This window comes from Boleophthalmus pectinirostris, unplaced genomic scaffold (assembly GCF_026225935.1).
Source record: "Boleophthalmus pectinirostris isolate CB_2022bp ecotype Guang Dong unplaced genomic scaffold, ASM2622593v1 HiC_scaffold_8, whole genome shotgun sequence".
Lineage (NCBI taxonomy): Eukaryota > Metazoa > Chordata > Actinopteri > Gobiiformes > Gobiidae > Boleophthalmus > Boleophthalmus pectinirostris.
Window position 1 is genome coordinate 27,410,566 of NW_026571515.1, and position 126,205 is coordinate 27,536,770.

The window sequence follows — 126,205 nt, forward strand, 5'->3', positions numbered from 1 at the left end:
TTTGTTCATGCACTAAGACTGTTTTTGCCTGTCATGGACATTTTTAGAAAACTGTGGCTCTTTTTTATTATTTTAAACCAAATGAAGAAGTGACCATATCTTCCCTTTGGAGCACTATACATTTGCTTTGAAACATTTTTAGCCTTTTTAATTTTATTTTTTTATCAATCCAAAAAGTCTTCAAGTCCCTCTGTCTGGCCATCTCTCTTCATCTTCCTCGCATTTTGACTTTCGTGTCTCCAAAAGCCCTTCGATGTTAAGTGTTGTCAATGGTTTAGCTTCTTGTTTCAAAGCGGCAATAGCAGAATGTACAATTCTGACTGCTAAGATTTATATATATACTGGTATCTTGAAGCTTATTGTACATATGAGTAGTCGCCATGGGATGACACAATGTAAACAAAAAGTAGAAATAATAAGAAAAATTGTGAGTCCTGTGTTCTCCATTTGAGTATTTTGTAATTTTTTTGAAAAATTTGTGGAATTAAAATAAACTAAGTTACACCACAACACGCAGATATGTTGGTTATTTGGTTTTCGTCTTGTGTTTACACTCTGAATCCTCAGCAGCTGTCAGACAATAAGCCAGTATCAGAGTAAACACTTGATTATGCACTGCTCATTCATATACTATGTTCACAGGGGATAAAACAAAGGTCTTTTATACTGCACTGTAGTATAATTTTGAATATAACTTATGTTTGCTCCTTACCATACAATTACACCTTTAAAATGCTTTCACATGCTGTGCACAGACTTTGCGTGCATCTTCCTCCTTCTGTCTAACACAAGGAGAAATCAAATATGTTCCACTCCTCGCAAAAACAACGCTGTTATTTTCCATCTTTGCACAAACAGATCTTCAAGCAGCAGGCAGTGAATCTCCAAACCCCGCTTCGCTGTAACAACATCAAAGCCGGACTAAGCCACAACTAGAAACACCTCCACTAGGCCTTATTCTCCGCTCCTCTCCGCTGTGCCATCAGTGCGCGCGGGCTGTCATCTTCTGCGGCGTGTGGGGAGTGATAGACCTGCAATCTCTGTGTGATGGTGTGCTCTGTCGCTGCTGAGAGGCCTGTCATTCCGTGTAGGAGCTATTATTCTCTGAAATGATGGCCCTGTCCCCGGAAAAATCTCGCTTCCTATCCCGGGGCTGTCACGTGACTTTGGAGAGGTGCGCGCTGTGTCTTGTTATTGTTGCCATATCCTCATAAGACACAACAAGAAGACGTCAGGGCGCACAGAGAGCTGGGGCTGGCTGGCTTGAATAATTTATCTATCCACCACCTCCTCCTCCTCTTCCTCCGAACCAGGGATGAAGCGACTGTGACTTGTGTCAGTTCAAATCCGGCTCATATGCGGCGGTGTGTACCCCTCGGGCGGACACACAGGAATACGCAGTCGCGGAAAATCCACTCCCGTTCTGTCTCAATAGCGGTGTGTTGGTGGAGAGGTAATGTCTATAGCAGGCAGCAGCAGGTTACAGATAGAGATTCATGTCCTCCTTTCGCTCCACTTGGCCCGTGCGCCTAAGTGATCCACAGTGACATTAGTGCACTCAGATAGAATAAGACTGTGTACTATTGTTTGTTTCTGGGGTAAAACTGAGCAAAAATATGTAGGCAGTAAACACTGGATATGTTTTTGGGTTTCATCTCTACTCAGTTTACAAGATTTTTATATTCAGGTTTTTTGGGGTTTTTTTTCAGTAAGTTCAATAATGGGTCAAAGTGACTTTATTTTAGAATCATCTTTAAGTCAGGGGAATGCGGTCTAACTCTGGACAGTAGCCAAACCCCAAAACATAAAGACACAATTTACAAAAAAAAAGAGAGCGAAAGAAAACATGAGCATTTAGAATCCATATTGTACCTTTTCATCATTGCGTGAAATGGAAAATGCAAAGGATCAGGTGCAAGTTATGTCTTTCATATTGCCTTTTACATCTATTCCTTAACATTATTCTTATCTACACTGTGAAACAAAGATGAGCGCTTGGTTATGAAGAAGCTAAAATGAATCACAGTTGGTGGAATCTTTTTTACCTACAAACACAGATAATGAAAGCCGTCTCCGCAGACCCACACGTATTTATCTCTGAATATTTATGTCCACAACAACATTCAGTTGCAACGAGAGGTTAGAGATGTTCAAAGCCTGAGTCACTGGCTGCGGTTACATGCACGCCCAGAATCAGCTTATTATCAGATTTTTTGGGTTTAAAGTCTATTAAAATGACATGTAAACAGCAAAATAGTCAGATTTATGTCCAAACTACAATATGTTATCATTTATATCCATCCATAAATGTGTCCATGTATGTACAGCAAAAATTTTCTTATTCTTTTCTTCTTATAAAATGTTTAGAAAATGTATATTTGTTAGTTACATATCAGACTCTCACATTGTCCCTTATAACCTTGCAACATTGACCGGCCTTTTATTGAATCTATTTGGTTTCATTATATATTTATCAATTATTGCCAGATTAATGAAGTTGTTACCTCTGTGTACATTCGATTGAACGCCTTTGTCCTGCAGTACCAGGTTGTTCCCTCTGATACAGGACAATACAGTCTCTCCAGACTCTGTGGCTCCTCTTTAATGTGAGTCATAAAACATGCAGCTGGCACACACAGCACTGGGGCCTGTGCGGGTACGAGGCCCACTGTCCCAAACATGCACTCGCTTTACTCCTTACTCTTTCTTTGTATCTCCCCCCCCCCCCCTCTCTCTCTCTCTCACACACACACTTTTTCCACTTACTTTCTCTAATCCCCCAGTCTGTCTTTCTCCTCTCTCTTTCTCTCTCTCATGATTCAATTCCTGTTTCTCATTTCCCCCTCTCCATCTCTCCAACTTGCGCTCTCCATCCCCTCTCTCTCCTCTTACTCTCTTATCCTCTCTTTCTCTATGGACCTCTCATTCTGTCTTCTCCTTCCCTCTTTCATATCTTTTCTCTGCAACTCTTTTTCTCTCACCTCCTCTCTTCATCTTTTCTCTTTCTCCCATTTTTTTTTCATTTTCCACCATTCTCTCTTTCCTTTTTCTCTTCTAATATCGGAATCGCATTTTACCTCTTTTCAATTCAGTGAAAAAGTGAAGCTTGAGATGAGACTGCAAGGACTCAAAAATGTCCTCTACTGTCAGCCACTCTCAACACACAGTGCACAGAATCACAATTTTGTATCTGATAGTTTCTTTCCTCCTTTGGTGGATCTAGTGCATGTACTGGCTAAGTCTTAACAGCTATGATAGGCATGTGTTTTTATAGCTCTAAATGAGATGGATTCAAAGCCATGTTTATGAATAGGCTTGTCTTTAATAAACCCAACTATATAATGAATTCCAAAGATGAAAGGATAGGGAGAGACTCTTGGGACTTTCCAAAATGTCCTCCATTGTGCAGGGATGTTACCTATTTGGACAAACCACAGTGTTGTTTTTTGATATTTGATATTTGATATTTCATTTTTCTCGTTAACATTTTATTGAGAGTTTGAAATTGTACCTCACATTCCTACCACCACCTGGGACCAAATTTGTGTATATTGAATAAACTTCTGTTTTTATAATTTCAAAAAGACAGCCTAAGACGGCACCCAATACAGCAAGTATTTAGCCAGACTGAAAATAATAAAAAGTGAATGATTTTAATCTAATATAAACTTTACTGAAAACCAATGTAGATATTGTTAAATTTAATTTCATGTCAAAGAACTTTAATTAAAACAATGTAATTTTATTTAATTCCTCCTGACTAAAGGTAAATTCTAACTGTAGTATTTCTCTGGGCATAAGTATACTCATTTCAATTCATATTAAAATTGTTATTTTTTTGTATTGATATAATTGAATATTAAAAGAAAAATATAAATAGAATTGAGACTGTACACATATAATTGTGACTTAGACTTAGGTCCAAAGTAGTTTCCGAAGTACAGACTGGCCTCAGAGCAGCGAGGCGGATGTGGGGAATTAAAATAAGTTATGGCAGCGTAGTGACCCAGTTTTGTGAGCAGAGCGCAGTCATGTCTGATATGGATCAGGCCTGTATTAAATGACTCTCCACAGTCTCCTCTGTGTGAGCTGTAAAACCAACCAGGAACTTTACAAGAGGATAGAGGAATCGCACCTAATTCCACCAAAAGTTCAATTTAGGTGATTTTTGTGGGCGATAAATCTAGTCGAGATCATAAGGCAGAGTCCATTTTGGTCTGTTTTCAAGCCTAGGTAAATGATAATATATGGCAAGATTATGAGAGCCATCTGACCAGAAAATAAATAGCCTATAGTAACAACAAAACAACAAAAGCTCATTCTTGATAACAACTAGGATTGCTTTTGTTTTTTGGTTTTAGCTGAGTACATATTAGTAGTTGCCTTCTTCTTCCACAATCATTAAATTCTCAAACAATTTAGGGTATAATATTTAATTTGCATTATGTAATTTTTCTGGCTGCTTTGTTGAGAATGTTTCACAGTATGGCATTTATTCAATTATATATGTTTTTATTGTTTTAAAAATATATTGAAAAACCTGCTGGGGCCCAACTCCACAGATCTAACCTGCAACTTGACCTGGTGATGTCATCTGCTAGAACATTTTCAGACAAAGTAACATCTCCATGGAGAGTAGATTCAGGCCCTCAATCAGTAAAGTTATAGTTCACCTTTAAAAATACCGTATGCAGTCTCGTTTAGCCCTTTGCCCCTGTCCCAGCAGCTGCATGGCTCAGTCTAGGCTCCCGTAGAGACAACCATCATCTGTGAGTGGAGCAGCAGAAGCACCTTTAGACTTTAGATCACAGCGGGTGAACCTCATGTCCTCTGCATCACCAGTGTGGGACAGGACTGATGGGACTGTCACTGCCATAACAGACCAGGGCACTTCTGTTCATGCTGAGTCAATGAGTAATGCAATAAGCTGTGTTATAGGATCTATATATAGGATCATTTCAGTGTACTTAGTTTGTGATAGCTATGGTTACAGTTTTTCTACCAAGATCAAAGGAAACAAATGCCAGTGGACAATGCACAACTGAAATTTCAACTGATGGACAATGGTTAACACAAATTTTTAATTGTGAAACCAAAACACAAATTGAAAATTATTTATTAGTAAATCCTAACACGTTGTAATATTTCTTTTAAAAAAATAAACGAATGTGCTTTTCATTTTAGTGCATTTTCCAGGTTAAATCCCAGTGGTGTTGTTGGTTTATCTTCAGTTAATTACAAATTAACAGATTTTTCCTTAATCCCTACTTGTTTTGTCACATACATAAATAACTAAACAAAGTGTTGAACATCATCATGTTTTGTTAGGGATTGATCCAAACATTTGTTAAATCTTCTAGATATAGATTCTTTCAACTGAAAACAATGATGCAGTTTGCAGTGAAAAAAAGTCCCCAAAACAAACATGGAAACCATCTATCCATCTATTTTCTTCCCCTTTATCTGGGGCCTGGTTGCAAGGGCAGTAGTCTGAACAGGGAGGCTCAGATTTCCCTCTCCACACACTTCTTCCAACTCTTCTGGGGGGCTCTCAAGGCATTCCCAGGCCAGCTGAGAGACATAGTTCCTTCCCAGGGAGGCGTCCAGGAGGCATCCGGGACAGATGCTCAAGCCTCAGCTGGCTCCTCATAATATGGAGGAGCTCCTCACCTCTCCTCATCTCTAAGGGACTGTTTCCCTCCGGAGGAGACTCATTTTGACAGCTTGTATCTGCGATCTTGTCCTTTTGGTCATTACCCAAAGCTCATGACCATAGGTGAGGCTGGAACATAGACTGACTGGTAAATTGAGAGCTTTACCTTTCAGCTCAGCTCCCTCTTCACTACAAAGTTCTGATACAGTGACCTCATCACTGCTGACTCTGTGCTGATCCACCTGTCAATCTCACACTCCATCCTCCCCTCACTCCTGAACAAGACCCAGAGTTATTTTAACTCCTCTACTTGAGACAGGGACTCTCCACCCACCTGCAAAGGGCAAGCCACCCTTTTCTGACTTACTGCCGACAATGCGAACATAGCTTCTGCTCCGGCCTTACAGGGACCAGACAACCTTTAGCGAAGGGCCCTGGACCCCATACTCTCAGAGCACCCCCCCACTGGACACCACGAGAGACATGGTCGAATGCCTTCACATGTGGAGTGGTTGGGCAAACTCCCATGAACTCTCAATCACCTGATGGAGAGTGCAGAGCTGGTTCAGTGTTCCACGACCGGAACAAAACCACACTGCTTCTCCTGAAGCCGAGATTCAATTATCAGTCAGTTTCTCCTCTCCAGTACCCTGAAACAGACCTTAACGGGGAGGCTGAGGAGTGTCATTTCCCTGTAGTTGGAACACACAATCCAGTCCCCCTCCTTAAACAGAGGGACCACTACCCCGGTCTGCCAGTCCAGAGGTACTGTCGCCATCCCCACATGATGTTGCAGAGGTGTGTCAGCCAAGATAGCCCAACAACATCCATAGACTTAAGATACTCAGGACAGATCTCATTCATCCCCAAAGCCTTGCCATCATAGAGCTTGCCAATCACCTAAGTGACTTCAGCCAGGTGATGGACGAATCCGCCTCAGAGTCCCCTGCCTCTGCTTCCTCCATGGAAGATGTGATGGTGGGCTTGAGGAGATCCTCAAAGTATTCCTTCCACCACCCAATGATGTCTCCAATTGAGGTTAACAGCTCTCCACCCACACTGTAAACAGTGTTGGAGAAGCACTGCTTCCTCCTCCTTAGGCATTGGATGGTTTGCCAGAATTTCGATGACAGTCCTCCTCCATGCCCTCCCTGAACTCCTCCCAGCCCCAAGTTTTTGCCTCTATGACCACACAAGCTGTGGCACACTTGACCTGTCAGTACTTGTCAGATGCCTCAGGAGTCCCGTGAGCCCGATAGCACTCCTTCTTCAGCCTGACAGCATCCTTTCTTCTGGGGGTCACCACCAGATTTGGGGATTGCCACCGTGACAGGCACGAGAGACCTTGTGACGACAACTATGAGCAGCAGCATTGACAATGGAGGTGGAGAACATGGTCCATTCAGACTCCATGTCCTCCCAGATGTCACCAGATGCATAGGCGGTGAAGTCCCCCTATAAAACAGCGGACTCCCTGGTTGGTACAGTGTCTAGTACCTCTCCCAGGGGTTCCAAGAGCCCAGGGAACCCGAAGGCGCAGGGACATGACCCTCTTGTTCACTGGGGTGAACTCCAACACGAGAAGGCTGAGCTGTGGGGCTATAAGCCAGCCTACACAGACACACCACCACTCCCCGGGGGGGAGAAATTGATGGTCCAACCCCCCTTGAGGAGTTGGGGATCATAGCCCAAGCTGTGCGAAGAGGTGAGCCCAACTATATCCAGCCATGTCATCACAGCCAGATGCTGTGTCTGTGGACTGGGTCATCAAGACACCTGCCCCGACTCCCAGTCCTCTATACACTTGACCCCTAATCCTTCTGCAGGTGTCCTTTCGGGCTGAGCCCCAATGGGAGCCCTGTCTGTGCCATATCGGCTGACTTCACAAACCTCAATTTTAAACAATTCATAAGGATGTCATGAACTGCTTTTAGTATCACTCGTCACCTAGGACATGTTTGCCACGGGAAACCCTACCAGGGGCATGATGCCCTGGGCAACATAGCTCCTAGGATCATTCGGGTACGCAAACTCCCCCACCACAGTAATGTGGCAGTTCAGAGGGGAGCTAAACTGGAAAGTGGAGATGAAGTGGAAACCCATGAAGATTAATACCGTCTCCTGCAAATGTGTGGAGAGTGCAATGTAAAGTGTCAGTACCTTTATTGACTTCTATTCCAACTCCATTTAAAAACATTTTCTACATTTAGTTGTGATTATTCCTATATGACCCACAGTCCATCATGAGATAGGGTCAGCTGCTTAAGGGGGTGACAGACTCAGTCTGTAAGGTTTATATAGAGGCTGGTTTGGTATTGACATTGACTGGTGGATTAATCTAGAGCCTCATTTTGAGACTGTACTGCATCCTTAAAATGGGCTATTTGAAAGTAAATAAATGTTATTTACTGCAAAAATCACAAAGGACTTCATAGAAAGTAGGTAAGGTGCCAGTGAAATAGAAATACAAAATATCCAATTAAGTTTAATGGACTAGCAAACCACTAAAGCTGTCCTAAATTAGAGCATCTCAAAAATGTTTAAAATAATGGTTTTCCCTGGTGAGCTGAGCCTTGTGTTGTGCTGGATCTGTGGAGGTGGTCTGAGGAGATGTCCCAGGACACAGAGGTGCAGCAGGACCTCGGGCGCAGGGCGAGCCACTGACCTTGTGCCGCGGTAATGGTCGCCCCGGTGATAGATGGTGTTGCCGTAGTGTCCTGTGCTGTGCTGGGGGGCTGTCCACTCGGCCCAACATAGATGGATGGGCCTTTGTTTCCCTCTCACCTTCACACTGTAATTAATCTTGTGGCTGAGTTTATGGAAGGGACTGTAAGCGGATAAACTCACCTCCACACGCCAGAACAAGATGTTTAAAAGCACGCTGGTTATCACAGAGGGGACATTTATCTCAGGTCAAACAGCTGCTGAGTGAATCCCTATTCAGTGTCAGTACACCATAACTACAACTGTGGTTTGTATGTAGACTGCTGCTACCTGCTCCGCTTAGGCCATTAATGCAAATAGAATCTTCTGTAAATTATAGAGCAGAAAATTAATATATATTCTTAAAAGATACTGCTGACCTTGACGTTGGCTTAAGCTCTATATATCTTTAAAGGCTGCATTGCAGTTGCTCACTGCTGCAGAAAGGTTGTCCCAAGAGACAGAGGTTGTCAGGCAGGGTTAAAGGTCAACTAGATCAGAAGAAATGATCAGGCTGCAGGTTTAAAGTCTAACTATGAACTAACTTTATTTTAAGTGCTACTAAACACATACAGTGTTCCAAAAGAAACTGTCCAAATGATCTGTTAAACTGGGGAGTGCCTATAGGACTAAAGGGGAGAGAGAAGGGCCAGGAGAGGTGGGGTCTACTCTAGGCCAATGTGATGTGTGTCTGTGAGTCTCTCATGACATTAGAGACATGATGTTACAAGCCTCTTTAAATGCACAGGCAGACTTGAACCATAGTTGGCAGTATATACTGCAAAATGGCATAACTGTGAAATAAGTTGATGTTTAGTCCTAATTTAACCTGACCAGGGTATACTGTATATCTATGACATTGTGAATAGCAACAGAGACAGACAATATGCTAAAGTTTAACTTGTTATAGAGGTATTTCACATAGGGAATGTTTGTATTGGTTCATTGCACAAGAACCCATGATAGTAGCCAAATATGCAGAAAATGTTTTAACAATTCGTCTATGCTGTGCAGGAATGAATGCAATAGTATTCCAATGTATTGCAAACAAATGCTTTCTATGTCTAAACTCTTCGGTAAATGGTACAAGTCGAAGCCACACTGTTCAAATATTCAACAATAAATATATCCCTGATAACTTCACCAAAGACCTGTTGGACTTGTGCAGCCATCTATGATTTAATGAGTATATGACTGGTTAGATGACACTTTTCACTTAAACTGAGTTAACATTGATATATTTCAGATTTTGATTAAATAAAACTTAAAAGTTTTTCTTAGTTTTACAAGTTAATTTTACTTCCTGTTAAACACGAGCAGAAAAAAATCATGTAACTAGAGGTTAAGTCCATGACTGTTACCTGCAATAATGATGTAAACAAGATTCAAATTCCCTTTAATTATACACAATAGTTATAATTTGGCAAATGGGTTTAAATTGCAGCACCTTTTATTTTGCTTTATTTTATGTTAACATTGACAGAAATTCACATTCTATCTCTGCATTTGGAAAGGAATTTTGTGCATTGGTGACAAAGACAGAGGGATTCCTTTGTACTACTTCCTTTAATTAACTGTCCTTTACAAACTCTCACATGACTATGGTAAATACCTACTAGCATCCCACCAAACTAAATTCCCTAATAATTATAAAAACATGAGAATCTGTCATATGCACTTAAACAATATATAATGATGCTCTAAAAGGCTCCTGTTTGCTTGGTTGTCTTTAGTGACTCGAACATCTGTGTGCGCAGATGTGGAGATGTGGAGCTTAGCAGAGTTTGACCTGAAAAGAGTCAGTGGGAGGTCGACTGCTCTTCTCACACTTCAGCTGCTAATCCACTTTGCTAGCACCATTAATACACGCACATGTTATTACGTTACATTTTGAATCATATTTTTCTCAAACTATAAGACCCACATTCTCAACACGCCGCCTTCAAGTAAAGTCTGGATAAGAGTGACTGGTTGTTTGTGGGCAGTGATTATGGCTTGGTTTAAACCTGATTTGCACTGGCTGTAGGCTGCTCATCTGGGCTCAGGCTAATCCTTGGATGTGCAGCTCAGAGCGGGTTATAGACACATCCTACCCCCACAACATGAGGCGTGGGGGAAATCCAAGGAAAATCTCTACAGGGCCGCAAAACTGGGACAGTTTTTGTGGAAGCAACAGCCTGTAAATATGGAAATATATTTCATTATGTGATGGCTCAAAAACATAAAATTCAATTAAAGGTGCACTATTTAACTTTTCTCATGGGGGTCCATCACCACCTTGTCTACATGGAGATGCTATTGATTTTTTTATTGCTAAAAATAACTGCATTCTCACTGTGAGCAATGTTGCCTTCCACAGATCTGACCTGTAACTTAGCCTTGTGGTGTCACTTGGTTTAAATTGAAAAATGCAATAACATACAAGAACAATATACAATGTCAGACACAGGAATAACATTTCCATGGAGACCACCAGAAAAGTTGCCTAATGTACCTTTAAATCTTTCTGAAAGAGTACATTTAAAAACTCACAAGTGGAAAGAGAAATTCTCACACACTGCTGAACTGAACTTTTTGTGTCTGATAGTTCAAATATTTAAAAAACACTAGCCGTAATCCAAAGTTTACAATTGTACAAGTGAGTTATGAGCAGATATTTTTTTTATTATAGCCAGTGGTTTTATAGTATTTTGTACTCATTTGACCTCATGTTGCCATACCCACTGCAGTGCCAGTTTCTGTTCCTCCTTTTTCATTACAAACTCCCTCCTACACTGAACAGACTGTGTGAGGCACCAGCTATGTTTCAAAATAAGTGCATTCTGTCTGGAATCTTACAGATCAAATATTTTCTGAAAGTTCAACTATTTTAGTTATAATTAGTAGGCGTTTTTTTATTTAACATAGGCCTATTTAGATTCAGTTTTCCATGTTCTATAGCATCGTAGATACTATAGTGCTTTATTTTCTTCAATGTAAAATGCTACTGTTTACGTCTTGCTGTGGTATTGTCAAGTTTAATGATGCAGAACACTATAATGACCAGGACCAGACTCCCCATAAATTTAATTTAACATCCAAATAACACACAAAATGTACTCTTCCTAAATGTTTAGCATAGACCTATTGTCGTGTGAACCTCCCTCATCCAGATTTCCAAATGTCCAGTAGCTTACCTTTTACATCAATCGATGTAGCCCTTTAAATCAGTGTTTCTGTTAGGACATTTCTGCTTTGCGCCCCCTGGTGTGAGTGAGGCGCAAAGCAGCCTCTCGCCCCTCTCCTCTCCCCCTCCTCTCTCCAGCTTTCTCCCCTCTGAGTAACCCTCCACTCCGGTGGCTGGCTGAACATTTAATGGGTTTAGCAGCTGTTGAGGAAAAGCAGTCCAGGCTTGTGGCATATGCTCTGGTTAGAACAAAGACAACCCAGTACCACACGAAGGGACCACACTTCAACTGTTTTACGGCCGCGGCCTGCTTCATTTATTTTATTCATTTTGCTGCTAACATGCAGATCTGAGTTTGGAAACATTTTGTCCCATTTGAAAACACATTTTTGGTTTGGAGTTAATGCGAGTGGTTTGTGTATGTGTGTGTGTGTGTGTGTGTGTGTGTGTGTGTGTGTGTGTGTGTGTGTGTGTGTGTGTGTGTGTGTGTGCGTGTGTGTGTGTATAACAGTGCGCCGCTGTGAAAGGAGCAGAGGATGCCTTTTCTCCCTTCTGAGGAGACTTGACAACACTTGACAAGACCGCCCCCTTCAGGGAGAGCCGTGACCCTCTAACACATCTGTTTTCAATGAAGCCTCTATCGCAAACTGGTGCACAGAGCCCTCTAGTGGACACAAAAAACAAACAAAAAACAAAACAAAAAACAAAAAACACAGGCCTACAGAAATCAAATACCACCACCACACACACCGTCTTATGATTGGTATGCAATTTTAAGACCACTGAAATCTCAGAACACCCCAAAGAGCTGTTTTCTAGCCATATAGAATTGAATAGCCCAGTTAATTTATTTATTTATTTGCTTTACTGCACTTTTTTCCCTGTTGTTCTTGCACTTTGGATTGCAACTCTGTAATTTCCCCATTGTGAGACAAATAAAGCTTCTTGTTTACAATGTTTAGATAAACCTAACACTTCTCTTATCTTATTTGGTGTTGTCAAAACTCAAATAACTTTGGCCATCAGTCACAGGTCAGATCTGTCAAAATGCCTGTTTTACAGTGTATTTTTTGGTAATATAAAATAACTACAACTGAATAATTGCACAAGTTCAACGCCATTAAAATCTCTTTAGAGAAAAGCAGGTGGCGACCCATCTACCCCAAGGTGCACCTTTAAGCACTAAAATCTTTAATTGTCTTATAACTTTTGCTATTATCTTTCATTGCAAACTAAAGACCTCAATATGGTTTGTTTTAAAGATTTTCTGTTAAAAATAGACAAAATTTAACTAATTATACTACTACTACAGTGAATAATACAGTGTGGAAAAGGAAGAGACTCATTTATACTTTCCAGCCTGGAGCCATTTTGTTTAATTTGGCTAAGTGCTCCTCATTGCTGCTGCTCATATAATCCAATCATTAGCAGAAAACTAATTAACTTTGGCAAATATGTGATCCCGCATTCATATTGGTTTAGAAAGGTTATTGCTCTCCCTGGGAGCACTAGAGAGAAGCAACGTTTTATAATATTTGTGTATGGGCCCCATTGCAATACCTAAGTGTTAAATGTTACCATCTGTAGATAATAATAGAATTAATCTGAATCATTAAGCTGAATAGGTCTACCCCCGTCATCAAATAGTCACAGAGTGTTTATTCAACACCAGATTTCACCAAAACAAGAAAAGACTATAAGGCTGCAGGCATTTAGCCAATTAGTCCATTAATTAGTCAATGGTGTCTTAGTTCAAATTTTGTGTTTGTCACCAAATTTGATTAGATTATGAAGTATTCATATTGACAACAGCAGAGATGAGTGAGATAGCTGGAGATTTGGGAATAAATGTCTCATTCTGCTTTTTTAATATAATGAAAAATACATAGTTCTTGTCCTTTCAGTGCTTTTGAGGTGAAAATATGTGTTCAGATCATCAAGATATTAAAAACAAAATCTTTAGCTAATGCCTCGCTACCTTTTAGCTGATTAATTCATGCACAGAGTTTTTATAGTTGACTAAGAATTTCTTTAGCCAACCACAACCACATCACACATCATTATCATGTTTGTTTTATGCTTAGTCTTTCCTATGTCACTAATCCCTGCATGTTTTATTTAAAACATTAAATGGACATTTAGCTCTCCTATTAGTGGTTGGTGAAATATAGCAAAACAATATTAAAAAAATATAATGAAAACACTTTAAGGAATTAAACCCTCACGTTTCAACTTCAAATGCATGAATACTGACAACAAACTAAGTAATGTGTGATGTGCTATATGCAAAGGATGTGCATATTTTTAGTTTTGACTTTTTTGTTATGAACATCATTTGTAGGTCTTTTGTTTATTCATGGATAGGTTTTCCATATTTCTAAACTGGCAGTTTGCTCAGTGCTCTTGAGCATCTGTGCAGTGTCAACACTGATGAGGCTGTGTTTGCAGTGACTGGGTGGACGGTGAGCAAACACACTGGGGCCATATGTTTCCTATGTCCCTACAGCTTCATAAAATAAAATGCATAATGTGCATAAAGTGCATAATGTATGATCTATTTTTTTTTTTTTTGTATTCATACAAAGAAAAAGTAGATCATACATGTATTTCTTTTCAGCCAAAATTCTGCCTCACATTCAGATATAAATTGAAAGATATCGCAATTGCACTGTCTGAATTGCTTTTTTCCTGGTGCCTCGGTGCAAAGTGCAAGTTGAGCAGACTGGTGGAGCATTAACCAAAACACTAGACTACTTTTCTAAATTACTTATTAAAGTTCAAATGCTAATGCCAAAGATTAAATCAAAGTCATGTTCCAACAATATAACAAATGTTTAAATTCTAATTGTGATTAATTGAAATAAACAGTGTTTTGAATCTTGCATGTATAATTTACATAATGAAACATATTCCTCTGGTTAGACTATAAGATCGTATTTATCCATATATATTTATATGTTTATCTGCTGCTGAAAAATCAACAGAAATAAGGATATAGCTTTTACAGAACTGCATCTTAATTGATAGAAAAATGTCTGTTTTTAAATATTACACAGAAAATGCAAAGCTTAGCTAACTGATTATGATCATGTGGAATCTAAAATGAATGAATGTTCTCATGGAGATTGGAGTCAGCACATCATTTTTGCTGAAAGGCCAAAACCCTCCAGTACATGTCCAGTCATTTCCGCAGATGATCTTAAATTAATGAGGTAGAGTTGAAATGTTGCTATACTACGTTTAAAATGGTTTCCAATATAGTTTTAGTTCAGCGATAATAAAAAATAAAATAAAATAAAATAAAATAAATAGTGTTAGGACTCTCGGACTAGTCTACCGCCATCTGCCGGACACATCGCTGAGGGCCCTGAATAAAGCCGAGAGCAGCTAGGCTCACAAAAGCACTGAAAGGCCAATAGATGCTCAAGAGCAGTTTAACTCTGGTCCCCTCTCGGTAAGTAAGTGTCTCCTTAAGAGTAACAAATCATTTCAGTCAAAAGCTAACTGAAGCCAGTGCTGCTAATGAAACTCAAAGCATTTAGTGGTAGAAATAGACCACGTGCTTTACTTATTGATCTTTATATTTCACCAACTGTAGATGCAGCGCAGTGCCTTAAGTTTATATAATAGTCTTAATTATTTACTCTATAATTTGTCTTTTAAACGTATGAAGAGTGTGAACTACTTTAACATTTGGTCTATCTGTGAGTAGTGGCCAAATGCGACCCTACACAACCCCATGAATGCTCGTGTTTTGAGGTTAAAGCGTGATACACCTTTTTTTGCACTTGATGGCGCTATAACACAGTTTCTTTTGTGGACTGTTGTAAAAGCGTTTTTTTTCCTCACCCTTTTCACTCAAGCTCATTCAGAACATTATTAAACTCTAGGAGGTGCTAGTGTTTTGCTATTCTCCTCAAATTATCATCTACTGTCACAGAACAAGAATTATCACTCCAAATTTTATACTATTGTTAATTTTCAATTTTAAGGAAAAAAATAAAAATCAGTGTGTGTTTTTCCATGTCAATCAGTCAATCCATTGATATTTGTTTACAGAGCCATTTACAACACTCAGGGTGACTAAAAATATAGACCTACCGATGTCACATACAATTATGGGAGTTAGTAAGACACCATTATCCACTAATTTTGTAATTTTATTGTAATTCCTGACCTGTAACATCCTGCCTTTACTAGTTTGTGCAGATCCAAATGAGTGTTGCCCTTTGACCTGTACTGATGTCACCCAGAGGAGGAAGCAGATCCACATCCCTCTACGTACATGCCACCACATATCTAAGGATTCAGGTATGCAACCTTTTACAAAGGAATGTAGTGAAATTGCACCGATTCAGCTTTTTCAGTTCCAATACCGATTCCGATACTATAGCTTTAAGTATCAGTCCATACCCAATATTAACAATGCCAGAGCTGAGACTAAAAACAGCATTTATTTCTTTTTAACAACAATAAAACCAGACAGAAGTGATTCAAGTATGTTATTTAGCTGATAAATATCTCAGAATTAACTACAGAACAACTTTGTGCAAATAAATCTTCAAACATTCTGAGACTTTCTGGGCTGACTATGACCAGTAAATAGTCTTATTATATCAGTTTATATGCCCAATAGGATATCAACTGAACCAATATTTGAAAGCCATTGTACAAATCACCTTCAAATATCTTAACTAGAATATATAGCCTATTATAATAAACATCACACATATATTTATTCACATTTATGACAGGGCTGTACTCAGAATATTAGTAATGGTAATATATTGTGATGAACCTCTTGGCAATTCATATATCGAGATTCTGCCTGATGGTACTTTAAACTTCTAATTCATTATAAATTGCACTACCTACTGACTACTGGATTAAGAATTGTTGAACTGATTACTGAATTGAGTTCTGATTTGAAAGCTTTTGTGAACATGAAATTTTGATGTGTTTTGTTTCTGTACATAACAAAAACCAGGGATGCACTAATCCAGCTTTTTCAATTCTGATACCAATACTATAGCTTTAAGTATCAACCCAGTATCACCTGATATCAGTGCAGAGACTGAAAACAGCATTTATTTCCTCTAAACAAAAATGAAATAAGAGCCAAAAGTGATCCAAATGTGTTATGTAGCTGTCATTGTAACTAAATAAAAATTCAAACACTGAGACTTTCTGGGCAGAATAAGATGAGTAAATAGTCTTAATGCATTTCAGTATTGGTGCCGATATCCAATACCAGTATCAGATCGGATCTCTAATAACAACATAACTTTAGTAACACTTTTAAGTTGCTCCTTTAGGGATATGCGTGTATTTGAATGTGCATTGTACTGTACCATGGACCCTGTATTGCAGTACATGTTATGTTGTGAAGTTCTTGGCAATAACCAGCCCTACTATGTGTGCTGTTGGCCTATTAGGTAGAATATATCATTGTACATGTGTAATAAGAACAGTAGAAACATTTAATGCTGTTGTTGCTGCTGACTGGTACTGGGCATTGTGGGAAATCTAAGTACTTAAGTTGTTATGCTATATATATTTTTTTGAAAAATGAATTTATCGATTGATTTGTGGAGAGTCCCAGCTGTACCGATATGACCTGATGTATTATGATACTTTGAGTTACTTAACAACCTCCTGACTACTGCATTAAGGGTCAGTCTGCTAAAATTAAAAAGTTAGTTAGTCATAAACCACTTATATTTTGATGTAAGGGCATTGTGGACATAAAATCCCAAAGTATTTTGTTATTTAGCATAAAAAACAAAAATTTCACCTACTTTTAAGGTTCTTTTTTATATGTATCAGGCAATGTATCAAATCACAAAGTCTTTACCAGGATACATGTTAACTCAATGTACTTGGCGATTCCCAGCCTTTGTCCCAGCTTTCGTAGGAGTTACATTGGGATATGTGTCATATTATTCCTTATAGTGACTATATTGGCCAATAGTAGTTGTTGGATTTGTGTTTGAATCTCTTTTCTAGTTTATGAATTTGCAGCAAGTGCTCCAGCACTTGTTTGGTTCTTTTTTTTGTTTTGTTTTTTTGCTTGGGGTGAAAAGTTTGATAATACCACTATGATCAATTGAAGCTTTCAGGACTGTTTCCACTTGTTTTGATTAAATGTGTTGATATTTATATCTTAATCAATTATCTTGAAGTGCTTAGTTGCTCCAGCTCCCAATATCTGCTCCTGGTGTAAAAAAGAACACAAGTATTGATCATCAGTGTAGTACAGTGTAATGATTAGCCTTTTCACACTTATTATATCAGTTTATTGTAGTGCTTCCCAAATTAGGACAATGGACTAAGGACACATTCATGCTCTTCTCACTAACAAGTAAATGTGTATTTATTTATATTTTGTGCTGAGTAGAGGCTTGATCTGATCAGATTTTGATTTATGAAGGTTAGGTATTCACTGCAGCGTGTGCTCAGAGTGAGGGGTGATGCTGTCTTCCTGAGGCTGCTCACGGCCCTCTTCCCAGCGCCTTGTTTTGGCCTGTGTGGAAGTTGTGTGGGCACCCTCTGGATTGCCTCAGCGCCGGAGCATGCCGGACCCTGTTATCCAGCTATCCATCTGTGTTATTGATTTTTCTCCCTCTTTGTAGAGTTTCATCTTTCCTCCACTTTTCTGAGGAGCGCTGGTGAGGAGGGGCAGAGCAGAGATTTGAGAGCTGCGGGGGTTCATAGGGGTGCAGGGGGTGGGGGCACTCAGCCCGGACTGTGGGCTGTGGAGCAGAGCGAGGCCTACTCTGAAGTGTGGAGCTTCTCTCTCTCTTTCTTCACTCTGTGCTTTCTCCTGGGACCGCCCCCCCCCCATCCTCCCCTCTTTCCCTCCTCCTGCTTCTGGCCCTGCACACGCTCCACTCCCCTCCCCCCCGCCTCTCGCTCCGTCCGCCTGCCTGCCGTCTCTCCTTCCCGGGGGGCCCGGCCAGTGCTGCCGGCGCAGCCGTGATTTGCAGGAGATTTGTCTAAGTGAGAAGCAATTAGTGCGGCTAAGCACCGCTAATGTATGCATGCTGAGGCCGTGCTGGCCCCCGCTTGATGGTGCCAGTGCAGACCAGGCCAGGGCACGTCTCTGCCTCTCTCCCTGCTCCCTTCAGTCGCCCTGACTCTCTCTCATTTATTAGCACCATAATGAGTTGACCTGGTGCTTTGAGGTTCACGTTTAGCCCTAGACCTGAGGTGGGCTATGGACGCAAACTCCAGTGCCCCACAGTCTACATGGTTTTGCATTAAGAAAGAGTGAAAACCCTGTGCGTTCTCATGGATACATTTGGAGTGAAGTAAACATGTTTACAGCCTAGTACAAAAACAGCCCTGTCCCTAGGGCTAGGTCCATCCATATATGTACAGATGGTGAATTAGTGATAAAGTAATCTGTTAATGTAAGTCACATATGTGAGCTCTTGTGTCTTTGTAGATATTTAAATTTCCTTCAATATTTTCCATAAATTTTGATGTAGCCCTATTATATTGTAACAAGATTGTGTAAGTGGCGATCATATATCACACAGACCTGCTTGATGCAAGTGTATTCTCCTACATGTTTTTCCACCGTAGATTTCATGAAATGGAAATTTAAGAGACGCACAACAGTGAAGCCTAATTTGGCTGTAGTTCTTAATCTACACACTACTGCACAAATGCACTGCCGCCACATCACAAACGCTGCACAACAAAGTGGAACAGCAGTGGGTGGGAGGCTCCCTTTGAAACCTGTGGTGTGGAAAGCCGTGCGTTTGCAGCCGAGCGCGTGCACATGAGGGGACGTTCTGCTTGGTGCAAATCCCCAACTACTTCAAGATGAACTTTGCCCTTTCCTTGCACGTTAGTTCTCTCTCGCTAACGACCAAAACAAGATTAAGCGCGCTCTTCTTCACGGCGTGCTGACTGCTTTCCAATTGGGAGCCCATGCGCTTGTCTGTGGGTGGTTTTTGGAATCGCGGAGCTCGTTAATTAAAGATAGGCTAATTACTGGCGCTTCTTAGCCTCAGCTTTTGCGGCGCCGATAAGAGGATAATCCGGGAGAGAGGAGCGGAGATCGAAAGCAGCAGAGCCCCTGAAGACCATGCCTCTCCTGCTCCAATGGGCTGCAAGAAGTACCCCCCCACCAGCACTACCACCACCCTTCATACCCCGCAATGTCCGGGCCCTCTTGATCTAGTAACCAGAGAGACTATAGAATATTCAAGCAACGTGCACTTCACCATGAGGAAGACTATGTAAAAAGCTCAAAGACATTATAGCAATGTGTCTTTGGGTTGTCCAGCTACATGTGCCAGTTGCTAATTATTAGATAGAAATGCATGGGGATGTGTAGTGGAGGACTTTTGACATGGTTCACTTGTTGTAGCACATAGAAAACTGCATAATATTATCTACAAGTGCGCCTACTCGAGCACCTTGGGATTGTCACCTATTTGCGGTTATATTAATAAATCTCTCTTGTTTTCACTTTAACAAATACATTTACAAACCAGCTCACAGAGATCTGATGGATTACCTGGCTATCACTCATGTGTTTGGGGCGCATAGTTTGTCATGGAGTTAGCTATTAGCATTTGCCGGACTGTTCCCATATGCTGGGGAGGCACAGATCTATAATTCAGGGGTGGCAGATGTCCACATGCATTATTCAAACGTGCTGTTCTTTGCCGGAGAGCTGCGGACAGAGCCATCACAAGGGCCGTGCATATCCAGGGTCTACTCCACTGACCTATGGGTGCTCCTTCCACCTCCTGTTTCAGACAAACTGCAGTTTCATGGAAAACGTGGGATGGAGTGCAGCAAAAGTCACTATGGCGTAGGGAAAACAGTGTATTGAGTATTGTGCTAAAGAGACTTTCTTTGATTTTGTTTCAGTGATAAATATTGTCTAATCCTCATGCATGGTGTAACACAGAACACAGAGCAAGTTTAAAGCTAACTTAGATATGTGTACATGGTACTGGTACGACATTTTAGAATTAAATTATTGTAAAAAATGTTTGTAGTTGGAAGGAAATTAATGAATGCAAACATTATAGTGTATCTGTTGATAAGTAAATATTGTACACATAAAGTACACATTGGATCTCATCTTCTCGTTGGTATTTTATGGTGTTTGGCATGACAAACAGCTTAAGGTCCACTTAGAAGCGTTTATTATAACACATTATTTCTCAACAGTTATTCTCAATATTATTTACATTTTGTTAAAGAAACTTGAAATGAGCAATTTCTCTGTGCATTTCATGAACTAGAGACTCAATATTTGTTACACATTTGCAACCTACTCAAGTATATTGGATAGTAAAGAGAAAAACTTCTAGATTACATTTGTGTTTTTTGAAAGTTTTGAAACTAATCACATCTCTAGTCTCTTGTTATGTTACACATTACCACTAGAAGGTGTCATGAGCTCTTGCTACCAACATTTTTTTTGTTGCTTTGTTGTTGAAGGTTAATTGGAAATTGCTGTGAATATTGTACTTTAAAACAAATGTCTACAGTATAAGTTTGGTTTAGTTTTGTGTTAAAAACGCATAAATAATAAAATTAGATAATTTGTTGGCAGAAACATTATCAGTGATCTACACGATGTATGCTGTATAATATGTGTAGATGAGCAGGTGAAGAGGTCGACGTTTGCGTGTGGAAGCTTCAGCCCTGTAAATCACACCTACATACCTGCAGGAGACAGCAGTGTAGTGCTGATACGCTCAAAGACAAACACACACACAGACACACACAGACGCGCACACACACACACACACACACACACACACACACACACACACACTCACTGGCTCCAAGATCACAGGCTGCCGCCAGCGTCAAGCCTGGCCGGCGCTGAACTGGCAACCTGATACCTGCTCCGGAGCCCGCGGAGGTGGAGGGGGTGTGTGTCCCGCCGCTCAGCCGAAACCTGAACCCCCAGCAGACTGCCTGGGTGCCTCGCGGTCAGGACGACCCAATACGAGACAGGACGGGCGACATGCCACACGCTCCTTACCACGCCACAGAGAAGGGAGGGGAGAGTTCACACACGCCAGCAGCTCCATTCTTTATCCTGAGTCTGCACACACATATTACCACTCTCTCTAGATCATTTGCAAGGAGACAGGCTAATTCTGCAGCTGTTTTCTCACTGACCTGTCCGCTTATAATTGATACAAATGACGAGATGACAGGACCTTTACCGCCTCTGCTCCAGGCTCCAGTATCTCTCTAACGTGACCATCATCCAAACGATCCCAGACTTTAGTGAGAGAAAAACTCCAGGCAGCTGCTGTGATCGGCCACTGCTGCCAGGGTGCTGGCCTTTCTGGACTGTGCAGTTTGGTATACTGTTTGGAGGTGCTGGGGTGGACAGTGTGAGATGGGCAGGGACATGTCCTCTTGTGTGGGTGCTGTGGGTGAGGAGGTTAACCAGGCCACAGCAGAGCCAGTGCTTCTGGGATATTGACAGGTTTGAACCTGAGGGCTGCTGCAGGATAGGAACACACTGCCAGAGGCTTGGTTACCACCACCGCCTGCCTGCCTCTGAGAGGGAGGGCATGAACAGCATAGAGCAGCCAATAAGCTGTGGAATATGAATGTCTGATATTTACTACTTGAGTAAAAATATGTAATACAAAATATGCAACTATGAGGTGACAATGAACAAGTCTTGAGCATCAACCAAAGGGTCTACAATATTGTTCTTCTTCCAGATTGTTGGCTGATTGTGACAGTAAGAGTTTCAGACCTGTCAGAACCTGTTAAATTGTTCTTGTTGACTCTGGCAACCCAACATTGTCTGGATTGTGTATATTGTTAATATTTAATCAATTATTGTTAATTTAAAACATTTTAAAAAATATGTAACGATGAGGAAGATGCATATTACACATGATGGCAGACGTCATTATTACGATAGTTGATAAGGTCAGGGACGGTTTACTCGTACAAACAAGCAAACACAGTGTGTTCCAATCTAACAGACCCTGTGTGACATGTGCAGCACCAGGTGAGCCCAGCCTGAGCCCAGCCTGGGTCCAGGCCAACGGCCAACATCAGCCCAGATCTACGCTGTAACATACAACAACAGTGTCTAGTTACACCAACAGAGGCAGGTCTGTCCAAACTCTTCATTGAGGGCTGCAGATTGAACCATGGATGAAGCAGAAAGCAATAGACTGTGGTCAATACAGTAATAAGGTGCATTTATAACAGAGGTCTGACTGAGCCACCACACTTTAATTTTAGGCTTGTTATGGCTTGTCTGGTCCATCTCATACCAAAATGTTTGTGATTGTGATGGTATAATAATTTTTTTACTTGCAGTTACAAGTAACTGCTTATAATAATTTGGGCCAATTCGGCAGGAACCTTGAGAGCCAACAAAAGCAGATCTGATGGTGGAATTTGGCCCCTATAGTTTGAACAACCATGACTGGGTGTAACGTAGGTTGACCGTGAGCGGCTTGGGGTTCAGTGAGCAAGGTAAAAAACAAATCCAGACACAGACAGGTAGCTGTGGTCCACGGTTTACTTTTGTTTTTTCAATGATTACAAAAGTGCAAGTGCAAAAAGTGCAGGGTGCAAAATGGAGGCAGGCAGCAGTTTCCTCTCCAGCAGCAGAACACAGACTGATCTTTGAAGGCGCCTTTTATGCCGGTCCTGCTGATTGGATAAAACCACTATGCTAAAACAGGGATGGTTAAAATTATCATTAGCGTAAAATTAAAACCTAAACCTCCATAAAACAACCCAAAACCCAGATAACTATTAAAACCACCAACTATATACATAAAACCCTAAAACCATTACACCAAATAATGTTAAAACCCATAAACCAATAAAACACCTAACCTAAAACCCCTGTACAAAATGTTACACGTGGTCCAGCCCGGAACCATAAAAGAGGGAGCTTGTTTCCGGGGGACTCTTTTCACACCTGGACAGAAGATAAAAAGGGGAGGTAAGTAAAAGCAGATCCACCATTCATTAAAACACAATAAAATACACTAAACACATCAACACGTAAAACATTCTAAAACAGATATTGCACCATATTTATTGCACAAAGTCAGTTTAAAATGTAATTTGTTATTGTCTCCCTTTTCCTCCAGGGACAAGCAACTTCCAATTAAAGTGCTGTGCCTCAGGAATAAAAAATGGAAAAGGAAAGACAATAAATATTTTTTAAAACCAATCGTGTGCAATTTATTTTGTGATGTGCAAATATGTTAAAAGTGCTGTGTGCAAGGAAAGTGCAGTGTTTTAAAGTGCTCTAGTGAAGGGTGAAGGTGCTAAGTGTAGTTTGGGGTAACAAACCAGCCTGTTTGTTACACTGGGACAAAACCAAAAGTGTGCACAGCTTTTTAAATCACTGAATGTTTCTCTATGCACAGTCTCCTCCACGGCCTCATGGAGTTACTCCTGGTCTTGCTCTGAGTATGGAGTCTCTGTGGTCTGTGTGGTTGAGGGTCATTCGCCATGGTAACGCTGGGCAGGTCAGGAGGTGATTGGCTGAGCTGCAGAGGGTGCTGGCGGCGGTTTGTTGATTCTCTGATACGGGTGACCTGCCCCTGACCTCCACACAAATCAATACTGCCTCCTTAAACTTTCATTTGTCCTCGTTTGCTCATGCTAACCCCTGATTGGGAGCAATCATCAGCATCAGATTTGAGGTTTAAATCAGGCCCAGCAAACAGGCCAGAGGATCCTATGGCAAACTTGTGGTTAGGATTACAAAAATTTTAATTATGTCATAATTTAGGTAATTATAAAAAATTGACCAGAGCTCTCTGTAATTTCTAGACACAAAAATCTAAGTGTGACACAACCAAAGTTAGTTTGTAATTGTGATGCTGAAAGTTTGTCACAGCATGGTTTTAGTGTGTAAGACTTGTGTGTGTAAATTTTGTATTTCATAGCACACAAATGTCATAGAGCTTCTAGCTGAACTTTGGCCTTTATAAAATGAAGTTAAAGTGTGGAACTTTCCAGTTTTCAGAGAACACTCTGTGTTGGGGCTGGGAGTCCCTCCGACGCAGGAAACCCTTCGAGAAGCTCCTTCCTGTTTCTCTCCACCTCTTCGTTTGACTTCTGTGTTTGTTTCTCTCCCCCTCAGTCTCACTTTCACTACCCAGAATCTCCGGTATGGCCTAAAGGTTACAGTGTGATGGTTCAGTATATTTCTCCACTCTGGGGTTGCCCCGTCCCACACACAGGGAATCAACAGAGGGCAGATGACTTCCCCATAGTGACAAGTATATTTTTAGTGAACAGATCAAGCAGCATATGCCCACATCGTTATATATTATAATAATGCCTTATGTTAATGCAGGGCTTGTTTCCTCATTATCATGACATGAGAATCACAAGCCTGTGCCTGCTTTAAGTGTAGAAGTATTAGCCTATCATTCGTAAGTTTGTTAGTTCAAATTGTCTGAGGGCAGTTGATGTGTCCCTGGAAAATCCTGACTGAATAAAGCACAATAACAATAACAAAGGTTCAGACAACGCTACAGTTTTGGGGGAGATGGCACATCCAAACATTACATTTTATTTTTTAACATTTTAATTTAGTGTTTATTTTAAATGTCACTATCTTTGCTGAATATCTGTGTGTTTGTCCTGTAGAGGTGTAGAGTTGGGTGTAGGTTGTGATGCAGCAGCAGTGGTACAGGAAACACGTCACAGAGCTTAGAGCTAACTGGAACCAGATGTGAGGCGAACCCGGGCTGGAACAACCGCGTCAACAACAGGGGAAGTGTGCTCCACCGACGCTCTGCTTATCTCTCACATCAAACTGGGGCTGTATCCAGGGGCTTATTTCTTATGGTTTTAAGACAAACATAGCACAAAGAGTTGAGTTGTGTTGTTCCCCTAACAACAAAGTATGAATGAATGAATATGAAATGCTTAATTTCATTCAATCATATATGCTATTGAGTTCATTTCTCCAAATTGCCTATACTCAGCCTCCTGACAAATTTGCTTTTAACTGGACCAATATCTACTACAAAATGAAACTTAACTGGGCCACCCCCTCCTACTTTCTGTTTGAATGCAAAAGGGTTTGGGACCAAATCAGACAATTGTCAAATATTTTGCTGATCTAATCACATTCGCTCATTTGCAGCATACCCCTCTCAAATGAGGAAGACATCTCCTTTCAGATGTATTCATATTATTTTGAATGAAATGAATCACTTCTTTTACCTCACATTTACAGCATTACAGCACTATTCACCTGTTGATTCTGCAGCTTGTTTTTTAATTTTTTAAGTGTCAATTTTCTGTATTGTTTTACTTGTGAGCTGCCATATTTATTTTGATATGAATGGACCACAAGTTTTTGTGATTGCCTAAGTCAGTTGTCAATCTAACCCACTGGGACTTGTGCCGACCCAGTCCTAATACTGTATATGTCTTTGTAAAGTATAGGAAAAGCAACAGTGGCCAGGCAAACTGATTTACCTGTGTCCTCAGATATACATCAAATCAAATTCAAATTGAGATTGTGTTGAAGTTTTTTTTTTTTTTACTTTCAAGTTTTATTATTATTTATTATTTAAGTTTTAATATAATTAAAATATTTCCCAAGCAGTTCATTTGGCCCCTAACCACTTGTATCTGGCTTTCTTTTACAGTATACTACAGGTCTTCCTTACATAAAAACAAAAATAACTTCCATTTAAGTTTACTCACTGAAAAACTGAGATCATCTAGAGCGCCTCTGTTATTGCCCCAGATCTGTGCAGTTGATCTGATCTAACTTCACGTTGTAACCAGGCGTGCTCTGGTCTGCAGTTGGCCTGGTTTCTGTGGCTGGGAGCATGCCCCGGCCTCCTCCGCTCCACTGCCCTCACTTACACACACACACAACACAGACAACACACATACAGTTAAACTAATGCACACACTTCCTACATGACACGTGCACTGAAGCTCTTTCGATCTAAGGAGCTGTACTCGTCTTCAAGATGAGGCTCTATAGTCCGAGATGTCTCAGATCTTGTACAGTGTAGTTTTGCAAACAACTGGCAAAAACTGGCTTATACAAAGAACATAAATCCGGATTAACCAAGTTATTTATATATACCTTTGCCCATAAAAATTATAACTGTGATTAGTATCACAAAATAATAGCATTTAGATGCAGCTTTTCTGGCAGAGGGTCTACTACCTACTTGTCTCCATGGAAATGTTGCCTTTGTCGAGAATGTTCCACAGTATAGATTAAACCATCTATCATGAGGGAGACAAGCAGGTTACAACACTACACTACATTACAATTTAGAATTGTTTAGAGTCTCCCCTGTTCACAGAAGGAATTACTGTATTTTTGAGCAGCAGAAACATCCATAATGAGTAAATGCTATATGGATATGTTTAATGTCATAACAGAGCAATAACATTTCCATGGAGACAAGTACGTAGCAGACCAGCAGACCCCGAGGCGTTCCCAGGCCAGCCGAGAGACATAGTCCCTCCAGCTTGTCCTGGGTCTTCCCAGGGGCCTCCTCCCAGTGGGACATGCCTGGAACACCTCCCAAGGGAGGTGCAAAGGAGTCATCCGGAACAGATGCCTGAGCCACCTCAACTGGCTCCTCTTAACATGGAGGAGCAGCAGCTCTACTCCGAGCTCCTCCTGTCTGACTGAGCTGCTCACCCTATCTCTAAGGGATTGCCCAACCACCCTGAGAAGGAAACTCATTTTGAGCGCTTGTATACAGGATCTCGTCCTTTCGGTGATTACCCAGAGCTCATGACCATAGGTGAGAGTAGGAACTAAAACTGACCCGTAAATGAAGAGCTGTGATTTTCGGCTCAGCTCCCTCTTCACCACAACGGTCCGATACAGCGACCGCATCACTGCAGATCCTGCGCCTGTCAATCTCACGTTCCGTCCTCCCCTCACTCGTGAACAAGACCCGAGATACTTGAACTCCTCCACTTGAGGCAAGGACTCTCCACCCACCCGGAGAGGGCAAGCCAGCTTTTTCCAGTCGAGAACCATGGTCTCGGACTTAGAAGAGCTGATCCTCATCCTAGCCGCTTCACACTCGACTGCAAACCGCCCCAGTGCACATTGCAGGTTCTGGTTTGATGAAGCCAACCGGACAACATCGTCTGCAAACTCTTGTCATCTTGTGTTCCCCAAACCGGACCCCCTCCAGCCCCTGACTGTGCCTAGAAATTCTGTCAATAAATACAATGAACAGAACCGGTGACAAAGGACAGCCCTGGCAGAGTCCAACATGCACCAGGAACAGGTCTGACTTATTGCCGGCAATGCAAGCACAGCTCCTGCTCCAGTCATACAGGGACCGGACAGCCCTTAACAAAGGGCCCCAGACCCCATACTCCCAGAGCATCCCCCACAGGACACCACGAGGGGCACGGTCGAATGCCTTCTCCAGATCCACAAAGCACATGTGGACTGGTTGGGCAAACTCCCATGAACCCTCGAGCACCCGATGGAGAGTGTAGAGCTGGTCCAGTGTTCCACGGCCAGGACGAAAACCACATTGCTCCTCCTGGATCCGAGGTTGGACTATCGGCCGGATTCTCCTCTCCAGTACCCTGGCATAGACCTTACCGGGAAGGCTGAGGAGTGTAATTCCCCTGTAGTTGGAACACACTCTCCGGTCCCCCTTCTTATACAGAGGGACCACCACCCCGGTTTGCCAGTCCAGAGGCACTGTCCCCGACCGCCACACGATGTTGAAGAGGCGTGTCAGCCAAGACAGCCCCACAACATCCAGAGATCTAAGATACTCAGGGCGGATCTCATCCACCCCTGGAGCCTTGCCACCAAGGAGCTTGCCAACCACCTCAGTGATTTCAGCCAGGGTGATGGATGAGTCCGCCTCCGAGTCCCCAGTTTCAGCTTCCTCCTCGGAAGATGTGATGGTAGGATTGAGGAGATCCTCAAAGTATTCCTTCCACCACCGGACAATGTCCTCAGTCGAGGTCAACAGCTCTTCCCCCGCACTGTAAACTGTGTTGGTGAAGAACTGCTTCCCCCTCCTGAGGTGCCAGACGGTTTGCCAGAATCTCTTTGAGGCCATCCGATAGTCCTCCTCCATGGCCTCCCCGAACTCCTTCCAGCTCCAAGTTTTTGCCTGCGCAACCGCATGAGCTGCAGCATGTTTGTCACTGTTGTTGCCCACATGGGCGTTGAAGTCCCCCAGTAGAACAACGGAGTCCCCGGTCGGTGCACTGTCTAGTACCCCTCCCAAGGACTCCAAGAAGGCCGGGTACTCTGCACTGCTGTTCGGCCCATAGGCCGACACCACAGTGAGAGACCTGTCCCCAACCCAAAGGCACAGGGACGCAACCCTCTCGTTCACCGGGGTGAACTCCAACACAGCGGCTGAGCTGTGGGGCAATGAGCAGGCCCACACCAGCCCGCCGCCACTCCCTGCGGCCAATGCCAGAGAAATAGAGAGTCCAGCCCCCCTCAAGGAGTTTGGTTCTACACCCACTCCAGGCCTGGCTCCAGGGTGGGGCCACAGTGACGCCAATCCGGGCAATGTATCTGGCCTCGTTGGTGCGCTCAACATAGGGGGCTTCTGAACCGTTCTTAGTCTGACCCGTCCTCCCGGACCTGTTTTCCTTGCCCTACCAGGGGCATGAAGTCCCCGACAACATAGTTCCCGGGATCATTTGGGCACTCAAAGTCCTCCACCATGATAAGGTGACTGGTCTTCTTTATAGTTTTAAAGTTTAAACTAGAATGAACTAGTATTAACTAAACTAGTATTACTTAAAACTGCTGAGGAAAATTTAAACTCGTATTAATGCACCTTTTAAGTATCAACACTTGCAAATGAAAAGCGAGTTTCAACGCTTTAATAGTCCTGTCATGATAACAAATGTTGAAGTGTGACACATTGCTGAAGTCAGTATAGGTAATAAATGATAATACTGAAACCAAAAATGTTATTGTTAAGTACTGTAAGTATATTGTATATTGTTAATAAGTAAGTATAAATAAATACTAAAATGCAACACAAATAATTAGGTTTGTGTAATTTTAGATCATAATTCAATCTTCTACAGCTCACTACTATGAAGAAATAGTACCCTATGATAAATACTGACCCCCAGAAGTATTGTTGCTTTTTACAGTGGTGGAAGAAGTACAAAAAAATACTTAAGTAAAAAAAAGTATCACATGAACATTTTTGAAAATGTACTTTAAGAGTAAAAAGTAAAAGTATTTTCTGCGGATTTTCAGATCTAATAATACATCAAATGTAGAGATGTTGATAAAGATTTGTGCTCAGTTTTGTTCAGTAGAAACAACTGAATCAATTATTATCTTTTTGTAATACTTTTCAGTCCTGTTAAAAAGTGTAGTTGAGTAGAAAGTACAGATACCTGCTCTCAAATGTAGTGAAATAAATTAAAAATGTATCCACTTTAAAAAGTGCAGATACCTTTTTTTTTTTTTTTACTTAAGTACAGTACTTAAGTACTATTTAGTTAATTAAGTACTACTTTTACTTCATTACATTCCACCACTGTCCATTTATAATATAATGAATGATAAGTCAATATATTAATTATCAAGCTTTTGCTAGTAGTAGTAGTATTGATTTGTATCTGGGTATACATTTTTAACCCTACCTTAGGTTATATGGGTTATATGAGCAAAAATACCCTAATACAGTTCTGACATGAGTTTGGAGTATCTACCAGATGATACCAATGCATTGATACTGTCTGCAAAGCATAGTTTCAACATGAAATGATCAGCCATACTGCTTTTTAAACACATTTGACAATATTTCACTGAAGCTTCTCGTCAGTGTAGCTTCTGGCTTGGTCAGAGCCCACCAGGACCACCTGAACGGTTCTGGGTGTGAAGCATCTTTCAGCAGACTGTTAGTCTTATCATAGAACACACACTTAAGACGCTGTGCCCTTTGACCCTGGCCGCTTCCTGCCCCGAGCTGATCTATTGGCTGCCGTATGCCCCCTGACTGGAGCTGGGCCATCCAAAAAACCAGGGGAACGAAAGTGTGTGTGTGTTTAGTGCTGCCGGCCTGTCCCAGCCAATCGATATCTGTCTTGTATCCTGGAGCTGTGCCTGACCCCTGCTCAACCTTGCTCAGCGGTGGAGGTTGGTGCATGTTTTTTCACTGGGGTCTGCAAATGTTGTGGCACTGTGAGTTTTAGCCTCTTCCTCCAAAGCTGTGATAAAGAAAGAAAAGTATTTACCAATATAGTCTGAAATATTGAGCAAATTTAGGATATAATACATGCTACAGACACAGGTAATATAAATGGGAAAAGAGCCATGTCGTGACCAGTGGTATTTGTAAGTCATGACCAGTTATTACTGGAGTAGGACATCTTTAGATAGGTAACATAGAAGGCAAAGTTTGAAGAGTAATTTACATTGATCCAATGCATTTTATGCTTAGGTTTAGTGCTGTAGGAAGCAATGGTTGCTCCTGCTCTCACATGACTTGCTCCTCTGTGTGTGTGAGCTGGACCTGAACTTGGCTGTAGTCAGACTGATGTGTGTTGTTGGTGAGTAGATAGGGGCAGCGCGGGCTGTGGGTGTTATCCGCCGCTGGTGCTAATTGAACCCTGCCGCGGAGGTGGGGGGAAAAAGGGTGGGGGGCTGTCAGAGCGGCGGAGGAGAGAAATCACTGGGTGAGGGCGAAGTGCCCCTGGGGGGTTGGGTCCCTGCCTGCCTCGCTCTCCGTTCTGCCCCTCCTCCCGTCTAAATAGCCGTGCCGGCGCTGCAGGGCTTCCTGCGCCTTATCTGCTGATAATTGGGCACTGGAGCTCCACAGCGCGCTTATGAAATATAGATTCCTGACGGAGGCGAGTGGGGGAAGGCGCAGTCTCTGCAGAAATGTGCAGCTCAGAAAGCCCCTGGTCCTAAGGCCTCGGCTCCGCAGCCTATTCTGTCACACTACATTGGAAAACAAGGCTTTGTTTAAGGCTTTATTTTGTCCACTGTGTTCAGATGAACTGTGTGCTCATTTTCAGAATCAAGCAGCACCATATCATTTAAGTGCTGGAGTGATTGACTCTACCTGTGCCTCTTGGGAGAACTGACCAAAGTATGGAGCTGAATTCCCAGTGTAAGAGTGTTAGAGTTCTGCTCACCAATATATATACAGGTTTTAGCCATAATGTTTACTTGCACTCTGTGTATGTATTTGCATGCATGAAAATTAGTTTTAAAGAATCTTCAGTTTTAAGGTTAATAAAATTTATTTTATTTATACATTTTATGAAGGGCAAGTCCATTTCAAAGGGCAGATATGGTTTAACATATCGTAGCATACAGTAGTGCTTCTGTTTTGACCAGAACAGGACTGGATGAGCTGATCCAGACTTGAGGGCAGCAGTCTCATGAATTACTTACTGCTCCTCTGGGTTATGGAGCACAGGTAGGTTCTCACTGGCTATAAAGCAACAAGCACATCATCTTACAGAGGGTGATATTGCAATATTGCATGAGATTACAACATGCATTTCTATTACTACTCTGCATAGGGTCCCAGGGGCAGATTTATCACCTTGTTTTGCTTCCTGTTTGCCCCCTTCCTGCATCTCTCACCCAGAGCAATGGGCCACACCATCTCTGCACTCTACATGTGGACCATGAGCCCCTTGCCTATTGGCTGTCTTTATCATGACTTCTGAATAGATGTGGAAAACAACATTTTACTTTGGCATGTTCTGTGATTAGATAACATCACATAATATTTAATTTGTCATTTCGTATTTCTTGGCCTGTCTGCCATATCAACTCAACACATTTCAAAATGTTTTACGTCCAAGTTTGCAAAGGTATTTAGTTCACAAAAACTTCTAAATTAGTTAATCTTCTAATACTGTGTTGTTATCAGAATATTGTACTATCTATTCCAGCCACTGTAGCTCATTGTCTTTTGCTGTATGTACTAGACTCCCTCACATTTGGTTACTATTAGACCTAGATTAACAGCCTTATTTTGGACAGTCTGGAAACTGTTTGGGACCAAGCCCTGTGCCTCTTCTTCTTCTGCTGGTCTGCTGTTGGCGTCTGAGTCATCCCAGTCCAGACATTTCCACTGGGACAATATTCCAGTCCCTCACGGCCACACTCACTCCTGTGTATACAGCCCGTGCATGGCCCTGTGAATTCTGCTACAGCCAGGTCCGGCTTCTAGCCTCTGTCCCGCCCGCTCCCCTTTGAAAGCTCACCTCAAAGGGGTGAGGTGTGTGCGTGTGTGGGGTGAGGGTGGGTGGGTATAGTGGCCAAAGTCAAAGGTGGCTCCATGGAAAGACTGGAGAAGGCCAGGCCAATGAAAACAGCCGTGGGTCGGCTGCAGAAGGCAGACTAAACACGTGCTCCATCCTGACTGCTCTGTGAGGGGGTGGCACTCTGGAGGACTAAATCAAACACATATTGATATTCATTCAAACCAGTCGTGACTTTTGTTTTCTTGATCAGAATTCATCTGAGGATTATTTCACAGATTTTCATCATATTTAGAATACTTCAATGCTATTTCATTGTCATGAGAAATTCTCATTATTACAGAGAATTGGGAGCATCTTGCTGTTTCTTACTTTCCTACAAAGTTACAAAGAAGATTAGTTTCATGAAAACTGCCTTAAAGCTTTGAGCCCATAGAATAGTTCTACTTACTTCCATGTCACACCATCAGTATTCTTACATATGTGGCTTTTGTTTTTGCCATTCTATCTTTTAGCTGAAATACTATGCATTGCATTTATGTTATTTTTGTAGCAAAATTCATTTGACTATAGGCAAGGCAAGGCAAGTTTATTTGTATAGCACAATTCGTACACAAAGTAATTCAAAGTGCTTTACAGAATAAGAAATACATTAAAATCATAATAAAAACAAATCAAAACATAAATAATCATGAAGATTAAAATTTAAAAAGAGAGACATAAATTGGAGAGAAGAGTATATACTACTGTTAAAGCTCTACCTCGGGTAAATCCAGGCCTCCTGATTCCAAACACAGCTGTGAACCAATGAATGCCCTGTTATAAAACATAGTGAAGTGGTCCCTGGTTTGTACAGTCATCTCGTGTTATGATTCAGAGCTATCGATTCAGGGAAGCAAAGGTCATTTGTCTCATGGTGATTTTAATCATCAATTTTCAAGGGGAATCCTATAATAGAAGCAGGAGTACAACAATGATATTGACGTGACCACAGGACAAAATAAAAACGTTTATATGGGTCTATATCTAGATCCACTTTGATATAGATATAGATGCAATAATGTGGAAAAAACATTCTAGAGATAATATATAGAGATATCATTATTTTTTTGTCAGTATTGAAAATAAAAAAACTGTGTCTCAGTATTTTATGGGAGAATCCTCATGGGTCTTTAAATATATTAGCTGAGGGTTAATTATCAAGCAAATGTGAAAGGACTAAAAGTACCCACAGAAGTTCAGGTATATCACTTTATACCCATTTATACATTTTTAAATAGTAATTTTATTAAACATGATGCAATAGATTCTCAGATATGACATATCATTAACACATTATTGACAGTATTGTCAATAATTCGACACATTGCCCGACATCATGTTCATAATTTCATGGTGAAGACTGTTGCCTGCTTTCAACTCTAGCTCAATTTATTCAATTCATTCAGAACTCTGCCATGAAACTGTTTTGTCTATGTTTTAAAAATAGTGCATTTTTACTCTCCATTTCCCGCCGGTGTAGGTCCCGGGCTGATGTGGTTTGGCTCGACCTCCATGTGACCCGTGCAGCTGCCGTGCCTCACACCTGGACTCCTGGTCAGGACTCGGAGAGGCTAAGAAACCGCGGTCTTCGGTCTACAAACAGCAGCAGATCTGAGGGATACGCTGCACCAGAGACCTAAGACTCCCAAAGCTGGAACAACACAGGAAGAGCTGAGCAGCGATTGTAGCCTGTCCTGTGTTTGAAGTATTTATGGGCCTTTTGCTGTGAGTGTAAACCGTCCCCCTCTCTGGCACTAAGGTCAGCTCAGGTAGAAGTTACAGAACAGGCAAACCTCGGAGGAGGTATACTATGTAGTACTTCCATAAACTACCTATTGTTAGCACAGCAAGCTAAGCTAAAGTAATAGTAGTCACTAGCCCCAATAGTACAACATGAGGCCAAACAAATTCTAAAATCTGTATTACCAAAATTTCCACAGAACCAAGTTGCCCAAGTTTAACTTTTCTAGTTGGGGTTTTGCCCCTGGTTGTTTTTATGGAAATGTTATTGCTTTGCCTGGAATGTTCCACAGTATGGCATTAAACTCATCTGTTTCAATGGTGAAAAACTAATGACACCACCAGGCCAAGGTGACCCCGTTCAAAGTTTTTCAGTATTTCTGAGCATTAAAAACACATGTAATGTAATAAATGCAAAATATAAAAACACATATAATTTAATAAATGCAAGATACACAAGTTTAATACCATACTGTGAAATTAGAATCTCCATGGAGACAAGGAGGTGGTGAACAGTCCACCATAAAAGGGACACTTTAATTATCTTAATTTTAAAGGGCCCGGTATTTTCTAATGTTATAATGTTGTTCCCTCATCAAAAACATACCGGGAGATATGTTCTCTCAAACAGAAAACACTTGACATCACCACCTTGTGATAATACAGGAAAGTATTCCACTGTGTTTTTAAACTCCGCACACCTTCACTAGAATCACGGGGATGATTTTGGCCCTAGCATTGACAGTCTCTACTGCACAAAAAGTTAAGGGTAGCTGTTAACTTGAAAATTGCACCTTGATGACATCACAAGATGGAACAGAGCATTTTGAGCTTCTGAGATGTAGACAGACTAATAATACATGATTACTGTGTGACTGAAATAAAACACAACTTCAGGTGTGTTCTGATGAGATAATAGAGTAAAATTTGGTTAATATAGGTTAAATTGCACATCACTAGGTATACTCATGTTCAAAATGCCACTGACTGTGTATTGTTGATTCCTATGAGTTGTTAATTTGCGTTTTTGTCTTCACAGTCTTGAGCAGAAATGAACAGGAAATATGCATATATAAATCTGGAAATATCATGAAGCAATCAAGACAAAGTTGAGAGTTAAACTCCAGCACCCCAGTGCCAGGTAGGTGCTCTTCTTTTTCAGCCTGCATATTATGTTTTATACATACAACTTCACTCGTTATCAATTCTAATTCCAAAGGTAATGTTTATTCAGCTTGGACTCTTTATTTGCTGTAAATACTATATTTTGCAAGCACATTTGCACAGCAGACACATACAGTGAGCTTCCCAGAGAGCTGGCGCTGTATTGGGTTTTCTTCAGGAAGTGTGGCTCCTCCAGAGCGCTGGTCAGATGAAAGGAGAAGAGCTATTGATCGGCCTGGAGCGGAGAGTGTGCGTGTGTGTGGGAGTGGGGCATATAGTGTTGTGGTCTCCCTGATGCAGCGCTGGCAGCCAGAGGCCATAGGGGCACATGAGGGTGAGAGAGGGGGTGTGCAGGTGAGAGGGGGTGAGAGAGGGGGTGTGCGGGCAAGAGGGTGAGAGAGGGGGTGTGCAAGCAAGAATGTGTGAGAGAGGGGTTGTGTGGGTGAGAGAGGGTGGGGGGGTATGGGTGTGCAGGCAAGAGCTATGAGGTGCCCCTCTGCCCCTGTGACTCTGCTCTAGTCCTCATGGCCGCTGTTTGGAGAATATATCATGTACATCACATCCATTTAACACTGGCTGCAAAAGCAAAGTCACTTTTCAAAAACATAATACAAAATTTAGTATGATTTCATGAACATAAACAAGACAGATTTTTAATCAGTGCCATTTAAAGTTCAAACTCCGAATCACATAACTATATATATATATATATATATATATATATATATATATATATATATATATATATCAGCTTTTATTTACATTTGAATGAAAAGTGGCATGTCCAGAATTATTCATACCCTTCTCAATAATCAATAGAAAAGCCTTTAGTGGTTATTACAGCAATCGAATGCTTCCTATAAATGCTGACCAGTTTTTTGCACGTCTCCACTGGTATTTTGGCCCATTCATTTTTAGTGGTTAGCTCTAGTGCTGTCAGATGGGAGGGTCTCCTTGCCATCACCCTCATCTTTAGCTCTCTATCTACAGATTCTCAATTGGATTCAAGTCAGGACTCTGGCTGGGCCACTGCAAAACGGGAATGTTGCTGTCCAATAACCATTTCTTCACCATTTTTGCAGTGTGCTTTGGGTCAATGTCGTGCTGAAATGTCCACTGGTGCCCAAGTCCAAGTTCTTCTGCAGGCTGCTTAATGTTGTTGTTGAGAATCTTGATCTATTGCTCTTTGTTGATTCATACTGTGATTAGACTCCCTGGCCCATTGGCTGAAAAAACATCTCCAAAACATTAGGTTTCCACCATCATGTTTGACAATGGGGATGGTATTCTTAGGGTTGAAGGCTTCTTCATTTTTACGCCAAATCATCAATACATCATTGTGGCTAAACAATTCAATTTTTGTTTTGTCTGACCATAAAACAAAAGACCAAAAGTCTACTTCTTTGTCCAGATGAGCATTTGCAAAGGCTAAACAGGCTTTTGTGAGCCTTATCTGGAGAAGTGGCTTCCTCCTTGGTCTGCGTCTGTGGAACCCAGCAGTATGTAATGTAGTGTAGTGTAGTGTGGGATTGTCTGCCTTGAGATGTTGCCACCAGCAGAGCCCAGATTCACTTGGATGGCCTTGGTGGTGATCTGTGATTCTTTTTCACCTCTCTCACCACCCTCCTGGCCAGCATGGATGTCACTTTTGGCTTCCGACCACATCCTCTGATATTTTCCACAGTGTGGAATGTCTTGTATTTTTTGATAATACTTTGCACTATAGCCACTGATCCTCAGAGAGCTAATTGTCTTAGCCATGACTGTTCACAAACCAACTGTAAAGACCTGCTGTTTTTCACCTGTTCAGTTGCTTAAAACAGCTCTTCCCAATGAATCAGGAAGGAATTAGGAAGTTTTAGAACAGCGTGTACTGTTTGGAATGGTATAGAACTTTGGATTTTTCCATAGACAGTTTACAAAGGGTATGAATTATTTTGGACATGCCACTTTTCATCTTTTCATTCAAATGTAAATAAAAGCTGAGAAATATTTTTTTTCCACAATGATGCCTCTTGCACATTGTTTTATTTATTTATTTATTTTTTATTATTATTATTTTTTTGATGCAGTTTTAAAGTTTGTTTGTAAAAAGCTGAAATACATGTTTTCATGTGTACAGAATGCAGCCCTGTGCCCTCACAGACCTCTGGTTGTTTTGTCCCAAGTTGGAAAGCTGGTACTTGAGTTAAGCTAGGACATTAGCTTTGTTGAAAGGAGGGTGTTAACACTAATGCCCCTGAGTCAGATTGAGTTTCTGTGCCCACTGGGTCCACTTTCCTTTATAGCAATCCAAATACAATCACAGACTTTTCTATACACACATTACAGTGATTTTAAATGCTCTATGCATTTTTTAAAGTTTTAAGCAGAAGCTGATTTCCAGCCAAAGGAAATGTACTAATATGACAATGTGGTGGCACTACGAGGGACAGAGTGATTGGGCTGTAGATCAATGTATCATTCACACCAACATAACAAACACAATGCATAACACAAGATGCACTGTAGTTAAAAAGTTGTGTTCAAAATACTATTGTAGCAAAAACTCTACAAAAACTAGCTGACACTGACATTTGGCTGAAAAGTTGAAACTGAGTTGATCTTCTCCTTTAGGCATTAGATAGTATTGCCATGGGCTCTCTGTAAATGAAATACAGCTCCTAGACGGCCTGCTCAAATGTATAAAAGTGAAAGCATTGACAGATCATTATTTTATATCTCCAAATCACGTGAACTCTTCGACTCTGCACCTCGACAAATATACAAGTTTATGCGCTGCTCTACTAAAAATAGCCGAATGATTTGACTATAGAGCGCCTGATCGGAGCGCCGTGAGCTGACCCTGGATCAGATGAGGGGGGGTGGGTGCGCGTGGTGCCCCAGGGGAGAGATCGGCCCGGGCGGCTCGCTAATTGAAATGTGTTGGCGACTCATCGACGTCTGGGCTCCGGTTTCAGGGCTATTTCAAACCGCACTGCTGATTGCTGGTTTCACATCACACAGGGAAAAAAAAATCAATAGTAGCCGGGAGAAACCAGGGGCCTGTCTCTACCAGCAGACATTATGCTCAGCAGCGGACGTTGGATATTTAGTATTTGTCATTTCGTCTCTGGGCTAGGGGTAGTTGAAGTGCAAAAGTGGAAGATGAAATGAAACCCTAATAAAAATAATAAGGTTTGAATCGAGTGGAGCAAACAAGTCATAATTCCACTATTTTACTCAGAACATTCCCTGTGAATTATGAAAGCAATACATTAATGCAGACCACTTTTGAACCACAAATGTAATTTTTAGTAACGCAACTGCAACTTGCATCCAGCTTGTGTGGAATGTTTCACAATATGGCATTAGAAATGTGTACCTTCTATGACAGGTGTTTTTGCTGAAAATATCCCCTTAAAACATACATTCTTACTTGAGCAGGATCGCCTCTCCACAGATCTGACCTGCTGGATGATGCAGCTATCACTCATGCTTTATAGCAACAAGGTTTTGGGTTCGATTCTCAGATCAACGAGGCCTTCCTGTGTGGAGTTTACATGTTCTCCTGTGTCTTGGTGGGTATTCCGGTTTTCCCCATCAATCCCAAACATGCACCGCAGGCACACTAATCCAGTTACGGTAGTCTTGCCCAAGCCTAGCAACAAGGTCCCCGGGCGCAGCATTGCGGCCCACTGCTCCTGATCAGATGTCTCACTGGCATTGAAGGATGGGTCAAATACAGAGGACAAAAGGACAAGCAAGGGATGGACCTTCCACTAGAAAAGTTACATAATATACCTTTAAATGCTTTCTTTGTAGATTGCACAGACAATTTAAGAATAAATCAAGTTCTCAACAAAATAGGTAGACTTTTCCTTAGTATTTTACAACTTTATCATCATGATCAGTCAAGGCATCACAGGACTCTTCTGGGGTGAATGACTGAATGGAAATATATGTATCAATATTAACTATTTTTTATTTGCAGTTGACCATTTAAGGCTTAAACTACAAAGACAATATCTGAATCATTGAGCTCTTTTTGTGTCCATTGTTGAAAATCAGCCCGGTCTCCAGAAGTCTAATGTGGCTCACTATCTGGGTTCGGGCTGTTGGCGCTGTAGCCTTCAGACACAGAGTGAGGCCTTTGAAAAATGGATAGCGGAAGAGATAAGAAATAATTTATGCTCCTATCACTGCCTCGCACAAATATGGAGGGGAATACTGTGCCAATAAACTCCCACAAACTTTGAGCGGTGCACTATCTTTTACTGCACAAATTATTAACACTGTAGAGAGGAAGGGAGGGAGGGAGGAGAGAGGGAGCATTACTGCTTGATAGACCAGTAGTGTTGTTCAAACTTTGCCATCTTTCATATTAGGCACAATAGCTTCTGGACAAATATGTCAGTCCGGAGAAGTAGATTTGTTATATGTTCTGTTTCCAGGGCTATTTAAATTTCACATATTTTCCTTAAAACATTTGGAAATGTGTTAACAATATTTGCATTTCATTTGTAAGACTGCAGTTTAATCCCATTTATTTTATTTGTATAAAATATGGTTGATAGCAGAAGAAACTCCACTTGTGTATGTTGATGGTGTGTTTGTGTGTTGGGAAGTAGCAGGCGGAGAGGGAGGGGCGGAGGTCCAAAGGGGAGCGTCCAGGGAGGATTCTGGGGTCGGGTGTCCGCTGCCTCTGTCGGCCGGCGTTGACAGCTACAGACGCTGGTCTAAAATGAGAATCCTCTTGGGCCGCCTGCCTGCCCATCCAGCAAGAAAATAAATCCCATGTGGAAGAGGCGCTGTGTGCGATCACAGACAGCCGCCTGACCCCCCAGCTCCGCCGGGGGAGGCCAAGGGCGCCGGCACGACAGCAGCCCCCCTCCCTCACCCCTCCCTCACCACTCCCCGGGTCTAATGTTACCGCGCTGCTGCCAAGTCTCAGATTGTGGAGCTGTGGCGCTGGCCCCGCTCTAACGCACTGAGGAGAGATTTCAGGGAATTTGTGGATGAGAGTTTAAGGGAAGATTTAGCTTAAGGTCCAGGTTAAATTGCAGAAATAACACCAGGGTCCACCTGCTGTCTTTGTGTTATCTGCTATTTAAACAGTTTTGAAATGTTGAACAAATGACTATTGTGAAAAAGACATTTGATGTCAAAAGAGTGGGACCAAAGACATAGCTTTGTGAACAATTAGAGACATGCATGAAGGAGGATACTGCTACCAGATGGAAGGTAATACACAAGATATTTTCAGATTTAAATTTAATCTGGAACTGTGGGCTAAGAGAAAAGTTTAGTTGATGGTAGAGAATTTGCTTTTTGGTCTCCAAGCAAAACCACCACCAAAGCAATTAACTGTTACTGAAGTGGCGTGAATTTTGGTTTTTTTGGAGGACATTCAACCTTTTTAATGTCTGATCTCGCATGACCTCAGAAGCTAAGCAGGGTTAGGCCTGGTTACTTCTGGGATGGACAACCGTTGGGAATACTGGGTGCTGTAGAGGGTTAGTGGCTCTAGTTTAAACTGCCGTTGGGTCCTTAGGCAAGATACTTCACCCAACTTGTGTGTGCTCTTCTGTCAGTCTATCCCAGGGCATCTGTGTCTTACTACCACCAGGTGTGGAGTGAATGAAAAGCATCTTTGAGAGATAAAGATATAAGAGAGTGAGATATAAATTGAATGCAATATTATTATTTAGTTAAATGATTTCTACCTCACCTTTACACTGTTACACACATTGTTATTTGTGTTTAACGTTAGGTCTTCAAGAGCACAGAGAGCCATTTGAACTCACAGCAGATGTATATCAGGAATGAATTTATCATGATCACAAAGCTCAGATTCAGTGGTTTGGCTCTTTTCTCTGAATTTGCATGTTATAAGGTATAACTTCTTTGACTATTATAACATTTATTTAGTCCATAGAGTGATCATTGCAAACACTATTGGTGTTACTATGAATAGAGAGACAGAACAGTTATAAGTGCAACCTAAACACGATTTGGTTAAGTAAATTTCTCTACAAACTTTGTTAGCAGACGTTCTCTCTCTCTCTCTCTCTCTCTCTCTCTCTCTCTCTCCACACACACACACACACACACACACACACACACACACACATATATATATGTAGACAGACAGCTTTTGAATTGACCATATTTGCTGAACTATAACTTTCTGCCTTTGTGAATGAACTTTGGGGAGAAGTTAGGGTATTGAACCCTTCCTTCCTGATGGTGTTGTTTTTGTGCGGAAATTGAACGAGATACTGAGAAGACTTGGTGAAGAAATGCATCCCCGCTTTAAATAGTTAATTACTCTGTCCGTGTCTGGGCGGCGTCTGGCTGCGGCCCGAGGACTCTGTCTGTCTTGTGCTCGTCTCCTCTTCCAGCGCAGCCTGCAGCCTGTGTGTGTGCTCCTGTCTGAGGCAGGCTCCAGGCGCTGGGGGTGGGCTCCGCTCTCTGATGGTTTTCCACTGAGTATTTGTCAGGTCAGACTGTGCACCGCCCGGCGGTCTCCGCTCCTCTCCCCGGGTTATTTATTACCTCTCCCCCGCCAGCAGCCGGCAGCGCTGCGGCTCCGGGGCCGCGGCCAACAGCGGCAGAGAGGGGGGCTGTAGGGGGACTCCCGATGGACGACAGCTTTTGTCATTGACCTTGAGCAAAAAGAGAGTAGCTCACCATAGTCACAATGTTAGACACAACTTAGGTCTGTTGCATAAAATACCTTTATATCGTATCAGAACAAAATGTATGATGTTGTAAGGGGATAGGGTAGAACTACTCACTCTAGAAAAGAACTAGTATGAGTCTAGGAAACATCAGAAGGTATTCTGACACTTATGGATCCAGTTGAGTTACTGTTGCCTTCTAAATGTGATTTATATTTAGATAATAACTTTAATTGTAAGCATCACTGCTAACCTGTGATGCATACTGAAGTACTGTGCTTTACATTTTTTGGTAGTTGTAGAAACAAAATACTCTTTAGATAGAAGTAACCTTGTTTAGTAAAGGTTAACCTTTTTTCTGAGAAAGTTGTGTTGATGGAAAATTGTCCTTAGACTGACATCAAACTGCCCTTTGAAGATGTGAAAAAGTGCTTTTTTTTTCGGGGAACCCCTCCATGGGACATGAGTCACTGGTGACATGCGTGAGGGGGCTGGGTGTCCCCTTTAGGACGGGTTTCATCAGGGCTGTCCTCACAGGGCGTCTGCTCCTACACAAGTTTCCACTGAGTATGGCTTGGCTTTTACATAATCTCATCTGAATCATACAGGGTTGCACTTCCTCAAAATGAAGTTTGAAGTTTTATAAACACACACCACAAACAAATGATTCATGTCACTAGTTTCACTGTTGAGTGGGAAGGACAAGATGAATACACTAATTTAGTTTCAGTTTTACACTTTATTTACCATCAATATTAAATTATCATGAATTTCACCAGACTTATTATGCACTGTTGAACTGTTTTGTATGTTTCATAGGCTGTCAGTTATTAAGTCTATATAATAACATTACATAGTGGTTCTCAAAGCTTGTTTAGTGGTGCTTGCTGTTTTTAGTTGGGTGTAGAGAGTTTATAATTGCTTTTGACCTTGATTAATCCTCATTTAGACTTGTGTTGTCTATGTATTCCATTTTTCTTGGTGTGATGAAACTAGTCACTACAACAGAACATAGGTGCTTTAGATAATGCTTCAGGTGGACCCTTGTATTAAGTCATGTGTTTTGGTTTTCAGACTTGGCCGGTTAACTGCTGTGGTTTTGGCCCTCCTGCTTGCTCCATCCGCCCGTGCGGTGGCCTGCCTCCTTCCTGTGCGTCCGCGGCAGTTTGGCCTGATTTATGGCTCTGACACAGGCCTGGACCCCACCTCGGAGCTGGATGGCTATTCCATGTGTCGGCTGAGCTGCGAGCTCCACCTGGGTGTTCCACTGATGGGGGTCAGATGTGGTCCACGAGCTGGCCTCACACACCACTGCAGACCTGTAAAATCAGTATAATAGTTAGTACAGATAGACCACCATTTATCAAGAGTAACATGGAACATAACTTTAAGTAATTTCAGATTTTGTGGAGTGCAGATCATTTTGATCAAAACAAACATAAGTAAGTTTACTTAAGTCTACTACTGTTGACTTAAGTAAACTTAAGTAAACATCAGTGATGTTGTTTTTATTTACACAAAAGGAGCAAACCATGAAACTTTGAAGACATTCATACAATAGGTTACACTTAAAAGTGCCATTATGGTTGTCTGTGTACATTGTACAAGATGTAGCCTAATCAACATAAGCTACTATCATAAGACTCTTTTATGTTTTCTAAGTATTTGACAGGGACGGGGCAAATAAATATTGCTCCCAAAAATGTGTCTGGCTTGCACAATGTAGGGCTTCTAGCCATAGGCTTATTATTTCAGTCATTCATCAGTCAGTAGACCTACTGTCCTCAAAGGTTTACATAAAGTTGTGTTTATATTGTTCATATAAACTAATCTATTTAGTGTAACGCCCAGACTTCTTCTTACCTCCCCTGTGACGGTCGCTGCTCATGGTGCTTGAGCGCTGCCCGTGGCTGTACCCCCTGCATTCTCTCTCTCGCTCTCCGTTGTTAAAATGGGCCAAGCCGAGGAGCGGCGGAGAGTGCAAATCTTGTTTGGTCTGGGGCTGTGAACTTCAGCGTGACTTGACGTGCACGGGGATTAAAAACAATTCCATCCAAACTTATGATGCGAGGATGTGCTCAGTTTGAGTTCAAATAAGATCTTATAAATGACATTAGCCAGAGAACAAGAATTTGCAACTTACACAGTCAATAGTGATCCTGTACTATATTGGCTAATAATCTTTTTTTTATCGTTTAACTAATGAAAAAGGGTTACAACTTCTTATTTCTTATTTAGAAGACTGAATGATAACTGTCTGTATTTGTTACAGTTGCTTCATAAAAGCACCAAATTGTCCAGTCAGTGACGTGTGTGCGAGTGACAAGCCTCAGATGACTGGCCAACACGAGGTCCACGCTCAGAGCTTCTAGCAGCACGCAGGAATTAACTGCGCGGCTGAGATTAGATGTGGGAGGTAGGAGCGGCGAACTACTGAATGGGAATCTATCCGGCAACTTGAGCACAGTGCTGTCACACGGCGACACGCGGGCTCTGCGTAAAACCAAGCAGCGCGTCTCCAAGTCTGGCTCAGCCCCTGCGCTCACACACAGAGAGGACGCTCAAGTTGGATCAGGGCAGCCGCTGCTCAGTCACTCCTCTCTCGATCATGCCTGCGATCAAGAAGGAGCGGCTGGATGGAGACGATATGGCATTGACCGCGTTTAACCAGGCCGACTACCTGGCTCCTTTAAATGCCACCGCTATCCCCGTGGTGACCCCGCATCCGCCGCCCTACGATCACATTTTCGCCCATCACCGCGCGTACTTGGGGCTTCACGACTCGGCGCTGCATCACCAGCACCTCCACCACCACACGGACGACTTAATGCTGGAGCGGTTCTCCTCCATCCCGGACTTTCAACCCTTTTTTGACAACGGGGAGCCCTGTATCGAGGTGGAGTGTGGCGAAAACAAGGCATTGCTTTATATCAATAAACTGTGTCAAGGAAGTAAGGGACCTTCTATTAAATACAGGGGCGAGTGGCTCACCCCAAACGAATTTCAATTTGTGAGTGGACGGGAGACGGCCAAGGACTGGAAACGCAGTATTAGACACAAAGGTAAGGATAAGTGGTTCTGTTTGGGTGGTTTATGGTGATAGATGGCACGCGTGTTTTCTAATGGCCACTTTTGTTGTTGGGACGAACTTGCACTCGCGGTTTGTTCTGAAGGAGTTACAATCGGCTGTGCGAATTGACGTTATCCTCCACGATGCTCTTACAGAGTTTGGCCAAATATCCAGCACGGAACCAGGGCATCCGGGTTAGAAAGTTTCCGAGGGTTTGAGTTAAGCACTTAGTGTGCAACAGACTGTAGCTGTGCCTTTATATGTTTATTATATTACTCGATATTTAAAGGCACACCTGTGCACACGCATCACATGTTCAACCCAGAAATTGTGAATGCAGCTTTTTATGGCACGATTTAAAAAAAAATATTTGGACTCACGTGACTACTCTGATTTACTGAAGAATTTCTCTGCGTGCTATGGTTTGCTCTTTCCTGTTATTAAAACTTCCACTTCAACATTAACGCATAATTGCGTATCTTGGGGGCCCTTTCGCCACACACATTAGGTTAGTGAGGCAGAACTGACACGCGTTTGGATGAGGGGGGAGGGAGTCACCCCCAGGTCAAAATTAAAGCCTAATAGTTTGATAAAGCATGCCCACAGACAGATGACAGTTGGCTGCTGTCTCTGCCTCCTTCCACTGCTCTTTAGGCATGCATAACTGAAGGTCTACATTACACAACTCTTGACCAACTCTCCACACTATTGTTTAAGTTTAAAACTGACAAGAGATAACTTTTAAGGGTGCTTCTCTGTGTTGTAGGGAAAAGTCTGAAGACGCTCATGTCCAAAGGGATTTTACAGGTGCACCCTCCGATCTGTGATTGTCCAGGCTGCAGGATCTCATCTCCAGTGGTAAGATCACTGTTTCAGTGTGTGCATACACTTTTCTGCTTTTATGGCAAACAAACTGTGAACCATATGATAAATGAAGTGTAAAACAATGGCGTTTTAAACTTTTTGTTCTAGGTTTTAGTTGGCTTGGATTCAAGCAAAGACATTTGGGGGAACATTTGCTAATTTTGTTTATACTATACTATATGTTTACATAAACATTTTCCACCTGACTGTAAAGATGAGGGGAATTTTGGTGATGAAATCTGTCAAGTTAAGTTTCTTTCTCATTTAAAGCAGATATAGTTTGTGTTCTAAATATCTAGTATTGTCTGGTTTGTTTGCAGTTGAAATTCAAAGTCACTGCTGTTTCTGGGCATATCGTTGGTGTGGCTTTTCTGTCCCATTGCCTCCATTTGTCACCTGGCTCTTGAACTTTTGTTTGCCCTGCGTTTCCCTGGGGGCTGGACTGGGGCGCCATGCCAAAGCTGTGGGCTGCGCAGGTGTGTCACGCTCACACCGTCTCACCGCGGCTGTCTCTGTGTGTTTGGGCTTTGAGTTCGCACGCCGCCGGCTCAGCGTCGCCAAATCTGTTCACGCAGGTGCAGCGGGGCGTGTTTTTATCACCACGAAGCGCATCTGTCGACGCTCCCAAGCCCTAATCTTGAGGGAAGGGTGTAAGAGGCTTAGCGAGCTACTGAGCGTGGCTACTGCTGATTATTGTGGGCGAGACACGCAAAGGCAGAGGCGGTTTAGATAAGCCAGAGGTGTTTGAGCCGTGCAGGTAAACTGTGACATTTCTTAGGGCCAAGACATACTTCCTGTATCCATGAGGTATCAAGTATGCAGAATAATGGAGAGAAACTAAACTTAAATGTGTACTTTTATGACAGAAAGTAGTTTGCAAACACATACATAGGCCTAGACCTGAAGTAAAAACACAATTTGCTGGTTAGTAACATAGTACCTTAAAAGTGCCTTAACCTTTTAGCAATGAATTATATGGCTTCCATCTTAGACATATTCTCACCTCTATGAATCAATACTGGATTTTTGATGAAAATGTGCAGGTTATTAAGTAAAATTATGAATTTTAATTATGTCTGGAACTTAATGATCTGTTCCAGGCCTGCCTTTTTATGCTGAACAAACATATGAAGCTGAGAATTTGGTCTTTTTTGTTGTTGCCTGTGAAACTGTTGTTTTTTTTAAACTTAAACATGTGTTGATATAGCCAAGCGGTCCCCTTTTTCTTCATTTTATGTCCCCACTTAATAAGATATCACAGGTATGGACTTGTGGCTTGTTGGGGCTTGTGCGTCGGTTATTGCAGTGACGAGGCGAACTTTGTATTGACGTAAGCAGGAATATGAAAGGCCTTAAGGTTGTTGTTTTAGCCTTCTACCCTGTCTCTCTCTCCCTCCACCTCTCCTACTTCCCTTGTCTGATGAAGCTTGAAGTCTCCGAGCGAATACCACGGCGACGCCCCCCCCTCTCCCCCTCACCACCCCCTCCCCCCGCTCTCACATGCTCGGTTGTTGTGCTGGCAGCTCCGAGTGCGAGGCGGCAGCGCGGGCGGAGGCAGGAGGAGTAGGACTTGTATGGCCTGTGCTCTCTTCCCTCGGGGCACGCTAGCATCGCTCCACTGATGAGCACGGCGCACACACATACTCGCTCACGCCTACTACTGACACAAATTACCTCATGCAGACATTTATTTTGAAAGTTTGACGGCTGAACTTTGAGTGATCTTGCTGGGCTATAGGCACGAGGAGGAGAGCGTTCAGGAAAAGTACAGCAGCTGGTAGGGAGATGTCTCACCTTGACGTTCAGGACTTACTGAAGTTAATTTGCTGTGTCGGCACAAGCATAAAGTGTTTGTAATGACAAGTTGTGCAGTAAAACTCAAATGTACTCTTGGAAAATGTCACTTTATGTAGCTTTGGCGTTAATAAGAATACTTTATTTCAAACTAGCAAGATATTGAGCTATGCATCCCTGCTCCTTGCTTTTATTTTACAAACTGGATGATGAATCTTTTTATTTATTGATATGTAATATGATCATTTCCTTATATCTAACTTTTCTGGTAGGGGTGTGCCATCTGCCTGAATATTCCACAATAGGGCATTGAAGTTATTTCTCTTCAATTACAGTTGCTCAAAAAGACATTCAAATACAGACACATTGATATGACACATAACTTATTCTGGACTACCAGCACTACTGCTGTTCACTCAGTGCTTTTCTGAATATTCTATAACTTCAACTTTTCACCATATTATCAGACCACTGCTATGCATTGTGCATCAAGATATCAATTTATGATATGACTGGTGTTAACTTGCTATCAGTATATATCCCCTTATATTAAGCCTATTTATACTTAGTAAACAAGCCCAAATAATCTCTTTATCACTCACATCATCCAGTGACCATAAATACACGCATTCTCCATTATTTACATATTTTGTACTGTATGAAATAGCAGTAGGTCATGTTGCGTGTTAGTGGCTGTTGGCCTGACTCTTGTGTGCAATTGTGTATGTACTGTATTTGTGTGCGTGTGGTGGGGGGGGTGTCTCCTCCGGGGAGAGCACGGCTTCCTCTGCTCTGTTATTTCAGCGGAACTCGTGGAGGCCGGGAGGAAATTACACTCCCCTCCTCCGGCTCGTAAAGACCTCCTCCAACCAAGGGCCTCTCTGCTCACAAACATCACACATGCGCAATCCCGCTCTGCACAAACTTTATATCAAGTTCTCCAAGGTTGAGTTGAACCCCAAATTGATCAAATCTGACCTAGTTTACTTATACATTTAAATTATGTAGTATTCTGTAGTCCTTGTTGAAGTTCAACAAAACTGTATACAGAAGTACTCACTGTGTGCAGACTCGTCATCCTGAATCCACAAAGATTCAGCAAAAAGCAATTCTCAACCTTGAAATTTTCTGAAAGGAAAACTGTGCAACTGTGATCTTGACAAAGCTGTCCCAATTTTTGAAAATACTTGAAACTACAAGCTTTGTTTTGAAACTTTTTGTTATGTAATCATCAACTGATGTCTGAAAAAGCAGCAAGTTCAAGTGCACAAATTTATTTGGCCAAAACTGTGTAAGTCCATGTTTTCCCTCTTATTCACAAAATCAAACTTCGGACTAACTTTGGGGCATTAGTATTTTAAAGGTAACTACACAACTGTTTGAGGGAAGGTTTGCCACCTTCTTGTTTCCATGGAATTTTTATGCTTTGCAAAATGTGCTTTTGTGATAAATACAAACATTTAAAATTATCTATTCACTGAATCCTAAAATGCTAATTATCCTTGTCAACACTTCTCTCTTTTGCCTCCTTCCCCTGGCAGTTATTCAAAGCTGATCCTATGCAAAACACATTAATATACAAAGCTAAACCATAAGTCTAAATTGTTCTAGATATGTTTCTACACCCCTGATTGGTTGTTTAGCTGCAGAGGTGGGTATTACTCAGTTACAATCACTCAGTTACCTTTACTTAAGTAACATTTTATGCAGTTGTTCTTCTTGGAGTAGTTTTCAAACATTCATCCATACTTTTACTCCTACTGCTCTTTGTTGACAATATTAAATGATTTAACTTTCTTAATCCACTCCTTACAATAATTTCAAACTATAGTTCAATAGTTGTGTCCAGACTTACTGAGTATTTATTTCCTCAAATACTGTTTGCTCTAACTTGAGTAATTTCTGGAGGTCTACTTTATGCTTCTGCTTATTATGAAATATCAGTACTCTTAGTTGAGTACACATTTTTGGCTACCCTACCCACCTCTGTGTAACTGCCTCTCTTTTCTGTTTGCTAAAGTGTTTAGTGAGGTGATGTCTGTACACCACTGCCCTGTGACCTGTCCTTAAGCCCTCTCTCTCTTGGCGGCAGTAGTGGTGGCGGTCCTGTACAAACACTCAAGAGCGCTCTGTGTGTGTGTGTGCGTGTGTGTGTCTGTGTGTGAGGGAGTTGAGGGGGGTGTACGGTTCTGCTTGCCTGACTGCATCGCCACTGACCTCCCCACACACCCCTCCGCGTCTCTCCCGCCCTGTGCCGCTCCACTGGGCTGCGACTGCCGGCTGGGCTCTGCGCGTGGGGCCATCAATGTGCGTGTGTATGTACGAGTGTGTGTGTTTGTGTGTGTGTATGTGTGTGTGTGCGTGTGTGTGTGTCTGTATATATGTGTATGTATGTGTGTTCATGCGCGTGTGTGTGTATGTATGTGTGTGTATGGAGTGGTCGCATGCTTGCTCTCCCCACGGAGATTTCTCACTTTTTTTACTTTTCTCTCACACGGCCTCAAACGCCCAAGTGTTGCCTGAAGTCTGCACAGCACCACACACACAAGCACAGTCCCTGACAAATGAAAACAGGGCAGTAAGTTTGTAAATAGAGTCTAGTATTATAGTTAATTTCTTTAGGTGTTGTGTTTTTATATGACACAGCTTCAGAATATAGTAAAAACAATAATGTATGCAACTTATATACCTCTTTTTTGGACAATCAAAGTTTTGTTTTTAGTCAACTTGTTTTAGAAGAGTGACAAAGTATTTTAGATTGTGAAATATTGTGATTTTGTTTGGTGATACTGTATCGTTGATTGCAAATTTTTATATTGCAATGAATATGTTTTTTGGCACAGTTTTTTGTGCTGCCAATCTACAATCATCAATCTGTCTGTGAAAAAAAAGGAAACTTGTGAAAAATATGAAATTAGTTAAGGAAACTATGAATCAGTTGTACTGTTACTTGTCTGTCATAATAACTGCATTTCTTAAGAACAGTTGTGTTAATAGAGGTTTTAAAATGCAAAAATAACAGAACTAAATATGTTAACATTGTGATGTAGAATAGTATAATTTTTGGATATTATTGTGAGCCTAGTATTGCATAATGTATAGAATCATGAGATACCCTCTCATTCCCAGCCCTAACCTTTTATCACTTGTTATAACATGCAATATATATTTAGTAGTATATGTTCATTATGTAAAAGTAGAACATATATAGGCTGTATACTACATAGGCTACTCTACACTTTTTTCCATCTTTCTCTCATGGCATATATAGCAATATAGCTTATTATTTTCAACATCCACAACTCAAATCAGTACAGTACATTGCAATACAATGCAATTCATCTATACTGGTGCAGTGATTCTCTCTCATGTAAAACCTACAGTTGTTAAGAGAAACCTGTTGACATTATTAACACAGAACCTCTTTTGTCTGCTTCATAGATGTTTGTTTTGTTGCATGTTTGTTTATGCATTCTGGATTCTGGATGGATTAATGACTCTGGACATATGCACTGTTTCCCAGTCCTATCTTTGCTGTGAAGCGCAGTGGGCCATTGTTTTGATTTTGTTTACTACTATGTGACGATCTTAAGAGCATAGTGAATGAATGTGTTTTCTGTAAATAACATCTGAGTAGAAAACAGCTGAAAATAAATATGAATATAACTGTTTTTTGTGATATAACTAAAGACAAGTATAGAGATGTCAGATTATAAAAGCCGCTACTATATGTAAAAAAACACCAGTCAAATGCATTTGTTATTGAATCTGTTGAGACACCTCCTCACCTAAAGATATAGCCATATTGTTGACTTATATTAATGTCATTGGTTGGGCTGGGCGATATTAGCCTGATTCATCAGCCGGTTTTACTTTGTTTCACTTCATACAAACCGTGTGACCTCGCAGCCTTAGATTTCGTTCGCTCGACGGTAGGCGGGTACTTTTTATCATTTAACCAATCGCTGCTATTTGGTTGTGATGTATGTAATGCGCCGCTGACGGGGCTAAATGGTATATTAAGCTTTTCTCAAATCCCGTAGGAAGAAGGGCAATAACGTCTTTCCCCTTAATGAAATTCACTAAACATTCTCTCTATTCCGGCTTTAAATCCTCAATCTGGGGAATCTTTGACAACACTGAATATATCACTCTTCGCTGATTGGCCTGTGCCCAAACTTGCACTTCCGGGGTCTTTGCGAACCGTCTATTGTATTCTGATTTCTGACCTAGCCACTGGAAAAAAATGAAATTGAGTGGAGGCACTAGGTGGCGCCAGCCTGGCTAGGGTGATATGGCAAAAAACACAAAATAAAATAACTTTCAGTATTGTTTTTATGAACATTAACAAGACTTATCAGTGCTATTTAAAAAAGAAAGCTATGAAATTATTTGTCCAAAGTGTAAACTCTGCTCCAAACCACGTGCTTCTTTATTGGATTGGTTGTGGACTTCTCCATTAAGAACATGACTGAATCTAGAGCTCGATTCAAATTTGATTAATTGGCCAGCCCTTATCACTGGTATATGTATAAATAGTTGAATATGCATTGGTCTTATAAACTGATTTTAAAGAACCATTCAGACGTACACCTGTTAAAATGTTTGCTAATGTGCTAAGCAGTAATGTATTTTGTATTCCAAATGGTTAGCTTTGGCCTTGCTTCTAAGCCTGCCGTAATGACCGCATCCCCCCGTAACACACATACTTTTTCCCTGCCTCCTCCCCTCCTCCTCCTCTTCTCCTCCGCCTCTCCCTCCCTCTTTCCCCAAGCACTCGCGCCAAGTCGGGCCGCCATCCCGCCTCCACACACACACACACACACACACACACACACACACACACACACACACACACACACACACACACACACACACACAAACACGCTCCGAGGTAACGGCAGACAGGCGCGTGACTCATTAGGCATTCGTCCCGCGGGGAGATCGCTGGGGGGGCGCGTGCGAGGGAGAGAGAGCGCCGCAGCTGCAGGAATGTCACGGCCGGCTACCGCTGTGTGTGTCTATGTGTGTGGTTGTGTGTGTGCGTATGTGTGTGTATGTGTGGTTGTGTGTGCGTGCGTATGTGTGTGTCTCTCTGTGTGGTTATGTGTACGTGTGTGTGTGCGTATGTGTGTGATTGTGTAGTAGTAGTATTTGTGTATGTGCTCACTAATGCTGTTGGAGCCAGCGGCAGGGCAGTGCACCTTTCAGGAAATAAGGCGAGGAGGAAGAAAAAAACAGTCCTATTAGTCCTGTTTTCCACCCAGAGCTCATTTAAAAGTCTGAAGTAAATTTAGCCAGAAAAATGCTTTGTAATTTCTCCTTTATTTTAAACAACTTTCCTAGCCACAAAGAAAGGCGATATTAGCTACTGTTTTCACTTAAAATTGCAGATCATTTTGTGGTTTTCCTTTATGGTTTAGCCTTACATAGAAAAAACTAAATACTTGGACATATAACTCCATTTGAAGTACATAAGTTGGTATTGTAGCACACATACCACACATTACAGTTAGAAATTGCATTTACACTTACAATAAAACACATGGACATACAGTAAAAACACATGTTATTGTTGATAGTAAAAGTCAGTATTGAATTGTAACTGTGTTGTAATTCTTTAGTCTTAGCCGTTACCAAGCAAGATTTGGTAAACAAAGTAGGGATGTATTGATACTGGCATTAGTAATTAGTACCAATACATAAAAATAATAGCAGGACCGAGTATCGGTTTCATGATGTTGCTTCAGCTGATATCCTGGTTGGGACTTTACTGAATGCAATAAAACTATGTACTTGCTAATGTTGGCCCAGAATGTCTCTTTATTCATACAAATCTGTTCAGTAGTTACTTGCAAGACAAATAACAGTTATCTAACAGATTTGGATCCATTTTAAATAAGTTAACTGTGTTGTTTGTAATAAGTTAACTGTGTTTTGCCATTTTTAGTCCCTTCGCTGGTTTCGGTTATGACTGGGAATCGGCAGATACCTAAAGCCAAACTATCGGTACTGGTGTCAGAAATGTAAAAGATGAATTAGTGCATCCCTAAAACAAATACAGTTACATCTTCTTATCAAAAGTTTTCAGGGGCAGTTATGTTATCCACAAAGACACATTAGATGCTTAGAAGAGTAGGAAGAATAGTGAAAGTTTTTATCATAAACCATACCCATATCTATATGTTTGACCTGGTTTGACTTTTATGTGATTTTTCTTAAAACATGAAGTGAGAAAAGAAGAGCAGTAGGCACAAACATGCATTGCTATGTTGGCTTTTCAGTTGCATCCTAATGAATCACCACGCTCCTCGTACACTATATGTGCATATAAACACAGGTCTATTTTTTCACTCCCACAGTGTTAGGCAGAACGTGTGGGCAGAGATATTCTTAGAGGTGCTTTCATTGGACTTTTATGAGTGACTTTTTCCATGGCAGAACAGACCCTGACCACACACAGTAACCCGTGAATGTTCAGGTGACCTTCCCCACGGCGCTCCTCTTCGGGCTGCCAGGGGTGCGCTTAGTTTGGTGTTTTTGTTTGGTACAGCCCCCTTGTGCACAGGAAGTGTTGCCGGAAGCAGTGGGAGCTCAACCCCGGTTCTGCGTCAGTGCCACCAGAGAAAAGCACGGGGGTTTTCCGGGGGAGCATCTCAAGGGGGACCAGGGGGACCAGGGGGGAGGAGGGAGAGGAGAGCTGGGTATGTCACAGCCATGTGGGTGGTTGTCCACTAGCCTACACAATGACTGCGACCACTGTCCTTACTACAAGTGTTATTGTATTATACAGTGTCTGGTTAGAGAGTGAAGTCCTTGCTCTGGAGGGTATTTTTTAAGAGGTTTGCTTGCAGTGACTATTTTATGAATGAAGAAGCAGATGGACATGTGAAGATGGGTATTTTCATTGAGTTCAAGAAGATCTTAAACTTAGCCTAAAAATTTAGCTGGACTCCATAAAATGTCACATTTGAATTGAAATCACAATTTCATTTGGTGCAATTATCAAATCGCAAAGGCAGCAATTATTCTGATAATAAAAAGACCAAAAAATATTTAAAGATCTTGTTGTATCTTGTAGTTTAGACCTCTACAAATATGTTGTGCGATGAATGGGTTCATTTCAGTCTTTTCTCAAATGTTAATGCTCCTGGAGTTGTTTACAATGTGCACACTGAGCACTTCTCAAAGGTATGCCACAAATCTAAATGAAACTGCAAGTGAAAAATCACAGTTAGATTTTTTAAACTTCCCATAGCTTGTTGTTCCTCTTTTCAGTGTTCTGGTCAGACTTGATATTAATATAGACCAGGTATTCACTTGTGTTTTTAGGACATGAGGAAAGACACATAAGTCTATTTTCTGTCAATATATTTGTGACACTTAATATTAACTGCATCTTAATAAGCTTTGATAAAGCATGAAGAAAGTCTTCATTTATAATAAGACGAAAGTACACAAGTTCAATAGTCCTCTCCAGTTGTTGTATTGAGCCTTATGAACAGATAGTTTATTGAGAATTATTCAGACTTAATAACTATTTAATGTATACCCTAACTCTAACTCCTAACTGTTAACTAGTTACTAAGCCTGAGCCATTCTTAATAAATGATTTGTTCATTTTGACTTAAGTATATCTTTCCATTCCTTCTTAAGGCTGCTAATGGTATAGTTTTTATTTGTGTTTTTGCAACATTTGTTTTGTCGAACTTGTTGCATTTATGTGTTTAATAGTTCCTTAATATAACTTAGCAAAAGTAACAGTAAACTGATCTGTTGTCATTTGGTGCTACTGCTGTACACAACTTCTTAAAAGAAAGAAAGAAGGAAAAGAGTGTTTTTCTGGCGAGGTTTTAAAAGAGAATTGTGCAGAACTGTGGCCTGTTCGTCCTGAGGGATGTTTTCATCTTCCTCTGTCTCCCCCCAAACTCTTTTTAAAGTCTGCCATTTGAGAGACTCCAGAGGGGCTGCACCTGTTTGCCTCTTGGCTAGGAGCCCCCAAATCCCTCCTCCTGCCCCCGCCTGCCACTCAGGCTGCCGCGCCTCTCGGGACATGGGGAAGAGAGGGGTGGGAGAGAGGAGGAGAGGGGTGACGGGCTGCGCGTGGTGGAGGGATAGCTGCAGGGCTCAGAGGCGTCCGGGAATAAGAACCAGGATGTGGGCAGGAGCGAGAGAGACTTTAAACCCAGGTCCAGTGTCCCACATTGGGCTGAGCTGCCTCCGTGTAGCCTCTCATGTCTGGACTCTGCACAGTCTCTTTCATTTTTACATTTCTCTCACCTTCTGCAAAAACAAGTCCGCTCTGCTCACTTCTCTCTGTACCTCAGCCCAGAGTTTGCTCACTTTCTCTCCCCTTCCTCTTCCTGTGTTCCTCTCATCTCCTTTACTGCCTCAGCCCGCTCTGTGCTGGACTTTCTCTGACTGGGATTTCCAATTCAGAGCCATCAGGTCACATTAAAGGTCATTCAGCATGACTTCCTGAACCCACATTTCAACATACACAACAATGTAGTTATGTTATTTTATCAATCAGAGATGAAAGATATTTGTGAATGACAATGTAGTGCTGAGATCAGTCTCCCCACAAACACTGATATTGTTTGTTTTGATTATTCTGTGGAGTTACAGTACATACATGTAATGACTATAATGCTAGTCTTTACTGGGTAGGGTTATCAAAAGTTAATCAGATACAAATAGATACTAAACCCAATATTTTGTGTTGATTATTATTGTAGAGAAAGAGTGATTTTATTATGATTGTGATAGGTAATTTGTATGGGTAATTGGTATTAAAATAAATTTTGACTTGGACTTAGACAGACAACCCTTTGCCTTTTTATTACTGTTATTAAACAATTACATACACAAGGTCAACTTTTCAGATTGTTGTCTGAACTTTTGAACTGCTTACTATCTGTGATTTGTAGCCTATACTATGTAAAGTGCCTTTTGCACGCAGAACCGGGGGCGACTGGCTGAGAAGCGCACCATCCCGCTCCCTCCAAACCGGGTGCCAAAGAAGGAGCTGGCCTCTATCTTCAGCAGTGACGACAGCGAAGGCAGCGAGCGGGCCAGCGGGGACCATGCCCACATCAAGCAGGAGGACGAGCTGCATTTTAGTATCATGAGGAAAAGGTGAGACACAACCTCCTCCTCACTGTTTTTGTGCTATTGAAATCTCTCATGATAAAGTGGGTGTATAATTCACATGTATGTTGTGAAATGTCACCCTAGCCTTCGACTTGTCACTTCTTTCTCTCCTACGTTCAGTTTTGTTTGCTTCTCTTCACTTCCTGTTTAAAAGTGAGCCCTCACCTAATGATTGAAATGAGTTGTTGTTACTTTTAAAAGGATTTGGTGTAATTTATATGTGTTAAAGGCTTGTTTGAGAGGCTCAGACAAAGATGCTTAAAAATGCTCTTACAGCTTTTCTTTGCACTGTCTAATGGAAGATGTGCACTGGGCTCGCAAAGTGTTAATTGGTTTGTTGTTTGTGTTTGTTACAAGTGCTGCCAAGAATCACTATATCTCCTCTGACGTATTCTGATGGCCAAAGTTGTGCTGTGCTCAACTTTGTTTGGAAATGTACTATAAAAGTGCTTTCAATTTGAGCTTATTTTGTAGCAAATGCTAAAAATATATCCCCAAATAAGAGAAAACAACAGCAGGATATGATTTATTTACGAAGCTAAACAGGTTTTTTTATGTACAAACATTATGGATGATGGACTAATTGTCACAACTGGATCATTAGAGTTTGTTGAGTATTTTGTGAGCTCATTAGTCACATAATTCATAAGAGCATTTTGGTGTGATTGTGTTAGTGTTTACTAAAACATATTCTACTTTAAGACTCTCATTAAGACATGGGCCAATGATCGTCCACAGAGAGAGGTTTATTTAATCATGACATTTGTATTGGACAATAATAAGGATGCTGTTTGGTTTGTGAGATTCACATAATGCTGTTCATTGATTAGGCCCAGTGTTTCTGTCTGCATCATAAGCAGCCTTCAGCCTCATTACAGAAGATGTTTTTTATTTCTCAAATGAGCGTGCGACACAGCGGACAGCGTGGCAACTGCGCGGCTTTAAATGGATCCACTAACCTCGTTTAAGAGGGCTTCCCCTCCCCCTGACACTTGTGCTGCCGGCGCGTTAAGATGATAATGAATTTAAAGAACACTTATGACTAATATGTCAGGCTTTTACCCTTTGAGAGGCGACGGACTCGCTGGAGCCGCAGCCCCAGTCTGTCCCGGGCTTTAGCCCTCTATGTGAGTCTGGATGGGCCGGATAATGGGATGTCCAATCATGGAAATGTGATTTCCATTGACCGCAGCTTCGTAAGTGAGTCGTAGAAGGGTCTTAACAAATTGGATTTGGCCAATGGATGTGAAAAATACAGAGGCTGTGTATACATGTGTGTGAGGCTGTGCTGGTCGTCCTCACATCATCAGACACTGGGCCTGATCACTGTCATCTGTCACTCAGGCTGGTCTTAGCACTGCTCATTCAAAGAGCTTTGTCCTCACCACAGCACTTTACTTTTAAAAAGCAGCTATGGATGATATGTCTCAAAATGTGTCTACCAAGAAGTATGTTTAATAACTAGAACTAAAGTTTAATATTTGATCTTTATCTTGAGCCTGTGACAGAATTATCCAAAAAAAAGAGAAAAAAGAAAGAATAAACGCTTTAACCTAAGTGCAGTTAGAGATCCGTTTATGTAACTCATTGGTTAACACTGATTTATGGATTTCATCTCAAGGACTAAATATTTGATAGCTCTAATTCAGGATTGTGTGTTTTACTCCTGGGAAAAGCCCACTTTGGTTTCAGATAACAAGTGTTTATTGAAAAGTGCTGAATAAGTCTCTGGATAATTGTTATGCTGCCACTTTTTGGATATTGAAAACCTTGCCTTGTAAAAACCTTTCTTTCAGTAAAAATAGATGATAACTAGTGCTGAAAACATTCACTATTTAAAGTCCTAAATGTGGTGAGGATGTTGTATATAGTTAGAACATATAGGAGCAGTAGCCTGACATTGTTTGACTTTGGATCCCGTGGCTTTATTGAACGCTTTGTCATTGGCTGATGCGTGTAAAGGTCGCGGACAGTGAGACATTACTGGAAAAGCCTTGCCCTAAAGCACTAATTAGTCAGGCTGCGGAGGTTTTATAGTTTACTGGAGGAGATTTCCACTTCTAGAAAATGTGTCCTTATTTACACTGGTTTCCCATGACAACGCAATCACACCAATTTAATTCTTTGCAAGGCGTTGGCTAACACCAAAACATTTTACGCATTCTACAATTGGCTAATTGCATGATCAACATAAGAAGGAAAGTCATGCACTGTTGGCTTAGTGTCAGTTTACATGACGGTTAATATGGCAGCGTTGTAACCTTGTACTGGAAACTGGATGTCGCAAAGTTTGAGATTTCAAACTCACGAGAATCCATCTCTTACGGCTCCCGCTTATCTGTTCGACTCTGCCCTTTTGGCTTTTGGTGCAGAGCAGAATGTGCATGTTTTAGTCAAAGTACATTTTATTATTAACTGCTAAGTAGACATGGCTTTTGCTAAGGTAGCAATGGTGTGTACAATATAGAGTAGCTATAGTAGAGTCTTTGAACAGTTCACTCTTTTTTATATTATTTTGAGGAGATGCAGGAGGGGACATATCAATATTAGTCCATCCTTACAAAATGTCATTTTCCCCCTGGTATGCTATATTATTTATTTACAACATATAGTCTGTGTATTGTGAGTTAGATGTGAAGCTTAATTACAACTTTTTCATACTATATATCACTTGACATGCTTTCATGGTGCTCACAGGCCAATGTCCCATTTTATTCAATATATGAAAATTGGTTGTTTACAATAATTGATAATACTATGCTGTACCAACCGTACTCCCTGTTTTATAGTTCTCACTGCACTTTTTATGGCTTTGCATACTAAATGTTGCCAGGACTCTACCTGATCCCACCTTATGTCGAAGTTGCTGACTATTGCCCACAATCTGCTGGAGTTTCTCAGTGCTGCTGCGGGCCACATGTGCCGGCTGGAGTGGGCTTCAATGGTCATGGCTGGAGGAGGGAACAGCATAAGCCCTTTAAGCACCAGATGTTGGAGCTCTTGTGATAGTTTTGGGTGTATCTATCTGCTCTCTTTCTCTTTCTCTTTCTCTCTCTCTCTCTCTCTCTCTCTCTCTCTCTCTCTCTCTTCGCTCTCTCGCCCCCTCTCTCCCCCTCTCTCCTCCTGTTTGTGTCTCAGTGTGAGAGACGTGGCGACTAGGAGCTGCCACTCTGCGCCAGCTCATGCAGACACCTCAGCCCCTGGTGCCAATGTTTCAGCAGGGCAGCAAAGGGATCTTACACACAAGCAACAGACCTGCCAGGGAAAGGACAAGTAAAAGTGCTGGTCTGCTGCTCCTAACAGATATGACATATATAGTAATAAAATAAAAGCAAATCAGGTAAAATAGGCTATCTCAAATAAGTTTATACAGCAAAATACGATGTGAAAAACAAAATCATAAGAGACCAAGAAAATGTTTTAATGTTATGTGTGCCTGAGTGTTGGTGGTGGTCAGAGGGGCCGATGGCCCAGATTGGCAGCCGCGCTTCCGTCAGTCTGCTCGAGGGCAGCTGAAAATCCATTGTTTGCTATATGGTGTAATGCCACTATGAAGAGGCAGGGCCAGCAGAAGATAATCAGTTTTTCAGTTTTTACCAGTTTTGACTTTCCACTGCAAGTCCTTACAACACCACTGATGTTTACAGTGATCAAAATCTAAAATAATTATCTAGTTTACTGCTAAATACTAGAAAGTGCATTATATGGCTAATACAAATATGAATTATTCTGAATATAAAAAGAGTTCTCAAACAAACACTTTAACTGCATATAGTACTTAAGAGCCATTACATTCATAATTCCACAGATTGATAGGCTCACCTTTCCCAGTGATCTCTCCATTATTGGTAGTATCCATGACCTGTTGTGTATCTTACAGCACGTATTAGCCCGGCTCTATTCAGGTCAGTGTGTGTATGTTTGTCTGTGTGCGTGTGTGCTGGCACTGGGGGCTGTATTGACCGCTGTGGGCCGAGCGGAGGATGAGATGAGGGTGGCGGGCGTGCACCTGGGTGATAAGACGGGCTCATGTCCTTCTTAGCGCTCAAAGCCTCCAGACATTTTCCCCGCGGCGCCGTCCTTCTTGCGCTAACCCCCGCCTTAGCATCTCCTCAGGGAGCGCTGACTCAGGTGACTAGGTTTTAGACACCCTCCCTCGCTCCCTCCATCGTCAGGCCTATAATATGACCTTGCCTTTGCCTCCTAAAGATAGCACAGAGGTGGTGAGGGAGGGGGGCAGAGGTGGGGGGCAACTGGACCAAGCCCTCATTAGCTGGAGCCCAGGCGGGATAGCTCAGGAAAGTGCGTCTAATTACCCCACTAACTATGTCCTTGCAGCTTAAAACGGCCTCTTTGCCATTGGATAATAACTGCACCACGCACTGATAGCTGCAATAGCTGAGGAATCTTATAGTCTAGTGGGTTTGTGGTTTATAAATCGATGTAAAACCTTTCTCGACCATTTTACAAATCTTTTAGTAAAACTGGTTGAAAATGTCTTTGCTGTTTGTAAACATCAATTGCCTTTTTGTTAAAATAATGTGTATATTTTTATGTTCACTTTTATACTTGTTGCACTGTGTCTTGAAATCATCCCTCTACCAGGAAAATCTTTTGTTGAAAGTTTTCATTTGTCAACACTTTGAAACACAGCTTCTTAAAACACAATGACTCTCAATTTACCAATATTACATTTTCTACATGGGCACAACTCAAAAATGGGTTGGTAGTAGGGGTATGCAGTTAATCACATTGAGATTCAGTCATTGTCCAGAGCCACTCATCTGGTTTGGAGTGCATTCAAAAATATATATTGTTTATGTTCCAGAAATTAATGTCGAAAGCCTATTTTATTTGTTTTATTTAAGTAAGACCAAATTAAATCAAATAACAAATTGTTCAATATGAGAGTGGTTTATGTTCTTGCCATATCTCTCAGCCCTAGCTGCTAGTGTGTTTACTTGGTAAAACATTTAGAGGTAAAACACATCTTTATCCCATTTACCTTTTGGTACTTTCAGACCCAAATAGCCACTATTTAAGTTAATTTAAGTTCTTTACTAAAATAGAAATAGTCATTAGTCCAAAAATGACTGTAGCGCCCAACTTAGTGACAGTTGGGTCTTTAACTTTTTCCTCCTTCCTGAACGAGTGCATCTCTGACTGAAAGGTGGCGCATTAAGCCCTCCGCTCTAACCTCCATCTCCGCGGTGCCGTGTGGAAAACAGCCTGGCGACCGGTAGCCTGACATTAGAGCAGCAGCCTGTAATCATGGGGCTGTAAAAACCCAAATCCAGCAGCCACAGACCGCGTGTCCCGTCACAGTGGTGCAACTCAGAACCACACAGCGCCCCTGTCCCAAAACTTTACAGGCGCAGTCATAACCAGACCCCCTGCAGAGATCACACCGCCGCAGTAAAGAGGCGACAAAGGAGAGACGTGATGTCAACCTTAGCGTCATGTCCACACTGTACAGTTATATCAGTTATGTCTAGTACATAATTGTTGTCAAAAGTATTGATACTCATATCAGAGTAAGTATCAACACTCTTCAGAGTGAAATAAAAAGGACAGATTTAAATCTTGGCAGAATAGTTTTATAATGGTTTTGATCCACATTTACATCAGATGCCATGTTTTTTGTGTCAGTGGAAGGAAATGGGGACATAACAAATTGACAAAAGAGAACATGATTTTTTTGCAAGCCACATTACTTTGAGAGGACCTTTCTAACATAAAATCTTCACCACTTGTGTTGCCCAACTCCAGAATCAAACCACCAATCACTTTTAAACAGAAATAATTGTCACGGAACAGGTTGTTGAGTTACATTACCAAAATGGTCACTATGCTCCTCTAACAGAACAGTTACAGCAGTCACAGACTGAGACAGTCTTTAAGCTGCTGAAGTTCTTATGAGTTTGAATGGTGGTTAATACATCTTAATGTGGATAATGAGATGGGATGAGACCCAAAAGTGCTGGATACAGGAGTCTGTCAAAGTGCATTAGTGAGTGATGTACTATACTCTAAATACTAGTGAATATTGTTTATATGTTGGCTCAGATTTTGATGGTAATGTTATTTTTGTGTTGTGTTTTACAGTCGGGACAATGACCTCTCCACAATAATCTCCAACCTACACCACACAAGGCAGCACGGCATGTCCGAGAGCCAGTCTGAGCGCAGCACCGCCGGGCAAACAGGTGGGACTAACTAGCCAGGATTGGGCACTAGACATGATATGTGTTTGTTACATATGGTTAGCTTATAAAATAATTGCCTACATCACTTTTCAAGGTTTTTAGGAAAATACTAAATAAACTATGTTAGTAAGATGACCTGAGCAGTTTGTGTTTTTTCCTGTAACAGCCAATCTGATTGGTTGAAAAGGGAGTCAATGACACCTACAGATGCAGTAGGTTCTGAAGACTAGAATGAGACAGAAAACTCAATTTGGCCAAAAAAAAATGACTTAGGCAGTTATGCTATGAGGCTGGTGATATTGGATATTAGGTTCTGCAATTACAGTATTTATCTGCTTCCAACTGCTATTAGCTGTGGAGTTGTATTTTGTCTCTTATGTCTGGTCTGTTGTTCTTTTTCAACCCCTCACCTTTTCTCTCTCCGTAACTCATGTAATTATTCCATTATCCATCTAATGCACTCTAATTTGTGTGATTGGGAGAATTTAACATAAGCTTATTAGTCATTCCTGATGGTGGCTCTCAACTTGATTACTTAATGTTCTTCCCACATTTCCTGCTGCACTCCAGGATTTTTGCTAAAGCCCCTGTTTTAAATTACCTCTGAATAAATAGCTTTGTTTGCCATTAATCCATTTGGTTGTGAGCAGAAGAAACTGGCGTGTGTGCTAAGCTAAGAGCCTTTCCCCTGGCTTACAGACACAACACAGACAGAGTTTAATCACAGCTATTTGTCAAGGAGCTCGTATGAGGATATTGTGCAGTGACCAGGATATATGGCTGTGGCTGGGACATTGGTAAGGCAATGCAGGGTGGGTACTTATGTGTTATTTGCATATTATTTAGGATACTCTTGTTAGTTCTGTCTGTGTGTTTAAATGGTTAGTCCATCGTCAGCAATATCCTTATACATGTCATATTACTGCACCATTTCAACTTAAGTTCAAAGGAAAAGGCAACTCAAACTAAGCAATTTATAATTTCAAATCATTTAACAGAATACTCTTTACCTTTTTGTGTATTAAATCTACATTTGGCGCTTGCCAGTTAGAGCTCACACAGACAAACTAGACAGCCAACCTCTCACTCTCATCCTTACTGACTGGGCAATATAGGGAATTGTTGTAAATTTTGACAACTTAAAGATCCAAATTCACCAGTTCTCAATGTATTTCTACTACTACCTGATTTTCCAACTCAATCTGGCATTACACTGACTTATTGTTGCCCCTTTTGCCCCAACATGACCCCTCCTTTTAGCCCATTAGCCAATGGCACAGCAAGTGGTATCGTGAATCCAGACCCAACACCTCAGCAGCCCCTCTCTCTGTGATCATCTCCACACAAGAGATTAATCATCCATACGGTCAGATTGGGTGGGGGGTGTAGGGTATTAGTAACAACTCCATAAGACCTGAAGTTTAGAAATAATCATAAATGATTAAATAATTAACTAATTATTACACATAGATACATTCTTGCAATTCTGTCTGTACACAAGGAAAAACTGTGAACATAGACCTATTGTCTTTTACATCTACCATTTTAATAAGTGACTGGGGCATCAGCATGTTGCCCCATTCTGAGGGTGGTGGGGCCCTAAAAGCTGTTAGTTTGGGCATTAGAGACAGATTTAACAGGTTGTATTAGCTGCTCGCCTGGTGTCTGTAAACAAGTCAATCCGATCAGCCCTAAGTCTGACTGCCAGTGAAATGCTCATATCCACAGACTCACCATTAAAAAAGGTAGAGCCCACGCCAAAGGAATAGAGAGCCCCAACAGGTGGGCGTCAGAGATATAAAGTTCGAGAGTAAGTGCACAGCGGATTTAAGGACTCTTATGTCTTCTTCTTCTACTCTGGACATACAATAGGTTAATGATTTACAGTAGAGTTCTGAAAGAGTGCACACCCGATTAAAAAACACACTGATGGGAGGAACATTTGGAGACAGACTCAGAAGACGAGAGATGAATGAGTGTGGTGCCGGGGGAGGCCCACGTCGCTGTGGCGGCCGCTCCTGTGTGTGTGTGTGTGTGTGTGTGCAGTATGCCTGTGTTTGTGTGCAGTTTGTGTGCGTTTATAGTTTGTGTGCGTTCAGGTTTGGGTGTGTATGGGTCAGGCAGAGGAAGCAACGCTGGGTTCTTACTGTGCCGGAGCGGGCCGTTAATTAAATCTGAGGGACAGACGGGAGGGCTGCCTCCCCCTTTCTTTGCTCTTTCTCTCTCTTCTCTTTCTTTCTCTCTCTCTCTCTCTCTCTCTCTCTCTTTCTCTCTCTCTCTTCCCAGTCGGCGGTGAGGTGTGTGAGTGTGGAGGGGGGCGGGCGCCTGGCTGCCTGTGGAGACTGTAAACTGTGGCTCTGCGGTCAGACCGGAGACTCAGGCAGATAAGGTGTTTTTGGACTGCTCGCTCTCGCTCTCCTGCTCAGACTCCCACAGGCAGTTACGGCTGTAGTGTGTGTGTGCGTATGTCTGCGTGCATGTGTGTGTGTGTGTGCTTAAGCATGTGTGTATGTGTTTGTGCACCTTTAAATGGCTGGCTCAGGCGGAGCTTGCGTGAGCCGGCCCAGCGTGTTCGTGCAAAGCACACATGATGATTACTTTTCACCAAGCACTTATTACACCATTAGCATAAAAGGCAAAGTCAAATGGTTAAGAATTATAATTGTACTGGTTGGCATGTATTAGAATATAGTATTGAATTTGTTGAGCTGGGGAAGGCCCTAGAAGAAGAGGAATCTTTGCCACTGGCCAGTGGGGATCCTGATAAACAATGAAACTTGTTTATTTCATCTCATTTAAAAATTTAAAGTTGCAGTATAAAACATACCAGACAATCCAACATTATATATTTATAAATGGTTCAGTGTAATCTCTCCTACTCATTATATCTTTATATAAACCATACATTCACTGTGAACAAAGGAGTGTGTTTTTATGAGAAAATTAATATTCAGCATTAGCTTGATTGTTCCCTAGCAACAGTAGCCAAAAGTGACCGGGGGTGGTTTAGCCCTGGGATTGCAATATAATTAACTACTATATATGAAAGCAATGAAAGAATAAATATAGTTCCACTATATTTAAAATATAACCTGACTCAAAGTTAGAGCTATGGCAATAACTTTTTCTAACCTCTGCAACAGTCGCTTTTCTGCCAGATTTGGTTGAAGAGTATTCAATAAACTTGACGAAAGGAAGTGGTTTTACATGAGCTATTGTTACTTGTCTGCATCTTTTTTCAAGTTGAATAGACAGAATATCTTCTGCTAATGATCAATGTCACACTTGATTGGTCCATGTGTGACACTGGTCTTGCAGCTTCTTTAAACTGTGCCTTTATTTTGACCTCTCCAGCTCAAACATGCTTGACCTAGAGGAGCACTGTTTGTAGATTTGCATGTGTTGACAGCAGTGTCCCCTCAGTGCATGCCTCCGTCCCCTCTACCCCCCTTCCCTCCTTGCCCTGTCCTGCCGTCGGCCGTAAGCCAATCAATGGCAGGGCTTTCAGGGCCGGCGGAGGCCCCGTCGCACGCGGAGGGATCAATAAGTTATTAGCACCATTCTGTCAGCTGTAATGTGGAGATTGATCGGGGGTCTGCGGCTAGAGGCCCACCCCTCCTCCCTCCACCCGCCCCACGACCAGCCTGATAAAGATGACAGATTAACGGAGTAAGAGAGGAATTAAGGAGTCTGGCTGTCTGAGCTGTCACCACGCTCCACGGGACGGAGCGCCGACAGGACGACAGCTAAAGTTTGAGGGAGGAGCGGAAATCACAGGCTGAAAGGAAAAATGACGGTCGGCTCCACTCTGTCAGATCAACCAAAGTGTTTTAAGTCCCTCTGGTTTTTCTAAGCACTGCCCTCATCCCCGTAGAAAAAGCAACATGTAGCAGGTTAGAGACAGAAGATCCAGTGTTGTATACTGACCCTCCAAGCACAACCAACTTTAGAGCCAACTGACTTATTCAGCAAATGGAGAGTCAACGCACCTCTACAACATAAGAAAAATATATTGTCGGGTGATGCTCTCTTGGAAGCATTATGTTTTTCTGCTTCATATAACATGTAACTGACCTCTAATTTAACATCTTTCAGAACATTGAAAATCCATCCCTTTTTTGCTGCCCCAACCACGTAGCCCTACTAAGAATGAGCCACCAGGGGAGAGCCTGAGGTAGCCGACCTGACTGCTAGCGCCGCTGGTAGGAGTAACAGGGTTAGCGGATTGAGCTGAGAGTCAGGCATTAAAAGGGAGCGCTGGTGCTCTAAGAAGCCCCATTTAATTGGCTTTAAAAGCTTTCCGCCCTCAAATCTCTGGCCCCGGGGCCCGGAGCAGGAGACGCAGTGTCTTGAGTGAGGTGGGCCTGAGAGACGACTCAAGTGTGTGCGTTTGATCATGAGAGGGCTGTGGGTGTGTGTGCGAGATGGAGTTTAACTAATGGGGGTGTCTTTGTTGTTGAGACTTGAAGTATTTTTTGAAAGGATCAGTGAAAGAAACGAACATTATTTGGAAACGAAGGAGTGAGATGGTAAAGGAGGTGAAAAAGGTGTGCATCCATTAACCTCATCCCATGTAGACCTACAGACCCCCCCTCTGTCACACATACACAGTCGCACACACACTCTTTGGACCAGTGGATCTCCTCGGGAACAGCATATACTTCAAACGGTGGATCATTAGTGAACCTCCCCTCTCCGTCCTCTGTTCCTCCATCTTGTCTTTCTCGTGTGCAGCTTTCATCAACACCACAGCTTCTGCAGTGGCTCCAACAAAGTCCTCAGAGCCCCCTTTAAGTGTTCCCCCTCAGTCCAACTGTCTTGTTACAGAAAATAAAGGACACTAGTGTGGTTGGGAATGATATAGAAAAGGTTAAGGGTCAAGGCGGCTATACATTTAAACAGCCACTTGCAAAGACTATCTGATCAAAGACAAGGATGTTTTTGGCAAAGCACAGGTAGTCCCCCATGTACAAATGTGCTGTTTCTTTCACGTGAAGGATCTGATCATTGAGATTGCAGGTGCTCTATTGACTATTTGTGTTGTGTGGAACAAGTAATTCTCTCACTCAGTCCAACCTTCCCTGTTATTGTTGTATATAATATTTGAAAGTGCAAATACAAAGAAAATTCCACCAAATGTCTTCACTTGTATCATTCTAAAAACTTTTTCAGTAACATTCCACTCATCACTTTTTAAATAAATTAAATGGAATGTTAGAGAATTCACATTTTAAATGAGAAAAAAAAACTTTTCCTGAACCCTTGCTAAGCTCTTGAGTGTATTTAAAAGACAACAGAAGAATGGCTATCTCTAAAGCAGAAACAGTAGCTGTGGCTGTTAGAGAAGGTGCATGAAATAGATACTATTAAAAGAGATAGAACAATGACAAACAGCCTCTTCCTTCCTGTGTGCTCTGCATCCCCTCTCTGGCTGATTAGGGCCCTATTGATTGGAGGTGTGTTTAGGGGGAGAGTGAGGAGGCAAAGAGGGGAAAGAGGGATGAGGGAAGACGAATGAAAGAGTGCTCTGATTGTACATAATGTGAAGGAGGGAGATGGGGATTCTGATGAGGAGGCTTTAAAGACCCTTGAAAGGAAAGAGAAGGAAGGAGACAAACTAGCCTGGGGAGTCTTACCTAATGATACCTAACACAATGATACCCAATGTATTGTTTTTATGAAAGTTTATGACATATTGGCCAACTGTCTTTTCGTCTTCACTTGCATTTTCAACAATAATGCATCCAGGTACCTAAATTGTACAATTTATTTATTACAACCATCACTTACAGCCAAATGCTCCCCTCAAGATAACTTCCTGTTTTTCTTTTATTATAAATGAAAAATGTTAGTTTTTTAGTATTGTTGCATTCAGCCCACACAGCAACTAGAACTCACCTAGAAATTAGTGTATTGCATCAAATAAATTTCCAATCTTTCTCCTAATATTTTGTCCATTCTCATCCTAAATAAAATGCTAAAAACACCATAATAACTTTTGCTATTGATCCTTTAGAAACCACAAAATATTAATACAATGAGATCAAACTTTGCTGTATCTTGCTACAGTTTAATGTGGGATCTTTGGGTTGCAATGACTTTAATGACTTTCCTCTTTTGGTGTTTTTTCAGACGACATTCTGGGCAAAAGACGAAGCTTCTCTCCAAACAGCAGCAGCGACTGTCCCTCAGAAAGCAAGAAGTCACGTAGTGTATCCCCAAAAGGTAAGACAACTGTGGTGCAGTGGGTTTGTGGTATGTAGCTTCTGCAAAAACCTTTTTTTAAAGATATATTTAGATACAGATGTTTGCATGCATTGTTGTAGTGAAAACAAGAATACATGCAAACGCAGAAAATGTAGCCTCTGGCATCCCATGCATCTAATGAGGGATAAATATTGACTTCATTGATATATGACACAAACAACCAATTCCATATTTATGCAAATCAAGTAAGAATTTTTCTAACATTGGGTCTGGTAGGAATAACTTTCCAGAGAGTTTTATACCATACCAGATAGGGTTTTGTACAAATATGATTCCAACAATATGTAGGAGGAACGTCTGTTGTAATGTAGCATATGCCTTGGCAAAGTCTGTGCCAATGACATGCTTCTAGATTTGCAACACATGTATTTTTGTTAATATATATAACATTTACAAGCAAACAGTAGTAGTGAGCAGACAGACCATGCTTGTAGTATAAAAACTTACTGTGATAAAAGTAAAAAAAAAATCTGTGAACTAAGGTAAAAAAAAAAAAAATATCCCGTGTTTTTCCATAAAACTGTTGTGTAAAATGTTCACCTCAGTATCTATCTGGATTAGGTACTTATTCACGTGTCTTGTCTGTCAGTTAGCTAGGCCACTCCCTGCCCATGTCACTTCCTGTAGCAATAAAGCAGGGAAAACCAAAAGTAGCTCACCACATCCACTTGGCCGGTTATTTCACATTGAAAAAACACACTGAATCTAACCTAAACTCTATTGATTACTACACACCAGTGATGCTCAAATAGAGGAAGAATAGATTGAAGCCGATTTGTTTGCTTGACCCTTGACCTTTAGTGGCCCTGCCTGGAGCTGTGTGTGTCTGTGTCAAGAGAAGCACTCACTCATGGTTTTTCACTCAACCCAAGCCGAGACCATCTCCTAAAAGATGTATGGCCCAAAGAGCAGTGTTACGATGAGGCAGGAGTGGTGGCCTCCTTTTAGGGCAAAGTGCAAGTTTTTTTTTACTATGTATGTGTGTGCAGTGTCTGACTCAAAGTTTTCTCTGCTTCTTCTTAGGGTCAGTATTGCATTTACCAGCTAAAAAGTGCATACAATCTAATTCAAACTCAGAAACTATTAGCTAAACATCATTGGAACATCATATTAAAATACCCAGTGGAGCAGGGGTCTTGAATATCTTTTAGGCCAAGGTCCCCAAAATGATAGTAAAAAACTGGGGATCCCAATCTTTCACCCAAAATGTCAAATTTTGTTTATTCTTTGGTTGAGTATTATAATTTATAGTTACAAATATAGAATAAAATTTGTGATTCTATAATGGAAAGCATGCATTGGATTTAGGTTAAATTAATAATGTATTAACAATGATATCAAATGAACTACAGTAGATTGTTTTGTTACCTTCACATTGTACCCCACAACCCCCCATTAAGTCACAAACCTTACACTGAAGACCCTATCACAAGAGTAGGAATCCTGAATAGTTTTTAGAAGTTTCTTTTCATTCATATGTCTGTTTGCATTTATCCAGACATGGGGCTGCTACAGACACTAACTTGAGACTTCTGGGTTAAAAAATTTTAATTCAACAATTTCTTGCTATGGTATATTCAAAGTCTTTGTGTTTGGTGAATGTCAGTTGGGGCTTTATTTGAACATGGGTGCTGCTGCTATGTTGAGTGTGCTTTCGTCCAGTGAAGTACCTTTAAGCCGTCAGAAAACACTGCTGATCCAGTGTGTTTAACCCTGATCTGCCTCCCCTCCCTTCACACCGCACCTGTGTGTCTCTGCTTGTCACATCTCCACATCCTCTTTTCCGTTTTGGCAACACGCTCTATCCCTTAATGACCAACGCAGGCGGAGGAATAAATTGCGAGTATAGTGGATGGCCTGAGCCTCAGAGACCGGCCTCCGCTGCGTAAATGATGTCTGTTTTTCTTCTTTTCGGTGCGAAGACGGCTCCCCTGCTGTGACTAAACGCTCAGTAAAGTTTGGGCAGGCACACACTACTTACACACAAATACAGATGAGCAGACATATAGGGATTCTGCATATGCGTGGATTACATAGAGGCGGATAACATATTGATCTGGGTTACCTTCAAGTCAATATAGGGGTGGGTGGACAATATTGACAAATAATAATATAAAATATAAACATCTCAATAGTTTTGCTAACTATCATATATCAGTATTAAGCTAACGATTAAAAAGCAGTTTTTATGACTGCTGAAGGATTTTGAGCTGAGAAAAAGTGTATGATCTGAAAATAGAGGTGCCCTGTCAGCCAAATATGAAAAGCTTGTTACATTACGCTCTATTGGAAAAATGCTTTATGTGCAGGAGCTATTTTTTGCTGCTGTACCAATGAATGGCCACTAATCCAACTCAAAACAAGTCAAAGCTAGAACTAACCTATCCAGTTATTTTAACAGATCCATGCTCCCTAACTAATGGCTTTGGGGCAGATGGAGATGCAGCACCCCCATTCTCTACCGCCCCATCCCGCCACTCGCTCGCTGGGGGCCGAGCTCAGTGTCAATAGGGAGTGAGAGAGTATAAGTAAAAATAACCCCAGCTTCCCAACGCTCCCGCCTTCTCTGTCTTTTCCCACTCCCAAACCTCCTCCTTATATCTCCCGCCACCCGCACCTCAGATCAGGTTACTGTTGACTGAGGGGGCAGAGGAGAAGAGCTGGGGGCATAGGGATTAACAACAGAGAGAAATCAATCAAACACACCATCATTTTTCCAAAGGCACTGAAGTTGCACTTTTCATACTGTTTAAGTAAAAGCACAACAACACAGACTTTATTTTGCTATTTATGTGTTACATTTAAGTGTTTTGATGCTATAATTTCAGTTGAATTCATCTTGAAACCTTTAATATATATATATATATATATATATATATATATATATATATATATATATATATATATATATATATATATATATATATATAACCTGCATTGCATATACTGTATTTTCATATCAGTGGTAGCTGCCCTTAATTTATTGTGACAACCAGTAAACAGAAATGTTTCTATTCTGTTTTTATGTTTCTCTTTGGGCATTTGTTCACATTTTTGTCTTTAGTTAATACTGGACATAGAGTTGGAAGAATCCTGTACTAACCCTCTCTTGCTAACCTCTCACCTACTGCCTGTGAGCGCGGGTGCTGCCGTGTCTGTCAGAGCAGAGCTGGGTTCAGGCTGGGGTCAGGCTCAGGGCATTAACTATGCATGGACATGTGTAGAGCTTCATCTGCAGAGGCTTCCACATCTGAAAACATGGACTCCTCAGTGAATGATACTTATAAGAGCCAGTCTGCTGTGATTAGAAATGTAGACGTGTATTGGTTTCCAAACTTTGAGTCAGGATCCTGTCCAGTCCAGTCCACTATGAAAAGTATTAATAGTTTAAAGCTATTTGATAACGCAAAAACAGAACTACGTTTGCGATGGCGCTCCCCCTGCCGCTGTCTTGTGAGAATACACTGTCAGGGAACAGCTCCAAGACAGTTTTTTTCTTTCCCCTTCTTTTTTCTTTTTTATTGAAATAAGGCTGTATAATCACATACAAAACACATAACATTGCCAAAGAAGAAAGAAGAAAGCCGAGGTTTCCTGGGAGGATTCTTTCTGGATTGGAGTCGGCCATGTTGCAAGGCTGGTTTTCCGCCTAGAGATAGCAAGGGGCAGCAATGGATGCTTCAAACACCATCACAAAGACTTACAAAGATATTTAGTAAGGTATTTTAGTGGTTTAGTTGCTACATAGCTAATTGGACCTGAGAAGGTCTATGGAGGAAAAGGAATGGGAAATGTGCTTCCGAAACCTAAGTGGTGTCTCGGTTGAGCTCCGTAAGGTCAACATCAAAAATCCCTTTGTTCTTGTCCTCTCACTCCTGTGTTTTGCTCTGTTCCAATTGTTCCTAAACCGTGGTACTCTGCAGGTCTAGTGAGGTCTACAGGTCTAGTGAGTCAATGTTGTCCTCTCTTCGATTAGTTCTGTTTTAGAGCTATGGGTGTAATAGTCCTTAGACCTTGTTAAGTCTTAAAATAGTCCTGTTAAATCTTGTGGCACTCAGAAACCAAATATTTTCTTAGGTGGTACTTGAAGAGATTTTTAATAGTGTTTGTCTTCTCTATCCTTCAGAGAACCCGCAGAGCCCGGTGGTGGAGGCAGGGCGCAGTGTGGGTCACATGAGTCCTGAAGACCACTACAGAAGGATGATGTCCAGTCTGAGTGAGCAGGGCAGCTATGAGGAGCAGCAGCAGAGACTGTACCAGTTGGCCAGCAGCATGGGCCTGCCTGGACACGGTCAGTACAAACAAGCTGCTGTCAATTGGGAAAGGCGGCTGATTTTATTTTATTTTTTTCGTCTACAAGAAATCTCTGTTAAGCTCAAATAATACAATTTAACTTCTGGCATTTAGCCTGGAATTTTCTGATCCCAGATTTGTGTCTAGATCTGGATCAACTTTGCTATTAACTGTTGTAGAATAATAATTGCAGTAGCCTATGAATTGTGAGACTCAGAATTAGGAGAAATTAATTTACCATCAGTGGGGACCTGGACCCTTGAACACTCAATATATTGTGGTAGTGTTGCCCTTTCAAGTCTGCCATGATAATTTTGTGGTCATTTTGTGATTTCTGAGTCCGCTCTTTTACAGTTGTTAAAAGCTCAAAATATGTCTCTTTTTTGAACAAGTTCGAGTCAACCATTCCTCTCTTGAAATTAGTTCATTTGTAATGAACTTTCTCATCTTAATCAGACTCACTGAAGAGCAGATTTTACATTCAGGTGGCTCTAATATGTTAGAGATTGAGTTGCATCAAATGCGGGGGCCCACAATTAAAAAGCATCAACTAGCTTTGAGATCAACTAGCCATGAGATTTTCCTATTGATTTTATGCTGAAGATTGTTTGCATTTTGTCTAATTTTATTAATTTACCCCTTTACAATCAACAGTTGACATTTGATTTCAATATCCAAACAGATTTTAAATGCTGACATAAAAATTACATCTACAATCATCTACATTTAGGGGTGTGACGATATCCAAGTATCACGATACAATATTGTCATGGTATAACTCTCATGGTACGATATTTATTGCAGTATCGTGGGAAAGCTCACAATATGGTGGGGAGGCTCACAGTTAGGGATGTAACAATATCCAAATCTCTCAATACGATATTTTCACCATATACATCTCATGGTATGGTATTTATTGCGCTATTTTGTGGAGGCTAACAAAACTGTTAATCTGCTACTTTTTTCTCTTAAAATGCCTTAACAAGTCTTAATCCAAAGAACTAAGACTTAAAAGTGCTTAGAACTGTTATTTCTTTACGTATTCTACACTGAAGTGGAACAAATGATCATGGTCAATGTAGTTCTCTCTGTCTTTTTTGTCTATTTGTCTCTTGTCTATTGCTGCACCATAACTCTAAATTTAAGCAAAGAGACTTGTAATTCGATATATTATGATGGTCTTCGATATTATTGTGAGAACTCTGACGATACGATATCACGATATTTCAGTTATTGTTACATCCCTACCTACATTATGCAGTTACGTAATTTGAAAATAGTAATTTGTGATTTTATTTCCTAATATCCTTTTAAGGTGCACCAGCAGCATTTATAACACCTCCTTCTTGTGAGTGAGCGCTCAGTGCTCTGGGTGCTGTGCTAAGGCGTGCCACGCTGCTGCCGGCTCTGCCCCAGCCACAGTCGTGCTGACATTTCTATTTGTAGAGCTTGCCCACCCAGCGCCAGTGTGTCACTCAGGGTGATTTCTGACCACGCGCCTCTGTGTTAACACCCACAATCCTTTGCATGCATCAACGCTAACCATTGATCGGGCTCTCGCTGGCCCAGTGCCAAGCCTAGAAATCTACTTGTCCTAGTTTAACTCAGTTTCTGGCAACACACACACACAAATACTGTTTTTTAAGAGAATAGAAGCTCCAGTTGGGAATCATGCCCTGTTTGAGTTTTATAAGTTAGTTTTATGTACGTTCACTGCGTTTTCCATTAAACTGTAACCTTTTCACATTTTTCTACAGAACATACATTAAGCCATTGCAGTGTTTACGAGCTCTTTTGCTGAAGCATAAATCCTTGCTGCGCCCGCCTGAATTGTACTTGGAGCTACTTTTATTTTTATTTGATTAGTAATGATTTTTAATTGCCGGCTGCAAATCTAGGGGGCGAAGCTTATAAACACGTTAATAGCCTTTTCCTTGTGTCTTGGAGGAGACGTGGTCGGGGCAGGGGGATTTTATGACCCAGGGTAAAGTCTGATGGCGGCTTCCTTTTCCCAGAAGCCTCGGCGCTTGGAGGCAGACGATGTGGCGCAACTCAGACACGCTGCTCACTTCCACATTCCTCAGTTTGACAGTTTCCACACTATTCTTCTATACTCTTCAAGTGCATTTAAAGATTGAAAGTGAACTCATGTGATTGTTTCATTTAAAGGAAAAGCATGATGTTTTACAAAATACTATGGAAAAACAACTTCAGCTTTGACTCACTTCAAAATTGAATTTGAATTGGACTAAAAATTTACCTTTTTGGTACACTGAGTACAGAGATTCATTTTGCTTTACATTAATTTTATTATACAGACAGTAGGAAGCATTAACTGGAGGAGATACATTCACATTTAGTTAACCGTTTAGTAACAATAACTTTAGTGAAAAAAAAAACCTAATAGGTGGACTACAACCAAACCCTTTGGCTATAAAGCATAATGTACTTTTGTCCTCATTCCTCATAAAATCAAGGCAGTGCCATATTATTATACTGTTAAATAATTTATTTTCCTGTTATCTGCACTAGGAAACAGATTTGAACTTGTCCCTTCTACTGACCCTGACCTGGACTCATCATTTCCAAACTATGTATTAGAGCCTGATCGATATATATCTGTTGGCCGATATAATTGGCCGATAGCCAATATGTTTGCTGATAGGGGCCGATATTTCATGTGGGCATGTTATACCTCATTATAAAGCTTAGACTCTCTACATTATGTTCATTTAATCCAATTTACAGACAGATAAATGTCCTAATATGTGGTTCCACATCAGTATTTATCTGCAGAGTCATTTGTCTGTGTGTGTGCCCTTGTTTACACCCGCAGACATAGATCCAAGTGCAACACTGAGATTATATTCTTTTTACGGGCAATCGGTTTGAGTCTGGATTAAAAGGACATTTGTTAGTGCAGACTTGTGATGTGAGGAGGACCCTGTGTGAGCGGTGAGTTTTGGAAATATGTCGTATGTATGTATGAAGCTAGTTTTGGTTAGCTGTGAATAGAGGTGTGAATTATGACATTTGTGCATATAATTAATTACAGCGGCACGCACGTATTTACGGCTAAAGGCTAATAGCGGTAGTTTCTTTACTAGCTAGTAGTGATGGGTCGGTCGCGAACAAAGCGGCTCTTAGAACCGGCTATTTGAAGCGAACGACGGGAGCCTACTCCTTATTGGGAGCCGTGTTTTCTCTTTCTCTTACTTTTTTCTCTTCACGCTGGGTGCAGATTCGTGGTAGTTTGACAGCGGCAGCGGCTCAAAACGAAACTTTCAGAAATATGAATGTGCATAGGATAGAAAAATGTGCATGTTTGGCTGTAGTTCAGCATAGAATAAATAAACCAGGACTAATCTTGGGCTCGAAAGATGGAGAGAGATAGTAACTGAGTCCTGACACTCAGTCCTGGTTCAGTTCTGGTTTAGTCTTGCTTTAGACTTGGTTCAGTTCTGGTTTAGTCCTGCTTTAGACCTGCTTTAGTCCTGGTTTAGCCCTGCTTGCAACAAAACAATCTGAAGAGCTGCTTGGGAGCCGAAAGAGCTGGTTGCTTTTAGTGAGCCGAACCAAAAGAGCCTGTTCTCTAAAAAGAACTGGAATACCCATCACTAGTGTCTAGAATGTGATGCAAAAATGCTATTAGGCCAACCTACTGTGTGTAAATATGACGTAAAGAGGCAGAATAACAATAAATGTTGCCTAAATAAACCCAATTTAAAATCTACTAGAGCCAAACCTAAGTTTTTTTAAACAATTCAAGATTTACAGTGAATTTTTACATCACTAAATATATTGGCGATTATATTGGCTATCGGCAGCTCCAACTCCCATTATATCGGTTTCATATCGGCCACAACAAAATCCATATCGGTCGGGCCCTACTATGTATACTAAGTTTAGGTTACAAATAAGCAGTGAAAGCCAAAGCTTCAGTTTGCAATTTGTCAGATTATTGGAGTTGTACTTTTGGAATATAACAAAAGCAGGTGGGGAAGACACAGTTTGTGACTGTTGATAGAAACAACAACGTTTTCAGGTATCTTTACTTTTACCATCTGTCAAAAAGACACGGAAATGAGTTACAGCAAAGTGTGAATAACTCCAATCAAAATACAAGTTTACGCTTCATTACCGTCTACATGGAAGTGTCTGCATCTCCTCTGTTTTCTCTATCAGATCTTTTAAGTGGATGGGCCTCACAGCTTTTGCCAGCACTGCTCACAGCCAAGTTTTGTGTTGTTAACGTTTAGTTCCACACCTGGCTACTTCCTCTGTCTGTCCCCTACACCATTTACAAAGAGAAAACTTCTTCTAACACTACCCCCACATCTATCTCTTCTCTAATTAACAGTTTGGAGCTTGTTAAGAAACTGAAACTCGCAACATACAAAACTGTTTGACATAGAGACAGCTGCTTATACCCATTGGGATATTGAAACCACTTTGTGAAGAGGGTCCTTGGCATTGACCTTGTGTAGCCCAGGCCCCTATGACCCCTTGCACCCTCAGTTGTCTCCTATACTCCACAAGTACTGCTTTTAAGTCTTCCTTCCTATTTTTTCTTGTACCCAGCACCACCTCCAGCTTTCCCTTTAGCCTTGGTCCCTGCAGAGCATCCTTTCATGTGTTTGAAGTGTGGGGCACAGAAAATGAAAGTGCGGAGGGGGTGTACCAGTGCGCAAGGTGTTTTTGGAGAGGCCCTCTCTGGACCTGATGGGCTGAGGAGGAGAGAGAGAGGAGGGCTTGGGGCGCAAATGGCTAGAAGGGCTTCCCCGTTCACCTCCTGATGATGAAAGGAGAGCCGAAAAGAGGCGGGGCATCCAGATGAAAAAGGGATGATGGGTGGGATTTTGTGTTTAGGCTAAAAAAGTTGTACTCAATTAGCAACTTACATTTGGAGGTGAAACTGGCTCAGCACCTGTTACATTGATAGGTAGATAATATTGATCTATCAAGAAAATCTCTCTTGGTAAATAGTCTGGTGGAGTGTTTTTTCTTAAATAGGTGTTAAATTGGAAAGAGTAAAACTTGGTGGCCTGGAGATTAACTGACTGTGGTCCAGGATGTACCTCATGCACAGAGGTTCCTATAAACCCTCTTAGGCCAAAGGATATTCATGTGTTCTTATCACTTTTATGTCTAATGTAATTCAAACTGATCATGAGTAGAATAGCAGACAATTCAGATTGAGACAGCAAAGACTATTTGTACATTGTAATGAGGATTATATAGCTATAATAAATGATTGATTATGTAGTTTTAGTCCTTACATTCAACATTAGCCCATTTTCTCTATTGTCCAAAGGTTATCAGTTATTTGTGCCATGAAAATTGATAAAATAAGAGCATGCAGTTAAAGTCTGTAGTAGTCAGCCAATCAGGCATCATTTAAGAGAAAAATTAAATATACTGAAAAAATGGAATGCTACAGTCATATTTGGGTTAAAACATACTACAGTTCCATATGTCCAATAACATGTAGTGTAAGTTTATATAACCACATGACTCTGGAAGTAATAGTAGTACAGTGTGTCTTCTTGATAACATATTTACTGCTGTATGGAATACCAGTTGGATGCCGTCTTTTGTGTACCTGCCAGTGCTCAAATCCTCCACACGTCTGGCTGGTCGGCATGTACTCTCTACTATTCCATATTCTCACGCAGAGGAAAACCCGGCTTAACCACGGGGATTTAGGCCTAACTCCAGGAGCGATGGCAGGGAGGAAAATGGGATGGCACAATGGAGGGATAAGCTGGATTGGTCTAAGTGGGAAACTGGGACCTCCCGAAATAACTCATGCAAACTCACAGGCAGAGATGTGAGTGGTATGTGTTATTGTGCTCAATTAGGACTCTCATTTCCACCACAGAGTTTAGCCTGAAACAGCAGCTGCAACATAATGAGTTTTAGAGAAGGGGGGATCTGTGCATATGTTATACAGACACCAAAGAGAAAGCATAGGTTTTTGGGAGTCTGGGATCCAGTCTGTTGCTCTGTGTATATTTTATACACCAATCTCTCAGTCTGGACACTCCTCCTCCACAGCATCTCAGGCTAAATTCAGAGAGAGCCATGCAATCAGGTTTGTTTATATCAGTGACAATTCTGAAATGAATAAGCTCATTGGTCATTAATTGTTTTGAAAAAAAAAAAAATATATATATATATATATATATATATATATATATATATATATATATATATATATATATATTATATATATATATATATATATATATATAAATATATATCAAACTTCCAACTCAGATTAATGCATTTACTGCTTCATTCATTGATCCGACAGAAATCCACAATATGTGATGGACAGGTCACTCCTTTGAGAATGAACAAAGTAAAGGGAGATCAACTAAAATCTAAGGAAACAATAAGTACAATTGCTGAGAAGTTCTTAACAACTCCAGTTAGAGATGTTGCACCTCCAGCCAGTGTGGGACGCTGCAGCTACTGGTTCCTGCACCTGTTAAAAGCAAGGTGAAAGTTATTATATTGAATACTTCTATGTTTTATGAATCTCCTCATAATAAGTAGTATTACTGGTATTTGAGTTGCTGTTACTTCCACTACTTCCACTACTCCTACATAATACTATTACTAAAGCCAAAAAGTAGTAGGAAGTAAAGTTACTTCTTTTGTATGAATTTTGCTATCAGTGTTAATGGAAGTGCCATAGAAAATTGCCGGAGTGCCCCTTTAACCGCGCCAGCCGCTCAAAATAATTGGCAAGGTGGGATCGTGACCACAGGAAACTCGCAGAGGTCAACCTGCCACCCCTGCGCTGCACCCACCCGCGTGTGTGTGTCCGATTCCCTCTGATGTGGGCCTTATCTCTTTCTCCACCCCCCTCTACCTCACACACACCCTCGTCTGCCGCCAGCCCAGTCCCCCGCGGCACGGCGCAGCAAACAGATCGATACACCGGAGCTCGGCCGCATTAATATCTGTCGCCTCTCCACCCCTCCTATCCCAGCCCCCCTCCCCCCTCCATTCCCCCCTCCCTGCCTCACACACACGCACCTAAATCACACACACACAGGCGCACATCACACCCCGTACCGGCAGCGGAAATGGCCCCTAGCTCCCGAGGGATCTGTCTAATTAAAAAAGTGGGGGCGGCGGAGTGGAGCGCAGAGATAGATTGAGGTAGTGAGTGAGAGGAGAGAGAGAGAAAGGGAGAGAGAGGGAGGGATGGATTTTTCTCTCATTAGAAGCCGTGTCTCCTGGTGTGGCCGGGCCGGCGCTGATAATGATGAGGCCTCTTCTCCGGAGAGGGCAGGAGGGAGCAGGGCATGCTGGGAGAAATGGTGGAAGAAGGGGGAGGAGGGGTAAGAGATAGAGCAGCGGCAGTTCAAGGTGAGAGGGCTATGAAATCCCCTGGACCAAGGGAGCACATACATAGGCACAGTTTTTTTTTAAAACAATGGTGGTCAAAATAAGTTCAAAACAAACACTATATAATTCAGCTATGCAACAGTTGAAGATTCTGAACCAGATTTTTACTGAAAAACCTGAAAGTCTGAACTAGTTCATTTTTAAGTCATTCCTCACTTATCTTATACATTCTGACCATTCTAATTATTCACAGCGATGAGCTTATAAGCTCTTTTCACAAATCTCACACGCTAGAGTGGATATTTGCTGTAAAGCTAACTAGTACATGCTATGTGTATTTCTTGATTATAAATAAAATGCTTTCTGATTGCAAAGAGCATGGAGCTGACCTATTTTGACCTCAAGAGCTGCTTATACAATATATCTTTAATAGGGGAAGACAAATTTTGCTCAAATGCTTGGGGAAGAAACTGGGAACAGGCCCTTTATGTGACAAGATTTCAGTAGTCGACGGTCACCGTAATTTTGTATGTCTGCTATAGTGTGTTTAAGGGATTAGAAGAACAAGCATAATAGTAAGTGGTTTAATGGCTGATTTTGGATTGTTTATTACTTCTATTTTAGCTCAAAATACAACCATATATATATATATATATATATATTTTTTTTTTATCTTGCCCTGTTCCTGCTCAGATTTGCTCAGAGCTCGTCAGGAGGCGCTGGTGGCTGCTGTGAGGACTCCAGCACTTGAAGCTCATCTGCCTTCTGGAAGTTCATCCTCATCCAGCCAGAGACGCAAACAGGGCCTGCCTCAGCACCGGGACGCACACTATACAGACAGGTAACACAGTCAGCAGTCTCCTCTACATCCATAGTCATCCTTATCTGCTAAAAAGCCAAGTTTGAGAAGATAAATTATTAACTTCAATGTAAATGTCTCTGCATTTACTGGAATTGGATAATATAGTGATCAATATTGAACTTTCAGTACACATCAGAGGTATTCAAGTGTCAATTTCCATATACATGACTTATATCGGAAGAAGTAAGCTGAAACTGTGAATATTAAAGATAATAGGATAAAAGAAGTCATCTGAACTTATATTTTAAAAGTCCCATATAACGCTAAATTTACTCCAGGTATGTTGTTTTCATTTATATTTGAATAACTCTTTATTATTAGTCTGTCTTTATCTCCAAAGCTTTAGTTCAGTAGAGGTTGCCAACTCCATGGCTGAATTCATCCGGATAATTTTAGTGAAGGTGTATGGTGTATTTAAAAATACAGTGGAGTACTTCTGGTATTACCACATGACATGATTACCACTGTGTTACCACATCACATCACAAGGCGTTTTCTGTCGAAGAGAAGCCTAATTGTGCAGGATTTGTGTGGTAAACGTGTGATTGAAACAAAACACAATCTGGATACGTTTATCATGAGGACACAATATTTTAACATAGAAAACACAGAAAATAGCATAATATGGGCCCTTTAATGTTATTTTCTCCAGGAGAGCCCCTCAATATGAACATATAAGGTGGCTAGAGTTAAAATGACATGCTTTATAACCAACCCAGATTTCAAAATACGTCCTCCTTCTCCTTTAAAATTGTGTTTATTTCCTGACTGTTTCTATCAGCAGTTCCCTACTACTTTCTTTGCTTGATCCAATTTCATTTCTGGCTCATTGTGCTTCAGTGCACGTCTGTGTAAGACCGTGTGTACGAACATGGCTAAACTAAGGATCCAATAACCTCTTGGCTACCGCTGTGGAGCCGCACGCCTGCATCCCTGGCTCTTCCTCCCCGCCCTCCCCCCAGCCACGGCCCCTGCGCCTCCCAAACAAAGCCGGGGGCAGCGGGAGTGGGCGGGTAATTGCTTGTCGATTATTTATGTGGCGCGGGGAGAGGCGGGGGATCGATAATAGGCCGGCGGTGCAGCAGCGGGAGGGTGTGTGGGTACGTGTGTGTGTGTGTGTTTGTGCGTGCGGAGGCAGGGGAGGAGGGGGTGGGGGGCAGGAAGCGCAGTGGCCGGGCAGGCACTGTGGTGATGGGGGGCTGTGTGCTGAGGCGGGAAGCACAGATTCGCCTGTTTGTTTGCTCCATTTCTCGAGCTGTGCGTGCTCATCTGTGTGCACAGAAATTGGGTCTGTTTGTGTGAATATGTCCGCTAATTCGTGTGTGTCCAGTGTTAGGTGCAGTCAGACTGCTCTCCGACAGCAGAGTAATTAGCCACATTGGAGCAGGGGAGAGTTAACTAGGCCTCAGCCCCCTCCCTCCCCCTCCCCAGCACACTCCAGGTGCACTTTAACCCTTGCACATTCACTGGACCTTTGCAGTCAAATTAAATGGTTAATAGAAGTATATGCTCTTCAAATCATTCAGATTTTTAGAAAAACAATCCTATATTTGTAGGATCTACAGCATCACAACAGGGACTCACAGTTTATGGCCAAAATAATTAAACTTCTATCTGGCAATTGTCTTTACCAACTTTGCTTTCTACTTGCTATCTTTGCTAATGGGTGCTACAATGCTGACTTGTTTTTAATTATTCAAATGGGTATTTCTCTGTATAAAGAGAACTATCAAAAATGTTTTCTTATATTTCTAACTTTGATTAGTTGAATAAGATTCATATGCATGACTGCAGCTTTTGTTGACCAAATAATGAATTAAGTTTCTAAAACAACTATTACTGATAATCAGTCAAGCAAATGTAGATTTATGTGCTGTATAAAAGTTATTATTTATAGGAATTTGGGGTAAAGTGTGATGCAACTCATTGTACCAAACCTAACTCATCTAAACAAAATATAGAACATTTTACAGAAAACAGTTCAAGTACATAGTTACCGGAGGTACATTCAAAACTACGGCGGCACAAACTGAAAAAAATGAAAAAGAAGTAGTATAATTTTAAAAATTCTCAGGGACGCTGATCTGAGGTTGAGGAAGTGAGTTAGAGACGCCGCTCCCTCGCTCTAACTGTGGCTCACCTTTCCATCGACCCCTCATCATTGATTATCTGGGGCCCATTAGGACCCATTGTTAAAAACAAATCATTAGGGCCGCTCGATGGGCTTAGAGCCTGGCGCTCCATTTGTCTGGCCTTAAATGGCATTAAGCTCATGAGCATCTGCAAGGCAAATAGGAGAAAGACAGAAGCTGTGGAAAACAGGATAAAATAAAGGAAAAGATACAGAGGAAAGGAAGGAACAAGTGAGAGATGAAGCGAGGAGGAGAGCGTGCGATAGGAGGCGGCGGGCGCTGTGCGAGATACGGGGCGGGAGAGCACGAGGGAGCCTCATCCATTTTAATGAGCTTCCTGTGTAAATGTGTTCCTGCGGAGAAGGAGCCGAGGGCGTCCGCGCGGCGCTCCTAATCCCCCCACGCTCCGTCATTAAGGGCAGCCCTGTCACAGCGCGCTCTCCGCGCCCCGGCTGCAGCGGGACGGGCCTGTCGCACTCTGACAGGTCGTCACACTCCACTGAATTCCCCAGGAGCCCCTGGTCTCACTGCAGGCAGGAGACACAGCATCCAGCCAAATAGTTTGATTATGAGCCCACCTCTATCTGAGTCTTCAGTCCACATGCAGAAAGTAGGCTATGTGAGGTGTTTGTGCGCCTCTTTTTATAGCCTGTTAGTGGTTTGTGAACAAAACGCACAGATAGGCCGCACTGACACATGAAGACACAGAGACACATGGAGACAGACAGACAGGCAGCCGTACACGCAAACACACAGCCCAGAGCAAAACGACATGTCTGACACTCCTCCCTCAAAATTGCCTCCTATAAAAGAAGAAAGACAGGAGAGATAGCGGAAGGGACTGTCTCTCTGCCTGCGTCTCTCTCGCTCCCCGTGATTAGGCCTAATTATGGTGGCGCAGACGCCTGGCAGCCCCAGTCATGCAGCTTTAATTGACCGTTATTCATCTGCGGGCGAACGCTCGCCGAGGGTAGGCGGTGCTGAGTGGAGAAGAAAGCAAAGAGGGAATCAGAATGAAAGGGGTGGGGGCTGATGGGACACTGGCTTGCTGGAGTCATGGGGGGGCTAAAGTGTGTATGTTTTTTTTTTTTTTCTTTGGCGGGTGCCTTGGCGTAGCCTAGTGGAACTGTGCGTCGCAGGGCTAATTGCTAGCCTCCAGGGATTAGGCCAGGTGATTACACACTGGGCGGTGTAATTACATAAGCAGCGGCTAGCAAGGCCCCAGCTCACGGCTTCGGGGTCACGCGCCGCAGCCCTCACCCAAGATTAATTGGAGCTGCCACTGGAGTGCGAGGCACCGCCGGAGAGAGCGGTTATACGATTAGCATTAACATTTCAGCGGCGGAGGCGATCGATGAATGGCCCCCACCACTTCCTCCTCCACCCCCTCTATATCTCATCTCCACACTCACTCTGCCTTTCCCTCTGCTCCCTCACCATTTAGTGAGGCGGGAGACATGCAGGCGCTAGGTAATTTGAACACGGTTGCAAAACAATATTTGCGGTTGCATGCGTCCCCCATGTTGGGTCTGATTTTGTTGTTTTCCTCAGCTTGTTTCTCATGTAAGCTTTGTGAGGCGGCCGTCACACACAGCTGAGCCCTGATTGGTGTGATAGCAGCAGCTCCAGAGCACAGACTCTGGAGAAACAGAAAAGACCCGTGAAGGTCCCTAAGAATGCCTCTAACCAGAGTATGTGCAGTTGTACTGATAAAAGTGAGAGGGAGAGTACCTATCCATTCTGTTGAGTCTAGTCAGCTTAACTTAAGTTTGGTGTTATTTTGAACTCCTAGTGATAGACCACCCACTCTGAATGCTGAAACATCACCTGGTCAAAATAGCAGCAACAAGTGTAGATGCAGGTGTCAGCTTTTTATCAACTAGATGCAAAAACATGTCCAAAATGTACTGTATCTTAAATGTAAACATCCACCAAGGATGTTATTGAATGAGGATATCATTTACAGAAAATTCTGACAGTATGTAAGGAGACAGATGAAGAGCTCATGAAAACTTACAGCAAGAAATAGAAGGGTAAAAAAGAAAATTGATGAAAAAAGGAGAAAAATTTTAGAGGTCGTGTAGCTGCTGCCGAGACAAACAGCGAAAAGATGGTGTAGACAGAGCGGAGACAGAGAGCAGCTCAGAGAGGTGAGAGGCGCCGTTCCCCCTGAAGGAGGACAAAAGATGAAGCCAATAATGGAGAAGAGGCCTTTTCAGAAGTGGAGGTTGCAGGACGCTCCATCCTTTTCAGCGGCCCAGAGACCGCAAGGGAGCGAGGGAGGGAAGAAGGGCGTAAAAAGGGAGCAGAGCGGAGGGATGAGTGTTAATTAGGAGGTCCTTCAGCCCATGGCCCGGTCAAGACGCAGGGGCCGCCCCAGCTGTCAGAGCATGACACACTGGCATTGTGCATTCAGCCCTCATTATGTGTGTGGCTCCACTGTGTGTGTGTTTTTTTCTGTGTTTGTGTGTGTGTGTGGTGGCAGGGGAGGGAGGCTGCGTCCAGGGTACAGCTATGGCCAGCGGCGCTTGCTGCGGCGTGACAAGACTGATGAGGCGCTGGGGCGACATGGAGGCCTCTGAGCTGCTCTGATAAAAATACTCCACATACACTGTGCCCCCGCAGAAGAGAAGCACAGCTCCTTACTTATTCCTTTACTGCAACAATTACACCTCTGCCACTCTGTATCAATATTAATGACTCATTAAAGTATTTGTTAAAACACAAACAACCTACTACAGCTACTACATTTTGTGTCCGCAGGGATCTCTCTCAGCCTCCGCCTCTGCTGTCTCCCCCCACAGCCCCCCACATCACGTTAGGACCTCACCTGCGGCCTCCTTTTCTGGGCATGCCCACTGCTCTGTGCCAGGCACCAGGTGAGTTAATGTCATCAGTGAACGATAAAAGGCAGTTGAGTCATATAGCGGCAGTGGTCTTGAAACCAGACATCACCTTCTGATTAGCTCTGCCTCAAGTCGAGTCAAAGGCTTCATCAGTGAAGTCACCCACTGAGGCAACTGATTGGATGAAAAACTGCAGCCTCTCAAAGGCTCACAAGCCTCTGTCGATACGCTGTATGTTCAGAACGTAATGAGTGCGTATGTGCAAAGATGGAAGAGGCTACTGATTCCTTTATATATATGTTAAAGCTTGTACTTAAGGTTCAGCAACTTCTGACCCAATTAAAAATATATATTTTGTCAACCATAGGTTATGGGTTCCTTCCACCTGCTCAAGCTGAGATATTTGCCCGTCAACAAGAGATGCTAAGGAAACAGAACCTGGCCAGGTGCGTGTTATTATGATGTTCTATATGTTTTTTTGGCTGTGAAAACATATACCACACAAGTTACTAAAAACAACAACAAAAGAAAGCCTGTGTCTACAGAACATATCAATACGGTGCAATAGCAAACCTTGTGTTTATTTGTATCCTAAACATTTACCTCTTTTGGTGCCTGTGTTAACAGACTGGAGATGTCTGCAGAGCTGCTGAGGCAGAAGGAACTGGAGAACCTACGACAGCAGCGCCTCTTGGGCTCTGACCCTGTGGGGGCTCTTTCAGGAGCACTGCCCGCTGACCACCCCGCGCTCCGTAACATCCAGGACCTGCCTGAGGGGCACCCGCTGAGGGAGGAACTCGCCCGTCGCACCAATGCCATGCTGGTGCTGCGTCATGGGGCCACGCCTCCTCTCCTCTCTTTAAACCAGCAGCCACAGTCAGGGACTCCCACACCCAAAGACCTCCATAAACACAACTCAGCTTCTGGCTCTGACTCCCGCAAATGCCCCAGTGGAGGCTCGGGGGGTCCACCAGGGCCAAGGGACCACCGAGAAGAGGACTCTGACAGTGAGGCAGACACATGTGAGGACAAACCGGAAGGAGCAGAGGCCAAATCCAGTAGTAAGCTCCAGGTCGGGGAGAGGCGGGAGGGTAAAGAGGCCAATAAGGGACTTTGTGTCAGGGCTAAAGAGAGCACTGAAAGCTCGGGTCAAAACAGCGCCCCCTGCAATTCATCAGAGACAGACTCACCCAGCCGCCTCTTCTCTGTGGGGCAGGCCAAAGACGTCAAGTTTCACCTTCCAACAGGCTTCATGCCCCCACTGCCCACGCTCCATGGACAGAGCTTCCCATTTGGCTTTCCCTACGCCAACCCCTACTTTCACTCGGGTGAGCCCTACACTGGGACCATCTAAACGCAAACACTGCAGCACCATGTGAAAGCCATTAGCATCTCTGTGTGCTCCTCTCTATGAGGGGCCACATGTGACCCCTGCGTGACCCCAAGACACGCGGGCACTGTATCCACTTCCATTTAAACATTCAATCATTTTAAATTTATTGGAAATTCTTGATTTTATCCATAGGTGTAATATATAATGTATTCATTTGGTTTGAATATTCTTGACAAAGGTCTAATGTTCTGATGTGTAGACAGTAACTATATTATTAGGCTGACTAATAAAACTAAATATTAGGTTAGCTGAAAACAGCAATGCCAAGCAATATGCCGAAAGATGGCTGGTAAATGACGTCTTCATAGCAAAATGTAATATGCTGGAAAGGCAATATAAAGGCATGGGTAAATTAAAACTTAAATTCAACTTTTTATATTGACACATGGTTTGACCCAGTGCTGCTCCTGTAGGTGCGATGGGAGGTCTTTTCACGGATGGGGAGGACTCCTCCACAACAAACCCAGCGGAGGACATCAGCAAGTGGAGTGTGGAAGACGTGTGTGGCTTCATAAGCAGCTTGGCCGGATGTGCAGAGTACACACAGGTGAGACAGGGCACAGGCCGGAGAGGGGGACCCAGGGGCAGGCTAACTCAACCCAAAACCAAAAACATTGTCAGTGTTAAGAAGCAATGTAGAGATTCAGATTGTAGTAAATGCATTTAAGTTGTGCTTTCTGCATGTGTCTGTGAGCAAGGCTTCAGCGGGTCTGAAATCAGAAGATTTGGCGCTTATAAGTAACTCACTCCTACTTTCTTTGGTCTTCCTTTTTGTAATACACAAACAGCTCAAATGAACAGAGCCCTATGTTAAATAGAGATTTATCCTTATTATAAAGCACCTCAAAAACATATCTATTGTTGGTTTTGTTTCTGAGGCTGAACTGAAATGCTCTACGTCACACTGCTCTCTCCAGGATGCGGCATTTACTGGACTCATTCTAATCTTAGCACAATTACAAAGCAACTATGTGGTTGCTAATAGCTGTGCTGTTAATTGTTTTGTTCATTTTTTGTTCATTTCAACATGTTTACATCGTTACATTTTATGTTATAAAAGAAGAATTACCATGAATAAATAAGCTGGACATTATTTCATGAACACTGTATAAAGCATAACATGGGGCGAAGACAGGAAATAACAAGAGCAAAAGAGCATTTCTCCTGTTCAAGTTTTACTCAAAACATTGTACACTGCCTGTCTTTCAAAAATATATTTATCATTTTTACTTTTAGTTCAGACCTTCAGAAGAACCTTATCATATCAAACAAATGCAGCAGGAGAGGAGCAACTATCCAAACATGTTGAGAAAACCTAAGAAAACAGAAATCTCACTGCGACAGGCTGATGCGATTATGTTTAGATTACTAATGATCCCTCAACATGGCCACACAGGTGGATAACTATTCTGACATCAAATTCAACCATTTCAAGTTCACAAGTGAAGAAGACTATGCAGAAGTGAATAGGGTATGTCACATATCCGGAGATAAGAGTGTAGGCAGCGTGGTGCTGTGTGGATGTGGGTGCCTGTGCTCTGGCTGCTGTGGCTGAAGCAGCTGTGTCTCTGCCAGGTGTTTCGGGAGCAGGCCATTGATGGAGAGACTTTACCTCTGCTCACCGAGGAGCACCTGCTACACTCCATGGGACTAAAGCTGGGCCCGGCGCTCAAGATCCGCTTTCAGGTACAGCTCGCCTGCCAGGCTCCAGAGTGAATGGGACTGAGGAGAGCGAGAGAGGCAGTAGGACAGCTCAGTAGTGTAGCTCAGATTCATGACAAAGTAGCCTGCCCCATAGAAACCCTGTCTTTTTCTTTTTGTTACATTGGCACGATCATTTTTCATAAGTCAGAAACGCGTGCTTATAATGCTTTGTTTGTTTGTTCCACAGGTAGCTCGGCGCTTTGGCAGACTTTTCTACATGACTGGTTTCCCCTTTGCATTCCCTTTCCCACCGGCCATCCTGCGACCTCCAGAGCGAGATCTGAGCACACCTGACTCCTCTCTGCCCCCAAATGCATCACAAACGAACAAACCCACCTCAACAAGCAGCAGCTCCTCTCCTTATAGTGGGCCCACCCCTGGGTGCTCCTCCCCCAAAAAACAGAATGGTACAAGCTCAAGTATGGCGACACGGTTTGAGGCAAAAACGCCTTCGTAGGACACAGAAATAGAAATGAATCAAGGCTGCTCATATTTGCTACTTTAACCAGACTTTGTCCTGACCTCTCCCATTGCCTTGGGACCTTTAAAACTGATTTCATGGAAAAGTATTGGACTGGATTAAAAGGGAGGAGGATGTGGTGTTTTTTCCGTTTGTCTGCATTGTGGCAGAATCCAAAGAAATAGAGTTTGGAGCGGAGACGCGCAAAGTGACAGAGGAATAGAGAAAAGGAAAGGGAGACAGCTGGTCACAGACAGCCTGCCAAAAATCCGGAGCAAGCGGCACACATGCGACATTCTTGCGAGTCAGACACAGGCGGAGCCGGGTCCTTCCTTCCTGGGCTGGAGGAAGCTCTGCGTTCCCTTCTGCTTGTGTCTCTGTGACTGCTGCGAGCACGAGCACTGCTCCCTCCTCTCGCCTTTCTCTTGGAGCCAAACAGCAGCAAGGGGTCGTCTCTTCAAAGGCTGGAGTCCAAGCATACGGCCAACAGCACACGATCTGACCAGCTCTGGCTTAGCACTGCTAACTATGCATTCCACTGTCCCGATACCAAAGATGACCGGATGTGTGGAGTTGAACACATTTCACATGGTGTCTGCCTCATTTTGCATTAAGAAAAGACTATTTGAACCCCGTGAACATGATGCACTCTGTGGCACTGAAGTTGAGGTATTAAAGCCTTGAAAGTGTCTGTACATGTGCTGACTACTGTTGGTGAAGGACTAAGATGCAAACTGTACAGAATCATGATGAAAAACTCTGAAGGTTACATGCGTGGTACTTTGACTTTTGTTATTTGTAGTTGCACGAAAAAGTTTTTCTTTACTGAAAAATGTGACTTGCTGAATTTATGTGGTACTTTGACTTTTTTGTTTTGCCACTTTTTAAAAAGGTAATATTAAGAGATGCTCCAATCTTGAATGCTCCTTCGGCATATAAATATGAGGACAGATATTTATAGGATTTTTGATGTGGTAGATAAAGCAGAATATGATATGTATTATAATTAGCCCTTGAGATGGATCCCAAAGATAATTTTACTTTGTTTTCTCTTGGTTACAGGGAAAAGAAAGGCACAGAGCTCTTAATGCAAACATGTTGAATTTGTTATGATTTTTTTAAAGCAATGAATTAAAAAAGATCTCTAGATTTCCCTTCAAAATGTTTGTCTTCATCCTATTTTTCTATTCACCACACAGGCAAATAAATCCTAAACAAACAGTGCTGCACTTGGTCTGTTTATAAAGACTCTTTTCTCCAGGTAACTCAGCGTGTCTGTGCGGAGGTGACCATGAGCCACACTTTAGGTCAACAGCAGCTGTCGCAGTGTGAGGTGCAGCCCCGGGCCAGGGCCTCGGAGCCTGGGGGATAACCTGACCCTCCTTACTGTCTGACCCCCCTCACGCCATGCACTTTTCTCCTTCAAATATTGAAGTTCTGCTCTTTCTCCACTGGGACCTCCCTTTGCTTTAGGTAGGCCATGTGTTCACCCAATGTGATGCACTTAAGTCTTTTACAAAATATGCCAAAGTAATGCACTCACTGATGTTTTGTCTACATTGTATATACATCAACAAATGAGGAAAGTAAGTCACCTAAACTTAGAGGTCTTATATTAAGCTGAGTTGACTCTTGTGCGCTTTAAGCTATGTTAGAATGCTGTTAGCTCATTATGTTTTGTTTCATTCACACATTTGAGTATCCCTTCATTATTAATGAAAGACACTGTTCCAACTTGTGATGTCATATAGTGGTAGTGTTCAAGTTAACATTACATTACATAACTTTTACCTTTTGTTCAGTAGAGATTGGCAGTTCTGGAGGTGAAAGTATCCTAATGATTTTACTGAAGGAGCATGTGGTGGAGCACGTCCTGTATGTACATGGCATCACAAGGAGGAACTGAGTGTTTTCGGTTTGAGAGAAGACCACAGTCTAATATGCAGGGTTTGTGTGTGTGAATGAAACAAAACAAAATCAAGGTATAAACATACATAAACACTGACAAGGAAATGGCATAACAGATCAGAGAAGAGTGTAATAAGAGCCCTTTCAAGATATAAGGTACAGCTGCTAAAAACAAGTTATATCAGTGTTCAAATCAAGATCACATTTTTTTGTTTAGAAGGAACTTTAACTGTATTCTTATTAGAGTCATTGGTTAAATGCACCTGTCATTAAGCCAGAGCATAGCAGAGGCTGACCAATAGGAAGAGGGGGTAGCAAAAGTATTAATGTCTGCGCATAGAGCCACATTAAACAAGAACATGGAAAGCATTTCTGCAAAACCATCACAGGGCTCCAATCCTGATTGGGTCATATTGTCATAATACCCAGGCTGCTTTATATTATAAATAATAAATAAATAAATAAATAAATAAACATGAAAATTTATCTGTAGAATCAATATCTCGAGACTCAAATGGGAATGAAATCCCAGTTCTATGTATTAAGTGGAATTGTACATTGAAGTCACAGTACAAAATTTGAATAGGACTACACCATGGCTCTGTGATTTGTTTAATAAATAGATCCATGCATTTTTTTCATTTGTATTAAAATGAGCTTAAATATTCAGTTGGCTTGTTCAGAGCCGTGCCTACAGACAGAGGAGCCTGGGCGTGTGGGGGGCGGGGCTGGCACACAGACAGACCAGTCTGTGTGCGGCTCCACCACCTGGGCAGAGACACTTGGCACGGCATCAGACGGGACCCTGGCAGCCTGGCACCGCGCTGCACCCTCAGGCCTCCTCACCCCCCTTGCACCCCCCAGCGACCCCCTCCCCACCCCTCCTCTTGGCCCGTCCAGTCTGGCTTGGCCCATCACAGTCATCCTGCTCCAAATAGCCCCTGCTCTGAAGGCCTGGGGGCTCCTACAGGTGTGCACCTCACCAGAAATGGCTTGTTTTTTGTGAGAAAGACATGCTCCGGTAGTTTAGCTCATTAGCAGCTGAGAAAAGCAACACTTCTGTAAATCTTTTTGGAATTGTTTATGTAGTTTCGATGTTAATAAAATTACATCACATACAAGTTTGCACTGTACATGAGACAATATAAAACAGGAGCAGAGGAAGTCCAAAAATAGTTTGTAGTATGGATAGAAGAAGAGTGTCTCAGGTGAGCTCACTGTGTGCTGCCTGAACTCAGTCATCATCAGACAGCTCCAGGTCCTCCACCACATCCTCTCCTCCCTCGGCCAGTTTTATCAGAGCATCTGAAGACAGAGGCTGAGGAGCGCCCGAGGCCTGCTCATCCTCCTCCTCCTCTTCATCATCTTCAGCACCTGCAAAACAAGCAAAGGAACAAACACTTCAGAGCTCCACATACCACCAGCAATACACAAACAGGAACTAGATAGGATAGAATTTATAATCTAGTAATATGCAAAATGTATTTTAGGAATAACGGTTTCTCATATAAGGTGATACTAAAAAGTTTATGAACATCGTTATGAACATGTACCTTTAGATTTGGTTTATTCAAATGATTCCTGGTTTAGGTTTTTCAGTACTCATTTCTATTTTAATTATTAAATGAAATAAGACTAATGTTAATACATTCCATTAAACACTTTTACATGACAACTGAGGTCCATCTCTCAGTACCTAGATATAAGCTCTTGTACTCCCCCAGGACCCATCACACATAAAATCTTGTTATCAAAAGTTTTTATTTTTTTCTTTTGTATTGTATTAGCATCTTTTAATGATACCCGGTCCTTGCATTGCCAATAAAAGTACACCTATTGGTAATGTCCCCCTTAAATAGGACAAAGACATTTTTTTATCATCTATTAAACAAACCTGAGTCATCCTCCAGTCCCTCATCGTCACTCATATCTGACAAGTCTTCAAGTTCTTCATCATCGCCATCGTCATCATCTGAGCCGCCGCTCTTCTTACCTGGAGGGAGAAGCAAAACAAAATATCAGGACTTGTGCTTTCAGATGGTGTGTTACTTTATTGGGATATTCCTCTGCTCGGCACGGCTGACGTCTAAAGGACTTGGGAGACACCTGTATGTGGGGCAAACATCACAAGCAGCTGGAGGTGTCTATTTCCTCCGAGATGGAACGGAGAGTCGATTACCAACCAAACACCCATGACAGTTTACTAGCGGCAGTTTTAGACATCTTACGCTCATGGCCTAAATATAGAAAATGTGATAGCGGGCAGGTTCTATAGCAGCAGTGATGAGAGTAAGGAAGTCTAAATATGTGATGCTGTGTGCTTTACCTAAACAGAACAACCGGGTCCAATGGCTTTGAAGTGGAGGAGACCTCGCATGGTATGTAAACCTGACCAATTAGCACATATGGAGGGTACTGACAAAAACAATTTAAGTGTAAATTGCTAAAATAATACAAAAAATAAATACACTGTCAAATTTACCATTTAAGGACAGAATTATGATTTTATATCTGAAAGATTATAAATAAATTATAAATATATGAAAGATTACAAATAATGTTAAAATGTTAAAAAATTATTTATTTTTTTTACTTTTAGAGGATATGCAGCACTATAATATCTAGTCTATGTCCAAAACAACAATTTTTATATTTAATTTTTTTTATATAAATAAGTGGGTGGGGTAGCTCCCTCAAACACTGACACTGGTATAAACAAACACATGCTGCTTAGTGTAACCCAGTATGGTCCTATGGCTTCCCTTTAAATCTCTATCATGCGCATATCTCTGTCACTTTCTTCTGTTCCTGTTCCTCTTAGACCTGTTGCCTCTGCAGTTGCCCCCAGATGACCTCCAGACTTGCCCCTCCACACGAATACAAACGCACGCGCGCGCGCACGCATCAGTCTAAATCGGCACTGGCCCCCTCCTCTCTCACTCCTCCTCTTTCCGGGACTCAGAGCGCAACCACAAAGGGCTTTGGTGAGCTGCCTGAAAAGATTCTGGCTTGTGGAGACTGGACGTCGGGGAGGTGGGCGTTTGCCGGCGCTGCTCTGTGAAAGCACGTGTTTTAAGGACATGCGGGGGCAGCTGCTGTAGTCCAATGTGAATGATAGAAAGAGGAGATTAATGAGAAATAAGTAGGAGGAGACCTAAGCACCTAATGAAAAAAATAGTTTGATGAGCATACATTTACAAATATGGATCACAAGACCGTGTGTTTTATGATAAGGATACCAGGGAATTCAGTTCAAGGGGTATTTTGGTACCCATTGTGCAAAATTTCAAACATTCAACTAACACGTGCAAAGTTTTGGGTTCAAATAGCTGATTTAGCAATATTTCAAGGATACCTGAACTTAAAAGTATTTAATTCAATTTTGAAGACATACAGTAGCTACATTATAAAAAAGAGACATGCTCTGCACTAGGCTACAACATTTAGGAGTAAAATTTGTGTTAAAAGTTTTTGTCAAAACCCTTTAAAAGGATTACAGAGCTTTATTTCACATCAGCTACTGGTGCTCTGATTGAACAATAGTAGAAATGACATTGTTCACTGCTGAAATTTTGTGGCATAAAAAAATAGCATCTGACAAAAATGTGAAAGGAGGGAGAGGGGAGTGGGAGCGGCCACCTCTGGCTGTTCCACTGGGCTGGTTTGAATTAGGCTTTCCCGCTGGGATCCAAGCCTGTACTTCCTGTGTGGGGTGTGTGGGGTGTGTGAGCACACTTGCTGCAGCTGCCCATGCGCTCATGGGGACTCTCCCTTCAGTACAGCGCAGATGGATTAAAATCCCCGGCTGCCTCCATGTGTCTGTGCACAGCACTTGAGTGTAAAGCTGTCACAGCTCAACGGCAGCTGAGTGTGACCTGTGGATGACCTCTGAGGAGGCCAGCGAGCCCAAATCAAAAACTCTTGATTATGGACAGACACCTCTTTACCTTATTGAGCGTCGGTGAAGTATTAAATGTGTGTTTATAATACCTGCCACTGTTCAGGTGCCTATAACACAGATAAACTAAGTAAACAAAGGGACCACCAAATGCTAAACCTGAAAGGAAGTTAGAACACAGCCCTCTGGAGGTCATAGTAAGTATTGCAGATTATTAAATGGTTCAGAACAGACTGATGACCAAAGCAGGACAGAGGCTCACCTTTGATTTTGAATCCAGAGTCTCTCTCAGAGTCACTGTCAGAGTCAAACAGGTCCTTGAACTCCTTCTTGTCCTCTTCTTTCTTCTCCTGAATCTTCCTGCGTTTGATTTCTGGAAGGTTCAGGTCCTCCATCTACAACACACAAAAGCAAAGATACAAACCCAAAATGAGAACTCTGCTCTGCAGTAATTACTCATCATTACACCTATAATGTAAAAGTGGCAGGAGGCAAACATTTACTCTTTCTTTGCCAGAGATCTCCAGCTGGATTTCTTTCTCTCTGAGTTTCTTCCACTGGCTATAGTATCTGCTCAGGGGGGTGCCTTCTTCATGAACCTGCTTCTCCCATTCAACCTGCAACAGACACATCACTCACAACCTGACCAGCTTAAGCATACAGAATTTACTAGAATTTACTAGTCATTGTTTTTGGTATAAAATAAAAATGTAGAAACTTGAGAAGAAAGTAAACACAGAAGACGCAAAGTGATTGAGAGGGAGGAGTAAACCAATTGAAGGAAGCTGAAAACGGAGACAGGCGGATCTTCTCCAGCCTTCCCCTAAAGGTCTTTGTGGATGATATTGATTAGACCCAATCACATTATCCAGCCAACAAATCCAATTGAGCGCACCGACCGCAGCCTCCCGCGCCCGCCTGCCCGACACATTTACTACAATTTACTGTGCTGCTATTAAGATGGGTGACATTGTATGAGAGAGAAGGAAAAACAAGAAAATAAAAAATAAACTCAACTTGGAATCAGACACATAACAAATGCAGAGAATGAGCAGCACAGTGACCGGGCAGGCAGGGCAGTAATTAGGTGAGCTGTGGCGTTGGGGACATGTCGTGTGGGGTGGGGGGGCCACAGGGGGGTCGTGACCTTTTGCACATCAGCAGCAAAGGACAGTCCTGTTCGCCTGCAGTGACAACTGCTGCTGCCAGAGTGCCACGCAAGAACCACCAGGGCGCTGTGGAGCCGAGCTGTCTGACTGCTCTAGCCTAACACACAAACCTCTGTGAGCACGCACACTTTCTCAGACCCAAACACACACAGCGTATCCCCTTTAATTTAATGCTTAAATTCTCTTCAATATTAAACAGTGCGTCTACTGCAAACATATTCATGTGTTTGCACAGGCAACATGCACATTCTAATAACTGCTTATTCAGGACAGACCCAATGCCTTCACAAGCCTGTAGCCGTGAGCGTAGCAGGATATGTAGTTGTGTTGTGGAACATAGCACTATAGACATCAAACTTCTAGTAATGAACTTTCTGCATCTGTTTAGGAAAGAGGTAACTATGGCTTGAAGGACTGAGGTGAATGGTGTAAGGTTAACTGAGGACTTTGGGAATGACATGCAGGTGAGATTGGGACAAGCCTGAGCTCTGTGGCCCTTTCAAAAGAGTCTCACCACAGCAGCAGTATCAGCGACTCCAAACGCCACCTTCTGTCGCTGCGATGTGATGTAGCTGCTGTTCTCCTGCACCTTCTCCAGCAGTTGCCGCACCGGCTTTGAGTAATTGGCCACTTTGCATTCCTTCAGGAAGGCTTTCAGCTGTAGGGACCAGAGCAGGGAGAGAGGGGCACAGGGAAAGAATGGTTACATTTAAATCAAGTTACCTATGTTATTATCATTCATTAAGAAAAATAGCAGCAACAAGAGTACTCTCAATCACTAACCAACTTTTTACTAAACCAGATTTGTACAATTCATTCAATTTAATAAATGACTTCAAATACTTTAAAGGGCCCATATTGTGCTATTTTCTGGTCTATGTTATAATGTTGTTTCCTCATCACAAACAGACCTGAAATTATGTTTTGTTTCATCCACACGTTTAACACACAAACCCTGCATATTTATGCTAAAGTTATTATCTCAAGCAGAAAGCACTCTGATCCACCTTGTGATGTCATGTGGTAATACAGGAAGTGCTTCACTGTGTTTTTATACTCCATACACCTTCACTAGAATCATTTGGATAATTTCTGCCCTAGAACTGCCAATCTCTACTGAACTAAAGGTAAAAGGTAGCTGTTCATGTGAACTACCATTACATGACATCACAAGGTAGAGCAGAATATTTTGAGCTTTAAAGATGTAGACAGACTAATAATAAAAGGGTTATGCAAATATGTGTGAGTGAAACAAAACACTATTCCAAATATATTTTTGAAGATGTATTGAATATTTATGTGACTACAACTGTGACTTTACCTGGATAATTGTTGGAAGGGCAATCTCTGGGAAACCAATAGAGTTGTGCTGAGTGTAAAAATACTCCAACATGATGTCATACAGCTGGTCTATCAATCCATCCTTTGAAAAAAATGAACATCAAATTATAAAAATCTACACTCAAAGTATTGTCACATGTGATTGACCAAAAAAAAAACCTCCAAAACTGCCATGTTTTATTTTGGTAAATTAAATGCATCTACTGGTTTATTCAAAATGTTATAAGTAGACTGCACCACCAGTTGCATTTTGTATTAAATCTATAATGTCTGACACAACATTTTCTTACTATAAACATTGCAAGTTACTTTATGACCGTGTCAATATCTATTAGAAGTGCTTTAAACAGGGTAACCCAAATATTACAGTTGTTTTAGTGCTGTATAAGGCAGTATTCACGAGGCAGGTGCTCAGGTACAGCGGTGAGAAAGCAGGTCAGAGACAGGCCTGATGTTAGGCTAATAAACTAACATTTTTAAAGAAATCTTTGATGAAGTATTAGTGAACAGATTGGAGTTTTAAAAGAATCAACAGTACATGAGTTAGGGGGTAACAAATTTGGGAACTATGCTTAGTGTGGGATGTGCACTACAGGAGTAGCAGCAGTGGAGAGTTGGATAAACCTGTAGATCAGAAACAGAATTACTTTTATTCATACCAATAGGTAAATTTTACCTGTTACAGACATGCAGCCAACCAGCAGAATAGTGATTAGAGTATAGCCATTAAAAATAAAGTTAAGAAAGTTTAAATAAATATAAAATATCAGTAACTAAAAGAAAATAAGTAAAATAAGTCTTAAATAAAAATACTTGCATTTTAAATAAAAACAAAAAATTATAAAAATATAGTGCCCTAATAATATATTTACATCTTTATACAGTTTTACAACAATTACGCATGAACAGAATATTACAAAAGGACTGTACAGTCAGATGCATAACAATCCCCTCAAATTTAACATGGTAACAGATTGGTCATAGGGCTACAGACCTTGTATGAATATGGACTACAAATCCTTCATAAATAGCAGACATATTTTTTGCATTATTCTTAGACTGACATCAATAGTCTTTCAATAATAACTTCACACTTACCTTGTATGCTTTCTCCATAAGGTTGACTTTGCCAAGTTTCAGAATAACTGCAAAGTTGATTGGCTTCTTGCTCATGCGGCTTGGCTTCTTGTTGAAATCCACTTGTTGAAAGATCTGAAATATAAAAGAGGCTCTAATACATGTCAACAGTTTGAAACTACAAAATGAAACTGGAGTTTAACACCATCTACTTGGATTAACGTTTCTTAAAGCATAGCACAGCCATCAACCAAAGATCTTATTTAGAATATTTTCAGACAACAAAAAAGAATGAACATTGCATTTCACAAGAATGTTGTCAATTGTTTCACAGAAAGATACAGTTTAAAGTGTATTAATATTTTCTGTCTACAGTAGTACACTTGTCTGGGTGTCACTGGCAGTTATTGATATTTATCTTGGACTTTAAGTAGAGTTGATTGTACATGGTTTTATTACACTCTACTATGGCTATTATATGACTTCGTGAAAGAACAGCCAACATGTGGGCTATCTGTCTTTACTCTTCAGCTTTCACATCTGCCCACATGGAGCAAGTGAAATTTGTGTATTAGTGTACGAGGCTATTTCTGCCAGCCGTATCGGCGTGTACTTCTGTGTGTGGTCGTTAATGCGCTCGGCGTGTGAAGCAGAGCCGCGCTGCTGGCCGCTGCTGTCTGTACAAACATCGGATGTGGTGGCGGTCTGCGGGGGAGCCAGGGGGAAGTGGGAAGGCCGGGGCCAGTCCTGAAGCGCACGCACACACACACACACACACACACACAGGGGCAGGAAGCTCCAAATCATACGCCCCCCTTGGAGAAGAACACACAGGCGCAGACAGAGCAGGGGAAGGGGCTGCTCTAATTAAAACAGTAGCAGCGTACCTCAGTCAGCTTTAACAAGGGGAACAGCAGAGCAGAGAAACAACACAGGAAACACAGTGCGTCATAAATAAGCGCTGCTTGCTGACGGAGGGAGGGTAGCAATAGAGAGTGGGGGGTGGGAGGGGGGTCATGGGCTGAGAGGATGTGGGCTGCGCAGCGTGTTGGGACTTGAATGTGAACCACAACCTGCCTTTGTGCGTGCAGCAGTTTGACCAAAGTGACAAACAGAGGGGGGTGAACTGGTCCCTGTAACCTGCACAACCCCCTGCCAACCAAACCACAGCAACCTAGAGCAGGCATGAAACAACAGGAGGTAGCCATGTGGAGAACACCTGACCTGGGCACAGGCTGGCAGTTAGGGGCTGCTGTGGCTCTGATAACAAACCTGAGTCTTAAATGAACACCTGAAGGCTCTGAGGTGCTTCCCTTCAGTTGTGGCCGTTGAGTCTTTCAAATACCATTGAGAAGTTTCCATGGCAAACCACCATGGAACATTTCATCACCTACTTTTACATTGTTTCCATATGTGACAACAACAGGTGGCTCTTACTCCTACACTTCATTGTCCTACTGTATCGTGGCAATAACCAAAGTAGAATCAGAGTTAAAATGACATTAAACAGACATTTATGTGGATGGATGTCTTACCTCCAACAGAAATGGCACAACAGGGACAAAAGTGTTGGTGCTGCTGGATAACAAGGTAAGAGCTCTGCAACAGTGCATCCTCAGAGGGTAATACTTTGCAGTAGGCACCAGCCTGTTCACAGACAGGAAATAAAAGGGTCAGTGTCTCCATCTTGTGGTTGCATTAGGAATTCACTAAAAATCTGTGCTCAATTAGAAATACAAGAAAAAAAGCATAATGAAAGATTGTATAATAAATGTAAATGCTTCTTACAGGTCAAATTATGTTTATGTCTAAATTGAAATAAGAGAAAAACTGCATAAACATGAAACCAAATTAGGAAGATAATTATCACAGTTAAGTTAAGGTTTAATACTTAAAGTAGTCTACAGTGACTACAGCATTAAGGACACAGACTGAAGAAATAAAGTAAACACACTTACTTGATAGTGCCTAAAATGACCTGGCAGAGTGGATAGATGAGAGGCTGAAGTACATCACTGGGATACAATGTGCTAAGGACACGGCACCAGAGGTATAAACAGTGAATGAACTGCCAGTTATACACTGACTGGTACGTTTCCTATCAAGAGAGCACAAATTCTTCTAAGAAAAAGTAGTTAAAGGCCCTACATACGTGGAATTATATTTTGTTTCATTCACACATGTTTAACATTCAAATCTTGCATATTTAGGCTGAGATCTTCTCTCATACAGAAAACATTTCATTTCACCTTGTGATGTCATCTGATAATAGAGGAAGTGCTCCACTGTGTGTTTAAATTCCATATACCTTTCCTAGAGTCATTTGTGTCAGCCCTGGAATTTCCAATCTCTATTGAACTAAAGGTAAGAAGTAGCTGTTAACTTGAAATCTACCACTTCATGACATTACAAGGTGGAACAGAGCATTTTGAGTTTTGTAAGCAGACTAATAATGAAGGATTACTCATACATGTGTGAATGAAACAAAACACAGCTGACAGGTATAAACGTGAGGCACTCCGACTGAATATATTAAACGTCCTTTATTACATGGAGGAATGCCATTACATTTTTCAGTAAGGGCAACAAGTTTAACCCTTGTAGAGCACGTGTACAGCTATTTTTGACTTTTTTATGACCCAGTGAAGCACTCTACCTCTTTTCTTCATCTGACATTTCCAGGTATGTTTTTGAGGAGGTTAACATTATAACATGGTTTAAAGCTCACAGGAGGTGTTTATGTGCCATATAGGACCTTTATCTTGGCAGTGAGGCACAAGGATGTGTGGCTTACCTTTTTCTTCATGGTCATGGCGTTCCTGAGATGGATGGCCAGCTGCCTGATGTAAATGAATGCATGCTGGTATGTGGCCTGTGTGTCCAGAGCATACATCTCTGTGAGAGATCTCTGCATAAAGTTGATCATCGGCAGCACATTGGGAGATGTGAACTTGCAGTTTTGTACATAGGCAATGTACATTCGCTAAAATAATATTAAGACAAATTTATGAATGAAACAATAATGTAAGCATTTTCATATACTGTATATATGTTTTATCAATAAATGTATTAAATGGTTTTAGCTCACCTTAAGAATAGAGTTCAGGTAAGCATCTTGTTTGTGTCTGCAAATTTTGTTTAGGGCTAGAAAAGCTAGAACACGACTTGTCTCCTCTCCTGTACTCCACTGCTTCAACAATTGCTATTAAAAAGGACAATAATATTGAGAGATGATTCCAACTAAGTCAATCCTCCTTTGGGTATCCACTACACATTTCACACTGGTTTACCTTGATAAGGTGTCGGCACTGTTTGGGCAAACACAGATAATAAGGAATGAGTTGATTTGCGTGTCTGAGGACAGCGCTGATGACTGTGCTTTCTGTGAGACAGGACAACAACTGCAAAACAAATATTAATTAAAATGATTAAAAAGTGAGCTTTCAAAAAGCCTGAGATTTTAAAGGGGCAACTTTGATACCCTTAAAATGAGTAAAGATAGACGCACCTGAACAACTCCACTAACATACATTTTGATGTCTATCTGAATCTTCTGCCATTTTGGACTAGATGATGGCAACACTAACCTGGAAAACAAAAAATATGTAAAATATTTAATGTTTATTAAACACACGTATTATTAGAGAATGCAGTATGTCTTAATACTTTTTCTCATCTTCATTGACTTTCAGGGTAAGCATTTTCTGAAGCGCTGGATGGATGTCTTTGATGCAAAACAGGACCAAAGCATTGAACACTGCAATCAATACAGAAAATAAAAATATTTATATTAGATCTATTCCTGAAATAATTGTCAACTAATTTTTGAATTAAACAACCATAATCTGGACAATACACAGACACCAAAACATGTGCTGGGAGAAGTAATGCAATATGTGTATAAGTAACTTTATTTAACCTTTAACTAATATGTTGTATTTACCTGAACTGTCAGCTACTTTGTACCGACACTGCCCTGCTCCCTCTCCTTTCGTTGTGGCCACAGCAGCTTTAAAAGCCTGAGTGACTTCTCTGAAAAGTCGCTGACTTGGCTCCTGTTTGAGTGCAGCTTTCCATTCTGCAACCATTTTGTCGGTAACTTTAATTGTGTTATCGTTTTTTGAGTTCTTTGAACCTTTCTGGTCATCGTCACCATCCTCATCACCTGAACTGGCCTCCTATAAAAACATGACAATAAATTGCATAGATACGCTCTCAATTTAGTTATTGACTTTGCCTTTTACACAGAGCAGTAACAACAACATACCTCCAGTTTGGATGGAAGTTTGTGGTACTTCTTCTCATCTTCATCCTCAGAGCTGTCTGAGTCCTCAAAGTTTAACAGGGTTTGGTCGTTGTCTTGTAAAAATTTGTAAAACTCAGGATCTTTGTTTTTTAACCTTGATAGCTGTTCTTTGTGCTCTGATGCCTTGCCCTTTTTCTTTTCAGACCTACAAAAATAAATGATGTACAGTAGTATATATGTGAGTGAGAACAAGACCATAAAACAACACAAAACAATGTAAACAAAAGTTTTAAGTCATCCATAATTCATAGCTATAATAATATAATATACTATTCTGTAGGAGTATTAGTCTTCAGGTTTTGGCAATTAAATCATACATTTTTAATAAGGTACAATGCATTTGTATAAATTAAAAAACACATCAGTATTATAAATTCTTTACTTCTGGTCTTAACCTGAGGACTGCTATGGAGTACAATCATTGACTGTATCTGATTGTTGAATCAGAAGATCCTATTGGTAGTTTGTATGTCATATTTCCAGATGAGGGACAAGAGCCTGTTTTTTCTATTAATAACATAGTAGTTGCCATGAAATATCTAAAGGGTAAACCACAAATGTTGAATTTGATCATTTCTATTATTGACTAGACCCTCAACCATCGTATATTACTCCAAAAATCTGCAGCTGAACAATATTAATTTTGCCTGCCCCCATCTGTATTAAATAAAATTGCCCTAAAGTATGTAGTGATGTAATTTGAAACGCAGCAATACTTTATCTGTTTCCAAATAGAATATCTCACTTGTTCGGAGGTTCTTTCTTTTTGCTGGTCTTATTCAAATTATTCTTTTTGGGCACTTCTTCCTCGGAGTCATCTGCTCCATCTCCTTCTGAGTCAAAGCCCGACAGCAGGAACTCGTCCACACTCAGGTCCTCCAGCTTTCTACAAGAGAATATGGGAGTAACATATTCGTAATAGTATATTAGTACTAGTGATATGCAGCCAGCATCACAGACGTTACAGAAACACCAACACACATAACATAAAAAACAAAAATAGCAGGGAAAATAAGTTCACCATGGGTAGATTTCAGAAGATGAAAAACTAATTTCAACTTGACAAAATATTTCTAACCTAACAACTAGCATGGGTTTACGTATTGCTAGGAATGACACTAAGTAAACCACTTAAAATGTGATTGAATCAGCAATCTGTCATGTGAAGATTTAGCAGAGAAGCGAGACAAACAGTTTCATCAAACTTATTAAGTAATTAACGTGTTATACTCATGTAAAATCACACAAAATACAACGTACCGCTTCTGTTTGCTGGCCATGCTGCTAGTACAACGTGACTCCAGAGACGCATTACCCACAATTCACTGCTGCAAAGAGAGCAGATTGGTTTTACGTTTCACGACCACAACTAAATAATTAAATTTGGTACAAAAGTCAAAAGCATGAAGCGATGGCATGATTTGCAAAGAAGAAAAAACGTACAGGTGTAATTGTTTCCTCGCAAACGAAAAACACAACAATCAAAAGGGTAAATTGCCCAAAGATACACTTTTGAAACAACGACTCGAAGAAAGTGCTAACCTCAAAATTACCGCGGTGGACTCAGTGAGACAAGAGAAAGCTGTGTTTTGATGCTACACGTGAGCTTTAAATTCAATTATTGGGTCTATTCACGAGACACGAAGCGAGAGCCGAATCGTCATATGTTTTATTTGTCATTCAGGGAAGATATCCGCTCATCACAAAGCTGGGCAAGCTCACAAATAAGAGAAAAGCACTGCTGTCAGATCGACACAGGCGACGGCTGGTGGTGAGTTACATTACAGTAACGCTGGCTAATCTTGCTTAGCCTCCTCCAAGACTTATGCTTATTTTGCTGTACAGCATTTTGTTGATGTGAAGTTAAAGGTAAATTATGTGCATAGAATAAATTAACTGTGAAGCCCTGTTGCACTGCACGAAATCTATTACTCGGTGTTGCAGTATCCATTCTTCCTGTCGTTATGGCTTTACATTTCATGCTTTTCTCTCTCTCTCTCTCTCTCTCTCTCTCTCTCTCTCTCTCTCTTTTAAAATCACTGGTATTAGGTTTCTTCCTAGATGCACTTCATATACAGACAGTACGTTTTACGATATATTGTTTGATTGGTTAATTGATTAATTGATGGTGTAAAGTTTTTTATGTGCGAATCAGCCGGTTAAGGGGGCGGGAGGATGGGTTGCATTTGACCAATCCAAACTCTTCTCTACGACAAACCCCGCCCATCGTGTTGCCATAGCACAATTTATTCCACACACTTCCGGAGTTAAACCAGACAAAAGACGACGTTTAAGGTAGCTGCTGTCAGATTCAGTGGTGAATCCTTACTATGTCTTAATTCTCTTCTCTATTCGTATAATCGCGGTTTCATAGATCCGCGGATTCTCCGCTGTGACTGGATGTATTATTTCTGCATTACTGGGTGAAACGCCTCTTCTACGTACGGCAGTATCCGCTCCACCTTAACATCACCATGTCAGCGTTCATACAATGTTTTTTGCATTGACGTCAACTGCAAAGAGCACAAAAAAGACTATGGACAGATAGTCAGACACTGGTACCACTTTTAAACCGATCTGACAACGACAACCACAGATTCATAAGCCATCACTTCGAGGGAGACAGGCTGGGTCCGACCACCACCGCAACACAGGCACCGGTAACGACATGACATCTCCATCCGCTGCTCTATCACTGCAGCTCTTATTCAGAATATAGGCTGTGGGGGCTGGGGTTCCGTTAGATCCGGATAGATCCCATAAGAGATTGTTATATGCACAGAATCGTATGAGGTGCTGAAGACATTAGCCCATGACAGCTGTGCCCTCGTGCATCACTTTGCATGCGCTGTCTGCTAAAGAGCCTCGGTGCAGGCTTGAGGGTTATAAGAGAAAGATATTTAAATTTTATGAAGCCAGCTTGTGTAACCCAGGTTAATATCGGGACTGCTTTAGTCTGTTACGTTTAACAGTGCGGTTTTTGCTGCTCCATCCTCCTATCCTCCGTCTCAGTTTGCAGTATTGTCTTATGTTTTTCCCCAGAGCTTTTGTCCAGACAGGAACACGCTTGATGTGTTTTTTGTGGTCTATTGTGCTTTGGAAAGTGGAAGCCCTTATGGCCACCGCTGAGCAGCTGTGCTGCTGACATCTGAGATAAGTGTAAATTGAACACTGTATACAATTTGTACAAAGCTTTATTTAAACCAGATGGCATCCAAGGTGAACTATACAACCTTCATAAATGCTATAGGCATCTGTCTGTTACTGGTTTATTTTTTGGTTCAGATTGACAAAGTAACACAGTATTGTTTATTTTGAAGCATGGTAACTAACTAAATGAAGTATCTTAAAGTGGAGGCACACTGTTGGTACTTTCCTAGGCTGCTTGTCCATAAATGTCCCTTAGATACCATTGTGAGATTTGTCCATGCCTTATTAAAAGCAACAATAAGTGAGCACTGAAGAGATTTATGTTTTCACATGATTGTATTGGACATTGTTGATATTTATTTAAAAATTGCCTTTGAGGTGCAGCGTGATGATGGTTATGCAACAGTCTCTGAGTGAGGGGCGGATGAGAGTACCAAGGCAAAGGCAAACTCAGGCTACAGCCGCCTCTCCACCCACCCTTTTGCAGCTGGGATGAGGTGGGGATTGAACAGCTCCAACTCTAAACATTTTATTCTTCTGTCTGGAAAAAGATAAGCAAATGTTTTTACTTCAGATTGCAGTTCTTCTGAATCTCCTGGTTGTACTAACGTTTCTGCCAAGGGCATCGTAATTATATTAGGATTTTCTCATAGTCATCTGCTATAGCGCTCAAAGTGGTCAGTATTTGAATGACAAAATGTGATGTGATTTGTAGGGCACCCGTCTGGACACATACACACCTACACTATCTTACACAATGTACTTTTTGATGACTAAATACATTTTCCCTCAGCTGCCATGTTGTTGACAGATGAGTATTTTAACATTGAGTGACATCTTCTGTGTTATGCTTCAGTTGCCCAGAGTGCGGCCCAGGCAGGAGCTCATGATGGAGGGGGGTATGCAGCTGCTGAACCGCGATGGCCACAGCATCTCGCACAACTCCAAACGGCACTATCACGACTCCTTTGTGTCTATGAATCGCATGAGACAGCGGGGCCTACTCTGTGACATCGTCCTCCATGTGTCCAACAAAGAAATCAAGGCTCACAAAGTGGTGCTGGCATCATGCAGCCCTTACTTCCACGCCATGTTTACAAGTAAGTCCTATAGCATCCATTTTTATAACTTAGTACTCGATAGCCTCATAAATCAATGTACTCAAAATAGTGTTTTCACAAGACTAAAATTTCAAACTTGATTTTGATACTGAGGAATAGAATTGATACTAAATACTGATTCCAATATCACAATAATTTAAAAAAAAAACAGTCTTTCTTTAGACATTAGAATGTGATTAACATTATCAACATTAAATAAGAGTACTTTCTTTTATGCTACCATGTGGTTTTATATCTGTGTAATCCCTCAATTGTCCAGGTGGGTTCCATAGGGGTCCATGGGCATATTCAAATTCAAATTCAAAAAAGTTTATCGTCACTTCTTCATATGAAACATATGAAGAATCAAAATTGTGTTTCTTAGTCCCAAGCTTATAAATAAATAATAATAAATGATAAAGTTCTTTTAAGTGTTAAGTGTTCTTTTGTGTACTAGTCAAAAAGGTACAACTCAAGATCATTACAACTCAAGATTACAACTCAAGATCATTTTAAAGCCATTCAGAAAAGGTTAATTTGTCTGTAATTTGTAATCTGTCCTGTGAATGTCACTTTTTTGTATATTGATACCTGATAAAATATGTATCTAGTATCGATACTAATTTAAATATCCAATTAGTATCTGATTTTAGATAGTTTTGACAACCTTAACTCAAAATGTGTTAAAAAATACTGTTTGCACATAAGAGTCAAAGAAGCATCCAGGTCTGAAACTAGGAAGTTAAACAGATGAATGAAATGTGGAAGTTAACACAACCACCTTACCAATCAAATAAGACTTACAAATACACTGGAACCTTATTTGGTCTTGGTTCTTCTTTTACAGTAATATTTCAGCATGCAAATTGAGAAGGAACTGTGTACTAACATTACCATTGCAGTTTTTTAATGCAAGTTTCTATAATCCAGTGAATATTAGTGAAACACTTGTGGCAGCTTATTCATTATTATTTTGCCTAGGTTTGTTTTTACACCAGTTAAATTTGGCATAGTCTTCATTAAATTTAGCTTTGTGGATAATAACACTGCCATATTATTTAGAACAGTTTCTATAATCATGTATCATTTAAAATAAAACAGAAATTTGAAAACACCAAATACCTAGAGCCAAGAAAATCAAATGAGAACTGGCCAATCCTTGACCACAGTATATTCCAACCAAAATATTGTGTGTTATGTCTTTATTGCTGCTCACATAGTTTTACATCATTTTTCCATTCCCACTAAATCTGCAATCTCAGCCACCACAGTCATGCTTTCCTATCTGTATTATATTACACACTGTGATATTTGTTTGTCCTGGCATAGATTTAGGGAGTGTTTTTATTTTGATGCATTTCGAAGGGTGTGGATGAGGTTCTGGAATTTAAAAACATAAACTGAAAGTGCAACAATTAATTATCAGGGTTTATAACAAGTTGTATCATTTACGAAGCTTTCATTTGCCAGCAGATCATCTTTATTAACACTCAGGTGCTTATGCTGTTGTTGTTTGCAGGGATTATTATGGAAGAGGATATAATGTGTTATTCTTTTATGCAGATGAGATGTCCGAGAGCCGTCAGACCCATGTGACCCTTCACGACATTGACCCTCAGGCCTTGGAGCAGCTGGTGCAGTATGCCTACACCGCTGAGATCGTTGTCGGGGAGGGCAATGTGCAGGTTGGTTAAACTTAGACAAGGACAAATTAATGAGCAGCTAAATGTTATAGTTTTAAATGGAAATAAATTCAATTTGAAATAATTTCAAATTGTCAAAAAAAAAAAAAAAAGTCAAATTGTCATTTTTATTTTGACTTGTCTTAGTCGTATAATTTATTGCATAAGTGGTAATAATTATACGTGGTAATAAAATAAAAAGTTAAGAGAGATAAAATCAAGGATAATTTTGGGTTTAATAAGGAAAGTCATTAATAAAATCAGTTCTATATCATCCCTCCTGACCGCCAGAGGGAGGCGGTCATCCGGGATTCATAGAACCGTAGTTACATATATTCCTTTTATTCAACAATAAACAGTACATTTGCAATATTGATAATTGCATTGGCCAAATTGTAATTTCTGTGATAGATATATTGTACAGGTTTATAATCCACTTCTAGATTGTGATCCCAGCCTACTGCCCTGTGTTTAGACGTTACTCCCGGCTGCCAGCCTTCTGCAGCTGAACGGGGTGCGTGATGCATGCTGTAAGTTCCTCCTGAGTCAGCTGGACCCCTCCAACTGCCTGGGCATCCGGGGCTTTGCTGACACTCACTCGTGCAGCGACCTCCTCAAGTCTGCACACAAGTACGTCCTGCAGCACTTTGTGGAGGTGTCCAAGACCGAGGAGTTCATGCTGCTGCCACTCAAACAGGTCTGCATTTTGTCCATTTGATTTAGTTTAAGAACTCTATGTGATCAGTAGGCCTGTCATATATTTACGATATTGAGTATATTGAAATATAAAATATATCATATATTTATTATTTATCATATGTACATTTTTTTTGTAATACGACAATATTTGAGCTGTATAGGGTTGAATGAGCTACTAAATAGTACCAGCAGTTTCAATATTAGCATTTATCCCACTATTCCTCTGTAGCAATATACTGTGTTTCAAAATTTGTTATCGTGACAGCCCTGATGATCAGTGATGTTATAAGCCTCTGTGGATTTAGGTGTCCCTCGTGCCAGTGTAAATCATCACTTATTCATCAGCTGAGCTTGGCAGCAGACTCGCTGTGGTTTGTTTTGTAAGGGGGTCCTTAGGTAAGAGGAAGCTTTATCCATGGTACATGTTTTAGGTTCAAACAGACGAAATGTAAACTGCTGGAACTGGAAGCCTCATTTTCTAATTATCTTTTCACCTTCTAAGAAAAGAATCTCAAAGCAACAAAAAGACATCCCCCCGGAGTGTAAATGCTACGCTTTGCTCTCTGTAGAAAGGAGCTGCCACCGAAATGTGTGGGCTCAGTCCATAAAACACTGAAGATTAGCAGCAAACGAAGGTTTAAAAATAAACACTCCTGTTCCTGCTCTTTTGTTGGGTTCTTTGTGCCTCATGTCTGTGACTATTCTGTTCTCAAATCTGCACCATATCTAGATTTATATAGTGTGTATTGTTTCACTGAGTGAAAACACTACAGAATCACAGGTGATTTGCATTTCATCATAAGTGCAGAATTGTATGCAAAGATAACAAACCTCGCCAAGGATGATTGCATCATAATTTTACTCTGAACTGCATGAACACACTACACAAAAGAACATTCAGTGAAAAACATGTGAACTGCGTTTGGTTTTGAGAGGATGAACACACTTGTAAATCTGTGTAACACAGACTGCACACAGAGCTGGAGGAGGTCTGGGGCGGGGCAGCACAGTGGCTGTGGATTAGTGCCTGTTCCTGAGGCTGATAACCGTTGCCTTGATCCGGACACAAACACAGCAGCAGCTGCTGACTCTGGCCCCGCCCCTCTCTGTCAGCTCTGGGCTCCATTGGAACACAGCCAGCCACTCACACTGCACCACTCACCAATACACTCATACTGTTCAGTATCCCAGAATTTAGTAAACATGCACATTTAAACACTTTATGTGGTTTAGAATACCACCCTTACCTTTTATTGGTAACAGACAGAATTCAAGTTTGTAAAGCCACACATAGCTGTGAAGCTTTGCTTCCTTTGTCATTGGTCTCTTGTTGTTGTCTTTGACTGGCATTATTACATTATTACATTATTACATTACATTATTGTGAGTACACAATGTTGAACTCTTTGGTCTAAATTGTAACTACCACGATACTTTGTCCTTGTCTCAGGTCCTGGATTTGATCTCCAGTGATAATCTCAATGTGCCATCTGAAGAGGAAGTGTATCGATCAGTTCTCAGCTGGGTGAAACATGACATAGACGGTCGCCGACAGCATGTTCCCTGGGTAACAACTGATCTTTGTACCCTCCTTTTATATTTAAATGTGTGCACATTTAAATAAAACCACTTTGCCCACAGCTGATGAAGTGTGTGCGGCTGCCGCTGCTCAGGCGTGACTTCCTCATGAGTAACGTGGACACTGAGCTGTTGGTGCGACACCACTCTGAGTGTAAGGATCTGCTCATTGAGGCTCTCAAATACCACCTGATGCCTGAACAGAGGGGTGTCCTGAGCAACAGCCGCACCCGGCCACGGCGCTGTGAGGGAGCCAGCCCGGTGCTCTTCGCTGTAGGTCAGTACCAACATTGCATTTGCAACATGCAAAAGGCACAAATACATGCAACATGCAAAAGGTATATATATATATATTATTCATTAAAAATTTAAAATTAAAAAATAATTTCTTAATTTTTTGAAGCATAAGGTTTTCAGTGGGTTCTGTCTTTGTGCTCCTTCATCACGTCTGTCTCTCATCAATCGTCTCTCGCTCACTGTCAGCTTCACTTTTCTGCACAGCAGAACTTAAGCTCTGCACATACTACCACGCATCGGGAAGGGGGTCAGGCAACTTCATTCCCTGGGCATATTAACCATGCTCCGGAGTCTACACTACGCAGTCAGCCTCCTCTCTACCCGCAGAGCAACCAGTAGAGGACGGGGGAATTGTCTCTTGCTCCTCAGAAGTTCAGTGTCCCATATCAAACTCTTGTCCGTGCGCACTGTGGCTCCTTCTTGTTTAATCAGATCATTAAAAAAGTGATAGTTTGAACCCATTTTCTGTGGTGCTCCATTGCTCTGACCTTTTCAGAGTTACAGCGGTATTTTGACACACTTCTCGTGAGCAAACTGCTCTAGTTGTCTCAGGTTTGAAGGGTTCCTTTTCCAGACAGCATGTTTCAGCTGATTTCACAGATGTTAAATAGAAATGAGATCTGGGCTCACAGAAGAACACTCCAGAATAGTCCAGTGTTTTGTTCTTGGCCATTCTTGGGTGTTTTTAGCTGTGTGTTTTGGGTCATTGTCCTGTTGGAAGACCCATGACCTACGACTGAGACCAAGCTTTCTGACACTAGGCAACACCTTTCGTTCCAAAATACCCTGATAGTTTTGAGATTTCGTTGTACTTGCACAGATTCAAGACACCCTGTGCCAGATGCAGCAAAACAGCACCAGAACATAACCAAGCCTCCTCGATGCTTCACAGTAGGAAGGTGTTCTTTTCTTGGTGTGCTTCATTTTTGCGTTTGTGAACATAGAGTTGACATGTCTTGCCAAAGAGCTCCAGTTTTGTCTCATCTGAATAAAGGATATTCTCCCAGAAGCTTTGTGGCTTGTCATTGGCAATGTCGTGGCAAATTCAAGTCTCACTTTTTAAAGATTTGCTTTCAACAGTGGTGTCCTCACATGAAGTCCACTTTGGCATAAACAGTGATGGATGGTGTGACACTGATGTACCTTGCCCTTCAAGTTCACATTTCATTTCTTTGGAAGTTGTTCTGGGCTCTTTGATTACCATTTGTATGATCCATCTCTTCAATTTGTCATAAATGTTTCTCTTGCAGCCACTTCCAGGGAGGTTGGCTACAGCCCTGTGGACCTTAAACTTCTGAAAAACATGTGCAACTGTAATCACAGGAACATCAAGCTGGTTGGAGATGATCTTATGGCCTTTATCTTTAACCTGGTTGTCTATCATTTTCTTTCTAGTCTCCTGACACAGTTCTCTTCGCTTTCTCTAGTCCATGTTCAGTGTTGTATCCATTGTATCCATTATGTTTACAATCTTTTCTAGGGGTACTATCATTTTTGTCCAGGCCAGTTTCATTAGTTTGTTTTTTAAAATGATTCTGTTAGGGGGTCCCTGCTACTGCAAACCATCAGTTTGGGCACCCCTGGCCTGAAAAAACGTTTAAGACCCCTAGTATAAAAGCTTCTTGTTACTGAAAATATAACCACCAATAGGCAGACACAAACATTACTTAAAATAAGATGAAGCTGAGCTACCAAACAGCCACAGTGCTTTTCAGCTCAGTCATTTGATCTAATGTGAAACAATTTGCGATCTTTGCCAAAAATAACTTTGTTTCTAAACCTTGGAATTTATGGAAGATAGAAAATGTTGTAATATCCTTGTTACTGTGCGTCAGGTGGAGGTAGCCTATTTGCCATCCATGGAGACTGTGAGGCTTATGACACCCGGACGGACCGCTGGCACATGGTGGCGTCTATGTCCACTCGGCGGGCACGAGTGGGAGTGGCTGCCATTGGGAACAGACTGTATGCAGTGGGAGGGTGAGTCATGCTGAGGGATGACTGGGGGGGTATAAAACTGTAATGAGCTTCTTTCATCATCGCTCCTCCCTCCCTCAGGTATGATGGGACCTCTGACCTTGCAACTGTGGAGTCATATGATCCCATCACCAATGCCTGGCAACCAGAAGTTTCCATGGGAACGAGGCGAAGCTGTCTGGGTGTGGCCGTCCTTCATGGCCTGCTGTATGCAGCCGGAGGTTATGACGGAGCTTCCTGTCTAAATAGGTACGACATAATTCTCTGATGTAAAACACTACAATAATGCAAACAGGGCAGGACTGTGAAAATCCTTTTTTTTTTTTTTTTTTTCAGGCAGTAGCTATTCATGTGATGAAATTGAGATGATGTTCTTCATTTTGACATTATGAAACTAAATTATGAATATGTCTTTCTTTATGGGCATATTAGTGCAGAGCGTTATGACCCTCTGACCAGCACCTGGACCTCCATCGCTGCCATGAGCACTCGCAGGAGATACGTGCGGGTAGCTACACTCGGTAAGGACTCTCACATAAACTCATCATTTTAAATAAACAAAATGTTCTGTTTAAAAATGTTGGAATAAGCAGGGGCTGTTATCATGAGTTAACCTTATTTTTACGCCTGTTTCCTTCTCACTCCCCTCCAGACGGCAGCTTGTACGCCGTGGGAGGTTATGACAGCTCTTCACATCTGGCAACAGTGGAGAAATATGACCCACAGGTAATGTGCGCTATCACTGTTATTTATCATATGCCAGGTGGAAAAGTAAAATAAAAGTAAAATAAACAGTATGAGACAGATTTTCAAGGAATGTATGTGCAACTGATCAAATTTTAATCAAGATCCAGTCATTTAAAATCTTCAATGACATGCTTGGGTCTTTTTAATTGAATGGTCTACTGAAACGTGTCGTTTTGAGCAGATTTTGAATATTGCATTTGTGTTATTTGACAATGATTAAATATCTGTTTCGTTTATGTTCAGGAAATGTATATTGAAAGCCACTTTTTATGCAATAAGACAAAATAAAATCTTGGATTATGGATATGAGGAAAACAACTGTGATACTTTTTTTTTTTTTGTAATATCACCCTCATCTGATGTTTTAATTTAAACAGAGCAACACATGGACAGCCATTGCCAACATGCTGAGCCGGCGCAGCAGTGCAGGCGTGGCAGTGCTGGACGGGATGCTGTATGTAGCTGGAGGAAATGACGGCACCAGCTGCTTAAACTCTGTGGAGCGATTTAACCCCAAAACCAACACATGGGAAGCAGTGGCTCCCATGAACATCCGCAGGTCAAACCCAATGCGCTTTCTCTTTGTACATCCATACTTATAATATTCATACAGGTTAACAGCCCATGTTACACTACTATTCTGAAATGTAAAACGATATTAACATTAACACACACACACAACACACACACACACACACACACTTCAGCAGCGAGGAAACCTGACAACAGCTGACGATCCACACCATGAATAAACCATGGTGTAATCAGTCCTCAGCCTTGTCTTATCTAGTTGCCATGAAGCTCTATTTACATAAACAAAACCAAAACACAACAAAAATCCAATCTGACCTATCTATTTCTAATGCCAAATTAGACCTATTCATCTCATGTTAAATATTGTTTCTTCTCAACAGAAGCACCCATGACCTTGTTGCCATGGATGGCTGGTTGTACGCAGTGGGTGGCAATGACGGCAGCTCCAGTCTCAACTCCATAGAGAAATACAACCCGCGCAGTAACAAGTGGGTGGCTGCGTCCTGCATGTTCACACGCCGCAGCAGTGTTGGGGTGGCTGTACTAGAGCTGCTCAACTTCCCTCCGCCCTCATCGCCCACGCTCTCGGTCTCCTCCACCAGCCTTTGACACGGGGTCACGGCCTGGCTGATCTCTGCCTCTGCTGCTACAGCCCAGACCGGCTCTGGGAAGAGACGCAACTGCTCGGTATAATAATGTGGTTACAGAAGGTAAAGAAGCGAAGACTGACTGGGGGTCTATGCAAAAGACAGATGTGTAGTTTATAGTGGCACATTTCGTGTAGAATGGAAAACAATATGAATTAAGAATTAAGACCAGTTCAGTCATGTAACTGCACTACTTAAAGGTTGACATGGAGGTTTTAAATTACACTCTCAGGAACCTGTTCTTGAGGTGTGAAAAATTTGGCACTTTTTCAAATCTTTTGCCACTAACACATTGACCGTCTTGGCTGAAGCCTCACTATACCGCTGTAATACGCAGATCAGTCATCCATAGGAGCATGTTGTAAAATACTTGTCCACCCAATGAGTGTTTGACACACTTATCTTGGAAGTGGTGGTTGATGTTGTGTTTTGCTAATTTGTATACTTTTGTTGCAATATTGTTAAAAAAAAAAGGAGAGCACCTGAATACTTTTAATTTAAGGAATGTAGCTTTGCTTGACTATGCTGCATGTTCATATCAGCATCAATTCTCAGCCAAATAAAACATGCTGTAGTGCCGCTGATCCACAATAGGTGGCAGTAACAGGCAATGTTGTCACAGCCCTTATTCAAGAGGACATCAACAAAAAGCTACGAGAATTGTAATGTTTTTTGTACTCAAAGATTATCAACATCTATTTATAACATGTAAAAGTCTAATATATTCTGTTTTAAAAAGAGGTTTAGAGAACAGAGCAGACCTATTTAAGAGTGTATTTATTTAGGTGTGCAGATATTTGGTAATGAATGTTTAGTGTAAGAGAAATAGTTTGCATTTAGCGGTGCATTTCACCTGTAGTTCAGAAAAGACTGTACACTGCAGAACATGTGGTTTCTGTTCTTTCTTCACTGCCTCATGCATGATCTCACCAGCCTCTGGTTCAGTCACATCTATCCACTTTAATGTAAAAGTGAAAGGTGATGGCTCTAATCTGCTGCAGTGTCAGCTCTGTATCGGTTTGGTCGTCCACAGTGTATCCACACTTAACTAAAATATGTAACACTGGTGACAGATGCTGTCAGATTCCCATCCACACTGCACTTGACCGAGTGTGGTGTCTTGTTCTTTACCTCATCGCTGGAAAGCATCCAGGCTATTGCTACTCACCTAAACTTACCCATAATAGAAATACTCACCACTTCAAAGACAACACTTTTACTGGTTAACACATGTGGGTACAGATACCAGCAGGTTTAGTTCATGTGTATCGCAGTGTTATCATTCACTTCTGAGAAGTTGCCTTTTTTCCTGTTTTAAAGGATGTTAATTATTTGGTTTGGTTATTTTTTTTATCAGTCAGAGACCCCGGTGAAAGAGGGGAATAGTTTGTCTTATGGAAAGTGTTTACAGTGGGCACTAAGAAATGGGCACAAAAACAGAGATATTGGCTTCTTAATAGTAAATTGAACTGTAAAAAAAAAAAATCTTTCTCTCAGCTAATTTGTGCAATTTATGTGTGGCTAGCTTTTTTATGTTTGTTTATGTGGTGACACTGTTTATTTATTAAATGTTATTTATGAAAAAAATGCACTATTGCAAACTGAAGCAATACACTGTAAACAAAAATAAATTGTTTTCAAACGTGAATATGTGTTCTTTCTTTAAACAGGCATACATGAATCTTAAAGTACTTCTACTCACCTTCCCTTGCATCTCAGCCTGTTCAAAGCTGCGATGCAAAGAGTAAGTAAGTTTAAAGTGTAACACACATGCATTAAAGCTTCTGTTGAACATGCTGTTGCTAGGAGCTACACACACTGTTACCTTCTTCTCAAAGTGCTCCTCTTTCACAGTGATCTGAGTGGACAGCTGAGCTCTCCCTTACCCCTCCTGACCTCAGTCACATGGCATTCACACCTGTGCCGCTCCGAACCCCAGCCCCAAATGCACACAAACGGAATGTGTGTAGGAAACATGCTAAACACTAAAGTATATTTGAATTTGAGTGAAAGATGAGGGAGAAATGCCTTGAGGGCTCAGGGCAAATGACCTAAAGGGTGGACAGACACTGGAGTGCACAATATGAACTGTGTTAATAAATATTTAAATTAAAAACAACTGTGTTGGTTATGTCATAATTTTCTATTCTTTTTTCTTCTATGGTCACAGGAGACTAAACTAAAGCCCCTCCCAGCTGCTTGGGCACAGAACAAGGCACACGCTCCACAATCAAGTGCTAATTGCAGTGCTAACACAGACATGCACTGACAAACTCCCGCAATTACAGGGGCTGGGATAGAGAAATCATTTGACCAATACTGCTCTGGCAACTAGTCTGTGGATACTGGCAGCTACCTATTACCCATGACTTCACACATAATGCTAACCCAAGTTTATTACCCACACAGAGACAATGTGGTAATAATATTTTATTTATACCACGGTCAGTGAGAATTCTAATGCTGTGCATTATTTTTTAAATAACTCCACAGGTAGTCTAGCTATCATTAATCATTTTTATATATCATTGTGCTGTGAGCATGACCAAAACATAAACAAATGAACTATGGTTAAGAGGGACTAGCTTCAAATAAAACAGAAATAACTAATGCTTTGAACATCCAAAGACAGCTGAAAAGTTAGCAGATTTAAACTGAACTATTTTCAGTTGGACCATGGTATTAGTGGATTAAACAACTCAGAGCAGTGTGTTACACTGTTTTAACACAATGGCGTAGAGTCTAGAACATCTCCTCGTTGTTTAATCCTCACAAATACACTCCCTTTTTCTGAATAAAGCTTAACAATTTTTCTTTTCTTTTCTCACTGGCTTTGTCTAGCAGTAACAGTGAGTGACCTGAGCTGCTGTGAAGACTCTAATGACTTTCCAGCCTGGTGTAAATGAATGTGTTCAGTGGGGTGGCTGCAACTGCCCCCCTTCCTCCCTTACTCCTTTCCTCTGCTCAGAGTTTATCGAAGCTAGTAGTCCCTACCCTTTCTCCTCCCAATAAACCCAATCTGATCTGGAGAATATCAACGTTATCAAGTACAAGGGAGGAGTTACTTACTCAACACTGGCTCATAATCATATTTATAGCTCATTTTCAGGAAGTTATGATCTAAACCCATTTCATGATAAAAGCTCATTTTCATTCACTGACTATGTTAGTATGCACACCAAAATATGATCATTATCTGATTTCAGGAGTTATGAGATTATTTAAATGTAAACAATTACATCTGATGTGAGTAATCTGATTCCTGTCTGTTTGTTCATACCTGTGACAATGAAAAAAACTGATAAAGTTCTAGGTCAGACTAGCACCAGAACAATTAGGTCTTTTGTATGCAACTCCACACACACCTTTAAAGTAACTACTGCACCTGACAGTACTCTTTCTTATCTACCAAAACATAAATAAGCCATTTTTATTCACAATGACATCACATTATTATGTGTAATACATCCCATTTAATGAATGTTTTTTGTTGTTGCTATCTTTCTCTTTTTTTTTCTTCTTTACTTTACATTAATAACTTAACATATCATAAGCTATATTATATTTCTGAACTTTTCACTTGAAATTTAACTAATCTTACTTCAAAGAGAGCATAGGGTCCAATTAGGATTAATTTATGGTGGTCCTGTGTGAGAACTTTGCCACGTGAGGTCCTCCATCAGACACCTGATGTTGGGGGCCTGGACCCCAGGCTCCACTTTACTGTCCTGAGGTGTGACATTCGCACCGTGGCCTCAGGAGCTCAGTCTGGATAAACACCAGAGAGTCGCCTCTCAGGGAGCAACAGAGTCCAGGCCCCACACCAGGAGGGGGGCACTGTGTGAACACTGGGGTTAGACTCATGTCAAACTATTAACTTAGAAGACACTTATTTTAAACTGTGAACATTTTAGTGGTTATTCAGGAAACTAGTGGAAACTATGCAGATTAGCACTTTTAAATAATTGTAAATGTACTGTTTTTAGAAATATTGTGTCAAAAACTGTTAAAATTATTTTTCAATGTGTAGCAATGCCCATTTTTATCCTGAAAATAATCATAATCTAATCTAATAATCAAAGTTTCAAATTACAAAAATCAACAATGTCAGGAAGTCAAGACTTTTAAAAATGTGGTTAACACAATGGCTTAAATTACATTCAACTTTTTAAATATTGTGTACAGTTTATATGAACTGAAATTCTAAATTTTGTATTGAAAATGACTTTCCTATATGTGTTGAACTGTTATATTTATCAAACTATATCAAAGTTAAAATAGAAAGTAGCCATCAGCGTATCCTAGTGCCTTATAGTGTGTGTAATGGGAAACTATGTGGAGTATTCTGTGTACAGCTCATTCAGGAATGATGTGGCCAGTGTTATAAAGTAAAATGAATGGGCTGTTATCCTTACTCTGTGTGGTGTTTCTTTTGGCAAAGCGCTCCGTATTTCCCCTTCCTCTTCCTGTTGTGGCAGTGAGAAACAAAACCACCACAATCCCACTGTACAACTTATTCTGTGTCACTAATGTGTGATATTGAGTTGTATGTTGTAATGATGATGACAGAGTATGTGCAGTTGATTTTATGCACCTGTAATTTGAAGAACAATTGAAAGAGTTACACTGGTCTTGTTCAAACATGACCAGAAACACAACAGAAACTGGATTTACTTAAGTATAAAAATTCCCAAGAAAAAATTACACCTTAACATTTTTCCTGACTGTAATAATAACAGAGCTGAGTCACTTCACAGGTGATCAGTATACTTTTCCATCAGCACAAAACTGAAAACATGTACCCAATATTGAAATTTCCAAGAAGCTCATTAAGTTGACAGATGACACTACTAGTAGATTAAGGATATTTACTTAGTCAGAAATGGGAGGGGAAGACTCAGAATATAATGCTCATGATATTGATTATGAAATTGAAATTACAGGTAAACAGGTAAAACACTAATTACTAATATTACACTAAGATCTAATGCGTCTGCATCAGAAAGTAATTTGTGAAAGTTGAACTTCTACTTGTACATCAGCTACTAACTTTGTATTTTCAGCCTTTACTTTTTCCACCAGAATTTACTATTTTAACTTATACTGGTGTATATAGATTAGATCAGACCCTTTACAGTCAAATCATAAACAAATCAAATTTTATAATTGTTACAAATCACATCCACTTTTGTTTTTCTATTGTGTTGTGGGTTCACTTTTTGCACTCAAATCACATCAAGATTTGGACTAAACCCAGAACTAAGCCAGGACTAGACCCAAACTAGGAACACGACCAAACCAAGTCTACATCATGCAGGATTAAACTCAAACCAGGATCAAACCAGCACAAGTGTAAATGCACAATAAAACATGTCCCATACCAAAATAAAAGCCTATATTGTTTTGATTCATATACAATCCCAGATTTATTTCCTTTCCCTATATTTAAAGGAAATACATGAAATTCTTGTGTGTGTCAGCTAACACACATATAAGCGCAGACATACCCCTCAAACCTGGGACATTAGATTAGCAAGCAGGTTAACTTGACACACTTCACACTTTGTCCTCTGTATTATCGTAACAAATACCATCTTTGACTCCTCATCTATCATGCGACGAGGAGGGATTATCCTGTTAAAGGGGATCACTCTTTAGCTTCCTTATCATATTATGTGTCTGTCAGCCACTTTGATTAGGCCTGTCTCTCACATGTGTTTTCACTCATCCACACCATCAGACCAGTGAAGCCTAATCAGTAAAAGTGCGATTGAATTAGGCTCTATCAGGAGCCAGGCCAACAGTACAACATTGTTAAGACAGAAGTTTAAACATGTGTGGATGACTGTTGGAGCCCCGGGTGAAAACAGAAAGCAATCCGGTCGGACAGGTTGGCATCTCCAGGACGCAGCTCCCTGGATGTTACAGACCGCAGACAATGATCTAATTTCCTGAGCAAACGGCAACTGATCAAGAATATTACGCTTCACGCTCTGACTGAGAAAATATGTCACTGTTCATTAACTGTGAATCAACCTTTACTATGAATCATAAGAAAAGTAAACTCTATTACAGTATTGATTGACTGACTCTAAAACCAAAATAGATACAGGCTTAATTCCACATAAGTTGGGGAAAAATAAATAATGTAAATTGTATCAGTTATTAACAAATAAAGATGTGTATGTGGTAATTCTTTCTCATTACAATATCTTTCACTAGGGCCATAATATACGTTAGAGTTGTTTGCACACAGTACTGTTTGCATAAAACTCTTGACTTATGAAAATTAGTCTTTTGAATACACAGACATACTGACACTATAACCTACATGCAGATGAGTAGGAGGGTGAAAGTTACAATTCATGTAGTGACAAAGCACCAAACAATATAAACATCTACATGTAATTAATGTAACACAATTATACATAATATTTTTTGTAGTTATTTTTTTAACACATCATAAACAGAAAGAGCAAACTAAAGTCCTGCTGACATCTAAATCTTATTGGTGGTTTTCAGATTGTATAATGTGATGATATCATATTTCTAGATAGGGGGCAAGAGTCAGATTTTTCTATTGATTACATTGTATACATTCGATTTTCCTAGAAGTAAATTCACAAATATTAAACCTGATCATTTCTATTAGTGCCTGGACCGTAGACCTGCATTTTAACAATATTGATTTTAGTTGCCCCCATTTGTATTAAATATTAATGGCCTAAAGAATGTTGTGAAATAATCTGAAACCCAGCCTAGGTCAAACATCTGTAGTCAAACTATTCACTATAGTTTAGTTTTCCTTTTTGTTAATAACTGAACATGCTGTGAACTTTAATTTCATGTATGTTTAATTATTCCCAAATCTCATACTGTACATAATCATTTGTACTCTTGTCTTATTCTTAAATAATTAGTAAGTACTGTAGTATCAGATTTTCCACACACTACTTAAGTTTCAAATTGATGTTCCTTGGTTTGATTATAAAAAAATAAATTTCTTCAGGCTGAAGGAATGCCACGAGTCTGGACATGTTTTTTGGTTCCCATCTCTATTTCTGATTGACACACACCAAGTAACCATCAGTTACATTTAGTTCACGATCATCCCAGGCTTAAACATAACAGTGAGTCCCATTTGGCCTTTTGAAGGTGTAAAACGTCACACTTCAACCCTGTCCCCCCTCCTCTCCCTGCTCCTCCCTCCTCTGGTCTTTGTAGGACTGCTTTACCAGACAGTAGGTGTGTGTGAGCCTTGATTATTCACTACTCTCTGTCACAGCCCAGACTCCTCCCCCTTTACGCAGATAGCCCTGTCTAAACAGCCCTCAGCGCCTGCAGGAGTCTCACTACAACTCTGACTTCAGCTGGGAGCGCACCACTGTACACTTCACTATAGGATTACACTCATCCATCAGATCAGGACTTTGTTGAGGAACTAATATCAACTTTAAAGGGCAGCATGGGGAGCAGCATGTCATGTGTCCCCCAGCACAACTTCAGATTCTCCAGCAAGAGTTTCATTCGCAGAAACAGGTAAGACATTTCCATTACAACTCTTGTCATTCATTTCAGTCAGCGCGTCTATAGCGTGGCCTTGACTGTCTATCGCAGTTATTTTTGAAAAGGAAAGAATCTCTGGTATTTCTCGGTGTTTGAGGACTTGAGGCGAAGCAGGGGTTGTGAATTTTTAAAGGGAGATCATGCATCAAGCTTAGCAGGATCAAATTGTAATGTAACAGGAAAGTCCCTTTCCCAGTGTCCTGTCTTTGGCCGCAAAGGTGTCAATGATCCAGTAACCATTTGCCTCCTGTTCAGATCTCTGTGAAGATGATCCAGGCAGCTGTCCGTGAATCTAGTTTCTCTCTGAAATCAGACTAGACTCTATTACTTTACTATGACAACATGTAGGTTATAAAGTGAGACTGATTAGAAACACCAGAGATGATATGGAGGAGATATGAGTTTGTTTTGGATGTTAAGTGCCAGATTCATAAACAGTTCTGTATTCAGACAACAACTTTGGGCAATATTTTAAAAAACTGGAAAAAATAGTTCAGACTATAAAAATATATAAATGTTATAAATGTTTAAATATATTGTCACATTTTTCTTATTAAATATTTTAACATATTTTAAACAGGCTTGAAATCTAAATTATCACTGATTTGATTTTGATTTTTTGTAATCAGTATACCCCGGATACTTTATTTATACTAGTCCTACGACGAAGTGTCTGATCCTGATTTTAATGTTAAGGTTACATAATATATTTGAAGAGTCAACAATTTCTTTTTCATTTTTGAGGGCGGTTTGACATATTACCTTTAAATGTATAATTTATCTTTTATCTAGTAGCTTTTGTCATATAGATTTTTTTTTCTCACATGATTACATCACAACACATAAACTTCAGTAAACAGCCACCATTTTCAAACATAATATAATACAATATTCATTACAATGAGACCAATAACAATTGTGACAAACAAAAATCAGGAATAGCAAATTTGAATGAGTTTTGACCTTGCCATCTCAGCGTGTGGAGGTTTTTGCCAGGACATGTTCAGCGGGTCTCAGTCCACTCAGCTGGACCCATACACCTGATTGTGATTAGCCCACAGCAGTGCGCTGGCTCAGGGTGGACTCCTCTCAGCATGTGGCCCAAGATTTCAAATCAAACAAAACCGTTACACACCTTTGAAACTCGGCGGGAGTTTGAATGCTGATACGTTCAAATTTAGATAGGAACAATAAACCCTGTGTCCCGGTTTTCTGAGGTTTCCACCCCCTTTTTGTGCAGGCAACCAGGCCAGGCTCAGGTATTCCCCACTGTGGATTCGTCCTGAATACCGCAGCATCATGTTGTCAATGTGCAGTCTACCTGTCTATTATCCACATTCCTCTTTCACTTTGGAACGGGGCATTGCATCAGCAGCCCATGATTTTCAAATTTTTAAACTTAGCACAACAATAAAGGGCATGACTTAGGGAACTCCAACACAGATAATAATTAATAGTGGCTTCCTGATGAGATGGACCTTGATTCCCACAGTCTGAACAAAGGCAGTTCTTGTTGCCTTAAGGACGCTGGCACACACATGCACAGATAAGCGGATAAACTCCATGCTGAGATTGTAAACGCAGTCATCGCTGTCTTTATCGCTGTAGTGTGGGAGCTTCCTCATCCAGATGTGACACTAATGGTAACAGATGGGGGCCAGCCAAAACAATGGGAGACATTGAAGCTCCATTTTCCTATGCATATCCCCTATGCTATCACAGACACAAGCCCTTATTGTTCTACAGTTTTAAATGACCAAGGAAGGCATTAGCA

At 41.3% G+C, this 126,205-nt stretch overlaps 4 protein-coding genes across 7 annotated transcripts in view; 3 read left to right on the forward strand and 1 right to left on the reverse strand.

The window, feature by feature from the left end:
• rerea (arginine-glutamic acid dipeptide (RE) repeats a) overlaps positions 1-6,539 on the forward strand; it is a 76,653-nt gene extending 70,114 nt beyond the window's left edge. The window contains exon 11 of the mRNA XM_055165914.1: positions 5,973-6,539. Within this exon, the coding sequence (XP_055021889.1) occupies positions 5,973-6,539 (567 nt within the window). The remainder of the gene's footprint in view (positions 1-5,972) is intronic.
• Positions 6,540-44,957: 38,418 nt separating this feature from the next.
• On the forward strand, positions 44,958-91,979 carry samd11 (sterile alpha motif domain containing 11). Of its 3 annotated transcripts, none has more exons than XM_055165880.1 (13): positions 44,958-45,411; positions 46,186-46,277; positions 57,040-57,215; positions 63,336-63,436; positions 69,569-69,661; positions 73,830-73,994; positions 82,052-82,199; positions 87,116-87,231; positions 87,566-87,644; positions 87,826-88,526; positions 89,005-89,138; positions 90,167-90,277; positions 90,483-91,979. In XM_055165880.1, the coding sequence occupies exons 1-13, from the start codon at positions 44,958-44,960 to the stop codon at positions 90,750-90,752; spliced, it is 2,640 nt and encodes an 879-aa protein (XP_055021855.1). In that variant the 3' UTR covers positions 90,753-91,979. The 3 variants fall into 3 exon arrangements, with proteins under 3 accessions (XP_055021855.1, XP_055021857.1, XP_055021856.1); XM_055165882.1 differs by having other exon boundaries at positions 87,826-88,259; XM_055165881.1 differs by lacking the exon at positions 90,167-90,277.
• Positions 91,980-93,729: 1,750 nt separating this feature from the next.
• On the reverse strand, positions 93,730-105,782 carry noc2l (NOC2-like nucleolar associated transcriptional repressor). Its single transcript, XM_020929727.2, has 18 exons — positions 105,715-105,782; positions 105,200-105,340; positions 104,416-104,599; positions 104,092-104,326; positions 103,815-103,905; positions 103,657-103,735; positions 103,439-103,549; positions 103,237-103,350; positions 102,943-103,131; positions 102,107-102,246; positions 101,684-101,795; positions 100,170-100,283; positions 99,052-99,153; positions 98,245-98,388; positions 97,065-97,178; positions 96,824-96,956; positions 94,558-94,656; positions 93,730-94,037 (listed from the first exon to the last, which is right to left on the reverse strand). Exons 1-18 carry the CDS (start codon positions 105,732-105,734, stop codon positions 93,898-93,900), a joined length of 2,262 nt encoding a protein of 753 aa, XP_020785386.2. The 5' UTR covers positions 105,735-105,782; the 3' UTR covers positions 93,730-93,897.
• Positions 105,783-106,022: 240 nt separating this feature from the next.
• On the forward strand, positions 106,023-118,513 carry klhl17 (kelch-like family member 17). Of its 2 annotated transcripts, XM_055165795.1 has the most exons (13): positions 106,023-106,055; positions 106,139-106,225; positions 108,461-108,704; positions 110,268-110,389; positions 110,862-111,083; positions 112,536-112,652; positions 112,727-112,940; positions 114,796-114,940; positions 115,019-115,186; positions 115,370-115,458; positions 115,590-115,663; positions 116,062-116,243; positions 116,599-118,513. In XM_055165795.1, the coding sequence occupies exons 1-13, from the start codon at positions 106,047-106,049 to the stop codon at positions 116,825-116,827; spliced, it is 1,902 nt and encodes a 633-aa protein (XP_055021770.1). In that variant the 5' UTR covers positions 106,023-106,046; the 3' UTR covers positions 116,828-118,513. The 2 variants fall into 2 exon arrangements, with proteins under 2 accessions (XP_055021770.1, XP_020785425.2); XM_020929766.2 differs by lacking the exons at positions 106,023-106,055; positions 106,139-106,225 and adding an exon at positions 106,629-107,114.
• Positions 118,514-126,205: the final 7,692 nt, after the last annotated feature.

Bases quoted from the DNA above. Each gene is read 5' to 3' on its own strand.
- samd11 (XM_055165880.1), top strand. From the start codon at position 44,958: ATGCCTGCGATCAAGAAGGAGCGGCTGGATGGAGACGATATGGCATTG. The intron at 88,527-89,004 runs GTGAGCCCTACA...CTGCTCCTGTAG, and splicing joins CAACCCCTACTTTCACTCGG to GTGCGATGGGAGGTCTTTTC. The intron at 90,278-90,482 runs GTACAGCTCGCC...TTTGTTCCACAG, and splicing joins CGCTCAAGATCCGCTTTCAG to GTAGCTCGGCGCTTTGGCAG.
- noc2l (XM_020929727.2), bottom strand. From the start codon at position 105,734: ATGGCCAGCAAACAGAAGCG. The intron at 103,906-104,091 runs GTAAATACAACA...TATTGATTGCAG, and splicing joins CAAAGTAGCTGACAGTTCAG to TGTTCAATGCTTTGGTCCTG. The intron at 103,550-103,656 runs GTGCGTCTATCT...TTTGTTTTGCAG, and splicing joins ATGTTAGTGGAGTTGTTCAG to TTGTTGTCCTGTCTCACAGA.
- klhl17 (XM_055165795.1), top strand. The intron at 115,664-116,061 runs GTAATGTGCGCT...TAATTTAAACAG, and splicing joins TGGAGAAATATGACCCACAG to AGCAACACATGGACAGCCAT. The intron at 116,244-116,598 runs GTCAAACCCAAT...TCTTCTCAACAG, and splicing joins GCTCCCATGAACATCCGCAG to AAGCACCCATGACCTTGTTG.